This window comes from Astatotilapia calliptera, chromosome 2 (assembly GCF_900246225.1).
Source record: "Astatotilapia calliptera chromosome 2, fAstCal1.2, whole genome shotgun sequence".
NCBI lineage: Eukaryota > Metazoa > Chordata > Actinopteri > Cichliformes > Cichlidae > Astatotilapia > Astatotilapia calliptera.
The window spans coordinates 33,843,603-33,946,111 of NC_039303.1; the positions used below are offsets into that span (position 1 = coordinate 33,843,603).

General features: G+C 40.0%; 2 protein-coding genes across 11 annotated transcripts; one reads left to right on the plus strand and one right to left on the minus strand.

The window, feature by feature from the left end:
* Window positions 1-26,130: 26,130 nt before the first annotated feature.
* LOC113007858 (ATPase phospholipid transporting 11C (ATP11C blood group)) lies at window positions 26,131-96,426 on the plus strand. Of its 10 annotated transcripts, none has more exons than XM_026144867.1 (31): window positions 26,131-26,777; window positions 48,383-48,502; window positions 49,699-49,788; window positions 54,104-54,184; window positions 55,751-55,858; window positions 56,598-56,726; window positions 57,161-57,249; window positions 57,788-57,838; window positions 58,253-58,317; window positions 58,408-58,489; window positions 58,576-58,726; window positions 59,297-59,494; window positions 60,025-60,195; window positions 60,621-60,829; window positions 60,990-61,061; window positions 61,163-61,236; window positions 61,344-61,447; window positions 61,554-61,735; window positions 62,478-62,744; window positions 62,906-63,077; window positions 63,192-63,294; window positions 63,406-63,551; window positions 64,355-64,414; window positions 65,058-65,185; window positions 65,698-65,833; window positions 65,920-65,985; window positions 66,146-66,249; window positions 66,383-66,539; window positions 68,618-68,726; window positions 69,709-69,740; window positions 70,017-70,046. In XM_026144867.1, the coding sequence occupies exons 1-29, from the start codon at window positions 26,751-26,753 to the stop codon at window positions 68,720-68,722; spliced, it is 3,447 nt and encodes a 1,148-aa protein (XP_026000652.1). In that variant the 5' UTR covers window positions 26,131-26,750; the 3' UTR covers window positions 68,723-68,726; window positions 69,709-69,740; window positions 70,017-70,046. The 10 variants fall into 10 exon arrangements, with proteins under 10 accessions (XP_026000652.1, XP_026000660.1, XP_026000693.1 ...); XM_026144875.1 differs by lacking the exon at window positions 68,618-68,726 and adding an exon at window positions 67,643-67,733 and having other exon boundaries at window positions 70,017-70,034; XM_026144891.1 differs by lacking the exon at window positions 26,131-26,777 and adding an exon at window positions 34,233-34,683.
* Window positions 96,427-96,463: 37 nt separating this feature from the next.
* Window positions 96,464-101,581, minus strand: f9a (coagulation factor IXa). Its single transcript, XM_026144957.1, has 8 exons — window positions 101,446-101,581; window positions 101,099-101,286; window positions 101,000-101,024; window positions 99,558-99,671; window positions 98,553-98,687; window positions 98,186-98,478; window positions 97,939-98,062; window positions 96,464-97,468 (listed from the first exon to the last, which is right to left on the minus strand). Exons 1-8 carry the CDS (start codon window positions 101,579-101,581, stop codon window positions 96,879-96,881), a joined length of 1,605 nt encoding a protein of 534 aa, XP_026000742.1. The 3' UTR covers window positions 96,464-96,878.
* Window positions 101,582-102,509: the final 928 nt, after the last annotated feature.

The following is a 102,509-nucleotide window of genomic DNA, read 5'->3' on the forward strand; positions in this document are numbered from 1 at the left end:
TTAACTGAAAGTAGGAGCCAGTAAAGGCGACGTATCTGTCAATCAGCATCTGTCGCTGTTAAGACTGTGCATCCCCACTATGTGACGCATGTGTCCTCCAGCTTAATTCATAGAAGGGTTATATTTTTAACCTTTATTCAGATTTATTGAGCTTTTTCTTTATCAAAAAAACTAGTAACACTGGTTATAGTTAACACCGAGCAGGAGAATCACCCCTTCAAACCTTTAGTCATGATGGTTTTTTAGCAGCTATTTGGCAAGTGACTCAGGCCACAGATCTTAATCCTGTGGTTGTTTTCATGACATCTGAATGAGTCAGACTCTGTGTGCGTGTGCTTGTTTGATGTTGAATTTTTATGGTAGTACATTATCCAGTCTGTAACCACAAACATAGGAGCATTATTCGTTGTTAGTTTGTTTTGGTTTTCTTTTTGTCCCATGGAATTATATCAGAAGCTAGTTTTTGTCCCTCGTGTTCATCAAACTCCTTTGCTAAAACCACTCTTACATTATCATGTACATACTTGTGTAGTTGATAAATTCAGCAGTCTCTTCATGATAGTATTAAGATTTTGACTTCTATAAGTATTATATAAACCTTTTAGTCACTAAATTTAACCTAATGAGGAAGTGAAGAGAATGGAGAATCTTATCAGTATTGTTGAAGAACAGGCTATGAACGGATAAGAAAGTAGAAGTAGATGAAAGCCTGCAGAGATTAAGTTGTATAACCTGGCGAAAACTGGAATGAGGAGTGGCCATAGAAGTCACATCAACTTTTTTACAGGAACTAAGTGCATTAAAGGTAAATTAGTAAGGGGCTGGGAAAATACAGTCTGTTAATGTGCAGGTTAATCGAGTTATTTTGGTAGTATTTATTCATCTTTTTCTATTTGGCGTCCATTTGTTTATGTTCAATTCCACTGCACTTGGAGTCAACAGAGTACTGTGGAAACATCACATCAAAACAAACCTCATGTTCTTCCCTCTTTTATTCTTATTGACCAAAACACTTTTCTCGTTGCTTGAGTGAATTTTGAATTTTATATCAATTAATATTGGGATTTTTCACTATCGGTTTTGGTAAGCAAATACAGAATGTGATTTAATGAGGCTTTTAAGACATGTAGACATACTTTTAAATATTATTCAGTTGCTGGTTTTAGTTTTTCTTCTTTGGATTTGAAAAAACAAATCACAGAACCACAATGTCACATTTACGTGGAAGTGGATTGCACAGTGATAGCCACAGTCACATAAAGGCTAGATTTTTTTTTTGTGATGGTACATTAGTGTCATCTGTGAAAACTAGAGGCGATACACCTGTACAGTAAAAATAGTCCAGACTCACACATGAGCTTTTAATAGACTGTTTGGAGGTTTGTGTGTGTGACAGACTGACACATTTAGATTTAAAGCTACTTTTTACATGAGTAGCCTTTCCACTAACTCCTCTTTTACAAATCTTCTGTTATGTTAGTTGTGAGGTGTTGACATGTTGGCTAAGTGGTGACTGTTGTTGTTACTGATAGCCGCAGGACTGTGGCTCTTCCTGGGTGACAGTAACAGGAGTTAAGACCTCCTTCCTACCCTCTAAATGCTCATTGCCTCACGGCAGGTTGTCTCAGGTGAGATTTAGTAGGCCTGCAGGGCTGCTTCAGTGCAGAAGGGTGCTTTACTGAGTTAACCTATGTGGTGAGTGTAGGACCACAGGGAAGGACTGTGGCTTTAGGGCAGGTGCATGACCACTGACCAAAAGCATGTAACACCATATGGAGTTTCCATCCTTGACTGGTTGTGTGGGGTTTCATGCTCCAGGTGGAAACATGCAGCACTCTTTTTTTTTTTTTTTTAAAGAATATAAGGGTAATTTAACTTAGTAGTTAAAAATCTTTTAATCTCACCCCTCTTCTCACTTCTGTCACCACTCAGTTGTTCGGGTCTAGTGTCAGTTTTTATCTGCTCTGTTTATTCTGGCTAAATGTTTACAGACCAATGAAAAGACTGGATTTTCTCATCTGCTCAGCCTACAACAGTGTAACCGAACACCCAGCCTCTTCAGACTCATCTATTTAACTACCTGGCTGTTTGTGTCTTAACCTGTGTCTTTAAACAAACCTATAAAATCACTGCTGGTTCCCAACACTGTTCAAACATGAACTTTTTCTGAGACAGAGCCCGCAGGGCATCCTTTGAGACGCATGTCACCTGTTTACTAGCTCCCACTAGTGGTAAAAAGCAGCACCATCACACTCAACTTCAATGGTAAATAGAATGGTGTTTGTCTAGCTCTGTAAACCATTTAATATTAAATAGCACAGAAGTTTTTTGTTTTACTGGGATTAAATCAAAATGAGATACAGCAGGTTACTTAGCATCAAGATAAACAAGAGGTACCAGTTTTACTTCTACAGGGCAATTAATGAGATTAACTCAGGACATATTTATAGTATTATTTTAGCATAGACCGCATTCCCTATCATGTAGAAAGAGTGCACTGAAAGTGCGTGTAATAGCTTCTAGCTGTCTTCACGTCTTCACATCTGTGAATGCATGTTGTTATGGTGGTATTGTGTCTCCTGCGACAGTGTTAACTGATAATTAAGTAATTACCTATAAAAGATAGCACTCCTGCGGTTCTGTTCAGCTGCAATCTTCCCATCTCCATCCACTTCAGATTAGGTTTTAACTTGGGAAGCTAAAGACAACAGCTTGGCACTACTTCGTGTGTAAATGTGTCTGCGTGTGTGTTACGTACTGTGTAGGCTACACATATTCACACTTAGGATATCACAAAACTGGTCTCTGTAATCACAGGGAACATGAAAGTGTTTAAAAGAATCATTTACCAACTCTGAGACGATGATGGTTGGTCATTCAAAATTGTACAAAATTACAGGACGATGATTTGGCATGCCTTTGTGAGTTTCACAATCCCACGGTGAATGCAAAGTTGTAACAGGCACTTTGAGCATACACTGGTGGCCTCACCCACAATGGCATTTGAAAGACAAACAGCAGTGCGTGCTGCTGGCCAGAGCTCCACAGCAGCGAAAGTGTTCATTCTTTTTGACTTACGGCAGCCAAAGTTCAGCATAATGCCCGTGTCATTACAGTGTAAAGAAACCTTTGTAAGTCAGCCCTGTCCATTTCCTGGTTTTCCTAAGCGTTTCTCTCTTTGTCTTAAAGTTTTTGAACTTGCTCAGCCTCTTCTCTTCTCTTCTCTTCTCTTCTCTTCTCTTCTCTTCTCTTCTCTTCTCTTCTCTTCTCTTCTCTTCTCTTCTCTTCTCTTCTCTTCTCTTCTCTTCTGGTATTCTATTGTTGTTAAATTGAGCTAATATGCGTTGTTTTTTTTTCAAATCAGTGTTTTATTTTCCACAGAAAATGTATTAAAAAGGACACTTTAACTTTGGACTTTTACATCAAACTAACTTGGATTACCCAGGTCTGATAGCAACTTTAGCCAAACCTTTTCAGTACACATCTCCATGGAATGCAGACTGTAGTTTTTGTTCTAAATCACAGTGGAAGTGCATCAGCAACTCATGTTTTTTCATAGCGTAGCACATTCGGGAAGGAGGATTATAGCAACCACAGCCGATTCAGTTATAGAAGCACCTGACTGTGTTATGACATCTTCTAAGATGCTCATCATACTCTCTGCTCACTTTTAGCATGGGAAACCAGCACCACAGGAAACCTTTCATATCCTACATTGTCCATACACACACACACACGGTCTACTTTCTTTCCCCTTTCGTTGGTTTTTGTACAAAAACTACCAGCTCCAAACTGGGCCTCAAACCAGAAATGAGTGGCACAGGCCAGAATATTCGGTTACGGATGCATTTCCATTTGATTGTCCTAAAAGGGGACAAGAAGAAGCAAACGATATCACTTAAGGGGATCATATTAATGTAACACACACACACACAATAGTCCTGCGGGACTTCCTTTTCATTCCCATTAGAAACCACACCCAGGACGACAGGTAACACGAGAACACCTTTCACAGGGTCAGATTGGAAGAGGTGGGGAAAAACAGGCAGGGTTACTCTCTGATTATTTACAAGCTTGTACCTCTTTGCTTTTTACCCCTTTATATTAATCTTGACCTCTGTTTCTGATCAGTTTTATTACTGGCATTGATTGATACTTTGAAGTGGCCTATGCATGCTATATATGCAAGCTGATCAGCCAGTCACTTTTTTCCCCCCTCTTCGGTGTTTGCACGAAGCCTGGTGCTATCAAAAAGACGGTAATATGCTCTGATGTAATATGTCAGATAGGGATCTTTTGTGGGTGTGTTATAAATTGTACCATAATGTGGGTGTGCAGAGAACTGGTTTGGGGTAGGAGTGGAGGGTACAGAGAGGAGGGGTGGGTGGATCAAGCAGTGTCACTGGAATCCACAGTGTTGTGAGAGCCCCATACCTTTCAGCTTCATTAAACCAATTTCACGCCGAGGTGAGCTAAGAGAGGAAGCTCTGAATCTCAGCAGCGGCAACAATGGCGCATTGAAGGGATGAGGCGAAAATAAATTAGGTATCACTTCACAGACAGCAAATTAAAATCTGAAAGTTGGATAGGAAAAGTTGAGGGTAGATGATTATGTCTTTATTGTGCCCTCTCTCCTCAATCTAGAAAACCCTCCCTTCCTTTTAGCAACCACCTTTGCCCACCCCCACATCCCCACAACCCAATCCTGAAAGAAAAAATAATGATCTATTTCTTGTCTGGTAATTGGTTTCTAAGATGCTCCCACTCAAAGACCTGATCTCAAATACCAAGCTGCTTATGGCCTTCTTTTCAGTCACTTAATTTGCTTGAAGTTATCAGTAAGATTTCATATCTAGGAAAATCATATAAATTAAACATTAATGTAAGGCTTATTTCTGTGCAATCACTGACCTCCAACGGCCATTGAGCTGCTTTATCCGGCTTGGGACTCGGTGTTTGTCAATCAGCTTGATGTGAAGCCTTCAGCACAGACCGCAGCCTAATATTTGAGAAGCACTGCATTAAATATTATTAGATAAACTGCATGTTGTTATATAAGCCATCCCTTGTATTTAGACTTTTGCTTTTTTAGTTAACTTTGTACCATTCGCAAGAAAAATCACATTTTATTCAAGAAAGAACACATAACTAAAAATATAAAGGGTGGAAAGCACAGCATTTGTATCATAGAATTATTTTATCAGAAGTTATACCTTATAACGTGTAAACAGCAATCTTTTAGTTGATCAAGGTGAATTAAATTCTTTACGTCCACCAGTTTATTATATGATTATTTGATATTTATAATCTTTTTAATGGTGAATATTACTCCTGGTGCTGAAGAAAAAGTACAAGCTGGCATAACCAGGCGATGCTCATGCACAACTATCTGAAATTTGAACTGTGTACTGCATTTTTAGGTGTACACTGTAAGCATGTGCGTCATTTGCAGTGGGCGCTAAAAACGAGCTCTCTCTGTGACTGGTGGGGTCACCCCGGGAGCCATGGGGGGCCCCACACAATGCCCCAGCAGCAGTGTGGCTTTTACTAGGCCGCGCGTTGCTGGCTTTACGAGAGCCAGACAGACAGATCCCCTTCATGCCGTAAAGCCATCAACAAGTGAACAAAGAGGGCAGGTGCTGAGGGCTGCATTGAGAGCTCACCTGCACTCAGCGGGAGAACACACTGTGTCCAGCCAAGCCAAGAGGCCCTCCACATTCACAAGCCCACTCACCAGGCACTAACGGGCTAGCGTGGGTCTGCCAGAGATAAATAATTTCTCTTTCTCAGTGAGGAGCAAATCCTCAGTTCATAGGCTAGATGATGACAGTACACGTATATGCTGTGGAAATGATTTTGTTCAGTGAATGCCGACTTCTGTTAGACACAAAACAGGCTAGAACAGGTTTCTGCTAGACTCTGTAATTATCAGCATTTGACAGGTAGCGAGAGTGAGGGCTTTGGGAGCCAGCCAATTAGGACTGGTATCCAGATTTTTTTTCAAGGGGTAATTTAAGAGGAGGATATGAAATATCAGGTGTTTGTGTGTGTAGGGCATTAGTGGGGATTTACTTTATACGACGAGTGAAATAGAATGGTCAATTTTAAGGTAAGGAATTAGAGCACTGGTTGTGTGATTACCAGCTAAGGTGAAAATATGCCGTAAAACTGATTTGATGGGAAAAAAAATGGCAGCATGCCGCTGGAGAAAAGGTAGATTCCCATCGTGTGGCTGTACATATTCTTTTTTCTCCATTTTACTGATTACATATAACACTAAGACCTTTCTGCCTTTCTACATGGCAGGAAAAGTTTAATAGCCACTGAGCAAACTGTGGGGATTCAGGCAGAAGAGGCATATGGCAAACCACAGCAACAGACCAGACCCCAGCCACAGGTAGGCATGGCATCAGGCAGGCTGGTCGACAGGCAGGCAGTTAATCAGCGGGGGCAGACTATGAGCTGCCGCCTCATTTTGAAGTGACAGATGTGTAGTGAATCTTTAACTTTGCTTATTCCCCCACTGTCACTGCATCTGTCCCTGCTCTTCGCAAGTTTGGCTCAGCCCCCTCCTGTGTGAATAAGAAGACTAAAAAGAGAGCCATCACTGCACTTATTGATTAGTCCAGGCTGCTCTGGCTGGCTTCATTTAATGACCTCTGGGAGTCATTATTGAAAAGCTATTGTCTTTGTGATTACTTCACACTTTCCTCCCACCATATGGGAATCCTCCTGTTGCAACTGCAATGGTGAGATTTGTCGTCGTAGAACAAAAGTGTGCTTGTTGACTAGGTGAAAATAAATCCTAACCTATGTGATTTTTCACTCATATATATTTAGTATAATCCTCTTTTATTTTAACGAGGTCACAATGAGACAATGTTTTGGTAACAACAAAAATAAGAGGCCAGCGTATGGTCTCAACCGAAACAACAGCTCCTTTTATTGTCTCCGTTTAAATCCTACTATAGAAAAACATATCACTGACAGTATAAATGATACATCCCACTTTATTCTCATTTACGCATTCTGTCTAATCTCCTCAGAGGGCCCAAGTGGCAGGGACAGTGTCCCTCTCTCTTTCCCCACTCAGCCATGGCACTGGCAAAAGATGGTTTATTTTAATTGAAAATTAGCAAAACAAAACAAGGGCAAGAGGATCCCTGAATGGGGCCCCTTTCTCCGGGAGCTCCTGTGCCGTTGAATAATGCATATGGGAGAAAGTAAACAGCAGCCGCGGGCCTTGCTGGGTGAACAATAGGCCGCACACAGCCCAACCGGGGCGCCTATTTTATTACTGGCCTGTCAATCCCCCCAGCCTGGGAACTGTGGGACCTAGGCCAGGCAGCAGCTGCTGACCGCTCTACACTGACCCAACACTCCCAACAACCTGCAGGATAAAACCATCACACCTCTGCATACCTCCACTGATCGCCCTGTCCACTCCTAAGCTGTCCATTCACACACTCGGCATGTGGGAGATAAAGCAGTTTCCTGTTGGATTGTGATGTCCAATCAGTTTTGTTTATCTGAACTCAACTTAATTTCACTTAAAAGAAAAAAAAACCTGATATGAAAATGTATGTACACATAACGTTTGACTCGATCTGTGCTCTGAAATTGAATTGGTGGCTTTTATTAAGATAGAATTTTCCTGCACAAAATACAATTTTGATTTAACATGTTGGGTTTTAGATTAACTCTATCCCATCTCCACGGCACTGGTCTGGGGTCACTGTGGCCACTTTTTAAACTTTTTCCTTCCACTAGAACATCCTTTGTGTGTGTGTTCCCTCTGGGCATTGAGATTCTGGTCTTGCTTCTGGCTTCAGCCAAGTCCCGGTTGCCATGCCGACTGGCAACTGGTCTCCCAGGATGAGTAATGATGTGATGTGGCTGTGCTCTAAAGTCCCAACAAAGACCTTATTACCGCTGCAGCACCTCATAACACACTATTGTTGTCAAGTGCTCCTGATATTAACCTGCCTGCACCGGGGCTTCCTCCCTTCACACAGAGGTGTGTGTGTGTGTGTGTGTGTGTGTGTGTGTGTGTGTGTGTGTGTGTGTGTGTGTGTGTGTGTGTGTGTGTGTGTCTGCAATCGTGTAGCCTATTTTGAGGGCTAGTGGTGATGAAAGTTGGTCAAAAAAGGGCCACATTAAAAATTTTACTTGAGTTGAACTTGGTAAGTTTTATATAGTTACAATAAGCATTAGATATCATTTTGCTAGTTTATCTATAATTTAGGATCAAAAGTTTTACTTTTTCTGAATCTGTGGGTTATTAAAGATTTTGTGTTCCTAACTGTGGTTGCTTATTTCATCATGAAACCTATCATCTAAATATTTTGGAAACAAAAACACGCAACAACAAAACTGCAATAATTTTAAAATAAACAATCCTACTGCAGGTGCCTAAGTCCCTTCAGTGCCTTGCTGCTCGATACCCATCTTGTTTAAACACCTCAGTGTTGCCTCAACATTATTTTAACTGTTTGCACATAATAAAAAAAATGCAGCTCATAAAAGTTTTAAAACATTTTTCTCTGTAAGTTATATTTCTGTGCCAAGTTACGTGCCACAACAGCTTTATTAATGGCTCGTTTCCGGTGCTGACATCATCTGAGAGCACCGGCTGATGCACTTTATGAACGTATATGTGCATATTTGCCATGATAGTGAATACAGAGATATGCTGTGACCTTCTGCTGTGCACCTGCAACAACTTGACTTGTTAATGTTTCCCATTTAGGCTGCTGATTGAGGTTTTGGTAGCAGGGATTGGACAACTGCCATCTTTTTCATGACATGTCGTTTATAATGTCCTTGGTCTCTCCACCAAACAAAGATGGTCATATGTATGTGCTTCATGCTTTAAAATAAAGTCTGCCATAAATTTTAGCATCGGGCATGATTCATACCCTGTGCTCTCAGGTGTAAGGCCTCGTTTTAACTAGTTGCTCCACTATGTATTTTTTTGTATTTTTTTTAAGTACTCTATTCTGCTTGTCTGGTCCAGGAATAGTCCTCTGGCAGCCAAGTCTCCCATCGTGGGCTAAATTTGTAAAATCTTGATAAACAGACCCCAGAGAAAGTAATGGCTTCTAATTTTAACTGATCTGACTTTTGAGTTATACATGAAAGTCTTTATCTAAAATTAGGTTTATATAATTACCTCACTGGGCCTATAAACCATCCACATGGACCAGGCTCCCAGACGAGTGTGAACTGCCATCAAAGAGGGCTGTGTAAGTGTGTGCCTGTGTGAGATGCCACAGGATGTTTGAGTGTTTGACCTGGTTTAACAACATCCTCTGACAGAGACACCACAGGCTCCAGATCAAGCAAGAGATAAAAACAACTGTGTTCCAGGCCTTCACCCCGGCCATTGTTACTGCTTATCTCTAATGTAGCGCTTCTGCTAATAATGAGGAGGAGAGAGGAGGAGATAGAGGGAGGTGTTGTCATTGATAAGGAACAAAAACACAATCTATTGTTAATTAAGGTGTAGTTTAAGGACTGTCACCACCCAATAATGTGTAGTGCAGTTCTGTAAAAGCAGTGAACTTGCTTCACCTATACAAAATCTTTTGCATACAACATGTAACATGACTTGACAACCTTCTCAGAAATAGTAATTGGATTACATCAATATCTGTGCATGTAGACACACGAATACCTATTCATTATCATCATCACAGAGCCCCAAAGTTTGTTATTCGGATGAGTGCTGATGGCTTCGGAATGGATTCTCCTTTGTTTCAGCTTCATGAAGCATACGCTCAGGTGCGTCACACAGGATGTCTTGTCCTCTCCAGTTTCCATCGCCCTGCCCGGCGCTGTGTGCACCGAGGAGGTTATCGGCACAAAATCACCACTCTAGCTCCAGACTTGACCGGTGGGGGAGGGGCTTATGGGCCTGCATACATCACTGTCGCTGTGGGAAACCGCATCCATCAAATAAAGTCAAGCATTCACCTGTGTGGCTCAGGTGACAGTGGAGGAAGAGTGGGGGGTTGGGAGAGATGGAGGTTAACCTAGGGGTGTGAGCATAACCCTGACCCTGTGATGGTAGCGTAGGGAAGGTTTTGTTAGGGCACTGCCAGCCTCTTAGTCTATGTCCTGAAGGCAGGCAGGAGACTCCTGGACACTAGTGATAGAATTAGCAGAGCCTCCCCCACCTTTGTAGTCCCAGCAATGCCAAGCACTGTGAGTGTTATATCACCCTGCACCTATTTATCTATGCATATTTACTTGTGCTCATTCACTGGTGCTTGTGTGAGCATACATATGTGTCGCCGTTAAAATGAGTAGGGTGTGGCATTTGCTTCACCATTATGACCGGCTATGTCATAATTCATAGAAAAACTCCTATTTCAAAATTCTTAAGGAAGTAATTAAATATAAATCACCACCCACACATTTATTAGAAAATGTGTTATAGATACAGTTGAAGAATTAATTACACTCCAGAGTCATTAAAAGTAGACTCCATTTTAATTACGATCATTCTTTAATGCGATCACTTTGAAAGTTCATCAAATTTCTCATTCCCTAATGAAGCCAACTTCCATCACAAATACAGCTATTCCTTTGACATATGACATATTATTTAATTCAGTCCCCCTCTCCTCCCCAAAATAAATCACTCGAGTGACAATGCAAAACAGAGCTGAAGACACTTTGGTTGATAAGAGGCATATTTGGTTACACCTGGTGATATGTAGATAAGATTAAATTTGAGACAGAGGGATGAGGGGATGGGGGAAGAGTCGGGGTGAAGGGATAAAGGTTTTTCTCACCGGTGCATGAAGAACAACATCTCAGGTAGTTGGGGTAGGGGTTGAAGGATTGTCAGAAGACCTGGCCTGAACATGGTGCTAAATGCAGTTATGAGGCTCTGAGCCTGGAGTTAGAAGTTGAGGTAGAGGTAATCCTTGGATTAAGGCCGAGACAGGCTCCAGGACGGGGACACTGGCTGCTGACAGTGGGGCAGAGTGGATGTTCCTGGGGTCGAAAGGTCGTGTTTACCTGCAGCAGGTATTTCCTCTGGGAACTGATAAGACTTGGGGAGGGGAAGTGCTCTGTTCCAGGTGAGTGCAGAGGGGCCTGCAAAATGACACCGTACACAGTCCTTAGCTAAACCCTCCTTCCCTACCGGCTCGTCCTGTACCTACACAAACAGGTCACCTTTTATGCCTCATGCACTGACCTTTACTGGTTTTTTATACATAGTGGCCACTTTATGCATATAATATGGCCCCCTCCCAATCTCCTTTTAATATCTGATGGCTATTTATGACAATTAAAATCAAAATACTTTTTGATCATTGCCTGAACTGGCTGTTTTTTTGACCTAATACAACAAGAACATGGGCTTCTTAAAGTTTCTTCATTTAAGGAGGCAGCTGTGATAAGACTAGGGTGTCAGCTTGTTTGTTTTCCTTTCTTCATCTCCCTCACCTGGCTCAGCTCTGAGTCCCTAGCCCCAGGTGCTGAGAGGAGTCAGTGAGCTAGAACATGTTAACAAGCACAGCCTTAACCACTGTACTGAAAGACACACATGCACGCTGTGCTGGGTGGTAACTGGGTGGGGTGGGAAAAGCTCAATAGTGGTATGCAGTCATATTTTTTTATCAATAAAAAGTTTCTACAAAGTTTGAGAATGTGTTTGTGTGACCTCGACATTTTTCTTCATGTTTTGTGGTTTGTGATCTCTTGGTTTGTGCCAATATGATCGGCTTTTTTCCCCACCTATTTTCACTAAATGCAAAAAAATGTGTAGAACATGTGCCAAAATTGTTTGTAGTCATGTCAGCTACTGCCAACAAGAGCTTAAGCAGCTGCAGAAAGCAGGTCCTTTGGTAGTTGTGTGAGTCTTGACACCTGTTTATGTCTGCTCTGTGTAGTAGAAGACCCTTGGTGTGTGTTCTCAAGAGTTAACATAGCTGTCATCAGCAGAGGAGGTGAGAGTGTGTGAGGTAGGTGTGTAGTGGTACACTCCTACTCTGTTCTCCTCTTCTCCTCCCCCTCATGCCCTCTCCTCTTCTCTTCCATCTCTGCAGAAAGCCTCATTAGTACCAAGGAGCTGCTGAGGTAGCACACGGCTGCCATTGTGGCCAATCCAAACATCAGGTCCTCTCCATCCGAGCCCCCCACTTCAGAACCCCCAACCAAATCCCATTTTCAGGCTCTGCAGCTGCCCTGCTCTGCCAGAGCACTTAGCCGTGTCATTCTATCCGGCTCTCCAGGCCTCTGAGGAAACAGGCCTGTTTTGTGCTTGGCCGTCTCTGATATGACTCCAGAAATGGAAATGAAGCCATGGATCTTCATTAGGAGAGGCAGGTGTCCAGAGAGATTCAGCCCAGGTGAAGAATCCGGGAGGGGGCGGCTAGTGAGGGTGAAGCCGGGTGAGGGGGAATTGGATTGGTAGGGGTTTCGATCCTTAAAACCCAGTGATGGGCCTGTTACCCTCCATACACTCTCACACGCACACACACACAGGCGCATACACACTTCTTTGCCATCACCCCCTTACCCCATCCCTCTCCCCTACCCCAGCACTTAATTGCCCATGTAATGAGCTGCAGTGAATGGGATTACTTGTGTGGAGGTACTTGAGGACCCTGTGCATCGGGGGCACCTCCTGCAGGCCCTCATCTCCAGGGAATACATTTAGGATGATGTTTTCTATGAAGCACAGGGGCAAAAACCTCTCTGCATCTGGTCTAGTTACATTAAACCCTCCACAGCTTGCCCCTCCTTCCCTAGCCTCTCACCCCCTCTGGGCCTTTTGTTTCCCTAATTATTCATTACAGAGAGGTGGCCTTCCCTTTGAAACCTGTGGAGGTGGATGAGGCTTGGAGCTGACCACGAAGCATCGGAGCATCCCGAAGCCCGAGATGTCTTTGTGACAGGACACCTGTTATTTCCATCCATCCTCTATCAACTTTGCCCCCTCTCCTCTTACTGCACATTAACAAATCAGAGAGGAAAATAATCCTGGCATATCTATGTTAATGTATACCAACAGTTTATTGCATTTGATGTATAGTATGATGCTTTGTTTTCATTTAAGCGAAGGAACAGTGACATGAATTTTAATGCTAACTTTTTAATGCAGTCTAAACTAGTGGAGACAAGCAGAGCTGTTTGATCAATATCATGTAAATCAGTGACATGCTCAGAAAGCCTCTACTTTGGAGGTTATGCAAATGTTATTTTGTTAGTTCCATTAAGCAAAACAGACTGTACATTCCTCTTAATCTGTGTGTAAAGTGTGAAGGAGCACTCCCCATGGTGCCCTGAGCTGCTTCTCTTCTCACGCTGTTTTTAGTAAAATATTAGCCCCCTCAGCCCTGTGCTGGGCGGCTGACAAATAGAGGGCTGTCTTCCCCCTTCTCTCACAGGGCTGAGGGTTAATGATCCCAGTTTCAGGGGTTAAAGCTTGCCAGTAGGCCTTTCTCCTGCACCCCAACAGATGTTGCTAGGACTTTAATGTGGTTATCAAATCAGAGTGCCCTCTAAGCCCCAGGAGCTCATTGTGTGTTGGTGCATTCCAGGCCCTCGCCGTGGTGACAAGGCATCCTGGGGGCCAAGCTGGGCTCCCGCTGAGCCTTCCAGCAGCTCCTCAGAGCTGACAGCTCGGGCAGCCCCTCTCCCCATACCACCTCCGCCTCCACTAGGCTCTCTCTGTTTCTGTCTCCGATCCTATGCCCTCTGTGTCATAAAGTCATCCTCCATTTCCCCCTCTGTCCCACAGTGGCCCTCGCTGGTGTGCTCCTCACACAAATAGGCCCACTCACCCACTTTCACTACCCCACTCACATTCTTGGTCACACGCATCCATCCAGCTTAGACACGCACATGCCCACCATGGTGGCATTTGTTTAAATATGTGTACAAAACTGGAAACTAAAAAGTATTGTAAAACATGCAGATGCTGTGAATACACGGTGCACTTAGCCACAGTGGTACTAAGGTGCTTTATATGTCAGTTTGGGCATCTAAACACTGAACTGAAAGAATTCTGATTGGTGTGTAAACATCTTGTAACTTTAAAGAGCTCATTTAGAAAATCCCTTATGCAAGTGTTAAATGGTAAAACTTTGTGGCTGTCCTTAAAGATACCTAAAAATTAAAGTGAAAAGTGACGTTTTATTAGAGGGTTTAACGAAGAAGCAGATTATAGAGGTTACATGATCATATATGTTCATATATTTCTTAAAGAAGTACTGAATAACACCCATATCATCCCCCAAAAAAATTTGGAACAGGAATTTACACTTAAAAAAGTTAAAAATTCCCAATCCTGAAAACTTGCCGGCTTGTAGATGACTTGAAAATATCCCTGTAGTGAGGTGTGGTTCCATCTACAACAGGAAATTCAGGATGGACTGAAAAGAGGTGATGATTGTTAGTCTAATTACTTCTGTGTTCTATAAAGCATGTTTATGTTTTATAAATAAAAATGCAAGTTTAAAAAAATCAAATGACCTTCCAGTAATCGTCTAACAATTTTTATTGCTAGCATTTTTCACGATGATGCAACATTTAAACGATGCTGTATATGTCCACAAACACAAGGCGCTATGATAAACAGCGCATGTAAACTCATTAGAAACTGTAAACAGGTTGAGTTTTCATCGGTGTCACAAAAGCCTCCTAAATGAATGGGTCATGGTCTGGAGGCGATACTAGAGACTGGGGTCAATCTGTGCCTTTCTGCATGTACAGTATCAATGGCAGCAGCTGCGAGATTGTTTGTACACAGATGCAGGGGTGCTTGATGATAATTGCCTTGCAGCTGCGCTCCGGGCATTGAATTAGGTGCAGGTTTTTTTTTTCTTTTACCCCTTGGTGGCTCATATTGTGCGCAAGCCATTAAGAGCAGGAATGTGGGAAACAGTTGTAATTAAAGTATTCTGTAACTCAATTAAGGACTCTTCCCCTACAGTTTCCCCTGAGCCCTAACTGCTATCCTACACCTATTCCCTTCTGCAGGGGATCAAAGGGTGTTTATAGGCTGTGGCCTCTATCATCACTCGCCTGGCCCAGAGTCTTACTCGTTTAACTAATCTCTGCGCTGGTTGCAATAAGAAAGAGGAATTCGTTATGTGAAAAATTGAAGGCAAGATGGTATATGAGGTGGAGTTAAAACAGTGAAGTGGAATAAATGGAGAATTGGTGTTTCATGGAGTGCTGTGAACCTGCTTACCACGAAGAGGCGAGGCACTCATTAAAGCCATGAGTCATTTTTCATAAGCTGTTATCACTTCACTGTGCACAGAAGATGGATTGATGACAATTATACTGATGAAAACCTCACATACACTTTTTTGGCAGGAATAGAGCACTTAAGAGATTCATGCTATCATTATTTTTAAGTTAATTTCTTAAAATTAAAACAATTTGCGAGACAGATAACCATCTTTTTAAAATTTAAAATACAATTCTTTAATATGCAATATGGCATTACTTTTATATAAACTGTATAGTTTTTATTGCAATAAAATTAAATCCCTTTGTTCTAATTCCCCCAAACTGATGCAGGCTGGCTACTGGGTAATGTATCCAAATACTCTGAACAATGACAGGCAACAATCAAGGTGCTCAATTAACTGTATAACGATTAAGACATCAATTACCAATTTGATTGATGAGACCAAATGATCCGATTCATTTTCTTCATTCAGCGTAAAAACTGGAAGCAGCAGTATGAGAAAATGTGTTGATTAATGGTGTGCATGTACAGAAACCCCTTCTCTGTGGTAGTATGTGCAATTTAATATGCAAACACAGTAAACATTAAAAATAGCTTTTGCTAAATAGGTTTAAAATCCATAATAAGAATTACACAATAAAGAGGGAACAAACAGACTTGCGTTATTTAAAAAAAACAAATGCATTTAAAGAGCTGCCATAAATATATATATGATTTCTCAGTTAATTCTTTATAATACATGTAAGTATTTAATGTATCAGATGAATGCATTTCTTTTCTCTGTTGGTATTGATGTCGATGATGTTCCTCTGCCCCTCTTACAAAGGCCAAAACAATGTTTGAAGAGCGCCTTGAGACCAGCTTGGACTAAGGCTTTAGTTTTTATTCTGTTCATGTTGTCAATGTGTAGAGGGATAATTGAGGCGATCTTTGACTATGGGATCTATTTATACAGGGCATAATTCCCTCCGTATTCAGGCATTATCATGGTGTCAGAACAAGCACAATGGCACAATAAGGTCAATATAATGAAACTCCAAAACAATATGGTGTCATTCGTATAATAAAATGTGAGCCACTCTCGGTTTGTTTAGTCCTGCAACAGTCATGATCTTGTACTGAGCTCTTTGTAAAATTATTTGCAAATAAAAATGCATTTTGTGGAAGCCGATTTGACATATGACAAATGGTCTTAAGTTATTCTGTAATAAAATTCTTAAAAAAAAAAAAAAAGCAAGGAAAAGTAAAAAAAAATGTTTGTAACTTTTATATTTTCTATTTTTTAAATTGAATTCTTTATGAAAGTTGTGATTACTACTATTGTGTGATAGTAATAATGTTAGTGGCTGTTATTGTGTTAGCTTGAAACAATTGTAATTACAGTATTATTATTAGTAGTAAACCATTATTTGTGCCGTTAAGACTTTATTTCTATTTTTTCAGTGTTCTCTTATACTTAATGGCATTTGGAGCCAAAGTTACATCAGTTATCCGCTTTTTCGCATTAGCAATTTGACAAATACTCCCTTTATAACAGCCCCATATCATTCTGCTTGACTTTCCCCTGAGTCTGAATTCAGTTATTGATTGCCTGTTCAGTTTCACTTGGAAAAGGTTGATAAAAGGAGGTTTTCACTTTCTCAATTCAATGTGACAGCTCCCTAACAAGAATAATGGAAAGCACCCATTCACAGGCAAATCGAGCTAATCCAGCGTGCCCCTCCAGTCTCAATGGAGAAGTCACAGTCCTTCCCGGCCCATTCCATCACAAGCCTCTCTCTTCAGAAACCTTCAAAGTTACCCCAACTCCTCCAAAAGACAACATCGCTCTTTGTATACCCCTCTCACTCAACATCAAATGGATAAATCGGTCAATAAATGTATACAAAGTCAGAGGGGAAACAAAACTGAAGCATATAATTTGTTTGTTTTATGTGTAATCTGAATTTACTGAATCCCACTATCCATTTTGGTTTTTCCCATGTGCTGATGGATAGATTTTAAAAGAGCCGTTGGTGTGAAAGCACCCAGGTCCACATTAACAAAACAGATTTTACAGCCAAATGATGAATAAGGTATTAGTGATATTTGTATCCCTAATATTGAGCTACTGTAGCACAACAACACTTAAAGGTACTATGGTGTGGTTACAGCGGTATGCATCTGGTATGTTCCTCTTTCCTCTCCTGCACTCTAGGACGCTAGAGTTAGATATGAGCTACCAAGCAAAGGCTTGCACATCTGAGTGAGTCATAAAGATTGAGTAAATATCTACACATAAGTGTACATAACATGTCTTACTATTTATCCACATGCATACATTTATGGTAGTGTCTCTGTTGCAACGGGTGCGTTCGTGTCATCCACGGCTTTAGTTTTATTGATAACAAGCAACACATTTAGGAACAAAGTCAGTGTAAATATTGTGGTGTGCTTATTTACACTTTTAAAGAGTGTTTCTGTTTTGGGTCAAGCGATTACAGATGTCTGATTCGCATTTGACTGAAGAATGACTTTGTAAGACTTTAGTTAGACCATTAAAGTGCCACAGGTTCACTGCCATTCTGCTTTTAGATGAGAGAAAAGGGAGATTAACATGATTTTGCTTTATCCACCGCATGCAAGCCTCAAAACCATAAAACACAACCCAAAGGCATCCCCGTCTTGCGGTGAATGTGCACTTGTTACTGCTCTCAATTCGGCTTTCAGCCCCTCTAAAGAGACAAGGCCCAATCACAATATTGTCAAGGCTCTGTTGGTTTTCTGGTTCAAATCCTTGTTCACGCTGTTTGCTGAGTACTCATCTGCTGTGACAGCCTTCAGACAAACAGTGAGTCCTGAAAGAGGTCTCCCACAACCAGATCTTTCCTGCTGGGCAGCGGCTGAAACGCTCCTTTCTCTCTCCATCAAGTGGAACCCAGGCTATTGAGTTGGCCCCTGGGATCCCTCCATTGAGGTGGGCTATGGGCCAGTGCTTCGCCCCTCCTCGCCCCGGGCCACCCTCATTCTCCCAGGACACCTGTACCCCTAAACCCCATCGTGGGAACCTTCTCGCTGCCTCTGCCACCTGAGCTGCTTACTGTGCCAGCTGGGCACATCTGACAACACCATTGGGAGCAAAAGCATACAGAGACCAAAGAGAGTCACAGCGTGCCGACTTGATTGAGCTCTTAGAACTTTTTACTGGCAAACTGTTGTTCTCATTGAAGGCAGAACGACTAAGGAATCTCCACAGAAGTTATGAATCAAACTTGTGACAGTTTGTGATCTATTGCGACCATTTAAGATTTGCATATCTGAAAAATACACTCACAAAAACACATTTCCAGCCTCAGATCGCAGCCCTCCCGGCTTACACACAACCTCCCTCATGCACCCTACCCTCTAAATCTCCATGGCACACTGCAAAAAATGGCATCAATTAATCAACATTCATGAACCGTTTACTTGAGCTCTCCTTTGTGTGCTGCAGGGCCTAATCCAGACAGAGACCAGGCTGTTCTGCAGCAGTGCAGAATGCGTCACTCCACCCTTTGTGGGAGAAACCCATCAACTGGTGTTTCAGGGAAATGTCTCCCCCCACTGCGAGCCTAACCTTCCCCCTCTCTCCCCCTTTTCCTCTTGTGCCCCCTCAGTACTCAGGGCAGGAAGCTCTATCTCTTAGACGAGGCCATCCATCTATCCTGCCTCTTCCAATCCAATTCACAGCCGCTCGACATGTATGAAGACATCTGTCCATATTTGATCAGATATTCCATTTTCCTGCAAATGATCTCACCCTCCATCCCCACCCATGAAGGAGGCAGCTATTTAGATCTGCTGATACTTTCCTGCATAATAACCTGCCAATTCTTTGCCTTGCAGAAGAAGCAAGTTTAATTGGGCCGTGCATTTAGAGCTCTTCTACAATTACACAATTACAGCGGAGATGCATTTCTGCACGTTGTGATGTTTGCCCCAATTTACTGCACTTTTCATACAGTTTAACTCTGGTTCTCTTTTCAGAGGATGCAAATTTGGCTCATTTGGCTTCAAATGAAGCATAATTGCTCATATTGAAATCCACACCTTTCTACAAGAGGTTCCTGCCAGTTAGTTCTCATTAAACCTAAGGAGAACAAAAATTCCGCACACATTCAGCACACGTGCCATCTGTATCATCTTGTGTTAAAAGCAAGGAAATTGGAGACAAAATGGATGCTGAGTGCATGGATGAAAAACTTAAAAATCAGTTTGTTCAAGTTAGTCAGTGCAGAGTAACCCCTTTCCCCCGACGTGATGCCTGTTTTCTAAATTTCTCACAAGGAGTGTGAATTAGAAATTTAACAGGGATGTTTCAGTGGGGAAAAGGAAGAAAAACCCCAAGGGACATGGCTGATTGAAATTAAAGCTATTTTCATTGTTTTCAAATACAGAATGTGTTTACTGCATGCAAGTTGAAAAAGCATTCAATTAAGTGCAGTCTAATTAGGTTGAATGGCATGTACGACTGGCCTCTCTACATTCAAAAAAACAGAATGGTGTGTCAACCCCGACATGTGATCACCATCAAACTGTTTTCCGCTCCTTCCCCTTCCTTTTATATAACTGTCTTAAAAGTTATAGAGAAAAAAAAACACCTCTTTTTGTCTGAAAGGCCCTCTGATTCTGAAGAGGTGGCCTGAGCCCACTCCAAACAATGCCTTACTAGATACTGTTTAAATTCATATCCGCTCGTCCTTTCTTGCGGGGGGACAACACAACAAACCACTGACCCAGTGATACACAATTAGAAGTGATGCGGCAGTTAAGGCTACAAGCAACTTTGTTTAACAGTCTGTCTTTGACCCTCCACCACTGAATAAATATAATGCTCCCAATGAGAGTAAGACACTGAGATAGAGTGAAAAGGGAGCTGGGGAAGATTTTAAGCCACAGATAAGTAGTTAAAGACCTTTATAGAGTATAACGCCATTATCCCTGCTGAATAAAAATAGGATTTAGTGTTTTTTCCACTTAATTTAAATCAAAAGAGTCCCCACCTTACATATTGCACTGGTAATGTAATGGAGAGAGACCCACAAAAAAGGCTTTGTGGCTCTGACACCTCCTATAGTGGGACTGTGTTGTCCTGTGAGCAAAAGGGAGAGAAAGGTTTTTCTTCCCTGCATTGCTATCTCCTAACACATTCTAATTGATGCTACTGCATTCCTCCACTGGATGCATTCAGTGAATAACGAGCCTTGGACTGAATACCCATGAATTGGTCCCCACCAAGCAAAGCAGTAAAGCCTTTGGCCCCCCATCTCTTAGCCTCCCCACACCGCCACCATCGCAACCACTACCAAGCACCACCTCCCCTCGAAACCTTCCCCAAAGCTCTACTCTAGCTTTGCCGACCATTAAAGCCCGACCATTGTGCAGAGATGCAATCCACAAAAGCTGTCAATCTCTCTGGGTCCTCCAAAGCTTGGACTCACACAGACTAGAGTGACAGACCTCCCCCTTCACCCCAACCCACCCCTGTTCCCCCTAAAATCCTCTCCCTGAAAACTTCTCAGCTAACTACCCCCCCCATACCCACCCTCACTCTCTCTCTCTTGCGCTCTCTCACTCTCTCCAGCCTCAGTGCACAAAGCATCAATCTGTCTTCAGCCCCAGCACCCTTGGCCCTTTGTCCCATCTGCAGGTGCCTCTGAAAGCACCCACGGTCGCCCCAGCCTCTGCGCACGCCACGCCTAGTCCAGGGACAGGAACTGCTGACAAAGACCCAGTGTGGGAATGAGGGATGTGTGGAGGGAGGGAAGGGGGGCTGCTCTAAGACAGATGGCTAGGGAAGTCTCCCGACTCCTCTACAGGGGCTGTCAGTTTAAATTCAGAGCTACGAATGAGACACACAGGGGCAGAACCACTACAGGAATGCCCACTTTATTCAGCAGGTACTGTACACTTCATGCAGGACCAGAATGCAGTAGGCGCAGCACACTCTGGATGACAAATAAAACTGCATTATATAATTAGTAATTTAACAAAGTTTTTACCTTGATATGTTCACAAATATTTTAAATGATGTGAAAATAAATAAAAATAGAAGCTACGTGTGGAATGCTGCAATAAGTCATGAAATAGACCAAAAGAACCTATTGCAAAAAAATCATGGATTTTTCTTGTTATCCTCTGAACTTTGACTTTGAGATCACATTTTCTTGCAGAAGCAAGAAGGTACAGCTGGTTATACCTCAAATGACTAGTATGTTCTTCATCTTTTTTCTACAATTTAGAAATCAGTGTTTATCCCTTTCTCATTTCAAATTTGAAATACTTACATCTTGTAAACACAACCAATAAAATGTGTTCAGAGATGCTTCAGTATGTAGATGTGCAACCTCCCTCATCACTTCATATGGAGTGTTAAAAAACGCTAACAGTAATGAAGAGAAAAACATGACTAATTTTTTATAGCAATAAACTTTATACAACACCAATGATCATTTCCTGGAGCAACAGGTTTGTGACATCCTATTGATGTTACGGCGTTGCCACCATGTGGACATGCATTGAATTACAGCAACAGAAAAAAACGCTCCACTGTTGTGCATGCAAAATCAAAGAGTCGCAAAAGAAAAAGAAAAAAACATCAAATAAGCAAAAACAACAAAAACCATTTTGTCTGTGGATACATTTATAATATGTTCTTTCTTCCATTTTTTCTAATACAGACCTTGAGCATTTCCTTTTATGACCCTGTAGTCACTTGAAGTTTTACATTGTCTTATTTTTAGACTCTGCACGGGAACTTTTCCTGATTCAAATCATAATAATCTTTATTTATCTTGTACTGATCCCTCTAGCTTGGTGTGTAATATTTCTTCAGAGAGCCCTGTATGAAAGACAGACAGACAGAAATAAAAATAGTATGATCTACAAAAAACATCACAGTATTATTAGAGTTACTACAGTCCCATACTGAAGACCTTAATATGCAGGGTAGTGCAAAATTTTGAGAGCCATAAACAAGTAGATTGAAACTTGAACACAGAATGACACGAAATTTCATGAATTGTGTTAGACATAACCAGTAGACCTAGGTTTGTTTTTTAAAATGCAAGAAGATTCCTTGAGAAACTGCTGGCTTTTGTTGTTTTTTGTGGGATGTATTGGTTTGGTTTTCCTGTTAGGACACAGAGGGCCTGACTGAGGACCTCAGGCTGCATTTTGCCTATGTGTTCTCCCATGTGGCCAACTTTCTTCTGATTACTAGCGCATATGCTGACTTGATTATTTAAAACTTTTGCTGTGTTTACAGTGAACATCCGCCACTGCAACAGTATACATGACATAAAATAAGAACACACAATAGGCCCACTTTTTAAGTTTGACAGATTCACAGGTATGAAACTGGTCCATCTAGTGAAGATAACATCTTCAGTCCTTGAGACTAAATAATAAGTCGCATACAATTGATTTAGTATTCCAGAAACAAGAAATACTAACAAAACAAGTGCACATTTTTCTTGAGATTCAACATGGAGAAAAAATTAAAGTAAAATGTGATGAGTAATTTGTTACTTTTGCCACGTGGTGGCGATAGAGTCCAACTTACAGCTGTGGAGCTGTTCATTGAGAGACGATTTGTGATAGACACTACCTCTTTATGCAGCTGTTGAACTGCCTTTTATTAACTTTTGGTTGGGCCTAATATGTTTAAATCAGCAAGACAACAGCAACAACAATAAAAACAAAAGAGACAGTTTGGAACATAGAACGATCATGCAGTTTATGAAAAAAGAAGCCCCAAAGAGGAAGAGACTTTAAACAAAAAAGTGACTCACAGAGGGACTTGGGTGAATGGTTGCTTATCTCTCAAAACATGTAATCTCATAAGCTATATGGTAATTCTTACAGGAAACCACTGGTTATACATATTTTAGTAGGTTCTTTAGAAACAATTTAAACTTATTAAAGCCAAAGGTTATTCTGGCACACATGTGGTTATTCTAAAATGGTCTGTTTTTTCTTGTAGCGGTACAGCACATTTAAGACTTTCAGGTTTGAACCAATGGATTGTTTCATACATTTGAATACAATTGAAAGTGTTAAAGCAATAATACTAGACATTAATACCAAAAAAGTTAAAATGTTAATATTTTTTTCAAACTTATTCTGAAAGTTTTTTCATAAGTTTCAGAATAAGTAAACTTCATAGAGTTGCCCTTTTGTGGTTTCAGACTAAAATAAGCTTATGCACTTCTTTGTCAGCGCTGACATCTAGTTTCCACTGAGTATTAAGCACAAACTGTGTGAATACCTAGTAGCTTGTTTGTTCTTTTGGTTCAGAACACTCTTTCACAACCACACAAATACATGCCTGATTTCTCATGTGAGGGATAACGTGTGAGCATTTTTTTCTAATGAACTTCCTTTGGTTTCACAAAGTGCATGGCTTTTCAGTATGAGCACATTTCATTTAAAGCAGGGCAGTGACCAAAGCAAGAATGCAAATCTGATGCCACATGCAAAAAAAATCTGCTGAGGCCACCACTCATGCTATGACCCACACAAATACAAACAAGAACTTCAGAACTAAAGGGTCACTGTACTGCCCTGTAGCATCTAGCTTGAGCATGCTGAGCGATGGCGTTTAAGGTCAAAGATTCAGATAAAGAACATTTAGTTCTTTCCGTTTCCTTGATTAACATGATTCAAGCGTATTCTGCATTTTGAAGTGTGACACAATGGCATACTTGCCCATTACACAACACATTATACTACATGACACCAGTAGTTAATAATCTAATACAGATCTATTCTATAAAAATAAATAAATTTAAAAAATCTTTAATCATAACTTATTTTGGCTAATATTATTTTTGCTATTTTAGTATAATCATGGGTTGGCATTAAGCTATGGTAGCTCTTATAGACCATTGATTCTAAAAGCAGTTAGAAATTCCTAAGCATATAACTTTTGGCTGGCCGGAAGAGAATTTGATGGGAGATTTGAAGACAGAAATCATGAACTGGATTATGCTCTAGTTAAGATCTGAAATATTTCATTTGCATAGTTTCAAAATACGTTCAGCGTTGCTTTTATGATTTACTTTCATGCAGTCAGAGTGCTGGCTTTGTGGATCATTTTTTGTGTCATTTAAAATAGAATTTTCAGAACCCCTCCTTCCAAACTTGAAAGATTGCTCACTTCCTGTAATCATATCAGGAGATGCCTCAAACAGCATGAGGTGTATAAAAATGATTTCAAATGGGATTTTCTTATTTCATAAATACTGACTCTAAGTAATAAAAGATTGCAGATGCCTTTTGTCAAAACAGTTCTGACTTGTTGGGGCATGAGGGACCTCCATGGGACTCCTGTGCTGTCTGGAATTTGGACTTTGGCAATAAATCCTCTGTGGACTCTACAGTCAGGGCTTGTTCTGGCACGTCCCAGAGATGCTCTTGGGTTGGGTACTGGAGACCTAGTATTGTGGGTGAGCGTCCTAGGCTTTTGAGTTTCTTTGAGCTGAACAACTGTAGGTGTTTCAAGACTGCTGCTGTCAGGGACAATATGTCCCACATACTGAGACCATGTCCCACATTCTGAATGAATCATTCTAAATCAACTTAAGTCACAAAGCCACAGAGATGATTAGCAGACAGAACAGCAACCAGTTTCATAGTTACTAGAACAGAAAGAGAAGAGGTGACTGTAAGAAGACTATAGAATAAAACCATAACGACAGACATCAGCAACTGTTTATACTTTCTGTATTTCACCTACTGAGTGTGAGGAATTACAGTAATGGCAGTTACTGTCTCACCATGATTGAGTTTAAGTGTCCTGAGGGAGTTGGCTGGTTTAGACCTAGTTTTTCTTTTTGTCTACTTTTAGTTGAGTTTTTATTAGTTTCAGTGTTAGTTTCATTATTTGGGGTTGAAACCCAAGGCTTTCCAGAATGGGCAAGTTTGGGAAAACCAGTATAGATATTACCATAAAAACAGAACTTTTTGAAAGCAGTGACTCACAGCCTTGTAGACATCCAAAGTCTGACGATATAAGTTTTTCAAAGCCTAATCAGGCAAATTTTTAGAAAGTTTTACCACACTAACAAACGCTAGAACTAAGGATATTTTCTCCGTATTTTATTTAAGTTAGTTTGTAAAGTTTCGGTTATCTTTAATTTTTTCCATTTTTTTTAAATAATTATTTTATATGAGAACTTTTTTTTTAAAATTAACTATAATAACATTGCATCAAACCGCCTTTTGGTATCTGTCACATAATGCACAAACATATTCTTTGCCTCAAATTTAACTTGTTTCTATGCCTATCTGGTCACTCTGCCTGTCATTGGTGTCAATGTTGGTGTGCTTTCACTAAGCTGATGTTATTGCTTGTATCCCAGTGCGCATACCATTTAGGTCAGGGTTGTCAAACAGAAGGCATTTGTAACTATATCTTCATAAGTTTTACAGCTTGTCCTATTGATTGCCATTGCCCACACCAAACCAAAGTATTAAGAAATAGATAAACAATTAAATGAAGGAAAAGTTTCTGTTTTTAAACTATGCACTATAGAAATGTCTGCATTTTCTATGAATTAACATAAACTTGTTGTAAATGTTTCATAAACAGTCTGGACAATGCACTACCAGTAATTTTATACATTTGTCATATGGAAGAACAGAGTTATTTTTCTTATATTAAGACAAGTCAGGTATGAAATGTTTAGTTAAGCCTTTGACAGAAAGGAAATGTTCCTGGGTTGTGTGTGGCCCACAAAGTACACTGACTTTAACAGCCTTGATTTAAGTTATTTGGGGGTATAAGATGTTGCCTAATGCAGAAACATACACAAAATAATTCAGCTGAGAAAAATATGTAAAATGAAACTAAAACCTAGAAGTTCTTCCCATCTAGAGACGGGCGTCCATACTCCCTGACCTTTGGTGTCACGCTGGTCCCCCAGCACGGGAATTTAGACAACATTACCCACAGTGCAGTGCAAGCCGCACCTTCGCCGGGTGGAGCTTGTGAACGTGGGAACGTTGGTGGGCTGCTGCTGTTGCTGCTGGAGTGAAAATTGTTTGACAGGGAGGTGAGGCGACCTGTGCACGGGGGACTCGCAGGAGAAGTTAGTTTTTACCGTGGCGTTAGCCAGCTTTTTGAGTCAGCGGGAAGGCGAGACTCGGGGGCGACAAATGGTTCCTTCGCGTGTAAGCAACAGGGCTCAGAGCGAAATGTCAGGCACTGTTTCAGCCTTGAGCAGCGTGAAGCGCGACTAGTACACCGCAACGGGGAAAATATTCAGAGGGGAGAGAGAATGCGAATGGTGCGAAGATACCGAAATCAAACAAAATGGAAACGATGTAGCGTCGCTGCGGCATTTCATATAGCTAGAACTAACGTTAGAGTAGAGAATAGATAGCCAAGGAGCTAGCACGTTTACTAACATACATGTAAAGTTATTCACCAGAGAAACTGAAGCAGAGCCCGGAGGCGTCTGTTGAATCTGAAGAGTTCATCAGCATTGTGAAATTAAAGGAAGAAAAGATGCTACGGAGAAGACTGAACCGTTGGGTATGTGTGCCTGACACACACACACACACGCGCGCACACACACGGTTAGCTTATGACGTCCAGCTGCCACTGCTAGCGTTTAACCGCTGTGGTTTTGCTTCCCCTCCCCAAATAACAATGAAGTGCTGAGCGTGCCCTTGCGTGATGTATTTCCCCTTTGCTGTCTTCGTTGTAATTGCGATTGAATCCACACACATTGCAACAAACAGTTTTCCTCACACCGCCAGATAACACGAACCAGCTGTTGTCTCACTTCACGGCTCTCGTTAGTCAAGCAGCTGGTTGTTAGGTAAGTTCTTACCAGCCAGGAAGTCACGACAGATGCAAGTTAGCATTAACGGGGAGTCAACTGCACTTTTAGTGCAAGTTTTGCAGTGATAAAGGGAAGTACAGTCTGTCGTCATCCTAAGCAACAATATTATTATCGTCATTAACACTTTCAATATTACAGTGATGATAATGAAACCTTTTAAAATGGTTTTCAAGTTCTAAAAAGGCAAAAAAAAAAATGACAGAAATACAAAATGGGGGAAAAAGAATAAATAACAATGCACAAGAGCAATAATATCAGTAAACGCCTGGAAACTACAGCTCGATTGAGAAGACACCTATGCCCAGGGAAATGTTTCTATTCTCTGGGCTCCAAAAATTTATTCACTTGTAAGTCAAAACATAATCTATCAAACCAGGTGTGCCACCTTGTGTTGTCTTTATGGTCCATATCTGTTGACTCAGTATTGATTAGTGAAAACAACTATTTCATCCATTCAGTTAATATAAATGCTGTGAATGTCACTTGATGCAGGTTCTTAAATTTTGAATATAGAAAATTGGTCATATATATTGTACATACAGTGGGTAATTTATACTGTTAGTCTTAGTGTAAGTGAAACGACACATCTGTTAGTTGAAATCAATTTAACCAGATAATGAATGCATATTTGTCCTCAGGAAGCATAATCGCACAGTCCCTGCTATGTGCTTGGCCATAAACATTTTTTTCAGTGGTGGAAGGTGGTGTTTTGCCAACATTAATCGCTTAGGCATGATATTTCATAATTGGTGAAATAAATGCTTGCCTCTTTAAAGTTCATCCACTGGTTTCATTGCCCTTCTCATCGGTTAATCATGAGTGGGCTAGTTGAAAGTGGAGTATCTGCGTTTATAAATGCTACACCGCCTTTACTGCCTCTTTATCCACTTCTTATGCACCAGTAACCTGTTGTCACCACTGAGCTGAATCCCTCACACGCTGTGTGAGCAGTATAGACACCGAGAGTGAATAGGGAGAAGCAATATAATAATTATAGTTCCTGACCCTCCTCCTGGCCTCTCTCTAAGTGTTGCCAGGTCAGCTGGTTTTCCTGCTTGAGGAGAGGATTGCTGCTGTAATCTCTCTTCAGCGTGAGCTGTAAATAATATTTTGTGCAGGGCAGCCAGCCACACTATCATTGATGCATGCAGTGCTGGTATCTGAGGCTCTGGCTCTCTGCCTCCTGATTTTTCTCTGCCACCCTCCCCTTGCCCACGGGAGGTACACGTGCATCATGAAGAGGGAGAAAGATGGAGAGGAGGGAGAGTGACCAAAAAGGCACAGTGGAAGCCTCGTGTGTTTACTTGACTCTCACACTATGATGTGCCGTGCCACTAAACCCGGAGTGTTTAGAAAATCATTAAAGATGGCTGTGGGAACGAGGGGGCTTTTCATGAGTAGGGAAGCTCCAGAGGTTGTAATGCTCTTGACAGGAATGCAAAATCACACAGTTGCCTTTGATGTTCATTCAAGCCCTTGAAGGCAGCAGTGTGATCTGTGCGAGGTGGAGCCTGGCAAAAATGTGATAGTATTATTGTGGAAGCCCTGCCTTGTGTTCAAGGAGAACAGTGCAAGCAAATAAAAACAACATTGCCCATGCAGCACCTCAGTTTCCTTTCCTTTTGCACCATGGTAACTACTAGATCTCCTCCTACTCAGTAGCTCGGTTAAAAACCCCGCACGTGAAGTTTCAGTCCTTTATTTGGATTATGTTACAGTGCTGTAGAAAATATTTCTTCTGCTCAGTGGTGAAGTACACCGAGGCCTCATGTGATGCAGTCACCAGTTAAGAGAATGGAAGCTTTGGTATGCACAAAAGCAGGAAGTAACCATATAGACATAAACAAGGCTAACTTGTTTTTGGATTCCACGATCAAAAAATGTGTGCTAAAAATAGGTTTCCATTTAATTAAAAAATCAGTCAGCTGTTTAAATCCTTCTTTGGGAAAATACCAAATATTCTCCAGTGCCAGATTGCTGCTTTTTGTCTTTGGACTTCACTTGTATATGCAAATTGACAAGGAACTAACCTAACTGACAGATTAGTTCATAATAAAATTCCCATCTGATTCTGAGAGGTAGGTTTTCACTAAAACTGGTATTTTCTCTTTACTAGCATAAAAAGAATTTGTTTGACAGCACTCACTGGACTGACCAATGATCAGAACAATGGGAAAGTCCAAGGATCTCAGTGATGATCTAAAAAAAGAACTGTAGATTTATGTTTTCTTTTGCAGCCGTTTCTAAACAAATGCAGAATCTAAGATCATCAGTTAAAAAAAGTACAAGTTATTCCGATATGTCACCACCGTGCCAACGTCTGGAAGAAGACCCAAACTGTCACCAAAATGTCAGATGAGTCGAAACTGGTAAGGGATCATCAAGGCTCTTGCCATGAACTGGAAACTTACATAATACAAATATCACTGTCTACAGTGATGCAAGTTTTACACCCCCTTGGACTTAGTGGGTGCTGACCAAGGAAGAAGCCCCTGTTTCAGAATTGACACCTTAAAGCTTGAATGAAATTTGCAGCTGCCCACAGAAATGCCTTTAGGAAAAAGATTTTATGGAAAGACAAGACATTGATTAAATAAGTAAACTTGACCTTGATTGAGCTATTTGGCTACAATGACAAGTAGGAGGAGGATTAAAGGTGAGGCTTTCAAACCAAACAATATTGCACCAGCTGTGAAGCATGGTGGTGTGGCATCATGTTCCAGGCCTGTTGTTCTGCCAGTGGTGCTTCTACATTGCACAGCGTGGATAGAAAAATGTAGCAGGACCACCTTCAAATTCTTCAGCTTCACCAGTTTCGTTTACAATCTTCAGTTGCCTACCTCAACAGATAGACAATTGAAGCTTAGACACAATTAGATTTTCTAGGTAGGAAAATGATACTAAATTGGTTTTGGAATGGATAAAGCGGAATCCTGGAATTTCATTCCCAAAAATATGCAAAAAGTTATGGAGTAAGTTGAAAAGCTGTGTCCATGCCCCAGTAAACCAACCAGTTTAAACCGATTCAAGTATCTTGACAAAGTTATGATAGAAGGTTGTAAATAACTGCCAAAAGCATCTTGCTAGCTAAGGTGCAACTTGCTAAGTGACCTTTAATCAAATATTAGTGGCAGTGTATGTATTTGAGATTTGTTAAAGATTTATGCTGTACAATCATTTCACCCTGGCAACAGAACAGTTCAAATAAATCACTGAAAGCCTTAAATTATAATTAGCATATGTAAAGTTCTTCCTGCTGTAAAATATAGAAGTCTAAAACCACCTCTCCATCTCTCATCAATCTTTCCATGATGATCTGAGGCCTGCCTCAACTCTGAGACTACATGACATTACCAAAGAACTAGAAAGCAAGTCTTTTCCTGAGAGAAAATGTTATTATATGTCAGGGGTTTCGAGGTTTGCATGTCAAATGCTTTGGAAATTCCCAGAGGTTTGCAAACCTGTTTGGCAAGTCGGTCAGCAGCACTCGCAGTTTTGAAATGTACACATCTTTCACAAACCTATGTAGCAATTAATGTTGCTCACACTCAAGTGTAGGGCTATAACAACATTAGAATTTCAAACTCAGTGCTACTATTAAAAATTAAGAGTCCATTGTCTTTTAAATAAATATTAGAATAACACTTGTCTGTATATTTAGCTACAGTCCTGTTTATTTTTGGCTCAGCGACACTGGTGAGACCCGTGGCCACGATTTCTGTCTAGTTGCTGATGACCTTTTCTCCGCCTCAATCTGTGACTTTTAAGCGAAACATAACACTTTCTAGACACAAATAATTATGTTAAATCAATTTTGTAACACAAGTTGTGTGCTAATTTTTTTTTAATCTCGTTAAATTAACATTGTCTCTTTACATTACAGAATGTAGGACTGATGATGTTTGGTGCTTAGCTCCATCATTGTTGTCGTTTCATTTCCTTAATACTCACTATTAGATTTTCTCCAGTTTTTTCCCTCCTTTTTTTGTTTTCCTGCCTGTCAGCTTGGACATTGTCATACTACGCATATACTATAATAACTGAAATGACACTAATGAAAAAGTAAACCAGTAAAAGAAACATGAGAAACACAACAAGAGGAGCCTATAGAGAATTTATTGAGCTCATCTTGGAAAAACAAAATGTGTTTGATCATAATTCTGATTGCAAAAGCTGCCAGACAAGATGGGTTTGAAATAATGGTAAGTCAACAGACAGCTAAGGTAGCAGTTGGGTACCGGTATTTGCTAATAGTTACATGTATGACATTAACATGTGTGCTGGACAGGTTAATGTTTCCAATAACTGGTTACTATTTATATGTTGTTGAAATGGAAGCTTTACTGACTCCACAATATACCCCATAAAGACCAGGGTGTTACTCTTTAAGGTACTTTTCTGTTTGCCATGCTTCTGTTTGAGTGCTCAACTGGTAAAGAGTGGAGAGACTGTGTGAAGAATGTATGTTAGGCTGTATGTCAGCTAGAGAAGATGAAGGCAGTACTGTTTGTATTAAGTAATAAGATTAGTATCTCATTATAGGTGGGATTTATTTACATACATACATAAGCTGCCTTTGTTATAAAGGACACTAAAAAAAGCAAGTATTGAGGTGTTTTTAGAATTTTGATATAGGTGCTTTAGGTCTCCATTCTGGTCAAACCGCTACTTGAGTGAACTATATTTTAAACTTCCAGATTTTATCACATGTCCACTTTTCTCAATAAAAGCTGACTTCTCATTCAGCAATAAAAGGAAATGTTTTTATCTGCTGCTGTACAATAAGAAAAAACAGTATCTGCTTATGGCCTGCAAGTACTGGGGCAACTACCGGTACTGCAGCATTACAAGCATTCAGTTATTGCAGCATTATCCGTCCTTCAGAATGCTTCAGATGTGTTTTTCCATGCTGGTCTGGCTTTTGGCATGCTGACTACTGTTAACAACTAGTAGCACCTGTTGGAAACGTGCTAGGGGCTTTCAGTAACTGATGAGAATCAAGAATTCCCGAACAGAGCTGTTACTCTTTGGTTAGCAGTAAGGGTAACAGTGCATCTAAGTGCCACAGCCCATAGAAGGCATGTAAAGTCATCTGATTTATCAGGCCTGTTTGATTAGGGGAGATGCATATTGATTATGTGTGCTCAGTTTTGCCGCCATTAGTCTTGCAACCGTGAACTGGCTGGTGAAGAGAATTGCTTACTCTGTTTTCTCTCATCCTTCCTGTCTCCGTCTGATCTCTTGCACTCTGCCCAGTAATAGAAACACAGCCAAAGAAGCTCATCTGCAACACACAGCGGGATAATAAATATATTTAGCGTGGGGAGAGAGGTACCATGAAAGAATAAACGGCCTGCTGTGAGATAGTGGGCTGATGAAATATAGTGGGGGAGACCGGAAAGACCTGCGTGACTCAAGCCTGAAAAACTGTAGTGAATCTGGGGGTTAGATATGTTGCCTCTTTGCGCCTCGCAGTTTCCTTTCGAATGGACGGACATTTTCAGCCTTCCTATAGTGGAGGGGGCAGTTCAGGCTCAATACAAAGGGACCATGGATGGCTTTTTCTGGCAATTTTTCCACTTCCTTTTAAAACCTGGATTGAATTCTCAGTTTGTACCTCTAAATAATTCAGGTTGCTTCATTTATTTTGAATTCTCCTTACACTCCTCCTGCCGTTCCTGACCCCCACCTATCCTCACCAGGCTAGTGGCACTCAAAATGCATCCTCATCATCCATATATGTATAAAGGCTCATCCAGAGATTTTCTGTGCTATGGCTCAGCTCTAGCGTTACTCAGAGTGTTTGCTGTGAGATGCGAAGAGAATACTGAGACGTGTGTATTCTGGGTGTTTGTGTTTTTTGCTTCGTGTCTATGTCTCCATCCGTGTGTCTGCGCATGGAGGAAGTCGGGTGGGGACGTCAGCATCTGTGCTGTTTCATCATCCCAGTTTTTCATCGTCACCCAAAATGATAGGGTACTCGCTGACACAGAGAGAGAGGAACAGCATGTTAGGATTTAACGAATGCTGGAAGAAAGACGAACGTGTCCCCTCCTACACGTTCATCACTTAGGTAAAGCAACAGCCTCCAGTGATTATCTTCATGGCAAACTCCTGGCTAGGAAGGAAGTGTTGTTTAGTCAAAGGGTGAAAGATTTGTCTTTTTAATGTGGCTACAGTTCACTGAGAAGAAATGCTTTGTAGGAATACCACAGTCAACCATGCCTTCTAAGCAGTGGAAGCAGGGGAAGGAAAGGGCCACCATTGATTTTTGTCATTAGTCTTGTTGCTCTCCTATGCAGCGTCTTAGGATAATTAATTGAGTAGTAATTACAGTCAGTGTAGCTTGGTACATTATTAAAGATAATGTCATCAGAGGGGCTGTAGCTGAGATGGAGTTTTTTTTAAAGCTTGTCAGCATTAGGACATACTGTAAATGCTGTTTTTTTTTGTTGGTGTTGCATGGCTCTCTGCCAGTGTGGTGTGGGGGAGCAACCATTGTAGTGTACTGCAGTTTAGAAACCCATGCTCTACATGGGGAAAAAAGCAGCCGCATCAAGAACTTATGTCTAAGTAGCTAAATCTAGTGATTTGTCTCTCTCACACACACACACACACACACACACACACACACACACACACACACACACACACACACACACACACACACACGCAAACAGAGTACAGAGAGTGTGCACTTAGCTGGAAAAACCATACCCCATCTAAGGCTAAACTACTTTGATATATAATTAAAGAGAAATTTAAGTGTGACTAGGCTGTAGTTTAAAATGTGCTTGCTTTTCCAGGCCTTAAAATGTGAAGTCTGGAGGTTTTCTCCGTGAAATCCCTGGAAAATAATGTGCTTTTCTCATTCTCCGCAGGACTTTAATTTAACTGGTTGAGAACAAAGTGAATAGGTGAACAAAGTTCACACTCCTGAAGGCGGATTAAGTTATGTGTTATGAATGTTTCAAGACTAAACCGGTTTAAAAACATCCATGTCTATATTGTCTGACCACAGTTGTCTGTCAGCAGTTTGTGACTTCACATGCATTTCCTGTTTTTAATATTAATGGGCTTTTATTGTGTTTCTTTAAATTTCAAAGGTCATCTTTTTTGATGTTACTCACAGAAAATACTTCAGCTTGGGGATGACCTTTAAAAAGCCTCTCATGAAACCTGTTACTCACAAAACAACTATGGCTTTTAGACATTTTATAAGTTGTCACTATACCAAAAGTGTCGCTATATGTGTCTGTGACCAAAATGTTTGAGGAAGTTGTTCCCAGTGCAAGGTCATGATGAGTTTCCCTCCTCCCTGTTGTCGAGAGATGCAGTCTAATATAGGTCAGTACCAGCCAATGGTACACTACACTCTGTGTCTAGTACAGCTGCAGGCATGCTAGTGGAACAATGAGCCTTTGCCTATCCACAACAGCTCCTTAGGATCAGCGCGCAGTTCAAGTTGGACTGTTATTACTCTGAAGGCTATTCATCACAATGTGCAAACAGCGGACAGAGGAAGAGAGTAGCCTTTAATATGGGGCCTTAATTCAATGCCATGGGCCAAGTGTTGCTGAATCCATAATGGAGGTAACTCCTATTATAGTATCATATGGATTAATGTATCTACCTTTTATTGATTTGGTAACCTTTTGTCTGAAACTGTTATTTGCTGCTTTTAATGTTTTATTTATTTATTTTTGGAGAGGGAACTTTATTAACTTAATTGCAAAATTCAGGTGTGTTGCATTGTGTCCAAGTGTGCTGCTTAAGAGACAAATGCTGTTTAAAGCTTTTTGTGCGATTGCTTTATTATGTGCTGAACCACCCAAAACCACTTTTGCATGAAATTAATGGTGCTGTACAAAGACAAGTCGATTTGATGTAACACTGTATGGGAATGAAGCAATAGTCCTTCTGCTTTGTTAGGAGAGTAAATATCCTTTTTTAAAAACTTTTAAAGTGAACTTTGTCTGAACTTGTAGTCTCTTCAGTAAAACTGTTTTTATTCTAGGTGTTCCACTCATAATGAGATGAAAGAAGCTGACTTTGAATTCTAAAGTAATATAGGCGCAGTAGAGTTTTTGTAGTGTGTTCAGATTTTGCAGGCATCATCAGCCACGTAACCAGTGGTTGCTGATATATTTGTGGACTATTTATTGAATCATCTTTCTTTTAAACTGGACAAAACTGAGCAGCCAAGGGGCCTAAATGAGGATGAAGAGCACCTTTGAGCAGCCTTTGAATGATCAAACAGGTGACAAACACATATGCTATTAAATAATCTGGATGCACATCCTGTAATCTGTGGCGCTAACTGTGTAAAACTACCAATATGTGACTAGCTTACATAGCATAGACTCCGGGATAGCTCAAAATGTCTTTGGATGAAGGAATGGGGATTTCAATTCTGGAAATCTTTTTGTATTTTGAATCTGTTAGGTTTAAAAACAGCTAAAGGACTTTGTGCTGAAATTAGACAAAATAGCCCACGTAAGATTGCTTGATTTAGAAATTGTTTTCCCACACAAGAAATACAACAAAGAGGTGAGTACTCCTCAAAGTCGTTGTAGTAACAAAGCTTTAATTTTGTGCCTTTGTGCTATATTTTCCTCAAAGGAAAATGTAGCCACTCTAAATTCTTCTGGTATGGGCAGTGAGCACTTTGATGTGTAATCAAAATTGAGAGAGTTACAATTAGTGAGACCGAGTGAGCATGCTGGAATAGGACAGGCAAGTGGGCTGACAAGAAAAACAGAGAATGTAACGGAGCAATGTGCCAGAGAGCTGCAAGGGTAAACAGCACTAACTCAGCCCATGTATCTTTCCCCTTTTATTCAAACAGTCATTACTCAGCTTTTTTTTTTTTTTTTGCTTGTCATAATCACAGTTTTAAGTTTCTGTTAGAATGTTTTTCCTGTCGTCATTAACGGTTTTTAAAACAGTTTGCTAGAGACGAAGCATTTGTTCTGGAAAGCCTTCCAATACTGTCAGAATCCTTTCGGGTGTTTAGGCATATATTTTATGTTTCGCTCACACTTTCTCCTCAATGTGGGGAAAATAGAAAACAAAGATTCAGTTCAGTGACATTCTCAGTGTAGTGCAGGTTGTACACATGCAGCATGAACAAGAACAAACATTCGTCCCTAGTGCTCTCTCTTCTTTGCAAAGCTCCCTCACACCTCATTAAATATATTTAAGTAGCTTTTCTGAGTGCATTTTTTGAAGCTTAATGGCACAGCTCTTGCATTATGTACTGGAAGAGCTTAGTGTTTTATAACCCTGCTGCACAAGGTTATAAAACCACCAATGGAGACTGATCAGAACAAAGCTGAGTATACTGTATTCTTTTGGGCTTACATTTTCAAATTGCTTCAACAGTTTAGTAAGAAAAAGCTACAGCATCGATTTAGTTTGACCACAAAATCTATTTGTGTCCAGAAAAACAGCACTTGCTGAACCATTGTCACACTTTGTCAGTAGATTTTTTTTCTTCTGCACACTACAGTGTCATCTTTACTTCTTGCAAGACATGCACGTATAAGCTGTTGGAGACACAATTCAGTTAAACCTTGACAGAAGGCTTAACAGCAAAAGATCAGAAAACACTTTCTTGTCCAGAGAGAGAAATTGTGCGACCCAAAACCACTTCTGGCGGTCTCTGTAACAGACTTGCTGGCCATAAATGGTAACATGTTTGTGTCAATGAAGCAGCGTGACAAAGAACTGGATTTCTTCTAACATTCCCGTGTCATTTACACCTCAGGATCATCTGAGGGTTTTGCATTTCTGCTCTGGAAGACAAAGAAAAAACAGCAGTATTGAATCTGCTATTTTCTCTAAATGAAGTGTACAAGCATATGCTGTTATGTAAAGACAGCGATCACGTGCAGAAAGAATGTATAACAGCACAGCCACAAAGTACTCAGTTTATCTTGATTGTGTGGTTTTTACTGTAGATTGTTTGATGTACAGTTGTGGTCAGGAGTTTACATACACCCATGGGCATGAACATCATGGGAGTTTTGGGCTTTTGATGATTCCTTGAAACTGTTTCTCTTTCTCTATTCCACATAGAGTTAAACTTATTGAAACAGGCTCAAATCACTCAATCACTTAAATCTTTTAAGTGTTGCCGAAGGTTCTACAATGCCCTTTAACTTTAACTAAGTGCTAGTTCATTGCTAGTGTGAATGTGAACGGTTGTCTATTGTGGTACAATGTGGTGAAATGGTCTGCCCGGTCTTTTGCAGTTTGTTGGTTGGTTTATGGAGTGTTTTGTGTCTTATGGTATGAATTATGCAAGTATTGCTCACAGGAACGGCACAACATCATGTTCTCGTACACAGCCACATCTGACCTACTTCTGGCTTGGTTGTATCATTTTTAGAGCAGAAATAATTATTAGGTACACCATAGTAGCTGTTCAGTCGGTCTATCACTATTATAATATAATATAGGAGTGTGTGTCTGTATGTGTGAGGAAGAAATATAATGCAGTCAAATAAAATACTTCAGACTGCTACACAAGAAAAATGACCACAGTGGTATCAGCATCTCAATGATACAGTGCCAAAGGCATTAAAAATACATGAAATAATCATTTAAAAATCTGCGCTGTCAGAGAGTTGTGGTCTTGATGGATTGTGATACAATGAATAGGCCTTGTAATTTTCTGGTTACTCAGTTAGTTCTGCTTACAACATGCAGATTGACAAAACAGGATAGTCACTGAATAGTGAGATGGTGTGACAGCGCACAGTGTCATCAGACCAGAGTCATCATTGGGTGTTTGGCACCAGCTGAATGCAGTCTTACATTCCCCTCGCTCTCAGCGGAGCACCTTTCCCCCTCCGTCCAAGCCTGTGCTTATTTCACAATGTATGCATAATTAAATTTAGGGCATATTTTAATATAAAGTTTTAAGCCCCGCTCAATTTTCTAATGCACCATTTATTTTTGACTGAGCAATTACATCTCAGCTCGATTGACCATCGGCTATTTGCTTTATTGATCTCCATTCACTTTTGGTAGTTGGTGCTTTATCATCAAGGGTGAATACAGTTTGATATTGACATACTGGCACTTGACTCTGCTTTACTTACTAACATCACTGCCATTGAATAGATTTGTTTGACCTTTGACAGTGAAACAGAGATAATGCAATAAGTTCTGTTTTTCCTTACATTAGCATTTCTTCTACGGGCTTTAGCTCACTTTTTTGGAGATGAGCATTGCAATCACGTAACTGCTCAAAAATGAAGTGGCCCCCACCATCTGACCCTCATTATATTTTACAGTGACTCCACCACTAAATCAATGGCCGTTCAATAGTTCTATTCTTATCTTTAGTGCCGTAGGGCATAGACTATTTCCTCATTCAATACAGAATACTTTTTCCAGTTTTCACCATGAGTTATGTTTGTGTAGGTGCCGCTTCTTTTTGAGAACCCTCTCTGAGGTGACGGGGTTTGCTTATGTGTGCTCTTTCACAGCTTTTAAGCACCATTGTTGGCTTAGTCTGCATTACAAGTAGCATTTTTTTCCTGACTGATCCGTGACCTTAAAACTATGGACAGAAGCCAGTAACCTAGTATTGCTAGCTGTCTGGTCTATGAACCCGTAAAGTAAAATCCAGTTGCTGGCTTCCGGGTGTCATGGCGGATTGAGTGGACGCGTTTGGTGGTAGCTCCCTATCAGGAATTTAAAACACCGAAAACTCGTCAACAGACAATTCAATTGAGCAAAACGAATATAATTGGTGAGGAATAAGGCAAAAGGAGGCCAAAATGCCAAGGGGACATGATAAAGCCGCAAAAATAAATACCAATAACGCAACAGGACAAGACTGCACGAGCCCCGATGGCATAATTAGAGATTCGGCTGGCGAATTACTAAAAGCCATCGAATCATTGAAATCAGAAATGAAACAAGATAATGAAAGGCTGAGAGAAGGCATTAACACGCTACAGCGGGAATTGGGCGGTAAGCTCGACAAGATAAAGGAGGACATAAAAACTCTGTCGAAGAGAGTGGGGGAAGCCGAGGATCGAGTGGGAAATATAGAAGATGTGACAATGGAGTTAATTGAAGCGCTCCTCCAAAGCTTGAAAACACAGAAATTTATTCAGAACAAGCTGGTGGACCTGGAGTCAAGATCCCGCAGAAATAATATACGCCTGGTTGGAGTGGAGGAAGGCTCCGAGGGGAGATCTGTCCAAGACTTTGTCTCGGAGCTGCTACAGCACGAGATACCTATACCAGCCGGGCTAGAACTTAAGATCCAGCGGGCCCATCGTATCTCTGTACAGAAACCGCGCCCTGGAGAATTCCCACGTCCGATTCTTATTAATTTCCAGGAATTCACAACGAAAGAACTCATACTTCGAGAAGTTTGGAAAAAGAAGCAAATCCAGGTGAATGGCAAGACGATCTACTTTGATCATGACTATGCATCAGATATTGTTCAAAAGCGCAAACAATACAGAGAAGTTAAGCGGATACTAAAGGAAGCGGGAGTGCGCTTCCAAACTCCCTACACGAGCATTCGGATCCACTGGCAGGACGGAGTCAGAAACTACGGTAACGTACGAGAGGCGGCTATGGAGATGCAGAGGAGGGGATACGATGTCCAGATCCCGGCGGCATCTGAGGAGGACGAAGCGCTAAGCAGAAGGTGTCGAGAGTGGAAACGGGCCTCAATCTCCCATCGAGAGCAAATTTCTTCCCCGAGGCAGAGAGTTAAAAAAAAATTGGAGGAATTTCAGAGAAATGCTGATTAGTTCGGGGGATATCTTCCCCCTGTTACTGATCAGAAAATTATAGGCCTCTTAAATTCAAAGTTCTGGAGGAGCAACACCGGATGGAGGTAAATACGTTGGACTATAATTTGGGAACTACTTCTTCAGTTCTCAAATATTTCATAGGGCCCTCCTTTACGGAGGTTTTTTACCCTAGATCTACCAACGGGGTCATGGTGGGAGACAGTTTCTTCCTACTAATTGGGAGTCGCAAGTTTGTGTTTAATTTTTGTTTAATGTCTAGTAATATTGTTTTATTTTATTTTCTTAAACTAGAGGGGATGATCATCGCACACTGTACGAATCATGAGTGGTGTAGGTAAAATAAAAATTATTTCAATCAACATCAATGGTCTGGGGAATCCAGTTAAAAGGAGTAGATTGCTATCTAAATTGAAACGACACAAGGCACAGATTATATTCATTCAAGAAACTCATATGTCAAAAGAAGAACATGAAAAATTTAAAAAGCTTGGCTATGTAAATTCTTTTTATAGCTCATGTAAGAATAGCAGACGAAGAGGAGTTATAATTTTATTAGCTAACACGGTAAATTTCGAAAAGTTAGAGGAAATCTGTGACAAGGAGGGTAGATATGTTGCTGTCAAAGGGAGGATTAATAATGAAGTGGTGTCCCTGATAAATGTGTATGCCCCTCCAGAGGACAACTCAAAATTCTATCAAAAACTATCCGAAAAAATTATAAGCTTTAGTGAAGGGACCTTGATATGTGGGGGCGACTGGAACTGTATATTAAATCATACTAAAGATACTACAAGCAAAAAAAGACGCAAAGATAATAAATCTAAATCTCTTAACTCATTAATAAAGGAAGCGGATCTCTGCGATGTATGGAGAGAATTACACCCTCTGGAGAAGGATTATACCCATTTCTCAGCAGCCCATAAGGCTCACTCTAGGATAGATTTTTTTTTGATAAATAGAAGTGATAAACATAGAGTCACAGAATGCAATATCGGTATAGCCGACTTGTCGGATCACAACGCCATTCATTTGACCATTCACCTACATAATCAGAATAAGAAATTATTATGGAAATTGAACATTGGTATTCTCAATAATGAATCTGAGGTAAAAGAGATCAAAAAAGAAATACAAACCTGTATTGCCCACAATAAGGATGATCAGATAGACCCAACAATAATTTGGGATACTGTGAAAGTAGTAACTCGGGGGTATTTGATATCAAGGACCAGCTACCTCAAAAAAATGAAGAAGCTTACACAGTCCAAATTAGAACAACAATTAAGGGATTTGGAAAAAAAAAAGCATACAGATTTGAGTCCTGATTTGGCTGGAAAAATCAAAAACGTAAGAAAACAACTAAGTGATTTGACTATGGAGGAAATAGAAAAGAAACTGAGATTCACAAAACAAACATTCTATGAGTCTGGCTCCAAAGCAACTAAAGTATTGGCTAAACGGTTAAAATTAATGCAAATAACTAATGCAGTCAACAAGATTAGAGATCCAAATACCAAGGAACTACTATATGAACCAACACAGATAAAAAACACCTTTCAAGAATATTATAAAACATTGTATAGTCAACCGGATCAGAAAAATGGACCAGAAATTGTAGAGTTTTTGGATCAGTTAGACCTCCCTTCAATAGGGACAACTCAAAATGAACTATTAACCAAACCAATTACAAAGGAAGAACTGGATAAGGCAATAAGGAGATTGAAGACGAATAAAAGTCCAGGGAGTGATGGGTACCCCAATGAGTGGTATAAGACTTTCAAAGAGGTTTTGGCCCCTATTTTGATAGATTCTTTTAATTGGACAATAAAACACGCTAAAATTCCACCTTCCTGGAAAGAGGCCATCATCTCAGTCTTACCGAAAGAAGGTAAAAACAAGGAAAACTGTGATTCTTATCGCCCAATCTCCATCTTAAATGTTGATTATAAACTATTTACATCTATAATCACAAGACGCCTAGAGCTGTTCCTTCCTGACCTGGTGGATGAAGACCAGACAGGGTTCATTAAGGGGCGACAGACACAAGACAATATACGACGCACATTGCATATAATTAATGAAGTTAATAGAGAAAAAATCCCAACAGCCTTAGTGAGTTTAGATGCTGAAAAGGCTTTTGACAGAGTCTCTTGGATATTTCTTTTTGCTGTTTTGAAGAGAATGGGCTTTGACAGTATCTTCATCAAGTGTATACAATCCCTGTATCATAGGCCAATGGCTAGAGTTAAAATAAATGGGGACTTGACAGACAGCTTTGAGCTCTTTAGAGGAACTAGGCAAGGTTGCTGCTTGAGTCCAGCTCTTTTTGCTTTGTATATTGAGCCTTTGGCTCAGTATATACGGCAAAGTACAGACTTAAAAGGGGTTTTTGTTTCCAAACTTGAACAACGAATAGGTCTTTTTGCAGATGATATAATTATATATCTACAGGATCCTGATACGACCTTTCCTTGGCTGTTTAAAGCATTAAAATATTTTGGTAAAAACGCAGGATATAAACTAAACATCGTAAAGACTCAAGTACTCTGTCTGAATTATTTCCCCAAAGAATTATTACAAAATGAACTTAAACTAAAATGGGATTCAAATAAGATCAAATACTTAGGTGTCTATTTAACTAGTGATACAAGTACTTTATACGAGGCAAACTATGTGAAGTTTAGTAACACAATCCAAAAAGATCTGATTAAATGGGCTCCGCTTGTCAAGGACCTTAGCTCAAGAATAGAGGTAATAAAAATGAATGTGCTTCCCCGGTTATTGTACCTATTCACCTCATTACCAGTCCAAATAACAGATGCACAGTTTGGTAAATGGGATAAATTAGTTAGTAGATTTATTTGGAAAGGGACAAAGCCAAGAATAAGATTTAAAATACTCCAATCAGGAAAAGAAAAAGGAGGACTTGCCCTCCCGAATTTCAAGGAATATTTCTATGCAGCTCAGCTGAGATATACTGTTTATTGGTGTTCATCAGAATATACTTCAAAATGGAAGCATATAGAGTTAAATTATTGCCTATCATGTCATCCACAAGCAAGATTGGGAGAAGAAACTACCCAGCCCACGAACAAAAATCTCATCACTGAATTTACTATTAAACTCTGGTGGACAATAATGAAGAAATATAGAATTACAGAAGATTGTAAATTGCTGATTTGGCCTGCATACTCTCGAAAATTCCAAAGTGGACAATGGGATAGCACATTTTTAAGATGGGTCAATAAAGGAATTACAGCAATGTGTACATTAATAGATGGGACAACATTTAAATCTTTTGAGAATCTACAGAAACAATTCGGATTGGATAAATCAGATTTATTTAGGTACTTTCAATTAAGACACTTTTACAATACAGAAATTAGAAAGAAGCTCTCGAGAGAAAGAAATCGTATAATAGGAACAATAACAGGTGCATATAAAAATCTTCCATCAGGAATTCTGTCGAAATTATATGATGGCCTACAAAATTCGAATAGGAATGAAACATTATATATTAAACAAAAGTGGGAATCGGAACTACAAATTGAGTTGTCAGAGGATGATTGGCGATCCTTATGTCTCACACAGCATAACTCCACTAGCTCTAGATGATGGAGAGAATATGGTTGGAAAAATGTGATTAGGTTTTTTATTACTCCGTATATCAAAAGCAAGCAGTTGAAAACACCCCAACAATGCTGGAGATTATGTGGAGACTGGAACGCCAATCACTCACATGTGTTTTGGAAGTGTAAATATATTAAATCATATTGGGAAAGAATCGCGGCAACAATGACGAAGGTGCTGGGGTATGAAGTACTGTGTGAGGCACGAGTAATGTATTTTGGAATATGGGAAAATGTAAAAAAGGAGGACTGGTATTTGTTTAAGATTATGTTGTTGTCAAGCAAAAAGGTGATAACAAAGAATTGGCTGAAAAGCGATCCTTTAAAACTGGAAGACTGGATGGACGTAATCGAGGACATATATACAATGGAAAAAATGACTTACACTCTGAGACTGAAATCTGACAAACACCGAAAACAGTGGACAAAATGGATAATTTATAAGTCTCAGTCAGCCTTATAGGGCGGGACCTCTCGTGTTTTTTTTTTTTTTTTTTTTTGTGTGTTTGTTGTTGTGTTATTATTATTATTGTCTTGTCCGTATGTAATACAAAGGAAAAAGTACAAAATAAAGAGTTATAAAAAAAAAAAAAAAAAAAAAAGTAAAATCCAGAGCCCTTGAATACTTTGATTCAATGATATTCTGGTTGTAGAAGGTGTGTTTGCTTGCATTTTATGCTGTGATAGAGAAGCCCTTTGTAAAAGTGTTCTATTGTTTACTACTAGTTAAAAATTTGCTTTTACAGTTCTTTCAGAGTCCATAGGACAACTTTCACAGTTACTTCTTCTACACAGAGTCAGTATAGAGATCCTTGGGTTATTGCTCCTGGGGGCAGATTATTGCTATTTGATATGGGGGAGGGATATGGATATGCATCAAATCTTGGATCCTGTTGTACTTCTTTCCTCTCAAACTCCTCTTCCCACTCACACTCTGTTTGCATCCGGTCCTGATGGAGTGTAACTGTGTGCTGATCGGGTGGGGGATGCTAAAGTTGACATCCATACTGAGGTGTGAATGTGGCTGTTCATGCATAAGGGAACATTATGTAAACCTATTGGCTCCCTTTTCTAATCTGGACTATAGGAAAGATGGGATGTTTTTTTTACAGAATTAACACTAAGAATTTGTTCTTATTTAGCCCCCCCCCCCCCCCCCCCTCCCCCTCCCCCCCCAACTATTAATGAGAAGCAAATGGCTGCATAAATTCATTATGAATGCTGCGATTTTTATTTATTTATTTTGGTCCCTACTTGCATAAATTAGACTTCAAGTGTTTGAGGCCATTCTTTGATCTAACCCCTTGTCTGAAACAGACTTTGGGAAGTTTGCTGTCCAGGTGGCCGCAATTCACATGTTCCCTGGCACTTGTCCAGGATCAGATGTTCATGATAATTTGTCGTCTCAGCCCACATGCTACTGGCCTTTTATATTAGATAAAGCAGATCCCCTGCCAGCACAACTTTAATTATTTACAGTCACAGTATTAGCAGAACAACTTATGCTTGAACAGAAAATATAGCTATTTTTAAAACATGTGGCTAGAGTCCTCATTTGGACGATGAAATAAAATGACTACAGCACGCAAGCGTATTTTCTGACACTCTTTCTGTGTGTCTTCTTTGTGTCAGTGTCTGATATTTTTTGCTTATGCAATGACATTTGAAAGTAGGCATTCATCATTGTTTTTTGTTTTAAAAATAATTTGGCTGGTAAAAATGAAGTACTTGTTCACAATATCAAGAGTTTATGATTAATCCCAGAGATGAATCGCCTGTCTGTCTGGCAAGTAGTGCTTTCTGTTGTGGTTGTAGAGTGGTCATTTTCTTTTTTTTTTTTTCTTTTTTTTTTTTAGATATTAATGTTAATGTGCATAATTGTACATAAATACAAGGGGACTAAACAAAGACATGTACATTTGGACTATGCGTCAAATATGGTAATTTGATATTGGTTACATACATTAAATTGAAAGTACACTGAAAACCACTGTCAGCTGTGTATTATATATGAGTTTTCTGAAGAATTATAGTGCTGTAAGACTAAGTATCTGACAGCCCGAGGTAGTTTCACTTCTGCCATTATTGAGTATCCAACCCAACGCCCAGTTGAAGTGATTGATTGGTGAGTGTGTACTACTTTGAAATGAGAGCACTGTGATTCCAGCAGGAAACTAAATCTGTATGCCAGGTTTCCAATAATCAGTTAAATTCACTAGTTATCCAACGTATGAGTACAGTATAAAAATAAGTTGACTAAGCTCCTCCATAGAGAATCATAGAACCTGCTGATTTTAAAAATTACAACACTTGATATTGGCATCATATTGGTAGTAATACAGTATGTTGTCGTTGATAATTTGTTTCACTCCTACATCAAAGAATGGCATATTACAGTATGCAGCTTGTTTAACGGCAGATAAGCTTAACAGAAAAGGTATTACCGGTACATAAATCTCCTCTATCTTGTGATACAGTTTGTGAAAACCGAGCTAAAGTCCAAAAGGTTTCATGGTTTACTTTTTTTATGTTTCTGAAAATGTCAAAACTTCTAGATCATTAAGCATAAAATATTTCATTGATCTACTATTAATTTTTAACTTAAAGATCACAAGCCATGTTTATTCTTCAACAAATTATTGTCGTTTAGCAATGATGCATTGGGATAAATACCCATAGCATGTTTGTTAATGGTTAAACCTAAAAACTCTGTTAGGTTTCTGAGAAACCACGCATCAATCACAATCCAGGCCAAAGATGGAAAAGTTGCCGACGTCATTAAGAAGGCAGATTTAGTTGGTTGACCAGTTGCTGGGTGACTGGGGGTTTGCTTTATGAGGTGTTGTTTGTTTGCAGTTCATACATCAAAAACTGTTCCGTAAGCTACATTTTTCTGACATACTGTTCGATTAAGATGAGATACAAGTTAAGATTGGACATAATGTAAAGGCTGGTTGTTCTTGATTGAGAATCCCAGCTGCACACAAAAAAATGCCACAGTCTATCAGTATATTTGGCTTTTTGCATGTGCAATACCTTTTTTCTATTGGTTACAAATGGAAATGTCAAAATATGAAATGGGGAAAGAAGCAGTTAACAACTGTCTCTTATATTTTGACAACTGTTAAAGTAGTAACTAAAGCCACTAAGGCTCTCCAAATCATTTTGGCACTGAATTTAAAAGTTTTCACAAACTCTTGACATTACACATCCTCGTCATGTTGTTAAAGCTCTCAGTGGAAAGCCTAACCTTTTAACATGGGAAAGAAAATATTCAGGTATACAAACAATATAGATATAATTTAAATGGTCAACAGTTTGTTTATTGTAATAGGGTTAATTATTTACAGTCAACAGAGTCAGGCTAATCTCTCTATAGTGAGATGGGAATATCCTTGAAGATAAGAAAGATGTGAATTGGAAGCAAGTATTGTTGTAGGTCTGGCTAATGCATTGTACTGGCTTTGTTTCCAGCCCTTGTAGCTGTCCACCTAATGGCTTGGCCAATACTTTTAGGTCACACTTGGCATTCTGGGGACAAAAAAATTGAGATTGGACTCTGTTTTGATTTTGGATAGACCAATTTCCTTTTCAGTGATAATGAATCATCACTCTTGGCACTGATCTTTTCTGTATTTAACGGAATGGATATTGGCTAGATATTTCCTTGAACAATAATAAAGTTGCAAAATCAGTTCTGTAACTCTCTAGGGAACAGTGTAGTGACATATTTAACAAACCTTAAATAAAATAATGTTCACTGTGTGTGGGAGATGTGTAGTCATGGTCTTCTCTTTTTTTCCACACAGAGAAGAATAAACCGTTGTCCTACCTGACAATTTATCACTTTGATTTCTCATGTGAGTTTCCTTTTTTGGGTTGGTATTTACAGTTGCTCTTGAGATTTATGTAAGGTGAGCACCATGGAAGTTATGACAACAACCTGGCTTCTGTGCATTGTTTGATTTACCTTATGTGCCTTTATCATTTTGGCAGGACACAGTATACCTCTGGTTTCTGAACAGGTTCCTCAAATGTTTTCTCTTTCAAATATTAAATTAACACACACATCCACATTAGAGTGCATACTGCATTAGAACAAAAATCCAAAAATCTAAGCTGTATATAAAAGATGCAACATCCCCCAAGTGTCAAGTTTGGCATTTGAAAATTTGGAAATCCACTTATTTTTCCTTTTTTTTCTTGCTTTATCTGCTAAAGTTTGAAATGTCTAGCTACCTAGTTTATAAGTTGCTTCACTCACTTTGATATTAAACGGATTGCTATGGGTAACAACTGGACCCAATGGAGTTGTGTGGATATACGAGAAAATGCAGGTTTTGGCCTCTCTGTTTTCACTTGATTAATTTTCTTAACTTTTTTTTTTTAAACTGTATTGAACTTTTTGACACTATGACAGACATAACAGAAAGTGCACATGCATTTATATAATCTGAAAATAAATTTCACCTTATTTTGAAATCTCTTGAAGATTCTGGCCCTTATTGAATTTTTATCTAGCCATTTTACAATATATTGTCCAGTGCCCAACAGTTTTCCACTTTTCAAATCTTCATTTTCTGATTCACAGTTGAAACTTTAATCTCATAATTATATGGCTGGAATTTAGGCATAATTAGACTGCCTCTGTCTGCAACTATTAAAGAATATGCAATTTTTTAAAATTTGTATTAGATCATGGGTAAAATTTGGACTTTTTTTCTCCCAACAAATTCATGACTGTTGTATGGTGCACACTTGATTTTGTACCTGAATTCAGTATTTAAATGACAGGAAGAAGAGTGAATTACTAACATGTCCTGTTCCTTTTTTTTCTCTCCTCTATTTATCTTAACCCCCATCCCTCCTCTCTAGTTTGGTGGTGAGGACAGAAGAGTAGGCAGTAGGACTATCTATGTTGGTCATCGGCCGTGTCCTGCCAATGAAGTTTTCATCCCACCCAAGTTCTGTGATAACAGGATTGTGTCCTCGAAGGTAAAAACATTACACTCCCATGCATTTGCCAGGGCTCCAGTCTGGCAATGCACCAAGACTTTTGTTTGTTCCTAAGCTTGTGTTATGTTTTATCTACCTGTAGGCAGTTTTTTTATTTAACACTTGCAAAATGAACTCTTGAACAGTCATCAGCATTCCAGTGGCTTCCTTCCTTTGTTTCCTGTTCCGACTGCTTCTCCTCATACTTGTCTTGGCTCCCAATGGAAGGCGATTATTTGTCTGTCAGTGAAGCACAGACTGTGGCAAGGAAATACATGGCTGCTATTAATGTACTGGAACGGTGGGCAATTCAGGCTTCCCCTGGGCTCTGACTACAACCCCCCTTCTTCACCACCCAAGTCTTACTCTACCTGTTAGTTCTGTGTCAACAGCAGGCTTGGGAAAGTACTGACTGACTGGCTTTGAATATCTAAAGTGAAAGTGATCAGGGGAAGCAAGTGAAGTGATAATAAAATGGCTCTAGGATTTATAGTGATGCAGCGCATCTCAGCGAGGAAGGGTCAATCTATTGGTTTCTGCCAGTATGTCAGGGTAAGCAATCTTTAATTACCCCAGCTGCAGTGTTTATTCTCCCTTGTGCCTCTGCTCTTCCTGTTTCTTTCCAGCAGTGTCCAATCTCTGCCTCTTCTCTCATGTTCTCATTGCACCTGCACCCTCCAACCTCTCTTTCTCGTTGCTTTCACCCTCTTTACTTCTTAGCGAAATGAGATATCCATTCTGCTCGTGTGGCATTTCAACACTATCCCCATGCACTCCACAAAAAAGGGCTTTATTCTTGTTTCTGTGCAAAGCTGTGTAGACGTGCTTTGTTATTGACACAAGGTTACCAGCGGGGTATCGTTGAGAGGTCTCTCAGGGAGTTTTGCAGATAAGTGTTGCTTCAGCGCCGATGATATCAACAGTCATGGCCACTTAAAAAAAAAAAAAGAAAACACAAAAACAGTCACCCACCTCGTAAGTTCATTGACTCTGCATTCAAGGGTAGCCAAATATAAGAGATACATATCTAATCTGAATCAGTGGAATACCTGTGGTCCCCCAAGGCCTGTCTCCCTAGTTGGTGCAAAGAACAGAGACTATAAGCTATTGAAGTTGCCTTCCTATTTTCCTTCCCCAGCTCAAACAGAATAAACAAATGTTTTTACATATGTGCTTCCTCTTTTCTCCCCCAACAGTATACAGTATGGAACTTTCTACCAAAGAACCTGTTTGAACAATTTAGAAGAATTGCCAATTTCTACTTCCTTATCATCTTCCTGGTGCAGGTAAGGGCAAGCTTTGTCTGTCTGCCAACTCAAACAGTGATAAGTGATATAATCTTTTTAAAATAAGGACTTCGTGGGTGCCTTTTGTTTATTTGATGGTGTTAATTTGTAGTCAGGTCCTCCGTATGAAGGTTAGTTTCGGGCCGCATTATGTTTTTTTTTAAATTAAGTCTGAATAGATCAGTGTAAGTGATCGACATGCTGACTGTGTTGCCTGCATAAAAAAGGGGTGTGAGAAACTACATCCATGTGCATGTAGCCATAGCAGGTGTGCAATAGTAACAGGATAAGTGTGTGTACAATTATAACAGATGTGAAACTGCTCTACCTTATTTCCTTACTGGGCGTGTTCATTTGCGTGAACTGCAGAAAGTCAAAAAAAAAGTTTATATTGAAGGCACACTGATCAGTACAATTGGTCATGTTTAAATGCCTTGCTTTACTACGCTCCCTTACACCCTGCTCAGGTTATAGCGTTATGCACAGTCTGTCATTTAATCCTGTTTATAACTTTCAAAGAACATGAAAAATTCAGCATTATGGCACGTCATCAGCAGTTTAATTCAACTAACTCATTCATCCAAGACCTGGTCTCACATGGTTTTCAAGTAAAACGGAAAGAAATTTGAATAGTTGAAAGTTGCTTCTCACTTTGTCTGAGAAGCCCATTTTAACAGGTTTGTAGTACTCTCATGCTAATCCCTGAATTTCTTTTTGTGTCACTGTTTCCTTGGTTTGTCTTGTCCGTGCTTAATTACTGGAAACTGAACTGGTTGAGGACGCTAACTAATAGACTTCATCTGTACTCTTAAATGACTTCTCTCCTCTCTGAAGATTTGTTATATACATCTGCTTTTGCTCTTCCATTACCTCTTCCTAATGATCCATTTTTGTGGTCCATGGAAATGGAAACTAACTGGTTTCCTTTTAGCGATAACCTAAACTATGGCAGCAAAGGAGCCGTCTAGTGTAAACAGGTGCTCGTTTTAGACCTTGTCAAGAAGGAAGTCCTTTCTCTCGTCATGGACTCTGAGCTTCTGTTCCCAGAAACCCAATGTTTCAGTGTCAGAAATGAGATTAATCTCAAACAATATCACATTAAGTGTAATATTCATTTCCCCCAGCCTTTCTTCTCTAAGTTGTCTGGATTAATTCTATATTATATATATTATTCTGTATTCTGTCTTAGCTAATGCGTATGAATGCTGAATTTTTAATTTTTATTGTATGGAATTAATGTGAGAAGAATCAATGTATGTATGTGAATATGAGGAATTTCTACCTGTGATGTGTTCATTTTACAATGTTTGTGTGTGAATAAATGTATATGTGTGTGTGAGCTTGCGGATGTTATGTATGAGTCAGTGGGTGTCCTGGGTGTTTACCCAAGCTGCAGTGTGGTTGGCATTTCTCCACTAATCCAGTTTCACTTGAGGGGTTCCTTATCCTAACCACTCAGTCTTTCCTATGCAGCTTGCTATTATATTAGATAGTGTGAAACAGGTACACAGATTGTGCGCTCATTTTGCACTTGCATCTTACAGACAGAAATAAACCTTCACATTTCCCCCGAGAGGCTTAATGCAAATACTCTACCAACAACTAAATGTCATGCATCCTCCAACTCTGTTCTATCCTCCTTTTGTCTCACATTGTCATTTGGTGTCTTTCTTTCTGTCTTTCTGTCTCACATAACCTCCAATTCGCTGCAGCGCTGCACTGCTGACGTCAGCAGCCAGGAAGCCCTCTGTACATCTGAGTGCCACAAATAGACACAGGCTGATAAAAAAGCACCACTCTCCTATAAATAGCCCTGCGTGTCTTTGCTTGAATTTGATTGAATGGGAATAGAGCACTGTGAGAGAGTGGGAGAAATGGTGTTGAGAGGGTGAGAGAAAAGGAGAGACCGAGGAGGGTGGAAAAAAAAAAGAGAGGATGAAGGGGTGGGAGGATGCGAGGACCCACTCCTTTGGGACCCCGGGGAACTGCTGTCTGTCTCTCACTCTGACACACTTCCCGGCTCAGATGAAGGGCTTTCTGCTGCCCCGTTCTGCTGCTGTGATATCACACCAGCACATCAGCAGCAGTACACTCTTATTGCTGTGATTTTTTTCTTTTTTTTTTGGCTTTGCATTTGGTGCAGTGGAGGCAAGTGTGTATAAAGTTGGTGGCGGTTGTTCTTAATGGGTGCAGATGAATTGATAAAAGGTTGAGTATATGAATGTTTTATTTTTCTTAGGGGTAGCTGTGTATATAGTGACGTTCTGCTATACTTAAATTGCCACTGAGCCATTGCTGTTGTATAAGTAGAGGCACACGTGCTTTCCAAAAATGTTCCAAGAATTTGTCCATGATATTCCTGACAATGGATACGTTGTGCTGAGTGAGATCAAACTGCATGTATGTTCAGAAACCACCTGGGGCTACACAACCTTGATGTTTTTAAATCACCAAAACAAGGAAGCACCACTTAGTGGTTTTAGTATTAAACACAAATAAATTTTTTTTTTAATTATAGCTAAACAGCAAAAATAGTTTAAGCAGGTTTAATATAGATGCATTAAATTTCAGTAAAAAACCCGTCTGTTCCAAAAATGGAGGCTGTCCTAGATACAGCTATGTCTTCGAGGCCTGTCAAGTGATTTGAAATTGTATTATAGTGTGGGATTAAGGTTGTTTTGTGTGGGTTTTGTTGATGAACAGATAAAATGCCACCATCAGCTCTTTCTTTTTTAGTCCTCTATTGAACAGTGGCTAAGGATAAATCAAAATCAAACAACTCTGAGGCTGAAAGTTGGCTTTGTAAAGCATTTTCTTTATACTGTGGTAAACCTTTGCTGGGTTTTGCCATCTGGCTGCTGCATCAGAGAGACGTTAGTTTCTATTTTTCTTTCTGTGATCAGACAAATCTAAATCCAGTCATGTGAACAAGAGGTGATGGACATTAAAGGGGGCCTATTATACTCATGTTCAACTCCATATTTTTATTACTGATCTCTACTAGTTTAGCATTTCATAATTCAAAGCTCAAAATAACTTGCAATCTTATACTGGGCATTGGTGCAAATCCTTAGGTTACCCACTATCTCAAACAAGCTGATTTAGCTCATCTGCCTTTAGGGGTCACCTTCTCTTTAGTCCAGTTCTCATTGGCTGCTTTTCTCAAGAGACACTTTCATGACTGTGTAGCTATCTAGTCTTAAGATCTAAAGATTCTTGAAAGTATACCCCCAAATACTCTTGAATGATTGCTGGCTCTCCAACACATCAGGCCACTGCGGCAATATTAATACTTTTGTCTCACCAGAATAGCTACAAACATAATGCACTACTCTAAATCTTCAAATGGTGGAGGTGAACTTGTCTGTCTCTGCTTTGTAATTGATTTATCCTTTAATGAACTGTAATCACAGTAAGGTTCGGATGGATTTCTAGTGCACTGCCCTTGTACTTTTATGAGTGTGTTTTTGAATGGGTAAAGTATGTGGATCTGTGTTTGTGTCAGACAGTGCTTACTAAGTTTGCTGCCATTTTTATTTAATTTTCAGTTCAAGTGCAGTTGAGGAACACTGGAGACTGCATCAAAACATATCCTACTTGAGCCGATGTCTATCTGACACTTTGTAATGCTCCTGGTCAGAATATGAATGAGCTGTATGTGCTGTAACATCCAGTCTGGCTCATGGGGAGCCCAACTGCATTCTGCAGGATCAGAAATGCAAGCGTAAATCCTTCTGATAGGTTTAGGTGACATAAACACAAAGAGCTTTCTGTTTGCTGAGATTTTAGCTGGGTGCCTTGTGAGCCACTGCTCTTAAGCTGGATGTTTACCTGATCCTCACATTCTTATTACATACATGACTTATAAATGCAAAAAACCAAGTCTGATCCCCATACTCTACCTCTAGATTCTCTCACGAAATCCTCAGGCAGGTAAGGTCGGTTTGTCAAAGCTTTCTGCTGGCCCTCTTCCATGCCTTGGCAGAGACACAGTAGTGTTGGAATGCCTGCAGATTAAGCACTCTATCCCTGGCTCACTTGATTAAAAGTTCCGTGGTCCAGAACCTCCTTCTCTCCCCTCCAAAATGTAAATGTCTCCCTTGTGTTCCCTACTGATGAACAAATATGGGAAGTAGTAGAAAAGGACTACACCCTGCATTTAGAGGGCCTGCCTCATCATGCAAACCGTTACCACACATTGCTGCTGTAGGAGGACTCTGTAGTGATGTATGTAATACATTGGCATTGAAACAAAAAAGCATATGTTTATTGCTGAGCGTTAACATTGCGTTTCTCTTTTTCTTCTTCCTATTAGGTGATAGTGGATACCCCCACCAGCCCAGTCACCAGTGGCCTACCATTATTTTTTGTGATTACAGTAACTGCTATCAAGCAGGTAAGATATGTTCCTAATGAGAGTAAGTTTTGGTAGCAGTCACTTTATTGTGATTTTGTTTTTGTTTTTTTAAAATAGCCGTGTCTTATTGTCCTCCTTCTCTGTATAACACAGCCCCCCTTTCTTCATAACTGCCTTGGTGTGATTTTTGTGTAAAGTACGTGCCTAATGCTCTCTTGGGTTTTGTATTAATGTGCTCTGCTGGTGAATTCTGATTGGGGTGTAGATGAAATAGCCTCTAGGGGAGTGTTAGCAAATGAAGAGAGAGAGAGTCTATTTCAGAGGTACAAATTATCAAGGGGAGTATCTGTTTCTTTGACTCTATTGCTTCCCTGTCCCAGCTTTAGATGTATTGTTTTAAGATTGGCTTTTTAGTTAGTCTACAGCTGCGGCTTTGAAATGCACAATAATGGGTGGATTTCCTTACAATAATATATGGGGTGCACTGATAACACATGTCCGTGTTCATTCACGGTAGTGCTGTTAGTATATTTTTTCACACTGGTTTATACTGTGGAGTTCTGTGAACAAGGCTCAGGCAGTTCCTCCACACATAAAGACGGTGAATGAGATGGTGAAGATAAGGTGTTACTCATGCTTAAATAGGTCTTTCCTCTCGGGCTGTATACTTCCTGCCAGAAAGTTTGGAAAAATAATTTCAAACTGACTTTTGAACTAAACTGAGTCCAGGATGAAGGAGAGGGATGATCCTATTATTGCAAACTGAGTGTGGCAAAGCACTGGCAACAGAAAAGGACGATATAACACATGGAAAAGAATAACGAGAAGCCCGTTAAGAACTAAATGATTCTCGATAACCTTATATAAAATGTTCATGTATTTAAGTGAAATTTTTGTTTAACAGAGACCAAGACCTCATATTTTTGGTTGTGTGAACTAATTTATATGGCAGATGCTTCATTATTGTTTGTATTTTTGACTGAAAAATTATATGGATAATAATAATAATAGGAATAAGAATCTTTGCATCACTAAACCAGACTTGATCCTCCTATTATCCTGTAATCCTGCTTTTTGGCTCACACTCAGCCTTGGCACACATTTTGGTTTACCCCTCTATTCTCATCTCCTCCATATCCATCACTATCTTAGAGACCTCATAAAGTCCACACTTGGTTTTGTGGCTCTTGCTGCTGCAGCCTTTGAAATTATCTTTTTACCTGACTCAGTATTATTTCATTTTATACTGTTTCTCTGCACTGCTGGACAATCACCATCTCATTCTGCTGCTGTAGGCACTTCTATACGTAATGATGACATGCTGGATGTGGAAATTTAATTGTATGAATTGACATTCATGTTTTATACTCTTCCATGGAAATGACGGATGCCGCTTGTAGTCTGCTGAAACTTCTTTCACCATTAAGAAGCCGTAAAACATTCAGGGAACACCCCTTAGTTTGACAGCTAGTGCTGTACTGTGTGCCTTTTTATTCTGACATCAGTTATAACTGTCAGTGTCCCATAGGTACAGATGTCACGGAAAAGGTTTCTACTTTTTGTTGTGCTAAGCAATGCTATTTTGATTTTGATATATTGCCACAGGGATATGAGGACTGGCTGCGGCACAAGGCTGACAATGAGGTGAATAAGTACCGAGTGACAGTGCTTGAAGATGGCCGGAGGATACAAAAAGAGAGTGAGAAGATCAAGGTACTTTGTAGCAGCAGATGCATCCTAGCTGAAGTGAAAAATAAAATAATTCCTCCAATATATATGCAGAGAAAGGCTGCTGGCAGCTATACAGGACTTTTTGGGATATATGCACAAGGGAGAACATAGTCTCCTGAGCTGATCTGATGCTCAGACATGTTTGTAAAGGCAACTTATTTATCCAGTGCATTCTACTTTTAAAGACCTATAGTTGGCTGGCTCACTTTAAGTAGCTTTCAGGATTTTAAAATGAACAAATTTTGTATTTGGTCATCTTTTATTTATTTATTTAACTTTATTACGGTAGAGATCTGCTCGTACAGCTGACACCACTCGGCATACAGCTGTCAATACCAAAGCTTTGTTATGTGTTGTTTATGCGTTGTATAAAACAGCTGTTCCCAGCACAGGAGCCAACATAAGCTTACTGCTAGCTACTTTTGCTAAAATAAACATTTAAAATACAGGCAGGTTTTTGTCACTGCTTGGCAGTCCAAACCTGAGCTCAAAGAAGATTATGGATTGTTCTTGTTTTCACTTTTAGTATCTGGGTTTTTACTCACTGATCACAACAACTTCACAGGGACCTGGCAGTCATATGTATTTATAAGTCTTCTTAGTGATAAAAGTAATTTAAAGTTGTTTGAACTTCTGCCATTCATCCTGTGCGCGATTCTTCTGAAAAGAGGGAGAAAGCACACCGTGTCTTCACAAATGGTCTTTGGTTGTGTTTCTCTAGGTGGGAGATGTTTTGGAGGTGGAGGAAGACGAGACCTTTCCCTGTGATTTAATATTGCTGCAGTCTAGCCGAGATGATGGCACATGTTTTGTTACCACAGCAAGTCTGGATGGAGAATCGAATCATAAAGTAAGATAAGTGTATTACTTTTCAATCGTTTTGCATAGAAGAATTTGAATTAAAAGTAGTTCCAGATGAAGTTATAGTTAATGTGCGTTCATTTGATTAATATTAGGTAATAAGAGAGGAGGAGTGGATGTAGAAGAACAGTAAAGAATGCATTTGCACTTGCCTAGATACATGTTAAAATAATTGTGTAGTTATAATTCAGGGAATCTTGATTTATTTTCATTGAATGCTGGTCTCACTTTAAAGAGGTTTCACTTTTGTTTAGTTGCCAAAATTGTGTTCCTGTCTGTTTGTGCTCGAGTGTATTGGTATTTTTTTCCTTCTTAATTTTCCGTTTTGTGTGTGAGTGAGAAGCAGTGGAAGTTAAAGCGATCAATGACCTAAGTTGGTCACAGCTCACGCTATTTCTCGGTCTGCCTCTTCTACTTGTCCAGACACACTACACAGTGCCAGACACAGAGCGCGATGTGGAATCTCTCAACGCCACCATTGAGTGCGAACAGCCACAGCCTGACCTTTACAAGTAGGCAATCATCATGTGGTCCCAACGGATTTACACTACAAGCATGTGGTGCTTGTGATCTGCTGAGGAGTGGATTAACTTAATGCCAGATTTAAAAAAATGTCTTCAATCACTCTGATATTAACATGCAGATTGTTTTAAAAAAAAATGTTTCGGCAAGCCATAGTGCATTTATGGGATAATAACTTGGTCTCTCCAAGACGAACTTAATTCTTACTTAAGTGTAGTTCTATGTCTAAAGACAATATGTCTATATAGGTCAACTTTGGGGCAAGCAGTGAAACTATTATAATTTAAAATCATACCTGAAGATGAAGGCGTGAATATTCCGAGCTAATGAAAGTGACAATATGGCTGACTACAAGTATTAGGCAGTACTCTAAACTTCTAGATTTTAAGGTCAATGAATATTTAGCTTTGAGTAATTAATGAACTCAGAAAAGATTCGAATACCTCAAGTTCAGATCTCTTCCACTCTTAACACAATAGTTGCTCACAAATCACTTCATCTGTTTGAGCATATGCCGTTGTGTTCCAGGTTTGTCGGTCGTATGCACATCTACAAAAACAATGAGGAGCCTTCGCTAAGGTGAGAGCACTCGTGTCCAACCAAGTCTGCATAGTTTAAAGAAACAAAATCTAAACAGTTGTTTATTTGTTTCCCTTTACATAACCAGCAAATCATTATTTCATTGATCCTTTATAGCAGTCAAGCATTAAAATAAAAACAGACTGGCAGGGATTTAGCCACTGCTTCCAAAGCACTCCCACAGGCATTTATCATTGACTGCTTTGTAATGACCATATAAACAAATGCCAGTGTCCTTCTCAAGAACACTGGAACTGGTGTGAGCCCAGACTGCAGGCATACTGTGTACTGTCACTGCGTATATTAGAGTGGATGCCAGCTTCCCTGCCAGGTTTCCATTTAGAGGATAGAGAGGTGTGGATTCCACAGCAACTGTATGACTAAATAGGTGGATCTACTGATGTGATTGTGCAGGTCACTGGGCCCAGAAAACCTCCTGCTGAAAGGAGCAACTTTAAAGAACACTCAAAGCATCTGTGGTAAGTCAATAATAGCTTTTTTACTGGTACCATATTAAAGATGGCTCGATATCTTAAAGACTGATGTCTTTTCTTATTTTCTTTTTTAAGGTGTTGCAGTTTACACCGGCATGGAGACAAAGATGGCTCTTAACTACCAAGGAAAATCTCAGAAACGCTCTGTTGTGGAAAAGTAAGTTTACAGGGAAAAACAATATGTATAAAACAAGTCTAAAAAATACATTTGATACTCACTAATTTGAGTTTTTATGTCTACAGGTCTATCAATGCCTTCCTTTTGGTTTACCTTTGCATATTAGTGAGCAAGGCCTTAGTGTGTACTACACTTAAGTATGTATGGCAGAGCAAGCCTGGACAGGATGAGCCCTGGTACAACGAGAAAACTCTGAAAGAAAAGGAAACCAATCTGGTGAGTTTGCATTTTAGAAAACTAATGAAAACAAACATTATAGGAAAAAAAAGGAAAAGTGACTGAGGAAAATAAAACATGTCTAAAGCAGAACTAGAAGAACAGCTGTTGCAAGAAAAATGGCTAATATGGCTTGTTAGATAAGTTTCATCATACTGTTATTGTGTACTTCATACATACATACATACTGAGGCCTATGTTAATTCAATAGTAATTATTATAATCCTTAAAGGGCTGCTGAGGGAACTCTATACATAGTTTTAAAGTTCTTATAAAATGAGCAAAATGGCCACTGTTGCCATATGATGTAGTCCGTTTCATGTCATCTGTTAACCTTCTGCTTTAGCCCGCATTCAACATTGTGACTGCCATTTCCTCATTTTTGTTGCAAGTATAAACAGTGACGTCTAGGACTGCAGAATGGTTTCTTAGAATTGCTTAGGTTATGGAGAAAATGATGCAAACCGCAACTCACTCTTTCTCTCTCTATACATATAAATACAGTGTGTATATATATCTCTCTATATATGTGTAAATATATTATGTGCCTCTTTGTTTTTTTACCAACAGTACCTTAACATGTTCACCGACTTCCTGTCCTTCATGGTGCTCTTCAACTTCATCATTCCAGTGTCCATGTATGTGACCGTTGAAATGCAGAAGTTTTTGGGATCGTTTTTCATATCCTGGGATAAAGATTTCTTTGACAGTGAAATTGAGGAAGGGGCACTGGTCAACACCTCGGACCTCAATGAAGAGCTGGGACAGGTCAGAAATATCTGTCATTATGCTTTCTGTAAACTCTGCATTTCTGTGTCCAAAAATTTTCAATTATATTAACTAAATTCCTCTATTGTTTATAAAAACTCTAAAGCTTTTCCTGAACATTTCATCTCCAGCATCTCTGAACGATGTCCAGATGTAATCTGTAGAACAATCACTAGCACTATGATGTAGTTTTCCATCCAAACAAGTTTATATTTTATACTGAATTTTGTGTATTTTAAAAAGCAAAACTTCTACCCGAGACTAATGTAAGTGCTTCTTTAAAATGAATTTTCCTTGTTTCATTTTTATTATGGCACTGCTGACTTAAAGGGCGCTGCCATAGATCAGTCACACTTGGTTTGCCAGATGATTATTTGAGTTAAAGGTGATGCTCCGTTAAACTGATTAATGCAGTGTAATTTCCTCCGGGAAGTAATTGCCTAAAATTATTGTTGGAGGCTTTTAAACGAGAAACTGAATTCTTATGGTTTTGGAAGTGTATGTCATTTTTATTTTCATGTTGCCTGTAGGTGGAGTACGTCTTCACAGACAAGACGGGGACCCTAACTCAGAATAACATGGAGTTCATAGAGTGCTGCATTGATGGCCACCAATACAAGTACAGGGATGCGAGCTCGGAAGTGGACGGATTCTGCGTTACAGATGGACCTATGAACACAGTACAACAGAAAGCTGGCAGGGTGAGTGTTGTGGTGTCCCGCCATCTGTTGTAAAAGTCATACAAGGATTAACATATGGCCATTACATAGCTCGATGCCCAGAAAGGCCCTTTATTGGTCACCCTGGTACATTCTCCTTGACATGTCGACATATGCGCTATAACATAGCGGAGGGAAGGAGCTGCATGCTCCTGACACGAGTGCTTGATAACACTTCACAGACTATTGCACTTAATTACTTGTGCTGATAAGGGGTCAGTTTGGTTATAAATTCTAGGCGTTATCCAAACTCCAGCTACTGTATATAGCTCCTTGTTTGGTTGTTAATAATTAAGTAAAAAAAAGATTTATGAATTTATTTTAAGGTTTATGAATGAATTTTCTACTTGTAAAGCCCTACATTTTTTTTTAAACAGTATTAAGCCACGTTTACGTAATTTTCATAGGAAAGGGAAGAGCTGTTTCTGCGTGCCCTGTGCCTGTGCCACACAGTCCAGGTAAAGGAGTCTACAGAGCAGGGTCAAGGTCAAGATGGACGGATAGACCAGGTGGATGGATTAATGGTAGATGGACAAGTGGTCCCTCCACTGCAGGAGCAGAGGGGCTTTATAGCCTCCTCACCTGATGAGATTGCTTTGGTCCAGGGTGCAATGAGGTAAGAGGTTGGGTGTCATGACTCAGTGATTTCAGGTGGCTATTTGACAAGCACACAGTTGGAATTGATAAACCTAAGGAAAATGTAACTGGTATAATTTCGTTATAATATTTATTGAGAACATAAAAGCCATTTGTGTTTTGATTTGTCTCGATCTCAGGTACGGCTTCACATTTCTTGGCCTCGAAAGTAAAACCATGAAAATTCTCAACAGGACAAATGACGTTGAAATGTAAGTTAGTCATTTCTTGGAATGTCTTTTCTTTTTTTAAAATCTCAGTTATTGTTTGTATTTAAATTACATCTTTTATTTCCTCTGCGTACATCCTTTAGGTATGAATTGCTTCATGTGTTGAACTTTGACCCTGTCAGAAGGCGAATGAGTGTAATCGTCAGATCAATATCAGGTGAGCTTAAGGTTACTGTCAACGTTATTGGAATGCTAATAAAATAGCGTTGGCCAGCACATCCCTGATGCTGGGTGTCTGTATAATAGTGTGTTTTTCGTGCCCAGGTGAAACACTGCTCTTTTGTAAGGGAGCCGACTCCTCCATCTTCCCCCGAGTCAAACAGGAGGAAGTTGAAAAGATACGCATGCATGTGGAGCGTAATGCAACAGTACGTGGTGGAAAACATCTCGTTTTCCTAAATTTCCAACTGTTGGAATGATTTCATTGCATAACATTTTGGCTTTTATAACATCAGCTGCTATTTTACTGTTTAGGATGGTTACCGGACACTGTGTGTGGCCTACAAACATCTTACTGCTGAGGAGTATGACCAGGTAGATTCAGGATTAAGGGAAGCTAGACTGGCTCTGCAGGACAGAGAGGAGAAGCTCATGGCTGTTTACAACCAAGTGGAGACTGGAATGAATCTAATTGGAGCTACTGCTGTTGAAGATCGGTGGGTGCTCACACAAAATGTATAACTGTGATGCTCTTAATTGTGAAACTGCTGTGTTGAAACCCCAAATATGTTGATTCTGTTCATCTGGACGTAGTTTTTCGTGTTGAAACCTGCTGAATATCCTTAAATCCACATACTTGTGCTGTTCTTGCCCCTTAATAAACATCAGTGCCAAAAGGAAGAGGAGTGAGTGCAAAAGCACAAAAAGGAGTGCAAAAGCCTGTGATGAGCATATCACCAAGCCTTGTCTGGACTTGCTCTTTGTTATGTTGCTGCAATGAGTTAATTCCTCCCTTTGGGGATGTTTTAAATGTCATCAACTGTCACTTTTTTCCACCATGTATGACTTTGGCTTTCTATTTTCATCTGATTAGTTTGATATCAGCTAAAAGCCCTTCTTTTTAGAGCGTTTTAATTTAAGCTCACACTGCCATCTTGTGGTTAAGTTGTGACCTACAATCAAAGATTCCAGCTTTTAAAAATAGACTGCATAAATTGCAAAAGTTTAGGTCTAAAACACATGCATTGCCTATAACAAAGGAAGTAAACATATTCCTGAATCACCATTTATTCATCATTTAATACACAAACACTCACACTTTTAAAGGACCACGCCTTCCCAAACCATTATGACATGAAATTTGGTAATTTAGCTTAGCTTTTTTTTTGTTTTGGTTTAATTGTAGGCATTCTTGCTGCTAGTAGTCATAATGATCCTTTTCTATTTATTATTCTACAGTCTTCAAGAGGAGGCAGCAGAGACTATGGAGGCTCTGCAGGGAGCAGGTATTAAAGTGTGGGTCTTAACAGGAGACAAGATGGAGACGGCCAAATCCACCTGCTATGCTTGCAGATTGTTCAAGAGGAACACAGAGCTGTTGGAGCTAACAGTGCGTACTCTAGAGTCTCCAGGAAAAAGGCGTGAGGACCGACTGCATGACCTCTTGCTCGAGTACCACAAGAAAACTGTACAGGATGCACCACCAGCAAAGACATGTGTTGCCAGGTTGGCACCTTAGATTACAAAAGCCTGTGTGCTATGTACTGACATTATTCTGATTTTTATTTATTTTTTTGGCTTTTTATTAGGGGGTTGTGGGGCAATAGTTTAAAAAAAAACAAAAACATTAGTAACAATTAAACTATTTTGTCTACTCTGTATTGCAGGAATTGGTCCAGCCAGGATTATGGTTTTATAGTAGATGGAGCCACTCTGTCGATGGTGCTCAACTCATCCTCTGAAAACAACTTACATGACTATAAGGACCTATTTCTACAGATATGTCAAAACTGCACGTCTGTGCTCTGCTGCCGCATGGCTCCCTTACAAAAGGCACAGGTCAGAACAGTGATTTAATAAGCTGAGAAATAAAACTGAATTGATTTCTTTCACGGTGAAAGATTATTTCTGATTTTATTCAGCTGTTGTGCCTCTGTATCAATCTATCTATAGATAGTTAAAATGGTGAAGAACTCCAAAGGCAGCCCAATCACCCTTTCCATTGGAGATGGAGCCAATGATGTCAGCATGATTTTGGAAGCTCATGTAGGCATTGGTAAGAAATGTGATGATGTGATGCTGAAGCTGATTTAGCCATCTTTAATTACTCTTCTATGTGTAGTGGAGTGCAGAAATGTGTAATTTGTTTTGGGCCTTGGTGTTTCAGGCATTAAGGGGAAAGAGGGTCGACAGGCGGTGAGGAACAGTGATTATGCCATCCCCAAACTGAAGCACCTCAAGAAACTTTTGTTGGGACATGGGCATCTCTACTATGTTCGCATTGCACACCTGGTGCAGTATTTCTTTTATAAGGTAAGTGGAGATTCTGTGTCCAGGAGCACTAGGAGCACCCACTAGAGCCTGACAGATATATTGTTTGACTGATATTAGCTTTTTGCTGATATGTCAGTATCAGCATAACATGACCATAATATGGGTCTCAATGTTTTCCACCAGTTGTAACTTCCCCTTTGTGAAAACACATGTTTGGAATGCTACAAACACAACGATCAGGTGCTCAGAGTGTAAATGACTAATCAGCATCTTGATTTGGAAATAAAACAAGCTAATGTTTAACCTGCATGGTTACATTTTGTCAGATAAAAAAAGGTTTGTGATATATGTGGGCATTTCGTGTGCCTGAATGAAAAGAAATATTGACCCATACATTGGATTTGTAAATCAGTAAATACCAGTTTCAATCTTAAAAATCCTATATTGGTCAACATCTAGTACCCACCAAAAGCCATTTGGTATCTTTACACTGGTGCAGTGGTTAGCACTGTCACCTCACAACAAGAAGATTCTGTGTTTGGATCCACTGGCTGACTGGAGTTTGCATGTTCTCCCTGCTTGTGCGTGGCCTCTCACTGTATACATTGGCTTTCCCACAATCTAAATTGGCAGGTGTGAACGTGAGCACGAGTGATTGTCTCTTTTTGTCAGTCTAGCCATAGACCGACAACCTTTAGCTCCACCGCAATCCTGAATCCTTGATAAGCAGAAGGAAATGGATGGATACACACACGCTCATACACATATAGTCTTACATGCGAGACTGATTTTTTTAGGTTGAACTCTGTATGACCCTGTTTTCATTCTCTGTTCGCCTGCAGAATCTTTGCTTCATCTTACCACAGTTTTTGTACCAGTTCTTCTGCGGCTGTTCCCAGCAAGTAAGTATATCTAATTGAGGTTCAAAGACATTCTGAACATGAAAGGAAGTAGTGTTTCCTAAAATCACACCTCTGTGTGCTCCCGATTGCTCAGCTCTTGTCCTCACAATCCCCTTTCCTCACTGTCCCTGGGATGTATGCACTTTGTTATCGTCATACAATATAAATAGGCAAAACTCATGCCGGTCATGTTGTGCCACCACGAATACACCATGACACAATATGGATATTTTGGAATCCTGGTGGCATTTGTTTGTTTTCCTAGTCTTAGAAAAAAAAATTAAAATAGGGGAAAAATCTTATGGAAATTCTTTTGAGCACAAGGATTAATTTTATTATTCTTATGACATCTGTCATCCTTTTTAAGATCACCGAGTGATTATATTTTTGTGTGAAAGGTGAAGGTGATTTTCTTTTCTTTTGTTGTTTTTTTTTTTTTTTTTGGTTTCCCCATCATGCCACTGGTCTCTGATATAGATCTTTCACAAGCACATGAAAGATGTATATAAGCTTGCTCATGACGTGCTCTGTGCTCAAGTTATGGTTGTGTGTATGAGTTGTGTCCTCTCTGTGATATTAACCCCTCCTCCTCCTTACCAACCCTTCCCTCGTCAACCTTTCCTCCTGCTCCCATCCTCCCCAGCCCCTGTATGATGCGGCCTATCTGACGATGTACAACATCTGCTTCACCTCTATGCCCATCCTGGCTTACAGTCTTTTCGAACAGCATATTTCCATTGAGATGCTCCTGGAAAATGCTACCCTCTACAGGTAAACTGGGATATAAAAGTAGATGTGCTTGTTATGTTCTGTCCTTTCATCAAAAATCCCACAGTAATGGAGATTAGGAGATTCTTTTCTTAGGTTTTAAATCTAGACTTGGAAGGATTTCTGTGTCTGTGCAACACTTCACTATTTAAAGAATTGGTAACACTATCCGGAGACTAATGTGTTTATTTTGAATTTAGGTACAGAATTATATTGTATACTTTTACTATACAATACAATATTGTTACTAAATAAAGTCCTGGTTTGGGTTCAGGCGTAATTTAAAAGTAAAAAAAAGTAAAAATAAATATTTAATGAACAGGTTACAAAGTTCTTCTGGTGAAGTTGAGTTAACTAATTTTGATGGTAGCTCATTTGTATTTACACAGTAACTTTTTTGGCCACCATTAATATGTTATATAATGGTGTTGTCCTTTTGTGTGATAAACAGGAAATGTTACACAAAGACACAGTAAGTAAATAAATTTGTTAATTTTCCTCTTTCAAATCTTTAGACAAATCGGTAAGAATGCCATGTTACGGTGGGGACCATTTCTCTACTGGACATTACTGGGAGTCTTCCACGGCTTGGTCTTCTTCTTTGGTGTTTGGTTTTTGTTCAGCAACCCAGCCCTGCAGGATAATGGCCAGGTTTGATTTAAATCCACTTCTAAACAGGTTTCATATCTACAGTCTCCTAACTACAACTGCTGATTGTTTTATTGTTTTGACTCTAGGCTTTTGGGAACTGGTCATATGGAACGATTGTATTCACCATCCTTGTTTTCACTGTAACACTAAAGGTAAGCTCTACCCCTGTTTATTTTGACATTTATAAAACGTCTATCATTAGAGTGGACATATGAGTTTGAAGTAGATATTTTGTTAGTCATGTCTTTTGCAAAGTTCTTTTATATGTGTTTTAAAAGATCTCTTACTACTTTCTTTTCTCCAACATTCTAGTTGGCTCTGGATACACGGCACTGGACATGGATAAACCACTTTGTGATATGGGGTTCCCTGGCTTTCTATGTGTTTTTCAGCTTCTTCTGGGGAGGAGTAATATGGTTAGAATTCAACTGAGGATTAAAAAAAACAAAAAAACAAATCTTATTGTAGTCATTTTAGTTGGCCTTTTCATTCTAGTCAAACATGTATCTCCTCCAGACAGTATAAACTGAAGTGTCATCTCTCCCCCAGGCCTTTCCTGAGACAGCAACGGTTATACTTTGTGTTTGCCAACATGCTGAGCTCGGTGTCAGCCTGGCTGGTCATCATCGTGCTCATCCTGCTCAGCCTATTGCCAGAAATCCTCTACGTGGTGCTCCGCAAGCCCCGCGGCCCTTACGCTCGACAGGTAGTGCTATAACTCTCTCTCTCTGTCTCCCTCTCTCTTTTCTCCCCCTCTCTTTCTCTCTCTCCCTTCCCTTTATTCGTTCTTTTCTAATTATTATTTTTGCTAATGGTTATTTTTGTTGATGGAGCATATGTTTAATATATTTTAGGTTGAACTGATAGAGGTTTATGAAGTACTGTTCAGGGAAGGATTTAAATCAAGGAATTTTAATGCGATTGCTGATTGTAACATTTGCATGGCTTTGCTAACATAGAGCAATGCAGATCTTTACAGAGCTGTTTGCCTCTCTTCACACTTCCTTTGCTTTGGTGTTAGATCATTGGGAAGAAGATGGTGGGAGGGGTAAATTACATCTGACCTTATTCAGAAGTGGAAAAAAGACGTTTGAAAGCACAAATATCTGATCTATTACAGCCCTCTGCTGGCTATTTAAAGCATGACGTACATTATGCAGGTTTATATTAGGGGGTCGGTTAGCTTGTCATATATTACGTTGCACATGTTTGCCAAAAGCTAAGAGAGTTTTAAGAGATATGTTTAATGAGAGAAGAAAGGGTTTGAAAAGAAACCTAAAAAAACAAGCCAACCACCCCCAAAACATATTTTGTGTACCAAGAGATAATTTTTTTAAGTGTCTGTGCATCTTTAAAATTATGCCTGTTGTTGAATTATTTCTGAAGGCTGTTTTTATTTAACTTCCACCAGAAGTCTGCCAGAGGCATATTTTGTCATTTCAGTGGGCTCTCTAATGTGTTTGCAAGCAGATGGAAATGATTGGTGGTATTCTTGCTCTTTTCTGTGGGTTTTTTGGTATTGTGTCTAGACTTGATTTTTATTCCTTTTTTGGATGGGGGAGAAGTAATAAACTGAATGAGAAGTTTTGCTCATATTTGTGGAGAGCCACATAACTTGCAGATTTGTACAATATTCAGGACTTGCGTACGTATGGTGCACATATTTTTATTTTTTAGGCTCATTTTTCACCTTTCCTACTTTTCCTACTTTTCCTAACTAGTGCTAATGCTTTGCTCTTTAACACACTCATAACTATCTCACCCTCTTATTTCCTTCTCTCTTACTTCTCTGGACAATCCTCCCTAAAGATGAAACATCGCCTTCCTTCCTCTGGGACATCCACTATCTTCATGTTGTCACAGACCGCTAGCTCTCACAGCTTCTCATGGAGTGACTGAGGTCTCTTTTTCTTTGTCAGCTTTTATACTTCAGAATTTCTGTGTCTGTGCACCACTTGCCTGCTTCCTACTTCTGTGTCCTTCCTCTCCCACTGTTTCGACTCCTTTCTTCACCTATAATAACTCAGGCTGCTGTTTTGTAGATTTTAATAGTCCAATTTGCTTGGACAGATTAGGTCAGACATTTCAAATTTCTGATGTACTGTGTCACATATCAGGAATGCTATCCTTGGAAGGCACCATTTTAAACCTTGACTTGAGGGATTTTCTTTTTTGTGACACTGGGAAGAATGGCACGCTGCCATCTCTTCCAGCAGTGTGGAGTAGGACAGGTTGTCCATGCTAAAAACTTGCTGTTAGTCTGCCATGCTTGTCTGCCTAGTTGTATCAGTCAGTGTCTCCTCCCAGCTGCCTTTGCTGCTCCACTGCCTGCTGCCTTCGCATGTCCAGTCAGGTGGCTGCAGCACATCACAGCATCCAAACGTACCTGCATGAGGCCCAAATTCACAACCTCATCCTGGATCCTCAAGCCTGACAGTGTGTGTGTGTGTGTTTGTGTGAGTGTGCGTTTGTATATGTCTTAAGACATACTTATTTTGTGAAATTTGCAAGAATAGTAACCCTATATTATTTGAACCTATTAAAAAGTCGACTAAAGGGCTTCCAAAACGGATCATTCCTAGAAGGGTTGTCTAAAATGGCTCCTGGATTAATTTTCATTGTCTACATGTCTACTTTGAAGTCTTTCTGAATGTATTTAATTGTTCTTTGTTTATATATTTATGTCTGTGTGCAAAAGAGAGCACAAGATGGTGAGAAAGGCAAAGTATGTATGTGATTATCAGCGTAGTGTCGTCACTGGTGTCTCTTGCCTCACCCTTCTAGAAGAAGCTGGTTCAGTCAAGCGCAGGGGGCATCCAGTCACCCCGGTCGTCAGCCAGGCCCCTGCTCATGAGAACCTTTTCAGATGAGTCCAATACTGTCAGTTAAACAGGTACCAGCCAACTTTCAGGCCATTTAAGCCAATCAGTGATTTGCTCCCCCAGTCAACCAGTCCAGCAGCTCTCTCATCTCTAACTTTGAGTTTTAACAAGGAAATCAAAGACGGTAGCATAAAGGCCGCATTTATTTAGATTCTTTGTGTTCTTGTGTGTTGTGTTAGGCTCATATTGGCTGGCTGAAGAGATGCACTTTTCCCATGCCTCTTGTTTTGTTTAATCATTTCTATTAAACTGACCAAATGGTGCACTCACTTGATATGTGAAAGCATCCATTGACCTAATCTTTCAAAAGTTTTTTGTTTTTTTGTTTGTTTTTTTTGTGCAAGCTCGTGCTCCTTTCAGCCTCCCTTTCGATGCCCAGCTTGTATTTACCTTTCTGCATGCGCAGATGTGCTTTCAAATCCAAATTTTTATTTCAGCCTCTCGCATTTTTGGACCTTGTAAGAGTGTCTGTGTGTGAAGTGTCTGTGGTGGTTTCATCCTCTTTACCCAACAGTGTGAAACAGCAGGGCTGGCCTATGATTTTGGCCCCATTTTCTGAAATATATGTGCTGTTTGTAACAATGTGGTTTAATCATTTGTCGTGGTCACTGTCTTCTGTGTGTATATCCAAACCCTAATTGGTCGTGGCTGTCTGCTTACTGTTTTATATGTGAGTGCATTGCATGACTCGGTGCATGATGTGATGTTGGCATAAGCTCTGCCCAAATGCTACTTCATGACAGGGGGTAGACGAAAAAAATACCAAACACAAAAAAATGTAAACACCGCGAATAATGAAAAGCAGCCATTGTGTTGTGATGTTGTGCTAAATATCCTTAGGTGTTTACATTTAGTTTTTGTCCACCCCCTGGATGAAGGACTGAATGTTGCACATATCCGTCACTATTGACCATCGTCTCTGGTTGCGCAATTTTAGAAAGAGACTGTATGACAGCTTGCAGAGTTTAACTCACATTTCTACTTTCCCTGTAGCCATCATTGGAATCCCTCCTACAAACATCAAGGTAAACAAAGAGTCAGCACTAACCTTCTGTATTTGCTTAGTGTCTCTGCTGAGCTTCAGAAATTCAGTAGACTTGGATCAAATCGGGATCATTTCCTTTATTAATTTCTTTTTTAATCTGGTGGAGGAAACCGGTGGCATTGTAGTGACCTTCATGTTGTTAATCACTGCTTATTCATTTGGGGTGTGATTTCAAGGTGTCTCGTCCTTGTCCTCTTGTTGGTATGAACTTATGACGAAGACATCAGGTAACATCTGCTCACCCAATCCTTTTCAGATTGCAGCAGTAATGCCACTATCGTACAAGCATCTAAAGGAGCGCGACTAAAAGGCATCGAGGACTCATAACAGTCACGTCAACCTCATTCAGGGTCCCGTACCAAGGAAGAACGTCTGCCATCTGAAAGGAGGAGATGGAAAAAAATCAGAAGAAACGCGTTCGGTCCTTTGAGAGGGTTTAAAAGTCTTTTGACTTGTGTGTCTCCTTCTCCGTCCTTCGCTGTCCAACCTCAAAAAGCAGCCACCTCTCATGCATGCTTACAGAGCAGTGCTCTACATTCTTTTATACAGTATCTACTTAGACCCCAGGCATGAGTTTTCTTTCTTTCTTTCTTTTTTTTTTGTACCTTACTATAGAAGCGAATGCATACATGGCTGCCTTGTCAGTAGCTCTATTCATCTGCTGTTTTAACAAGCAGCTGAAATATCCACTTCAAGAATGCTAAATGTGCATGAAAGAAGGCTCAAAAGAACACAACTCCACCAACGTTTAGTCTCTGCATTCTACAAGCTTTTTTAATATATTATCAACAGTTTCAGAGGTTATTCTACTTTAGTGTTATTACACTTTTCAACTGTTAAGTTTTAAATTGTTTCAAATATTTTAGTAAACACACTCCTCAACGGATCCAAATCATTTGGGATGAAAAGTTACTGAATGTGATTTCAGCCCAGCTCAGATCAGCTTAACGACTGTTAAAGTGGTTTTCTGGTTGTAGATGTTTATTTGTATCTAGTAATGCCATTTATATTGAATACTAAGATATGAGGGGTCAGCAGAGGTCATATCAACCCTCAGTCCAAAAACTGCGTGTGTTTATGTAAGGCTAAGAAATGCATTAGAGATTTTAAGGATATTCTGGCAATGAGACATTGCTTGGAGCGTCACCTCCAATATTCCAACCTCAGAGATAGTTCAAGAGAGTCAGATTTGAATGAGAAAGTTAATATATGTACAGTAGTATAGAGATATATTGTTAGCATCTGCTCGAAGCCAAAAACATGAACGCAATGCGATCAGAGTCTGTCCGCACTCACGTGCCCTAAAAGTGATGTTTTGTTGTATGGGTGTGACACAAGTGTAGGGCAAATGCACTGGGTGAGAATAGCCACAAATGCCTGTGTGTAATGTTAAACCAGGATTACTTGAAACCTTACTGATGTAGTTCTGTTAGACATTTTCTGCACTATTAAGGAAACTGGTTTCTGCATTGTGTAGATGGTCACCAAGGCACATGAATATATGCCTGAGCGCACACACGCACATATCAGAGAAGAACATTACATGAACAGTAACCACCTTACACATAATGTCACACATGTACTAGAGCCTAAATGAGGTATTTGTATTCTTAGCCATTTACAAGTTTGCTTATTTTGTCTCAGTCAGGCTGAAGTTGGGGATTAAAGAAAACCAGCTTCATCGGAATAGTTAATGCCACTGTGAGACTCTACTCTCTGGAGTGGACCGTTCGGCCCCTTGTTTCTTCCTTTAACTTGTGTGTAGTGCTTCATACATTCCATTTAAACATAATTACATGATTTCAGACACTTTTGATGATGCTTTGGTTTGTTTCTTTTCCCCCCCTTTCTTTTCTTCACAAGTGTATATTGTGTACTTTGCATATTTATTAAGTAAATGTAATTTGACTCACAAATGTTATATTTTTTATTACTTTCAGTTTTAAATTGTGGAGCGTGTTCTGCTTTGTGTCATTTTAGTTGGCCTGTTTTACTACAGCTCTGTTGTGAGACTGTGCCAGTGTCATTAAATAGTCAATTTTATCTACACAAAGGCAGGCAGACCCTCCTCTGTGAAGACATTCAGCATCCCAAAAATTAGCCTCGGACCCAATGCCACTACTTTTTGTCTGGTGGTTTAACTGCAAGTTGAAGTTGAAAGCGATCATTGTTTAGATGCCAATCTGTATAGAATATGTCTTTATGATGATTTTAACTACTGCTTCGCTGATCTCTGCTCAAACATGCTGTGTATTAAATCTCCCTGACTGTAACCTAAATAGCTGTAAAAATAAAATTTAAAAAAATCATCTGCACAATGGCAAATGCAGCTGTTAGGCCTAAGGGACTTTAAGGATTTATATGGAAAGCAGGGGTTTTGTTTTGTTTTTGTTTTGTTTGGTCACCTAAAGACCTGTGCCAGAGATAACTGGATGTAAGATGATTCACAGAAGGGGCTGCCTGCTTTGTTACCAGATATAAACCTTTAAGTTACATATATATGGAAAAAAGAAATGCTATTTTCGAAGCTTAAAATGTGTTCAAATCTAATTTTGCCTGTCTAAATTAAAAGTAAAAAGAATGGATTGTATTTTTAATGCAACCTTTTTCCAGCCACTTTTTTTTATAAAATCAAAATGTTAAAAAAATAAGAAAAAAAAAAAAGCACGAGAGGCTTTGTGGTTGCGGACCCTGTCTGTGAGGGGTGGAGGTGGGCACAGCAGCAGTTCTGCACAGCAGGGACATCTTGCCACCTCCAGCCTTTTGGGTCTCCAGCTTCAACACTCTAAACCTCCAAGCTGAATGTACCTCTTTGAAAAAAAAATTATATTAAAAACCAGATGTTGTTCTTTAATAAAGCAGAATGTTTTGAAGATATACAAACTGCTTTGTGCTGCTTTGCACCACATGTTGTGTCAGCAGGTTTTGTCTGATGGAAGATCTGAATGTGTGTGCCTGAGAGGGGGGGGGGGGGGGCTGAGAGGCTAAGCTGGATCAGCTGAGTGACTGCTCTCCCACTGCTCCATGCATGGCCTCGGATTAAAAAAAACAAAACATTAAATCGCCGTCACTGTATAGGAGAGATTTACATACATGCATATTTACACGTTTTCTGCACTCTGCAGTTGATCTATTCCAGGGAGTTGTGGGCTGAGCTGTGGGGAGTTGGGTTGAGAGAGAGAGACTGCAACAGTATGTACACAATGCCACTCTTTCATATTTGTTCTTCGGTTTGAATGTGATTGTTGTGTATTAAAGGCTGTTTCACAAGGGTCAAACTTGTTGGCTGAGGGTGTGGAAGATTTTAATTTTTTATCAATGGCGCTATTCTCCTCAGTTTGTGCATCTATATTATAGTGACACTGGAGAAATAGGCACATGAGCATGATAGCCAAGCAGCCTAACACTTCAGGCTACTGTTAGTCAGTGACATGCTGAAGGCTTGGTGTGTGTGAGAGAGCAGAAAAGTTGGGAGGGAGTTGGCACTATATCGGGTCCGGACTCTTGAGCCCTGCGATGCAGAGCTGACGCATTAATGTTCAGAGAGAGGGAGAGTGCAGAGGGGAGAGGGAGGCAGCAGTGTCCAGATGGAGGAGCTCTGTTTGTTTTGAAGTAGCTGACTGCTGCTGAGAGCAGGGCAGGGTGGAGGGGGAAACCTCGCACTCGCTCGGGGCGACAACGAGACAACATACTAGTGTTTTGTTTGCCTGTGTGGACAGTTCTCCTGTCGTAGCTGTGCTGCTCAGTGTGGAGGCGCTCTATGCAGCTCAAGGTCAGGAACAGCCAGCGGCAGCCTCGGGGAATTGTCCCATCTGGATCTTGGGACCCGCGGAGGGAGGTGGGAAAACTTTCCTTGTTTAAATAAATGGCTATGGAGAGCCATGGGGCTGTGAAGAGGATGTGAGGCCCGGGATACTGTCACTACCTCCCAAAAGTAGCGTCAGTTCTCCTCTGGCTGATCTCGTGTCAGAGACGAAGGGAATGGGCCCAGCCTCACTGCAGGAGGACAGAGAGCTGAGGAAAGAGTCCAAGGAGGAGATGGAGAGCTACCGCTGCCTTCTACAGGCAGGCTCCCAGCTAGAGAGCACTCTGCAGCGTGAGTACACGTGATGCTGACAACCCACTTTAGACTTGTGGTAACCACCAGGCTTTTGAATGTAATCCTCTATCTGCTCTAAAACTAATTCCTTATTATTACATTTCAAATTGGTGCTTTCTGAACAGTGTAGCAGGAGGGTGCATTTGGTTTGATTTACAGTGTTCATTTGTGACTTCTGAGAAACGTGATGGGAGGTAACAGGAGAGCTGCACTCTCTTGGGTTAGGCAATATTATTGATGTGCCATTTCCTGTATCTCTGCCTCAACAGTGAGCTATTGCAGGGATTATGTTGGCTATTTTAGGCCATCACAGATGGATATTCTTCCATAGTAAGGATTTGTAACCTCGATATGCGAGGACTGTGGATTTTGGATCAGTGTAGGGGAGTGCAGGAAGCGAAAAACAAACCATTACTGTCAACTAAATCAAACAGAACACGAATAGATTTCTTATAAATTACATAATGCAGCTTGTAATTTTTCTTGGATGTTGACCCTTAGTTTACTGTTTACAGAATGGTTTACAGTTGTCACCCAATTTTAATTACTACACTTGGTGGAGGAAAGGAAAAGGTTGAACATAATAAAAAAACTAAATACATAGTAATAACATCTCCAAACCCTAATGCTTTTGCCAATCATCATTTTGAAGTTGCCTTACAGAAGTGAACTGAACAAAGAAGGTGATGGAATGAACATATATAGCACCTGCTGTGACCGGAACACCTTTCTCCAGAGGATCCTGAGATTATTTCTGGATTTTGGGAGGCGAGAGTTCTTTGCCTAATTGATGGAACTTTGTCTCCTTATGTCTGCCGTGGGTTGTGGAAATAACAGACAGCATGGAAAAGTTCTGTCTAAGTCAAGCAAAAATGGTTGTCCCCTGGATGACATTTAAACTTTATTCTCTGGGATTGTCATAATCTCCTTATTGTACATTGCTGTACAAAACTAATCATGCATTTATCATTAATGATACATGCTAAAGTGCATTTTTCTTTATTAGGCTTACCCCTAGCATTCCATAAGCAGTTTTGTCTTGCAATCTTCCACCATACTCTTGACACCAAACTTTATAACTGAGAATACAATGATTTGTTGACTTTAGCTCTGCTTTCAATACGATACTCCCGGACAGACTAATAGATAAACTGCTGGAAATTGGACTTCCTTCCACCACCTGCCGCTGGATCAGAGACTTCCTCTCAGACCGTGTACAGAGAGTTAGAGTGGGGCCTCATCTTTCCTCAGCCCTCAGCCTCAACACCGGCTCTCCACAAGGCTGTGTACTGAGTCCCCTACTGTACACTCTGTACACACATGACTGTGTTAGTTCCCACCCAGACAACACAGTCATCAAGTTTGCAGATGATACCACTGTGGTGGGGCTCATCTCAGGGGGAGATGAGACTGCATACAGAGCTGAAGTTCAGAGGCTGTCAGATTGGTGTGCAGACAACAACCTGGACCTCAATACCACCAAAACAAAAGAACTGGTAGTTGACTTCAGTAGGAGGAAGTCCGAGCTGCAGCCTGTCAGCATCAACGGGGAGTGCGTGGAAAGGGTCTCCAGTTTCAAGTTTCTGGGTGTGCACATAGACACAGACCTCCAATGGAGCTCTAACACCTCTGCGATCTTAAAGAAGGCCCAACAGCGTCTCCACTTTCTGAGAATCCTCAGAAAAATGGACCTGAAGAAGGAGCTGCTGACCGTCTTCTACCGCTGCTCCATTGAAAGTGTGCTGACATATTGCATCGGTGTGTGGTTCTCCAGCTGCACCACAGCACACAGAAAGGCACTCCAGAGGGTCATCAACATGGCCCAAAAAATCATTGGACATCCTCTTCCCTCCCTGAAAGACCTGTACAGCACTCGCTGTCTCAAGAGGGCACGCAGCATCCTACGGGACTGCACACACCCAGGACACCGGGTGTTTAAGCTGCTGCCGTCTGGCAGGAGGTTCAGGCTGCTGAGGTCCCGAACAAATAGACTCAAGGACAGCTTTTACAACAGGGCAATAGCCCTGATCAATGTAAATAGCTGACCTGACTGGATACCTCCCTGGACTTTTTAGGGGGAGGTAACAATGTTTAAAACGATAACAATAATATTTATATTTATAACAAGGTGCAATAATAATTAATGTGCAATAATAACAGTGTGCAATACACATACACTTATTCTTCTTTTTTATACTAAGTTAATATACTGTGTTGTGTTGTTTGTTACGTTGTGATGTGTCATATCGTGTCGTGTTGTGTTATATGTAGTGCCGACGTAGGACAGTTTTTCCAATTTCATTGTACTACTGTACTATGTATGACTGTGCAATGACAATAAAGCGTTATCTTATCTCTTATCTATAATAACATTTCTGTTTCTGAAAAATTCTCTCCCATCGACTGTTTAGAAGCTTTTAGTGCTTAAGTATTGACTGACATTTCTGATGGGTCGCTTTAATCTCAGCTGACACTCAAACACCCTTTTATAGGTTCAGCTTCAACTGACACTTGAGCTGCTTTAAGTGCCTCAATTTGGAATGTCTCTCCCACTCAGTTTCATGCAGACATCTATAATTTTATGGCATTTATACCTGCAGAGTCAGAGGCAGCTGTGTTCTAGATACCACAGATTAATAAAATATGAAAGGGAAGCTCATGACTGAACACTACAAAGTAAAATGGCATGTAGCACATCATTAGCAAATATATCCAGTTATATATATTCTTATATTCAGAATAAATACAGTCACAGTATAACAAATTCTAACAAAATCACTGAAAGTATTTGGTGCAGGTCACATATCCTCAAAGTGAATATTAAAAGCACCAGGACTTCCAATCCGAAGCCTTTTTCTGTGATTGTGCAGGTTCTGCAATTCAGACCTTTCTGGTTTAAAACCAATCTAGATTGCTTGTATCCCAGCGGGTAGAATACTTTAATACTTAATTTTCTTCTACCCTTTTCTATCAGAATGCAGTCACCCACCAGTCTAATCCCCTTAGCATTTAAAGCTTCATTTAGCGAAATAACTCATGACCTAAAAGCAGTATGAGGCTAGGCCACTCTGTACTGCGAAGCTGTTTGTATCTTTAAGAGGGGATTTCTTGCTCTGAAAGAGATTACGTGTGTCTACGTTTTGGGACTCTGTAATATCAGACTACAATATCATCCATGAGAATGCACGTTCTGCATTGAATCAGCCTTTTTATATTTTACTAAGAATTGCTGTTCTGTGTAAATAAACTGGGCAATATGAACAGTTTTTTGGACTTTATTATGAAATCACCAGTGGTACATTTCTTTTCTCTACAGAACATTTTAGTAAGTGTTAAATTGAAAGTCACATTTAAAGAGCTTCAGTAGCTTTAGTGCATTGGACTTGACATTTTATCAACATATTAATACTGCTATCTTATATTGAAGGGTGTGCTCTGCAGGCACTCCTCATTTTGTAGAGATTTATTTTCACTCGGGACATTTTCCTCCAGCAATCGTTGTTTAAAAGCATGCGATTCATTATTATAAAAGATTAATAAATGGAAAAGAACAGTGGCGGCGACTGCTTTATATAGAAGTGGTACGAAATCAACACTGATTTCATCTGTTTGGACAATAGAGATAAGCTCCTCTGCCTTCAGCTCAGCAAGCAGACTCAGAGGATTGGTCTGAGTCTAGATCTCTTGACCGGTATCAAATCTCTGCTTCCCAGCACACTGGCAAACATTCCTCCTTCTCTGTGACTAAGAACAGAAGAGCAAACAGAGGTTATTTGACTTTCACCCTAATGTCACCTGGAAAGGTCATGACGCAAGATAAAAGAGAATCAGTGTTTCCTCAGAGGAATAACTTTGGTAAAGTACACAAAGATTTACCTATTTATAAATTTCGTTATAGTTGTTATGGTACACAATGATTAGTGCTTTATATTTTCCACATTTTCCTGAGTGGTGTACAGTGAGGCACAAGGACTGATTGAAGGACCACAGGGCATTTTATTTGGCAGTGTTCTTAAGTGCTTTCAGTCACGGGATAGGCTGGTAATCTTGCAGGGTGAGGGCGAGGGGGGGGGCGAGTGCAGTGTTTCCACAAACTGGCACGTTTATTAAACACGCTGCAGTTTGCAGCCCAGGCTACCTCTCATTTGATCAAATAAAGCTGAAGTCTGCAGTGTGTACACTTTTGTACTCTGGACATGTTAGGGTGACAATAAAATTGCTTACATTAAACTTTTTACACATTTGCATGGTTTAATCCAATGCATCATGCACTCCTCTACATTCTTCCTGCTCACACAGTTTTATATCCACATATGCTGCATTAACCTGTTGGAAAATGTGCTTTATCATGAATTTACATTATATAAGATCTACTCATTTAAGACCTGTCCTAACCTTCTGAGTGTGTTGTGGCATCAGATAAAGATCATTATATAACTATTGCAGTGTGGCGGTAATTTCATCCTGAATCTACGTGTGCACAGTCCAATCACTGGTCCTGCAGGGGCCTGCTTGGCTTATCTCTTCTCTATTACAGAAACACATCAAATATTCAGCAGGTAGAAGTAGAGCTCATTACTTGCTCCCTGACAGCCTGACGGGCACTGTTACTGCAGTCGACTCATGGAAAATAACACCTTCTTTACTCTTCCTCTGTTTGGTTAGCCTTCTCTAATCTTTTTCTGGATGGATTTTTCTCTCTCGCAGCTTCAATAAATTTTTAATGTCTGTTCATTGTAGATGAGCACACAGTGACCTTTAGTATTGCTTTAACAAATAACCACCTTTTATAATGTGAGTAATATTCCTGGATGCAGTTTTGTCATAATTGGAGTGAAAGCCAGGAAGCTTTATTTGGTGATGCTGCTTATTTCCCCCCATTAAGCTTCACTATAAATGAGATCATCCACTAGATCCACTGGATGTACTGTAACAGAAAAGTGAGCATATGTTAGCAGTCACAACACAACAATGACTCATTGACTGTGTGTTTGCCTCCTGGACATATGGCTGACTAGAACACTAATAACACTGAGCATAAAATATGCAGGCAGACTTAAAAGTACCCCAATATCACTTCAGATGCTGTAATTTCACCTCACAGGATGGCTTCAGATGCAGGCTTTACATCTAACCACAGACGCAGCTACTGAAAGTTCATGACCATGGATTGTACATGCTGATGTTTAATAATTCATCAGCAAAATTCCAAGTAGACAGAGGCTGGTCAGGTTTCAGTGAGCCATTCTTTTCTTCCTTGATGTAAAGGTGATTGTGTTATGTTACTGTCTTTATAAACAGCAACTCATAGTTAACTTTTTTTGATGTGATTAGGCCCATAGTTTGTTGGCCTCTGCACACCACCACAGCAGATTTAAAATAAAACAACCCAGATGTGATTGATGTGCAGACTTTCAGCTTGAATTCAAAGAGCTGAACAAAAGTATAGCAGTAACTGTTTAACTGTGACCTTCATTTTCAGAGTAAAAGGTAATTGGAAATTTGACTGACAGTTTTATGGTGAAATGAGACCTATTTTCTTCTTCTTGTTGTTTTTTTTTTAAATGACAATGAAGCAGGAATAATATCTGAACCTTATTCAGCGTGTTGAATTTGTATTTTACAGCTTTACATGGTAATTGTAAATATGAGGCCAAAAAGCCATGAATGCATGATCACAGAATTATTTCCATGTTCAAAATACATGACTACATAAAATCAAACAAAGTCAAGAACACTCTTGATGAGTAAGGAGTATCCTTGTCAAAGTGTACAATCAAGAGGCACCTTCATGGATGAAAATACAAAGCGCTTACAACCAGGTGCAAACCACTTGTTACAGGAAGTTCAGATCAGACTTTGGCACAAAACATCTAAAAAAAGTCTGCAAGTTCATTCAAAAATAGCTTTGAACAGATGATACGGCACACTTTGTCTCACAGTGATGAGAAGAGAAAAGTACGGAGGAGAGAAACAGCTCATGGAAAAAAAAAAGTATTCTACACTGACCAAATCAGTCACCTGATCTCAACCCAATAGAACAAGCGTTTCAGTTATTAGAATAAAACACTGAACATAAAAAGACCCACAAACAAGCGGGAGCTGAAGGTGGCTGTAGTAAAGGCTACAAAAGATTTTCAGTATTAAAAACAATCCTTAACCATCCAATCAGGCTGAGCCTCTGAAAATGGGAGACTATGTGTAAAAACGGCTGTAATCCCTTAACAGTTAACATAAAATTTTTGTTTAAAATTAAAAATAAAAGTCTGCACTTCAATCATGGGTTGATTTCCACTGAAAATCCACTGTGGTATTATCCCGGAAAACAAAAAATTATGCAACTAACTTAATTTTAATTTAGATACATACCAAACGGGTGTTCTAAGGATAAAGCACAAAACAAATCCATGCTTTGTTTTGTTGTTTTTGTTTTTTACATTTAAGTGACTACTTGTTTATATTTTTGCACTGCTTTCCTAAAAGCTTGGATTTTTCTGACCTTCTTGCAGAGGTGACTGTGCCTGTGAGCATGAAGGAAGTGGGAGGCTATATAGAGAAACAGGTAGCATACCTGTCAGGTGAGTTTTGTTAATCATTTCCTTACTGTTATGTATCTTGTATCTTTGAAAGATAGTCATTGCTTTTTGTGCTTCCCAGGGGGCCGTGGGGAAGACTCCAGCGTTATCATCACTCTCCCAGAATGCTCAGCTTTCAGTGACATTCCAGAGGAAGCTCTAACCAAAGTTTTTACCTACCTCACTCTCATCCCTCGGTGTGTTCTTGCTCGTTTTTTTATGACTCTCTCACTCACTGCAGTGCACCAAAACCTCAGTTGCTTGTATTCTGAGCACAGCTGAACTGGCCTTTAGCGTTCATCATCTCAGGGTCAAATGCCCTTTCTGGTGTCCTCTAAGCCTCATTCTTTCAAGAGATTAAGGAAGCTTAAATCAGATTATTGGTCTTTCTTTTCCCTCACACATGATTTTGATTGGTATAAACATTTTTAGATAATATGGAATAATATGGATAATATGGAATTACAGTACCAAATATGTGCTTGTTTATGTTTGCTTATTTTGTATCTGTGTGCTCTAAAACAATAAATTCACAATCATTGCACAGACTTATACAAATGCCTATTACTGCTTGCAGAACGAGGCAACCTGGAGTCAAATTTATCATTATTTTAGACCGAAGGCTGGACACTTGGGCATCTATCAAAACGGCGCTTGCCAGGATAGCAGTAAGTTCCGTATATTTTATTTCATAAAAACTGTTTCTAACTTAATCGATGTGCAGAACAAATACATTATTTATCTTCACCTGTAAGCTGCAACGTTGCCCAGAAGCTGCTATTTAATTTAGGAGTTGCTCTCTCTGGTACTGAAACCGTGAACAATACCTGAATAGCACTATTAAAGCAATATTTTTTTCATTATAGTAATTTGTTAATTTTTCTCTTATGTTTTTGCGAGTAGTGCATAGTTTGCAGAAGACCCCGGTCTGGTCTGTATCGAATGTCCCGTCGCATAGGGCTGCAAATCTGTGAGTAAGCAAAAACTGAGTGATGACGCGGGATGCTGAGGAGAGGAAGGGATAAGGAAGACGAGCGGGAGGGGAGACGTTGCAGTGTACTGCCACGCTCTGCTGTCTGAGGCAGCAGCGGGCAGCAGCAGTGCTGCGGCTGTGGGCAGGCATCCGGAGGGAGCTGCATACCTCAGCTTGGCACAGATTTTCAGTGATCGGGCGGGCACTTATACTTTGCCGAGATGGCTTCCAATACCATGGCCGATTGCTTTTACCGGCGACGAATGCCGAAGATCCGGAGGAGCCCGGTAATAAGCCGCTGGTTTGTTTTAATCCATCATGTGAAGAGTTAAGTTGAAGTTACTAGGCGGGCAGGGCGAATGCAGCGGGGGCATCAGCTGTGGGTGCTGGCGAGTGTAGCACTGCGGTGCAGAACGCGCTTTGTGCTTAGTCATGCGGTCGGTTGTGTGTGATACCTGAGCGATCCCCTGTGTAGTTTGACTGATGACTTTTTGTAGTGCATGCATCCTGAGGGTAAGAGGTCGATTCGGGACAAGTAAATGTCCCATGCATATAAAATAAACAAATAAATAACTCTGCTGCAGAGTTGACTCCTGCACCACTCGAAGCTACATAATGTAAACGATGTAAAGTACTTTGCCTATGCCTGAAGATATAAATGGCCTGTATTTGTATAGCGCTTTACTTAGTCCCTATGGACCCCAAAGCGCTTTACACTACATTCAGTCATCCACCCATTCACACACACTGGTGATGGCAGCTACATGGTAGCCACAGCTGCCCTGACAGAGGCGAGGCTGCCGGGCACTGGCGCCACCGGGCCCTCTGACCACCACCAGTAGGCAACGGGTGAAGTGTCTTGCCTAAGGACACGACGACCGAGACTGTCGGAGCCGGGGGCTCGAACCGGCAACCTTCCGAAGACGAACTGCCAACTGCCCCCAAAATAGGCATTTATTTTATTTGCTTGCCCTTTAGGTTCGAATGCAATACGCCTTAGTTACTTGTGGTTTTCAGCACATCTTTAGTTAGACTTGACTAGAATGCTGGTGAAATGCAGCCCTTATATTTGAGGTAAAATGTAGATCCCGAGCAGAAATTCCTACACGCAATGACCTCAGATAACCTGATGATGAAATCCAGAGGCCTGTAAATAGCAGTCTTCACTGACTGAACCTTGAATTCATCAGTCTGACAGTAATTGCTTGAGTGGCACACTCTAGCGATTACTGATTAACATTCACCCCTTTCTCTCCTTCTTCCTCTGCTTATAAAGCATACGTTCGTTTTTATGTTGATGCTGGAAAAAAGCTCATATATTTGTTTTTGTCCAACATAGTGAGGTTAGCTACAAAAGTTTAGATTTATACTGAGTCCTCCTAAATATGCCTCGTCATCAATCATACACTAACCCCTGTTTTTTATTTTATTGTATTTTTTTTATCCACATCAAGGCTTCCTTTCCTGGGAACCTCCACCTGGTCTTGGTGCTCCGACCTACCAGCTTCTTCCACCGTACTGTTACTGATATAGGCTTCCGCTTCAGCCAGGAGGACTTCATGCTCAAAATGCCAGTAAGGCAGCTCCTCCTCAGTTACCAAACATGTGTCCCATCAAAACGAGGTACACCTCATTCTTATTACAACCTTGAGCTCCATAAGTCACATGTTTTTTGGTGAACACCACCAAGAACCGAGAACTGATTTCAGTATGAACTTTTGACCTAATTATTATTAAATAATTATAGCAACCTCTTATGCATGCCAAATGGTTCTAATAATCCCATTAGCCAGAAAGCTACAGACCACACAGACGTGTCAGTAGTTGATCATACCATCTTCAGTATGGCAGACGTATTTGGACATTTTCTCATCTACAAAAACAACCTGTGATATCTTTTAAAACAAGAGTTATAAAGTGAGCATCTGTCAGGTCTCAGTTTCTGTCTGTACCTTTAGGTGGTGATGCTGAGTTCTGTCACAGACCTGCTGCGCTACATTGATGAGAACCAGCTGACGTCAGAGTTTGGAGGCACTCTGGACTACTGTCACAGTGACTGGATTGTTTTGCGGACGGTGAGCTCCAGATTCAAAAGCACAGTCCAGTCAAACAATAAAAATCTATCGTTCTACATTCCCTCTATGACAGAGCTGACATTTTTACAGATATTCAATATACATTCTGTCATCTTCCAAAGTATTCTTGAGTTTTCAAACCTCTCCAGAGTGACATCAGCATGCTCTTAATGTGGCTGTGCTGTCTTGCTTCTTTGCATATGTCACATCAGGGCCCTTTTTTACTGTTAAAACTCTATTAAGAACAGTGAGTCAAAGATTCTTCTTTTTTCCTACTCAAATGAATACTACAGTGTAATTAATTGTCTATGCACTCATATTGCTTTGTTTTTGCGTTTGCATTTCTCAATACAGGCCATTGAAAGTTTCGCTGTAACAGTCAAAGACATTGCACAGATGCTACAGGGCTTTGGTACTGAGCTGGCAGAGACGGAGCTGCCTGAAGAGGCGAAAGCCATAGAGTATCTCCTCGAGTTGCACACGGACAAGTACAGAAAACTGAAAGTAAGTACAGAAAACTGATGTTTTCCATTGAGATACGTTTAGTAATATCAAAACTTTGACATTAATCTAGTGTTATGTGCTACAATCTTTTCCTCCTTTGGAAGGATGCAATCAGGTCGGTGTCAAAGGAGGGTCGTCATCTTCTCTCCAGCCTGGAGACCACTGCGAAGGAGGATGACTCCCAGTGGGACGTGAAGCTGGACTGGGAGACTGTGCAAAGGTAAATTATCTTCAAGCAACAGTTTTTGTCTTGTAGCTGTTTTAAAAAAGTATATTTCAAAGTAAAATTGTAATCTACACCGTCCTTCTTCTAGCCAAAGTGTAAAACTAATGCTTACTGAGCAGTAGCTTTAATAGGAGAAGCAAATGAGATCAAAGGGAATGCACTTCGTGTTTTTAGGCTTCTCGCCCAGCTCAGAGACATGGAGTCTGCCTTTGACGGCTTTTTTGAGAAGCATCATCTAAAGCTCCATCAGTATCTCCAGTTGCTCAGATATGAGCAAAGCTTTCAGGAGGTAAGGTTGTCATCTACCTGTCTGTCTATGTTTGTGTTTTTGTGACTAATGCCTCTGGAATCTAACAGAGGTCTGCTTTATAGTTAGTCTTTTCTTTTCTGTTTAGATGGAGTTATGTCTAGAGCATCTCACAGCTCAGGAGAGGGAACTATGCATATCTGCGAACAGTCTGGCTGAAACAGAACAGGCCCTCAAAAGGCTGAACAATCTAGAGTCCAATGCACAGGTCAGTGTTTCTCCAACATTAATTAAAATTAAGCTTTTTTTTTTGCTCTGCTACTATTTAAATTAAAATGAGGTAATTTTAGTGTGTATTTACAGCACCAAATTCTAACTCAAATTTCCTTTAAATAACTAAACTGTATAATATGTCCGGAGGTACTATATTTTTGCATATACCTGTATATGTGTATAGTGTTGCCAGAATCTTTCAGTTTTTATAGTACGTCCAATAAAACTGACTCCTTCCTTGGTGTGATTCCCTGTTGATCAGGAGGTGACAGCTCGGGCCCAGATAATCATCCTTCATGGACACCAGCTATCAGCTGGTCACCACTATGCCATGGCTCTCATCATGCAACGCTGCAATGAGCTTCGTCACTACTGTGATACACTCACTGCTGCTCTCAAGTCCAAACACACTCGTCTTCTGCAAACACACCAGATGCTGCTTTGTCTTGGGCAGGTATTTAGAGATACACATTTATATACGAACATGCAAGCACACTCATATCTCTTGTATGATACGCATGCGCCCTTTGTCTTCAGGCCCAGACTTGGTGTGATGATGCGGCATATCTACTGGCCAATCAGCTAGTAGATAAGTTTCAGTCTAAGGAGGGGGCCCAGGCTGCTCTGAGGGACATTGAGAAGCTCTTGGAAGGGGCTCCGTCTATGCTGAGCTCAGGACTTGACATTGTAACCGCTGAATATGAGGCTGTTATTACACCTCATTTTCAAGTAAGCTAACCGACCCTAATATGTGAAAACAATGTTACAAAACCAAACGTATAATGAGAGAAATTCCGACCTAATTCAAGCAGTCGCATTATTGGATTGTTACATTAAAATGAAAACTCCTTTGCCTTACATCTCTTCTCTCTCCCTCTCCCTTTCTTTTTGGCTCTCTGTAGGCCCAGATTGGGAAAATGTTTGAGAAGCACGCAGCAGTACAGCAGATGATCCAGAATCGACAGGCTTGTCTAAGGAAGCTGGCTGATAAACACGTACGACCGGTCCAACTGGTGGCCCCCAGGCCTGAAAACACACCACGATCCAAGTCTCCGCTCTTCTCTCCAAAACATGGTACAGCACAGGCACACAGATACAAACCAGCTTACTTCAAAAGAAGAATCGTTATTGAAATAGAGAATTTGTCACCCCGTTTATGAACACAAATGATGACTTTTTTTCTTTTTTTTTCTCACACTGGATGAAGTATCACTTGTCCTCAATTAAATGCCCAGATTTGCAGCGTATGGTATAAGCTCACACTGTTGGCTCTCCTTCTTGTTTCTTTCTTTTGGGCACCATGATTCATTGAACACATGACATGTAACATTATCAGATACATTCACTGTCTAGCAACTAGGTTTTCCTCAATGGCCGTCAGGTTTAGCACACCCCCGTTACAAATGAGCTAGAGCAGGGGTCGCAGGTATAATCGGTCCACTGGGAAATGCCTGACTAAGCTATTAGTCATGTTGGTTGCTATACAACCATATGTGGTTCATATACATTGAAGAACTTTTCTTCTCCTGCTATGTCTCACGGGAGGCTGCACAAAGCTAACATTATGCAGCATATCCAACTGACATAGTATGTGTTATCTGGTGTCTGTGTTTGTGTTTTTTAAGAATGTGCAACTGTAAAAAGATTATTCTCCATTCATGTCTTTAATGTTTTTTTCTGCATAGCAGGAAACCATACTAATGAGAGAAAGAGCGGCAGTGGTTATGAGCCCCTTAGAGGCTTCTTAGATACTCGGTACACCTTTATCTCTGTATGAAAAGAGATAAATGAAAAAGAGGGTTAGATCTGATCTGATTCATTTTATCTGGTTCAAATATATATTTCGTCCTCACACATGCGTATACCCACATAACTGATGATAACGCTCAGCTGAGCTTCGACTGTTGTGGAGGGATTCAGCTGGGATCACAAATACACTCACAGGCCTGCTTTAAACCTGTACATGCTGCTTTGGTATCACACCTTTACAGAAAACAACTTATCATAATGCAAATTATGATTATAAATCTGTGGATCACAAATCACTTGTGTATTATTTAGTGTTGATGCTTTAATTAGTCATCTCTTCGGTAATAAACTGTTTTTGAATCCCACTCTTGATGAGTTGTTGCTGATCTTGCTTTCATAGGTGATGGATTGAAGTTCACATTCGATCTTTCTCTGCCTGGGAAAAGAGCATCGAGAAAGGTCCCCAACTCTCGAAAAGTACGTAACAAATAAAAGTTGTGCTTATTTACTTCCATTTTCACGCCATCTCCAAACTTCGTCATTTCATTACGTAACTTTTCTTATTTGGCCCAATAAATTGTTAAGTGCATTAAAATTTTGTCTAAACCCAAATGGAAGAGTCAGTGCTGTCCATCTGTGGTGTGTTCAGATAGAGGTGATGCACGACTACCAGGAGAGCCGGAGCTGTGTGTCGTACAGTCTGGATGGAGACGACAGCCCAGATCTCTTGAAGCGGTGAGGAGGAAGCATCCGTCCACCCATCTGTCTGTCATCAGTACTGCTCTTGATGCTGTTTACTTAGCTATTCTCTTTGTTCAGTGCTAATGATGTCCTCTATCTCTTTCTACTTTTGCTTGTATATGTTTGTGTCACAGTCATGTAATGAGGGAACTCATAGAAACTGAAAGAATCTATGTGGAAGAGCTGCTGTCAGTGTTACTGGTAAGAAATCATAGTTTCTTTTAATTTAAAGTAAATATGAGATTCTCCTTGTTAAATACTACTAAATGTGTGCACTGTATGTTTACGATCGTTTGAATTCAGATTGAGTCAAATGATTCTTTGTGATTAATAAGTAATGCTGTTTTCATAAACCATATATTTCTTCTGTCATGTTCCTCTAAATAATGCAGGGTTACAGGGCTGAAATGGACAACCCAGCTCTGTCGGGGGTCCTGCCCCCAATACTTCGCAGTAAGAGAGACATTCTCTTTGGAAACATGCCAGAGATTTACAATTTTCACAGCAGGTGAATGATTAAGGACTCATATCCCATTTAGACTTGATAAAACATGAAAAAATAAAGACAAATAATAATGATTAATGAGATCTAGACATATATTTGTTCAATTTACAAGTCAAATATGCTGGGACACAATAATTCTGTTGTAAAAGGCTGTTTTTAACTATAGTGCTTACTGCAGTGTGAGCTGCGAGCTCATGTTTCAGTTATTGTATAAAGGGTAATTTGTAGAATGGTTGTTCTTAGACCGCTTTCTTTGGCTTTTGACATCTATTTTTTGATCTTTTGGACTTTTATGGGAATTCAGAGTTTTCCTTCAGGACCTGGAAGGATGCCTGGAGGCTCCTGAAGCTGTGGGAGCGTGTTTTCTGGAGCGGGTGAGATGATGGGGTTTTTGCAGCTTCTTTTTTATATGTTGATCATTTGTACATAATTTACAGACATATTTTAAGACATGTTCCTTTTTTCCTGTCCCTTCAGAAAGAAAGCTTCCAAATGTACGAAAGCTACTGTCAGAATAAACTACGCTCAGAGGCACTGTGGAGACAATTCTCAGATTGCGGCTTCTTTTTGGTTAGTTGACTTTACATCAAGAAATTCTTAAACTGTTTTGACACAATGTAAAAGATTACTTTAAGTGCCCACTTCATTTATTAGTTCACACAAGCATACAACATAGACCACTGCCGTTTGAAACAATTTTAATACCACCAGTTCAGAATAAATGTGTTTTAAATTGTAGTAAGAATTGAAATGCTATGATGTGTCACTGGCAACATTGCACTGATTGATGTTTTTTTTATCTTCCTTTTGAAGGAGTGTCAAAAAAAGCTGGAGCACAAACTGGGCCTGGATTCCTATCTGTTGAAACCTATCCAGCGCCTCACAAAATACCAGCTGCTGCTGAAGGTTAGAAAGCTAAACCATATTATGCAAATGTATAGAAAGTCAATATATGATTCAAATGTATTTAGAAGTCAATCTGCATGTGAGGTGGGATACTTTTATTTCCACAACACTGGCCTTAAATATGTTCTTCAGATGGTCCAGCACACTTGCTTTATACAAGCTCACACAGAGCTGTCATGTGGGATTATTTTAAATGTGCACTTCATATATCCTAGCATGCAAATACAGCAAACAGCATCTTAAATGCACTCATTATAATTAATAAAAAGATATCATTGAAAATACCTGCTGTAGCAAATGTGCCAATTTGCTGGCGTTCGTTAACTCTTAGTACAGAATCTGCTGAATAGGCTCAGGTCCAACAACACTTACAGTCTTTACCATCCAAATGCACAGCTTTGTGCCATGTTTGTGTGTAAGTTTGCATGCATTTTCTTTTGTGTGTGTATTTACCTACATGTGCTGTGTTTCTGTATTTTCAGGAGCTGATAAAATATAGCACAGACTGTGAGGGCACCTCTGAACTCCAGGGGGCACTAGCAGCCATGCTGGACCTTCTCAAATCAGTCAATGACTCCATGCACCAGATTGCAATCACAGGATATGAGGTGAAGTACATTTTGACTGATAAGAGTGACAATCTATGAATTGCTACATTATAAATAGCCAAAATATATTTGCAACAAAGGTTTATGCATACATCCCCTCCCCTCTACTATACACAGGGTGATATTTGTGAGCTGGGCCGTGTGCTGATGCAGGGATCCTTCAGTGTGTGGATCAGCCATAAAAAGGGCCCCACTCGCATGAAGGAGATGGCTCGTTTCAAGCCAATGCAGCGGCACCTCTTCTTGTACGAGAGAGCTCTACTTTTATGCAAGCGAAGGGAGGAGCATGGAGATGGCTGTGACAAGACCCCTTCATACAGCTTCAAGCATTGCCTCAAGGTTTGTCTAATTTTAAGCAATGCAGTAGTTTTCTGGAAGAGTGGCCACTTCTTTTTAAGGAAAATCAGTGCTTTCTTATGGTTTGATGAGTAGAAATTAGAACATTTTGGTTCACCGCAGGGGTCATGAGAAAATTTCAAATTTCAATTAATCTGACAACACAACAGTTTTCCAGAGCTCTAACCTTCAGTGTGTGGATGCCATAGTGAACTGTGTTAACATACAGTTATTTCCTTGACTGAGTCATGCCTGTTTTTAACACAGGGCCTAAAGATCGCACACATCTTATATTGATTTTTGGCCTTATCTGGATCTCAGGAGAGATTTTTCCAGATTCCCTGAACCTTTCAATGGTATTATGAACTGTAGATGATCAGATATTCAAACTTTTTATGATTTTAAATGAAATGAAAACTTGTTCCATGATTTGTAGATTCAGGTTTTACAGTATGGTGAATATTTGCATTCCTTTACTGCTGAAAACCTCTGCTTCTCTAAGATGCACTTTTTTAAATCACCAGTCATGATGCTGACCAGTTGCCATGGAACTTGTTTAGTTATTTCAGCTGTTTATTTTTGTTGTTTTTACAGACTTTGGCTGTCCTCTCCCAACTTTTTTGTGACACTTTACTGCCATCAAATTCAAAATAAGATAGTATTGTCTTAAAATGGTATGTTTTCTTAGTTTATACATTTGTTATGTTTAAATATGTATGCACTATAGTGTCCACAACATGCAATACATGGTGTACAGAAGGCAAAATTTATATGAGTTTATAGATTTGTAAATTACAATTGAGGAATTCCAGAAATCTAAGGATGAAAATAGAAGAAAATAATTTGAAACAAAGCCAACCTATAGTTTAAAAAAATCACAATACTTTGGATACAAATGGTCTGTCCATGACATCTAATCTGTTCTTTTGTTTTAATAAAAAGTGATGAAATAGATCTGAAGATGCTGAGTTAATATTACTGTCTTTATCGTGAGCTCCTAGCACATGTGCTGCTCACACAACATGTGTGTGTTCCTGTAACACTTCTTTTATTGTGTGTAGATTTGTTGAAGTTGTCACAGTTGGTGTCACACTAACAGCTGCAGCTCTTGATTTATTATTGAGGGTGTGGGAAGGAAGAAGTCACACAGCGGAGGTGTGCGTGTGACCGCAAATGCTTGTGTTGCGACGGGACAGATGTGTTAACATGATGTAACACTGATGTATGATGTGCTGTTTGCCCTGCCAGTCCCAGCTTCGGTGTAAACAGTGTATGTCTCTTGGCAGATGACTGCTGTGGGGATCACAGAAAATGTCAAGGGAGATGTGAAGAAGTTTGAGATCTGGTACAGTGGCAGGGAGGAAGTGTATGTGGTTCAGGTAAGGCAGCATTTTTAAAAACATTTAAATTAAAGCTGTAATGCAAAATCTGTTGGTTTTGCTCGTATTCATTCCCAGTTAGCAAGATATATATGGTTTGGGGATGTTATTCAAACAAAAAAAAAGATATATTATTATTTATTTAAAATATCTATTTAAAGTCATCATATTGTTGCACATATTAATTACAAATAAAGAAGAAATGGTAACGTAGCTGGAGAAAAACACGTTCAGATTTTTTAAAATCCAAATGACTCTTCTTGTTTATTGTTTGTGTTTTTCTTCAGGCTCCTACAGTGGAGGTGAAGATGGCCTGGCTCAATGAGCTCCGTAGAATCCTGACTAACCAGCAGAAGATGCTTAGAGGTCTGAGAGCAACTTAAGTTAATATGGGAAAAAGAATTCTCAGCATAAAGGTTCCCTTTAACCGTCAGAGCTTTGAACTGACTCTCACAGCACTCAGAGAGCAAGAGTTCAGATTCAAAGTTCCACAGTTGGTGGGTTAGCCTTTATGCTCAGTTTCTTCACCCTGCGCTTTTCTTAAAAGAAAGAAATTGAGTTAATAGTCAACTTACAGACTTGGCTCATCTCTCCTTATATGTCTATAATATAGTACCTTTTCCTCACAGATGAAGCATATCAACACGGCCACATCGTTGACCATATGCCACTTTCTCCACCACTCTCTGAGAGGTCAGTGCCTACAGCTGACTATAGACGGTTATTTACACTGTTGTAAGTGCATGACTGTAGGCTGTAGTTGCACAAACACACAAACCTATGCAAAACACGCCCATATGTAGTCAGTGCTAAAACATTTGCATTTGCTGAGTTTTCACATGTGATAGAGCTTGAGTGAATGAGACATTTCACACGGCCCTGGTAGGAGGCTGTGTGTGGCGGTGTATGAAAATGGGCACATGCCCGACTGTGTTCACTGCTGTCTAGTTGCCTATCCCCACTCCTCCCGTCCCCTACCTGCAGGGGCATGCGGCCGTCCAGAGGGGTTCCCAGGGGCTGTCTGCCGGGGCTGGACTTTGTATCGCTGTCAGCTGACGTGTTTCTGTGCCTGCGGTCCCGGAGCCCCCGTCCCCGAAGCCCCCGGCAACGCCCCCGGCCACGTCCCTGCCACTACCCACAGCGCCACTGACCTGCTGTTAACGCTCAGTGGTAAACAGCTTGGCCCAGCCTGGCTTGATTCACCCTGGCATGACCCATGTGGCCCGCCTTAAGGATTAAAAACCCTGGGCTGCTGTGTTTGCAAACTGATCGCCAGCTACACCCACTTTTATAAGCCTCATTCCAGTCCATAATTGATCCCCAAATACTCCTGCCAGCGTCTCAGCAGTTCCATCATAGCTTTCTAATACAGTTTCTAACACAATCTTATTTCTTGCACCTCAGATTTTCTATTTTGCATGTAATTGTAAGGACAAACAGAAGAAGAGTTTAAGTTTCATTCCATTTTTTAATTTCTTCATGACAGCCACTTCTTGAGATGGGCCTCGTTTTTTGAGATCTGATCAAGCATCCGGGAAATTTGCTTTGCTGAAAACTTCTTATTCAGCATCCAATAATAAAGTTGTTAAATCTCTACATTTGGATCTTAATAAATCGAGACCAGATCTTTCCTTGTGCCAGTGGTCTGTAAGTACTACTTCCCACCCTTTACAAAGAGGCTTGCAAATGGCTGCTGTGCTCTGTGTTGTATGGCTGGTGCCTAAGAGGCCATTGGTGTATGAGAAACAACAGGAAAGAGTTGTTCTTAACAGACTCACCTGGGGCAGCATTTACACTTCCCATGTGTTATTACTGTAGAAGTCATAGTCTGACCCCAGTGCATGGTTGAGGATAATGCCTGTCCTGAGTGTTTCTGACTCTGTGCACTATTTGGTCTCATGTTGTTTTGTGTTATTTTCCCAGCAAACAGCAGAGGGCATCAGTGAGTTCAGAGGAGACAGAGTCTGGGAGGAGCAGTCCAGACCCCCAGCCCCACTCCCCGAAACACCAGCACAACCGTAGGAGTGAGTAAAATCTCATCGCTGCGCATTTATGTTATAATCAAGTAGATACTTAGTAACTAAATCACAAAAAAAAATAAAATAAAGGGAATCTTGCAAACTATACCTGCATTGCACACTGTTGTGCCGCTGTTGCTGATTTTCTTCAAAATCGTAAACTAATATAGATATTTGACTTTTCCCCCCTCAGCAGTTCAGGTGTACTTTGATCTGAAGAAACAAGTACATCGAGGATTACAAGGGAAAAAGGTCCATCTACTGAGATTAGCTTTTGATTCCACCTTCTTATTAATTTCCCAGTAAGTGACAAAGGGGTCATTGTGATGTCGACATAGTTACTAAGTATCTACGTGGTGCCTTTTAAGATGTGGTATTTGGAAGAATGTGCTTGCTGATGCCTTTAACAGAAAAAAGTCATGTATGTGTCCCAGGCTGGCCAGGAGCTCCTCACTCCGTAGACATCTGCGAGGGTCTGGAGGAGTGGCCTGGAGGTCGCGACCCCTTCCATCCATCTGACACAGAGGAGGAGGTTTTGGTGCAACTGGTGAGACCAAATGCAACTACAGATACTGTATAAACTAAAATTCTCCCAGCTTTTTTTGTAACCTCTATTATCTAGTTAAATGCCAAAAAAGGAAAGTTGTCTTATCTCTCTTTGAAATTTCCCCACACATATTATGAAACATTTCCCATATTGCTTTTGCCTGTAAGTCATCTTTTACTGCAAAATACCCAACCATACTTATTGTACTTTTTAAGACTATTACTGTTACTTTTTCAGATAATTTTGAACCTTTTTTAAAATCTATTTTGGGGCTGTTGTGCCTGTTATTAATCGCTCTCTTTAATATTTTCTTCTTCATCGTGCCTTTTTTATGCCACACTTTGTAACACCTGCTTTCAGAAGCGACGTATAAATAAATCTGCTTGACAGTTTTCCTTCTCTGTTAGTCTCCAGGCAGATACAGGGTTTTGGCTGACTGTCTCCAAAATGGACCAGACAGCATCATCATCAAACGTGGAGACGTCATCCAACTACAATGTGAAGACAACAGGGGGCGCTGGTGAGTTTTCAGCCACTTTCAGCAAACCCTGTCAATGGGGCTTAGTGATCAGCCGAACTACCAGCGTGTGAATGGATACAGTTATTTTCCTTCCCTCCTGTAAACACTTTCCTCACAATTCTTCATCCTGGTGGAAAGGCTGGTGAAAAATGTGACTCTGCAACAAGAGGGCTTCTTACCAGCTGCCACCCTGCAGCTGATTATAGGAGGCAGCAGGCACGAAAACTCCTCCAGACTAGGGGGTAAAGACGAGACCTAGACTTCCATCTCACAATAATATTGAGTATTTCTTAACTCTGATTCTCTTCTCTAAAAGTCTGTGTATTTTCTCGTAGACCCAGGAAACCTGAAGGTGAGAAAGCTCAGCTCCCCATAGAGAAGAAAGCACATATTGTGATTATATTTACCTTTGGGTGAGAATGAACAGACAGAAAGCAGACTGAGCCATAGCTGTCTCATAACTGATCCTCCCATGCCGTCTTCTTTCATCAACGTTCAGTCATTAAAAAGACAAACATGGAAATCTACACAACAGTTTTTTTTCTATGGCTTTGACTGACAATCTCCTAAACCAGAGTTTTCTGACAGTGAAGGTGTGGAGAGGTACCAGCACAAAGACACTGGAGCTGATGAAACCACTACGGACAATCAACAAGCTACCCCCGGATCTTGTTTGGTCTTCCTCTTTTCTCATTAGTGATAAATATCTCTTCCCTCTGGCGCTCACTTTGCAACACATGCAATCGGGATGCAAGTTTGCTGCTTAAACAATGGGTCATTTCACAGTCTGTGGACTCTTCAATCCTAATACTTGAGGTTAAAGTAACTTTATGGGTTTGTGTGTGTGTGTGAGCTCCTGTCTCAGTATGTGATGAATGGATGCTAACCCAGGATTTGCCTAAAAACCTTTCTTAAAACATATACATGCCACCGCATGCGGTGTCATTTTTAACATTTACTGTTTCTCGGCGTTTCATCTCGTCATTGCATTTTTCTTACATTTTGCTCCTTAAGGCGTCCTCTTCTGTACAGTACGGGAGTTACAATGCCAAATTGTGCCATGCCATAATGCCTTTTTTATTCTTGCTCTTGTAGAGTCTTTTGTATACTGTTTGCAAAATCAAATACTCTGTCCTTGCTTTAAACTGACCTCACAAACATTCAATGGGCACTTTAATATGGTGGAAGAATGATGGAAACTAAAAATCCACCTATTGTTTACCGAATGTGTTCATTGCTCGCTGCTTTACCTCTCTTACTGTGCATTTCCTTGTGTTCTAGATGCTATTGTCTTTGTTTATTCTTCTGTGATGTATGATGAATGTATGAGGGAGGCAGGGAAGACACATGCCTCCTGCATGCAGGAAGCGGTTGACGTGTCAAAGATGGTAATGTAAGGCACAGGCAAATATGATGAAGATTGATGGCAATGTATTCCTCTGTGTGTGCCATAGACAAGTGGGAGGCACATGCCACAGAGCCCTCAAACACTGTCATTTTCATCATGATCTTTTGGGAGCTGTCTTGTCAAATGCAGCAAAGGAAGAAATCCTGAAGCAGAATGAGAGAGAATGATATGCTGCGTGTACTCGGCCATCACAGAGGCAAATTGTTTCTTCCCCAGCATTACAGCTCAGTTAATCTTGGGTTCCTCTTTAAAATGGATCATACAGCCAACATGAAATATACCCTCTGTATTGAACACTTAATTAAATATTGATTGCAGACTTATATGAATTTACCACATCAAATTGAGCCCCCGGTCGGAGGGCTGGCTTTGATACGATGCATTTGATATGGAAATGAATCTAGAAAGCAGAAGGGGCCATTTCCTGTGTTGTTAATTTATTTATTTTACTGTCAAGTCCCAAATGAAATTACATACCCATATTTTTACAGGAGCTATGCTTGATTCTTGTGCAACATCTCCTTTATTTGCTCTATTAGCTTATATGAGAAAAATCACATTGTTTGTTTGTCATTTCAATCCAAAATGCTGCAGAATTTGCACAGATTTCCAGCTCGGGAAGCAAAAATCATGCTTGAGACGTTCTGTCTCTTGATGAGCCATATACCCTACGCTAGTTGCTGAACATTTCTTTCGATAAAAATGCATGGCAACCGAACAATGAGTTGGTTTGTATTATTAAAGTCATCACTCTACACAGGCATTTTTTGTACAGCTTTTCTTATGTAAAGAAAGCCAAATGCAAAAGTATTTGCTGCAATAATATGTTTTTTAAGTGATAAAATAATAGTTGTTTTGACACGGTGATATGGTGGCTCACAACTAAGCCCGGTCTTTGTCATTCACCCTGATTTAATCTATTATTTCTGTCATGTTTCAGTAGCAGCTGTCTTAAATAATAAAACTGCAGAATTTTCTCTTTTTGTTGAGCTTTTGGTCAAATTTAATTTGATGTTTGGCTTTTCAGATTTTCGTTTTATTCATCTTTCTTATCAAATTCATTCACATAACATGTAAGTGATGTTCTGATACGGGCAGATGAACTGGTATTTTCTCTTATATTTATTTGCATAGTATGAAAGGGCATATTAAATCATAGGTCTCAACACTATTTAAGCATATTCATGTATTTCTCTTTACATGTGCATTTTTACAGCTTATTGTGCTTCTGTTGTTGAATTGAATGCTGGAATTTTTGTAGTCTAATAATTTTCACTCCTTTAAAAAAAACGTTGCGCTTTCTTTACAACATCTACAAGCTGTACTCGTATTTATATGAATTCATTTGCATGCCAAATTCTTACAGTTAAAAAGCAGCTTGCAGTTTTCCAACCTGAAGTGGGTTTGAATGCTTCAATACTTTTTATTTTTACGGGTCAGGGTTTTCATAATCAAATGCCATCCTGTGTTTAGTTACCCCCATAACATGGTTTATCCACTTGTAATAAAGAGAGATCCGGGTGTACACACCATATTTCCCTTGTTTTGCACATTCTTCCCCCCAGCTTACGATGCCTGTGAGGAACCATGTATTATGAATGCTGTTTGCGTGAGGGCCTCCACTGTCGCCCTGACAGGCATCTTTGGCCTCATTATAGTATCCTGCACAAAACATGACAGGGGTGATCCTTTGGCTGCTGCTCTGCGTGCACTCTGTGCGATCTGTGAAGGGAACCTCGACTTTCTGCAGCGTCTTGGCCGTGGCTCCAAGGAAGCGTGTTCTGCCCCAGCCACTGACTGTAGCTGGGGATGAATCCTTCACTAAAGCCTCAATGAACGTCATGGGCCCTATGCAGATGGGTCGCACTGCCTTGGAGAAGGTGATGGGGCTTTTGAGATAGAGGAGGCCGATGTCATGGTTGTATAAGCTTAGAGTGGCATTGTAGCGTGGGTGAATGTGCTTCTCCTTCACATCATGATTCTGCTCCGTGCCTTCGTTGATGTTGATGTTATTCTCCCCTATAATCAAAGATATCATATCTTGTTGAATTGTTTTTTAAACTTCACAACACAATGCATGAAATAGAATTTCAAAAGTAGATGAACTTCCTCTCCCAAGTGCAAGAAATTAACTTTTAAAAATCAAAATCTGATTCATAAAACTACACTAGGGCTGCCACCCCACTTATTTTCTTTATTATTATATGTTAATTTATTGATAATTTAATTAACAGCTTAGGGAATGGTAAAAGGCTCCATTAAAAAATAAAAAATAAAGTTATGTTCTGATCACTGGGCCAAGATCCAAAGGTGCTCAGGCTGCTATCACAAAAAAAGAAAAGGATGAAATCTTGTAATCTTGTTGAAACCAGAAACAGGAGAGCCAGTAATCACAAATAGTTAATATTCATTTGTTTTCTGGTAGCTGTTAAGTGGAGTAGATGCAGTAACACTCTAAACAGCGCCATTTTATTGTATGTCAGCCTTACCCACTCTGACGAAGAAGGAGCCTCGTGCCTCTATCAGGCAATGAGCAGCAGTGATAACCCAGTGTTCGCTCAGAATGGATCCCCCACAGAATATATGACCACTGGGATGTGCTACCAAGGCTACCTGAAAAAGAGAGAAGACCTGAGCTGAGAATAAGCCACTACCAGAGTTTCCTTCCTGTATGTACTTCCTGTAGCAAACTGCTTAAATTGCATTGGGTATGTCTGCTTCGTGACATTACAGTACCTGCCATGGGATCTCTCCCGGTAGGACCACTTCACCTCCAACGATACGTTTATAAGGCGTAACTGGCTCCTCAGTGGGGGCCTCAGTGTCACTGTATACCCACAGGGGCAGTTTCTTTCGTCTATTTCTTGTGTCCATAAACGATACTGTGGTAGTGGCTGGAGTTGAGGGAGGGTATGGAGTAGTGTTCGTGTTGGTCAGTGAAGTGGTGTTTGCATTCTCATAGTGGAGCACAGATCTTGTATATACTCCACTCTGTGCTGTCAGGGCAGTTCTGCCACATGGGAATTCAACTGGTGATGTGAGAAAAGAGGATTGATACAAAGTCATTAATATGATATTGAATATAGCAGGAATAAGCTGATACCTTCTGCTTCACAGCTGACACCATCCTGCATCAGCCTGTATCCTCTAGCACAGGAGCATTTTGCTCTAAAGACTCCTAATGAGTCACAGAAGTGCATACAGTCTCCATTGTTCACATCGCATCTTTTTGCTATAGCTGAGGAGAAAAAACAAAACAAAAGCAAAACATAATTAATTCAAAACAACCCTCTTAATGAATATATATACATGTTGTTACCATATCATATAGAAGTGTGTTTTGTAACACAATAATATTTAATATTTTATATAATCACTGAAATAGGTTTCGTATGTTGTTATTCACTTGCTAATACTAAATTTTAAATAAAACCTTTCTAAATGTGCTTTCAGCGCTGTAGGCCACATTCTGAGCACAAATGTGTTCAAAGCAGAAATGAGAATTCATCTTTCTGATGAATCTTTTTAGTTTAGTAACTATTAGTAACTATTCCCCTGAGTTTTGACCTGTTGTGGAGGGAATAAAACTTTAGACATCCACCAACTCTGTAGCCTCATATTTTCTTCCTAACTTCTTTCTTAAAATGCATCTTAAATCAGAACAATAGCTGTGAATTCCTCTCTATAATTTACATCAATAATGGATGTCTAGTGGCTAATTTATAATAGCCAGTATGAACAAATTAAATTTTTGTTTTTATCTTTAAATAGGGATTCACATAGCCATTTCACATAGCTATTTTAAGACAGACCATCTGTTTTGAAAAGTGAAATAAAAATTCAGGTAAATCCAGGTCTGTGGGATGCTGCTTTTAGAATATCTAAAATAGCCAACAACCTAATTTTGGAACCAGAGTGATGCTGAATGCGAGACACTGATTTAATTTAGAAAGAAGAAGAAGACTGAAATGCATCTGCTTGTTTATCCTTTGATCCTTTGATCTGATCACTGCTGATATCAGATTGTCACGAAATGTAGGAAATGTCACTGCAAAACCAATTTTGTTTGATTACAGTTTATATATCCAGTCACATGGCATTCACTCACCAATCTCACAGTTCCTCCCAGTGAAGCCAGATGCACATGTGCAGGTGTAGGAGCCCAGGATGTTTTTACATGACCCCTGGTTCAGGCATGGCCCTGACATACACTGATTATCATCTGAGGAAATCCAAACGCAGAACTTGAAATTAATTTGATATTATATATTACATATATTGATTTATATTATTTTTAAAATTTTATATTATATTATCATTATATATTATACATAAATATTAAAGCAGTAAAAAAGTAATTGGCCCCTTAACCTAATAGCTGCTCAGGGCACCCTTAGAACTACTGTCAAACCTTTGATAAGGTTCTTTGACGTCACTCGGAGGTATTTTGGCTCACTTTTCTTCACAGAATAGTCTTAATTCAGCTATAATGGAGGTTTTTCCCAGCATGAATCGTCCAGGTCCTGAAGCAAAGCAACCCCAGACCATCACGCAACCACCAGCATGTTTAACTGTTTGACTCTTCTTTTTAAGAAATTATGTTTTAGCTTTATGCCAGATGGAGACGCAAACCTTCCAGCTTTTGTCTCATCTGTCCACAGAAGAAAATAAATGGGAGATGAGCTTTTGTGTTGTGTTTTGTCATATTAACCTTGGAACTCTCCCACAGAGGCAGTTTGCACACAGAGGCCTCTTTCTTATTGTTGAACTCTGACCTTAACTGAAGCAAGTGATGTCTGCAGATCTTCAGATGTTGTTCTGGGTTCTTTTGTGACCTCCTGGATGAGTTGCCGATGTGCTCTTGGAGTAATTTTGGTAGGCTGGCCACTCCTGTAAAGGTTCATCTCTGATCCAAGTTTTTCTAATTCTGGATAATGGTTCTCACGGTGCTTTACCAGAGCCCTAAAGCCTTAAAATGACTTTGTAATGCTTTTGAAATGGTTAGATTGTGATGTGTTCTTTTAGCCTACTTCAGCTTGGCAGATAGAGAATTATTGACCTCTGGCAGTCATCAGGCCTGGGTATGCTTAGTGAAATTGAAGCCAGCTTTACAAAATGTGTTTAAAGAGGGGGAAGGAAGACTTCTTCTTCACATAGGGCCAGGTTTAGATAGTATTTTTTCCTCTTAATAAATAAAAATAAAAAAATAAATATTTTCTTTTAATACAAAATGCATTTTGTATTTCTTGGGTTATCTTTGTCTAACATTAAAATTTGTTTGATGTACTGAAACACGTAAGTGTGACAAATATACAAAAATCTAAAAAATCAGGGAGGTGAAAATATTTCATTTCATTTTGCATTTACAGATAAACATGCATAAATATACATAAAGAATATCTAAGAAAAACATGGTAATGTTACAAGATAAAAGACAAACCTTTAGTGTTGAAGTTTTAAAACTAGGAACGATAAGTAGTAATTAGTTAGAATAAAGAAGTTTACCTAAAAAGATGCTCACATTCAATCATTTATTAAGCACACTCTTACCTGTATATCCTGTCCAAAATTCCATCTACAATACAGAGTAAAGTCAGTGATCGGTGCAGCCAGCAAAGCCAAATAAAATCAAAGTAAGTGAATACTCACTGTCTTTTCATCATTCTCGAATGTCTCCCTCGCCTCTTCTAGGTCGCATAATTCCTCTATACACTCTCTCTCCAGGTTTCCCTGCAGAAACTCCTCAAACAGTCCAGTGTTGTAACGTTTGTGTCTGCGCAAAATGCTGTCAGCTGATTGACCGGACAGAAACACTTCATCCGCAGATGGAGCCGGAGCTAGAGTAAACAAAGGAATAAGAAAAAGCTAGTTTGTGTTTATCCACTGGTTCATTTCGTAAGTCAAAAGCAACAACTTCTTAAAGTAAATGCTGCTAAAAAGTCCGCAAAACGAAAATGTACCTAAAGTTAAAGAGCATCACTAAAATGTCACAATACCTCCAGAACCCAGTCGAACATTTAAAAGCAGAAATTGCAGCAAAGACACAGAAATGAGTCCCATTCCAAATTTTTCTGCCATCCTGACAGAAACACTCTCGACTGCTACTCCAAAGTACAATCTGTGTTTGCACATGTGCACCAACAATTAATCGAATGTTTGTTCAGAGAAAAAAAAACAGTCTGTCAGGGAAAAACTAGAGTGTCGACATCCACTGGCACAAAAGACACTGGGTATTTCCTCCTGAATACAAGGATAGTCATTTATTAATGAAAGAACTGTGAGAAATTTAAATGATTACTTACATTAAGGAAACAGGGGTTCTGAAAATGGTGTACTGAAACCAGTCAGCTGCAATGACTTATGTCCTGGTTTTTAACCTTTGCTCCAAGGACAATTTTCAGGCTCCAGCTCTCAGTCATAAGCCTGAGCTAATATTACCTTTGTGCAAAATTATGGCATTTTACCCATTGTTGTGCTAAAATCATGCCACAAGGTTGATTTGTCCATTAATTATTTGTTAGTCAGTCCATTTAAAAACGTGTTATTAACATGTACATGGCATTAAAATCTCTCCCAGTTCGTCTATATACAGTTACGCATAAGCAGTTATTTAATTTGCCTAACAGAGGTAGAAATAAAATCCGTCCAATATTGTGTGCCGTTTTCAGAAACTCGACTTGATGGTGGCCAGACCACAGAAATTAATTTATTAAGTGTACTTCAAACTTTGCGCCACAAGATGGCGTCCACACACCTCAGTAAGGGAGGTAGGCGACAGGGTTTACGACGATACTTCACTGCAGGAGTCTAAGAAACATCATAATACTATACACGTGTGAAGGCCGTATAATGTAAAACATGGAACTAAATCACTGGATTTTTTTTTTGAAAAACAGTTTTAAATGTATTTTTTTTTTAACTCAGTTCTTCAAAATAAATACATAAATAATGCAGTGAAAATAACGGAAAAGAAGAATCTACAGTACTGTACAAAAGTCTCTTGTGCTTCCAATAAGCGAGGCTTGCTTGTAATTTTTTTAAGTGACAAAAACCAAACAAA

Bases quoted from the DNA above. Each gene is read 5' to 3' on its own strand.
- f9a (XM_026144957.1), bottom strand. From the start codon at position 101,581: ATGTGCAAACACAGATTGTACTTTGGAGTAGCAGTCGAGAGTGTTTCT. The intron at 101,025-101,098 runs GTGAGTATTCAC...TCTGTATTGTAG, and splicing joins TCGAGAATGATGAAAAGACA to ATGGAATTTTGGACAGGATA. The intron at 98,479-98,552 runs GTATCAGCTTAT...TCACATCACCAG, and splicing joins TGTCAGCTGTGAAGCAGAAG to TTGAATTCCCATGTGGCAGA.
- LOC113007858 (XM_026144867.1), top strand. From the start codon at position 26,751: ATGCTACGGAGAAGACTGAACCGTTGG. The intron at 64,415-65,057 runs GTAAGTATATCT...CATCCTCCCCAG, and splicing joins TCTGCGGCTGTTCCCAGCAA to CCCCTGTATGATGCGGCCTA. The intron at 66,250-66,382 runs GTTAGAATTCAA...TCTCTCCCCCAG, and splicing joins TTCTGGGGAGGAGTAATATG to GCCTTTCCTGAGACAGCAAC.